This window comes from Dysidea avara, chromosome 2 (genome assembly GCF_963678975.1).
Source record: "Dysidea avara chromosome 2, odDysAvar1.4, whole genome shotgun sequence".
Taxonomy (NCBI): domain Eukaryota; kingdom Metazoa; phylum Porifera; class Demospongiae; order Dictyoceratida; family Dysideidae; genus Dysidea; species Dysidea avara.
In genome coordinates, this window is record NC_089273.1 from 14445672 (window position 1) to 14567567 (window position 121896).

Sequence of the window (121896 nt, forward strand, 5' to 3'; positions counted from 1 at the left end):
AGGAATTTAGTCATCACATGTACAGTGACTACAACCAAGGATCAATATAACTATATATGTGACCCAGTCGGGGAAAACAGGTCTTATTCCCCATGTCAGCAGATTTGATTTTTCACCAAGAACACAAAGCAAACTATCCAATTTCATAATCAAAATCAGCTAGACTTGAGTGGTTTGATTTTTCTGGTTGCTTTTCCCAAGCCCAGTGGAGATCAGTATGTGCAATGTGGGACATAAATGGAGCTCTGGTCAGCCTGAGGGTGGCTGTACAGCTCCATGGTGTTGAATAAAGACCTGTTCTGTAATTTTTTTTCATTTAAGCCACCTGAATTGCCCATGACGTGGCTTAATTCATTTCTACACCTTCCTTTTCAAAATTTAAACAGCCTCTTTCCCGTCTTCTGGGCTCCCCTTTTGGAACTTACCTGATACAGCCAACCTTAAATATCTAAAATGGCGGGACACTTAGCTGCTGGCTACTTGAACAGTGGATGTTCTGGAAGGTAGGGAGTTGGTGTAAAACGTGTGAAAATTGGTGTACGTAGCTTCAACCATTGGCAAGCTACAACACACTAAACACTTTATACCAGCATTTCTTGATACTTTTAAATAGACGATAAGACCCTTTTCCCAGACTGGGTCACATATATCAATACCACACCCATGGTAAGCTTTCTTTAGCCTTTCACAATGAAGGACTTCTTGCATAGATGAACTAGCTATAGGAGAGATAGTTATTATGTAGTGTTAATATAGTATTATATTTCTTTAGCAAGTGGCATTTTATTCAAAGTGTTTTGGAAACAACATTTATATAGCATCATTCCAGTTAATGAAAAAGTGGCAGCTAGTCATGAGTCAATTAATAACATATTATGTAGCTTTTGCACCTATCAATTAAAGCTAAGTTACAACTATGCCAACTTTACATTGTGCTTAAGATGTGGGGAATTACAAAATGACAAATATCCTACTCCTGGGGACTTCTTCAAGTTACAAACCCAATGGGTCAGGGTTTGCTAACAATACCACAATGACCCCATCCAATCCCACGAACAACTTTATGTGACAACTCTGCCTGACATCAGCTTATATTTTAAGGAATAGAAAAGATATCTAAAAATATAATAATGTGCAATAATGCAAACGTCTTACTTGAGGAATAATTGCTACAAACCATGCCATCATATTTCTCTGCACGTAAGAAAAAAAACACAGTAGAAGGAAAAATCAGTCTGATGAGGGATCATATCCATAAAATGTACTGAAACAAGGGATGTCCCCTACACCAGCAGGTATACTATTGGACATTCAATCCCAAAAAGTAATGAAACAAGGAATGTCACTTACACCTGTAGATGTATAATAGTGGAGATTTTATACCTAATTCCTAGGGACTAAAAGTCCAACAGTATACCTACAGGTGTACATCCCATGTTTCCCTACTTTTTATGGCTATCATCCCAAATCAAACTAAAAATTCCTAATTTTGCTCTGTTTACTTTTTTAATAACATAACATAGTTGTGACTAATGAGCCTGCACATACAACATCAAAAGGAAGAATGATGCCAAGGATGCCATAAATTTTTTTTGCATCTGAACGAGCCAGATCCATCAATTACTGCTGAAAACTGAATGCACCCTTGGTCTCAGCTATGTTCAGTCAATTTCACAGTATTACAATTTGCAAATGAGTGAAGGACCTTTGCAATCAATCCGTCATGACAGAAAACTCGGATGATTCCTGTTATGTAGGGAAGTTATCATGATACATACTGCTAATTGACATCAGCAAAGAAAAATGACGGAAGGGGTTTGGGGATAAAGGAGGACACAGGTAAGTCTATGAAGCATGCATTGTACATACTGCAAATTCCGAAAGGCACCAGTCAGGCTGAAGCAGCATCTAGCAATAAAAAAATTTAAAATCAGGCCTGTAGTCTTAGCGGTTTTTAGTCTTAGCGGTTTTTGATTATGCTTAAGTGTCTGAAGGCACCAAGGTTGGCTGATTACAAAATTGTGCTAAATAAAAATTAAAATTTTACAGCAACTTGTTTTTGGCTGCTTTGTAGACACTGTTGGGCTTGCTTATTCCTTACCTACACTGCCAAGGTGCCATGTAGGTATTGAGAGGCTGGTTTGGGGTGACATTTTTAAGCCAGAAAAGCCCAAATATATAGTACTACCATACTGTATAATTATGATCCTCCAAGGCACACAACCACAGCAAAGCAATTCAGAGGTGGTCATGGATAAAGTTGCCAAGGGGTGATGCACTGAGAAATCCACATTGAGCTATACATGATCAATATTGTTTTTGTGGTCAATCAACAGTTAATTGACTGCTGACAGACTATTTACACACGCATAGCTATATGTGGGGAGACCCCTTTCCCTTGCTTTTCCCCTTGAGTCAGGTACGAGGTGCTGGCACGTCGAGACCTCGGTGATACCACTGCCATGTCGAATTACCTTTGACGTTTTGACGTCCATGTGGATGGACTGGAGAACTCTATCCAACACGATGCTGTTACTTCCAGTAACTGCGTGAAGCTCGCTGCTCTTCCTTCCTTTAACTCCTCCATCACAAACTCGAGTAAACATCGTGACCTTTCCTCTCTAGTCGCGTCGTTCTTGATGACAACACGGGATAGAGTCCTTGTCTTTTATCAGTGGGACTAGTGTATCGATGGGTACAACAAGTAACAGTTTTCGATAGGGTAGCGTTAGGTACAGGCCGAATGCTGCATACCGTAAATCATTATTAGCACGAACTTATTACAATTGCTTCTTACAGGCGCTTGCCACCCCCCATGCAGGGCGCTTGTACGTAAACCTCGTGGTGAGTTCAGTGGTTAGCTCGGATTACACAGCATGATGGGTAGAGTAGGTAAGTGATGATTACTTTCAACCAGATGACGTACAGTAGGGAAGGAACTGGAGTGTGGGGAAAGGACACGCCTGCAATCTCGTCTGCAATGCAACAAAGCGCCAGTCTATCGATCTGTATTGGTCACAGGCATACCAAGAAGCCCTAGATTATGATACAAAGTGGTAGCAAAGTGATACAAGCATAGATGGTGCATATAATAACTCTGGTACCCTAGCTCTAAAGCACAGGATCACGACAGCCAATTCAGTTGTATTATAGGTACAGGGGCTCAGTGAGGGGGGTAGCTAGCTATCTACTTACAGGTAGCTTGTTTGGCAATGAAACTATACAGAAATGCATTTATACTTGGAATTAAATTTTGTTCAGTCAAACATTATTATTCATTAGTTATAGACTTGTTTTGTATCATACTGTGAATTTGCAACCCCTTCATTGCATTATTTGTAGACTAGCAAGTTGATCACACAAATAATATATTTTGCACTAAAATAATTATATATGTATATGGTCAGCTGGGCCCAAGAAACAAAAAAAAATTGTGGAAGTGGCCTAAATTGGATGGGAGTCACACTGAGTCCCGCCATCATTATTAATATACCATAATGTAATCGTCAATTCGGTATTGACAGATACATGCATGCGTAATATGTTTTCTCAGCTTACCCTTTCATTTCTAATTTCTCTGCGGGAACTTATGTTCTGCCTAAATATGATTGTGTGCTGGCTGCCATAACTGTACATAATTAGGAAATATATACTCCATAATATAATGCACATTGGTGTACAAAAATTGTGTCAGAAAAGTGAGAATTTCAGGTAGTAATAGCTATTGTAGCTAGCAATGAAGCCCCTCTAACCAAACATGCCTATATCTAGAATCTGACACTGTTTACTGTACACTTTCTGTGTATTACTGCATACCCTATTGCATGGATGGACCTGTTGGTGCAAAGATATTTTTATTCATTAATCAATAATGGGATCGATTTGTCATTGGAAAAGCCTACTATATCAGCCAAGTTTTTGACCAGTTGGTATCAAATGTTATTGGCACCACAAGGTGATAAATGCCAATGAGGTGGTAGGTGACTATAAGCCTAAGTCAAACTTCTGGACATGTCTAAATAAACAATTGTGACCGGGCCTGCAAAAATAGGGCATGTGGGCACACAAAATTTGACTTTTTTTCAAATGTTCGTACATCATTACTTTTAGTTAGTTATGCTATGGTCTTGAATTTTTTATTACTTAATTGGCTGCAGATATATTCTATCCCAATCCTGAGATATGACCCGTAATGTGATGGGATGTAGTTTGTGCCCACAGCCCACATTCCCTATTTTTGCAGGCCTGGTCACAATTTATAAATGTTTTGAGCCACTTTATATTATATGCTATGACCAGAATTGAATTTGAAACAAGTTACAGAATCTGGTATAATTCTATTCCTGAATATCATTATATGGAGCTATGTGCCAGGGATATAGTTTATATGTTCAGTCTACATACAACATACAAGTTCATGTATACCCTGTACTGTAAGTATACATCCTTGTGTATACTCTTCTACAAATGTTCATGACCTTTTCCAATGCTGCGGAAATGTATTGTCAGCTATTGTTGTAGATCTATAGCACTGATGCATATACATGATGTAGTTGTCAAATCAGTCCCTTAACACCATTACTAAAAAGGTCATCCAGCTACTGATGGGTAATATACATATGTGCTATTGTATGTGTAATGTTTTGTAACTGTGTTATACTCAAAACCGATCTTTTAGCAAGTATCAAGATACCTTCCAAACAATTGTACAAGTAGCCACTGGCTACGTTTTCCACCATTCTAGATAGTTTTAAGGTTTTAACTCAATGTTGATGTCATCAAGCAAGCTCAAAAAGTGGAGGGAAGGGTAAGTGGTTGATCAAAATATTTATGAGGAAGAAGCAGAGATGACTTAGACCTACTTATGGACCATTCAGGGCTTAAAACAGGCTAAAATTATAGGAAATTTAAGGCACAGGCATATTTTCAACACCATGGCCAGTACAGCCACATACAGCCTTCCCCAGGTTGTCCAGAGCTCCATCGAGACTTGGCAAAAGTAGCCAGCAAATGTAAACCACTCAAGCCTGGGTGATTTTTACATCGACATAAGACTGCATGGTTTTCCAGAACCGGTCACGTATTACATGTACATCTCTGGGGCACTTACCATGGAGGCACAATGTAATAATGCTAACTATATGAGCCCTCTTAAATGCCTGTAATGATAACAAGTTCATGCTAAGAATGATTCATGTTATGTGGCATTGTAGGCCTGTACTGCATTCACCACTGAGGCACAATGAAAACATACCGATATTATTTTGTAGTACGTACTTTTAACTACATGTGCAAGACAGGGCAACCAAACCCACAACCTTCGATACAGAATATATAAGGCCAAAATGTTTCAGCTTTACTGTTACTGTTGGGAGCCTTATACAAGTGTATATCTCTACACGTTGCAGTGTAGGTTGTTGATTTCAGTTGCTGCAGTGCAATACAAATCTATAGTATAACACTTGAGAGTATTTATTATACAGTACCTTCTCACATTTGTATATAAACAGAGACATAAAGTATTTACAGCAGCATGTAAAATGGCACATGAGAGCTGTATAATAAGTTGTATAGGTGATTAGCTATATCTCCACCAGTTGAAAAGTGATGGTCTGTAGAACTCTTTCAACAATTCAGCATGCAAGCTAGCCATTCAACAGATCCATTAAACCTATCTGTTCTCTTCATATACATATCTGTAGGGAATTAATTGAGTATAGGAAGCAATTGTAGAAACGGCGTGAAATCACAGCTCAAAATATTGACAGAAATTAGATATACAATTTATATGACTTTAACACAAACTAACAGGATAGGTTCAAACTGATTAGTTTCTTCTCAGCAATTTCATGCATCATTTGCTGTCTAATAATTGGCATCTGTTCCTGTAATACGCACAATACAATATTAGTTCAGATCTGGCACACACATACATGAAGAGTACATTCTAAAGTACAATTATACATGCTGGCGTATATATATATATATATAGTTGTGTATAATTATCGGCTATGACGTATATACATCCTGACTCCAAAGTCAGAGGAAGTTTTACTGATACAGGCGGAAAAAAAAAAAAAAAAAAAAATATATATATATAAGTGCAATACACCTCATAGCCATGGTTCATATGATACATACCATGTTTCTAACACTACACAACATAGTAAAAATCAATATGTCCACAGACCAAAAATTTACACTTAATTTGTCATAGTTTGGCATGGTAGACATACTGGTATAGTCTTCCTCTTGAAATTCTGATTGCTCAAAATGATTGTAACAATTTGATTATGGGATTTAGTAACCCCCATATATCCCCAGGACTTGTCCGTTCACATCAACAAGCATTACCTGCTGCCACCATCATCGAAGCCATGATGTATGTCTATTATGATGAATCCAGTGGTCGGACTCTTACTAGCTGGGGTGGTTGATCTTGCAGCGCAGCAAACCTGAACCAACTTTCGCTATCAGTGTGCAATGATCATGACACAATAATGTGACATGTGACTTTCCAGGTGAGTATATATATATAATATATATATATATATATTCACCTCAGCTAGGCTTCCAAACACTTTTGAAGTCATGGTATATCATATTTAGAATGTGCCATTCATACACGATGTAATAAAAATAGTAAACGCGGCAATCTCAACAGCACCATTTTTAAAACTCTCAGTGTCTCAGGAATGGGTTGCCAAAGTTTCAGAATGTTGTGTTGAACAACAGTGTTAGGGCAAAAATGTATGTGTGAGCAATACAAGTATATCAGTAGATTCATTACAATCTTAACTCTGTAGACCAAATTTCATGCAATTTATGGCAATTTAAATATCTATTCCCTATTCAAATTGATTGAAGTTATTACAATACTGTAATGCCCACAACATGCGTGCCCTATGGGCTACTGAAGCTATCAAATTTAGCCATACGTGTAAGTAGGTAAACAAGGTGGTATACTTTAAAACTGACTTTTTTCTTCTTTTAGTACGTATATGCATTATTCATGTTACTACATAATATGTGCATTTTTGAGATGGTCTCATACACATATTATACATGTAAGAAACTGACCTGACTGAAGTTAAATTTCTCTCCAAATGCTTTATAACGAGCATACTAGATGGACACAAGTGTACTATGAAGCTCAAAGATTAAATTAAAGCCTACCACGCAAGCAAAAACTCCACAGTCTGAGCCATTGTGTTGACAGGGTATTTTCTAAACAACAGCATACATAAAGTTAGTCCAACTTCATGGTTGCAAGTGTACTCTCTATACCTTTGCTATTCGTAAAGTAAGATTTTTAGCTGAGAAATCAACACGTCTCTGGCGAGCTTCACTAACAAGGTAATCCCTGTAAAAACCATAAAACAAATACACTTTGGCATTTAATATACTGTACTATAGCACTTGAAACTATAGCAACCAAACTTACATTATAATTATACAAAAACTTAAGTACACAATGTGGTTCAATTATGACTAACCGTATGTTGTGTAAACATGGTGGTGTAACACCTGTGCTTCTAGCCATTTTCGAATCATAATAAACTATCTCCTTTTTTGTAAAATCTACTACAATAGTAGCCCAATGCACGCCAAGATGAATTGGCACAAGAAGTAGCTGTTGTGAAAAAATATCAACCTGCAAGGTTTGTGTAGTAAATCCACAGGACACTTAGATGAAACTGACTTTATTCATCCATCCTTTTACTCCTTCATAACCACTGATAGTGAGTTTAGTATACAAGAAACACCCTACTGCATAAACTGGTGAAGTTGTACAACAGGCAATCAACTTAAAGTAGAAATTAATAATCTACGGATAATAATCATTATTAGCTCAGTTGGGAGCACAAAACATGGCTGTGTACCTGGTCATTTAGCCAATTAAAATCTAATAAAGTCTGCATATCACTTCTCGTCACTGATATGTGATAAGCAGAAATAATCACCTCATCTACTGGCCCGTTTCTTACTCTTTCAACCTGTAAATGTACTACTTTCAACAAAAAGCATGTAAAACAAGACGTACACTGCTCGTTGCACAATTATTGCTAAGTTAATACTGATACATACAAGTACATACAATAAACCATACCAAAGATGGGAACAAAACATCTGTACTGATGCTGCTTGTTCCACACTGCTTAGGATGAGAACCTAACAATAGAAATTTGATTGGAGATATATAAAATTGGCTATACTCACTGTGACTTGGTTGCACTCTCTTCTGCAGAATTTTACACTTTCGTAACTCACACTTTTGTTTCCATTTCCCCTCTCCACCAAACTTTGGCTTATCCAAACACATTCTGCAGTGTCCACAGTCATGTGTTCTTGTACATGCTTGACATGTTCCACATCTGTACTTCCTTTGACCACCTTCAACTTCTGTGTAACACAATTATTATAAATAATTTGCTATACATACATACTGTGACAATGAGTTGACTTTGATGGTGAAACACTGTTAGTTTTGGTTACTTCCTTCTGTATAATATTATATAGTAAAATACACAATTTGCAATATTAGAAGTGTACCTTGGGAGAGGACATACTGGCTACTTTGTTATGCTCTGTATATGCACACAACCCACAGTATAAACCACCAATCTGTCAAAGTCATTAGCAGCTTACCTCGCTTAAGAATGGCAGTTGCCCTCATCAATTTTGCCACTACATCTGGACTAACCTGTCTTGGAAACTTTAACTTCTTTCTTATTCGTCGTGATTTAGGTCTTCCTGGTGTGATAGATACAACACCTTTCAAGTGATCCTTTTGTACAGCATCTACTACTTTCAGCTTTTTACTACTAGAGCTAGGGTTGGAAAATCTTCTCTTAATCCCACTCACACGATGGATAGTCTTTCGTGTTTGCTTAAACTCATCAGTGATAGCCTTAAACACTGGTAGAACATGAGAGTCCTGTGCAGGCATTACTGCTGCAGAAGTCAATGTGCGGGAAACCTCTGTACACTGTCGCAGCGCATCGTTCAAAGCAGAAACATATGTAGTTAAAAAAGCTAATGTTCTGCATTGTGCAAGTGCTTCTTCCAGCTTTTTTTGCAAAGAATAAATGTGTTTTGCATTGCTTTGTGTAACAGGAAGAGGATTAGTGGTCAACTGTGACTCATGTGAATCTTGGTCATTTACAAAGTCACATTCAGACACGGTTAGTGGCAAATCTAAGTCACCATCCTCTTTTGCCACCTCTGAATCAAGAAGCATGTGAGAAGACTCAGTTAGAGAAGTAGGCAGGTCATCCCATGTCCATTCAGGAAAATGAAACAGTATTGCAAATACATGCTTACAGGGGATATTAGATAAAACAAAACTCGGACAGGTACATGTTCCATCTGGTATTGATACAATCCATGTATCTTCTTGTTCTGAGGAATCATTGGAGGTTGATTTTGCTACTGTAAAATTTCCAGTTGGGTCTTTCTGTACTATGAGAGAGGCAGGTATTTTCTTTCCCCGTTCAATGTTCAATAAGCAAATGCTCTGAATGTTATGTGGCCTACCTTCCAAAAATATTGGCATATCATACCGGAGCTTCCGATTTTCACTTGACTGCTTCACAGTAGATTGTATATACCTGTTCTCTTGTTCAGGGAACACTATTTCAACTAAAACTTGTACTAGAGCAAATATGGTGTTGTCGTGTCTTAATGAAAGATATCGTTTTCTTAACACATTGTTAAAAGATTCGGTGATGTTGTTGGTGTCAACTCCACAGTGAAAAGCTTGACGATAAGCATGGGCCCATAACTGTTCAATTATTATATAAGAGTGAACAAATTGAGTAATAAAACAGTCAACTTACTGCAGCACAAGACATCCATTCTGAATCTAAATAATTTTGCAGCTTTTGGTTTGAAGTATACCATGGCTGCTCCTGTACCATCTCCCATACCTTTAAAAACTCTGACTCTATAAAGTAGACAGAATTGATAATACACATAACATGCATAGAAATGGTAGATTAAATCATTAATGCAGACTACACCGTAGTACTCATCTTTACAGATAACATAAGAGGCATACAGGAGAATTAAACTTACCAGTAATAGCATATGCAAGTTTCTTCAAGTAGGTAAAAATCATGTCTTTATCACATGATGCTACACCATTTGCAGACTTATTCACCCAGCGTTGCCAAGCCTGAGCTCTATGAAAATCACACAGTAGCCGATAGCAAGATGAAAATACATTTCCAACTGCATTAAGCTCTACGGAACTTTTGTCCATCATAAAATAAAGAGGTTTCCAGTTAGGATTCCACTGTTTCAAAATCGAAGTCCTTCAGTTACCATATCCTCAGTTTCATGCTGGGGAATAATGGTTGCCACTACTCTGCCTAATCCTAATGAGGTTTTTACAGTCAAAAAGAAACATGGAAAACCATATTTGGTAGTACGATATATGGCATCCATCATACAAACTCTGTTGCCATACTTCAACATAAGTTCCTTCTGGAATTTGGTTTGAATGACAAGTAGAAAAGTAGACTTCATATGTGATACATTTTTATCCACGCTAGTAACCATATTCTCTTGAACATCTTCAGCATCAATAATACTATGAATGGCAATGTTTATCTTCCGCATTATCACTTCATCTCCACCATCATCAATATCTACATCAATGCTGCATAAAATCACACAAAATTCAAATTATTAAATGAGTATGAGCATACAACACTGTATGGTCACATTATTGTCTTCTAACCTACTATCACTAGCTGTCACAGCTGTATTCATCCTTTCACTCATTGTTTGTGAGCCACTACTAGTGCCTTCTCTCACACTACCGGTACATTAACAATGATAATTTAGGAGGAATATGAACTGACCTGGACACATTTGTTCCATTCTTGACTAGAGAATTACCACTGCTAGACTCAGCCAATTGCAAATCCCTTGCACTACTATGTATAGCTGCTTGGTAAAATGTATATTTAATTCAGTAATAACTGACCTAGTAACAGTTGTGTTAGTACTTCCATTCTCAACTGGCATGTTACCACTTCTAGACTCAGTCAAATCCCTTACACTATATTGAAATATAAGAGTCAGGTAACATTGTGTTGATAATATCTTACCTAGATTCCCTCACTGTTTGTGAACCACTATACTAGTGTCTTTTCTCACACTACCAGTATACTTTAACATTAACAATGACAATTTAGGAGAAATGTGAACTGACCTGGACACATTTGTTCCGTTCTTGACTGGACAATTAGACTCAGCCAATTGCAAATCCCTTGCACTACTATAGCTGTTTGGTAAAATTTATATTTGATTCAGTAATACGTAACTGACCTAATAATAGTTGTGTTAGTGTTTCCATTCTCAACTGGCATGGTACCACTTTTAGACTCAATCAAATCCCTTGCACTATATTGAAATATAAGAGTTAGCTAACATTGTATTGATAATAACTTACGTAGATTCCTTAGATAAAATTTTTCTATTCTCTGCACTACTAGGAGCATTGCTATTGGAGAAAATCATGATTGAATAACCATGCAAATGAACAACCATGGCTTACTTGCTAACAAATCTTTCATTCAAGGGGTCCACATCTGACGAGACATATTTTCTTAGAAAATACTGGAACCCAGGCTGTTGTTCAGTTTCACAGATTAGGAAGGTTTCTAGTGCATCTTGATCAAACATGTTGTTCCTGATTCTGTTGACTAATTTCCTACTCATATTTCTGATGTCTTCCTGAGTAGGATGGTAACGACGGTCATGAACACTAGGAACTGAAGTGATTTTGCCTTGTCTAAGATGTTCAGGGATTAGATCATGATCTATGTAATCTTGCAGTGCAAGCATTAAACTGACTTGATTCAAGTGGCTGTGTGTGATTAAAGATTCCAGCTTGATTTGTAATTCTGGCAAAGGCTTGTGGGCTTGCAAATCAGCTAAGGATTATGGAGTATGGCCAGTGTGGGCTGATACCAAGGGAAAGGTAATTTGCAGCATTTCTAAACCAGACACGGTTCTCAGCAATCTAGCATGTATTGCTGCTTTACAATTCATCAGACGACTTCCAGGAGCATTGCGATGTTTTCCACTAAACTCAGGTGCTGTGTTTTTGTACCGTGGCTTTCCACCTCTAAAGCAAACATACATTGACCTCCACATCACCTTGTATTCTTCCAATATTCCATTTCTTGAAAGAACACCAACATTTGCCTCCTTGTTCTGATTTTTCCCTGTTGAAATCTTGAACTGGATCCCACTTTGAGAGCAATAGTTCTGTAGCCATAAACTCCAGGCATTTTCAGTGTAAGGATCAAGAAATCCAGAGGCACTATATTCAGAGTTATTGACCTTCAGGCTCTGCAGGCTATGTACACAGGATGGAAATTGCTCCTTTTGGCTACCTGGTGGATTCTGAGCAGGCAAGACATCATGACCACATACCAGTCTACAGTGTGTAACAGAGGCACCATTCCTAAAGCATTCCTGGCAAACTGATGCTTTGTCTTCTTTGTGCTGTTTCGTAAGTCGACAATGCACTGTACTTTTCTTCCATTTTAAGCACTGCATGCATCTGCCAAGCTCTACTATATCTGTTAGACAAAACATAACCATATTATTAAGAGCATGTTTAAGAGCCATAACAACATATCAAAGGGGTGGCCGACTCAGGTTCTAGTTAGTAATATCTTTCATATAATGGTAGCATCAGGCCATCAACATTAAAAACAGTTTTGCTGATGACAAAGTAGGTATAGGACTGATAACTCTTTTAAAAGTCATTATATTATGTGTACACTCGCTAGGGGGTTGGAGGCATACTTCTCAAATGAAACTATTGAAAATTTACTCACTTCTGGAGATTAAATCTGCAAACAATTTTGAGGCTGAAACCTACATAGGAGTCTTTGCAATAAGGCCACTATACATTAAAAGTAGAGTGCGAGCGGGCGGGTCTCACAAGCAAATGAATGATGGTTATAATAATGGAAAATACATGTGGTACCAAAAATACATGTGGGTGGGCGCTGTTGAGAAACACAAAATCACCAAACAGTGCATGGGATTTAGTTCTCAAGCCTTATTTGTTGGCATAATAATAGCTAGCTATGTAATGTTTGACTGAACAAAATTCCAAGTGTTTCATAATTGTAAATGCAATTCTGTGTAGTTTCATTGCCAAGCAAGCTAAGTGGATAGCTGTTTTTGCTTTTATCTGCTGTTCCAGTTAGGCACTGGAGGCAGAGACTGTACGAGGCTACCTCCACACTGAGCCCCTGTTACAGTACTGGTACCTATAATACGACTAATCTCAGTTGGCAGTGATTTTGTGGGCTTTAGCTAGGGTACACTATTATAACATGCACCACTATTATATATGCACCACTATTATATATGCACCACTTTGTATCACAATGTAGGGCTTCTCTGCTATACGTACCTGTGGATACCGAGGTGGATACAGACTGCCTTTTGGATTCCGGACGCTCCGCTCCAGTTCCTTCCCTACTGTGTTGACCCACATAATCTGGTCTATCTATGTTGGAAGTAATCAGCACTTAGCTACTCTACCCATCACGTTGTGTAATCTGAGTCTAACCACTGAACTCACCACGAGGTTTGCGTACAAGCGCCCTGCATGGGGGGGGGGGGGGGGGGTGGAAAGCGCCTGTAAGAAGCAATTGTAATAAGTTCGTGCTAATAATGATTTACGGTATGCGGCATTCGGCCTGTACCTAACGCTACCCTTTTCGATAAGCTCGTTGATATGCCAGCCATAAGGTAGGCTTGTTCCATGTTATTGCCCTCGCCAACCACGTATATTTTGAAGTCTTACCCCCCACCGACACGTCCCATTACGGGGATTTAATTGGAGAAAACTTAAACTTTAGACTATCAGTTTCGCAGGAAATGGATTGTCAACCTGTGTTGGCGTTCGTCCTTTTTACCGCTTTTGTGAGCGTTTTCGCTAGTGCAACGTACGCAAACACTTTCTGTAAGTTTCTTTGTGACTTAAATGTTTACATGGCCCGGACAGGCTATACTGTTTGTTAATGAAGAGTACTTACCAGCCTCGCTACCTTGTTGCAAGTACAGCATCACTGACCATCGGGCTGGCTGGCCAGGTCTCTTGCTGTAATGTGCCCCCCACGGGCCATTTCTGGTTACCCACCCCCCATAAATTTAGGGAGCATCCTTGTCTCCGACCTTCCCAAGGGATATTATCTTGTAGAGGTGCTACAAGCTCTACCACAGATCCAACAGGCGACATTATTAGCTAGCTATAAGGCTATATGACCAAGTTGCGCCACTGAACTGATTCGGGCTTCTAGCTGTAGCTATGCCAGTAAAACCTCTATTCATAACCAGAGTTACACCTGTAACTAGCTCAATATACCCAGGGCTGGCCTGCCTTATAAGGGTAGGCTGCTTCCTCAGTATGGCCCCAGGCTAAGGGCTCCCTGGGGGGGGGGGGGGGGGGGGGGGGTGCTCTAAAATTAGATATTACTGAAATGCATTTGTGGTTGCACATGATCATTGCACTGTGCAATAGGGTGCAGCACATTAGGAACTGTCATAAGCTTTAATTTCCACTACAATGGGCATTTAGCCCTAGTGGCAGTCATTTGCTTTCTGTTGCTTCACTGTGATGATGGATGATTACTGTAGTCACTTCGTACACATGTGAGCTGAATGCACTCACTATTTCTGAGATGCACTGAAATGATAATAATTGACCTTTGTACTAGAAGAATAATTCTGTGGTGACAGTGTTGGCTACTTTGTTTTGAGTGTAGTCATTTGAGGCAGGGATGTTAAGTTGGGGATTCAATTATTATCTAAAATAATATTAATGTTGTATGTCAAGGCAGCTGGAAGGAATGATCATGAGATCAGGCATCACCAGTTGGGCTACTCCGTGTCGCAGTGTGTGCAGGCTATGACTGCTTTAAGTTGTGGCAAGACTCTGCAAATATTGAAGATGATCATGTACAATATCATGTATATTCCTGTTATAAACATGATGATTAGGCACTTGGATTCTGCGAAGCTATAATTATATATAGTGCACTACTGCAAACCAACACTTTGTGCTATAAGCAAAAAGTAATAGGACACAAAGGAGTAAGTTTGTGATGCTTTGTAAGTACTGTAGTTTGCCAAAGGACACCTTTTTGCCGAAGCACTATTGTCTATTGTAGCAAAAAGATCAAGCCTGAGTTCAGCCATTGTCAAGGAATGCTTTTTTGCATTGGTGTGTAAGAAAGTTACAGTAGAAAACTCCAGTGAGTAGTGGGTTGCAGCAAGTGCTTTGGGTCATACTGTGGGTACTTTTGGGCTTGTCTATACTGCCAAGGCACTGAAAATATGTTATTTGGCTGGTTTCTGGCCAATGTATTTTTGTGTCAATGTGCAAACCTTCATGATCGATCCCTAGTAATTATACAGCTTTACCGTACTGTACAATATAGAGCATGGAATTCAGCAATGCAAGGTTCTGTTCTGCCCATTCCCCTCTGTCACTGCACAAACTCATCAAGGATTCTGATTAACTAATTATGTTCTCTGTATAGCGAAGTACGTATGCCATTTCATGTTTATAAGGTAATGCTTTCAAATTGTTGAGTTGATCACCTTGTACGAATATTTTAATGTATCGTTTTATTGACAAGTAGTTTGATATGTTCATATCCGGTAATGCACTAAAATTAAGGTTAGGCAACAAAGGTAGTGGAGAAAAGTTGTGGTGGTACATGGTAGTGCATGTGCTCACGAACATCATTATGTTACCTCAGACTATATTGTACAGCTATGTATATATTATGCCTATAAAGCAACATAATCCTACTGAGTGCAGAAAAAGGAATTCGAGATTCAATTGCCCAGCAGTATACTGACGTAAAGACTTTATACTACAATATTGGCCATACTGGATATAAAAACCCACCAAGAGTAGTGCCACTGCAATCAATTCAATCACTTCAGAAATTGTTAGTAAACCGACTTCTGAGAAGTATAGTGGCCGCTCTGCTTTGTTTTCAAGTATGTTCTACTGATACAGTGTTTCAAATGACGAACAGTACCAGTACAAGAAGCACCTTTGTAATCACTCCAGTCACTACGGAAATTACGGATGGTAGTGTAACCAGCTGTTACTCAAACCATTATGCATTACTGCAGTAGCTGCACAAAAAAATAAAATTGGATACAAAGGAGGACAAAGGTAAGTCCTTGATTCATGCTGTAATAAGTGAAAAGGCACGTCTCAGACAGATGTGACATTGAACAATGATGAGATCAAGCCATGAGTTATGCTTCGCTGGTGGTAGGTAGAAAATTTATTGAAATAGGAATTAAATTTCATGGAAACTTGTTGGGAAGGTTTAGGGGTCACTCTGAAGATGTTTTGGTAGTTATTCCTAACAAATACTGCAACCTTAGAAAAATAAAGGTGGGCTGTTTTGGGTGATATTGAAAGTCAAGAAGGCCCAAACTTCCACTAAAAATGTGTAAATGAGTACATGAAATGAATGTCGGTAATGCAGTTTAGCTGGGTGGATATATAATACTGTATGTACAAGGTGCCTAATCAAAAGAGATTATCCTGAGAAAAATATTGTATGCTGTACAAAATTGTGATCAATAATTATAATAATGATTATTTAAGCTAGGTACATATGTATACACTGTATAATTATGCATGTACATGCAGCAACTATAGAACTATAGATACAGAAGGACTCTATGTATGATGCATGTATGATGTAAACAGTTACAGTTCTCATAGGTATGACAGTAGCCAGTATTTATTCTATCATTACCACTAGAGAGTACTTGAATACTAAAATCCATGCCGGAATACTATGATCAGTAAAAATGACATTGTATTATAATGTCTGATATGTTTATGTTATGTGAGTCCTTCAATCAGTGTGTAGATGATTAATTTTGTAGTTATACTGTAGGTTTGCAAAGAAGGTGTCCACAATCAGGTTACTTCAGATGCAAAGTGAATAGATGCTGTATTCACCCATTCTACGTGTGTAATGGAAATGATAATTGTGGTGATGGTAGTGATGAAGAGAATTGTGGTTAGTAGCAACAGCAAACTTGATACTTTAAATGTTACAAATGGCATACATAATTGTAGTGATATAGGCAGTGGAAGAGGGCAGCTATGTCCCCAACAGAATAAGATCACAAAAATTATAACTGTGAAAAATTGATAATACACTAATAAAACATTCAAAAACCTTAATAGAACAGTCAAACACTTCACAAAAATGCATTCTGATGAGTTGTCTAGATGTTTGTAGGAATAGAAAGATATAGTTGCATCCTTTTCCGCTGTACCAACTGACCCCAACAAGCATGAAAACTTTGTGTTTTTTTTTAATTTTGTACTGCTTATTAAATGCTGCGTAAGTTTTAACTTTTCCAAAATTGAGCTACTTGTTGACTACAGATAGCCAGTTTGAGGTACTTGCAAGGATATTATTTTAATTTTATGCTGCAGGTTTGGAGGTTTACCTAAACCAATGTGGAAGGGTGGACCATTATTCATTATTACAAATGTATACGAACTTGACTGTATTATTAGAATTTTAGCTAAATGTTCTTTTAGGGTATTTTGATGTTATTGATCACTATCTTAAGAACTCAAAGGATTAAAGCCCTCTTCCCATACGTTTTCAGTTCTTCCAGCCTTTTTCTGTGCCTAGTTATGTAAGCAAGTTAGTTTATCACTTCCATGCAATTACTAAACACTTAGATGATGTCACATGTAATGACCAAATTTAGGCAGTGAGACATAGCAATGTGGACTAATGGCTAAAGAGTTAGTGTTTTAGTTAAATGCTACAAATTGCATCTATATATTGCAGGTGGCTTTGAGACATAGTAAAATCATCTACAGCTTCTGGAGGGCTACATCCCCCAGACTTTCTGCTGCCATGGATTCAACACTCTGGTCAGCTCCCTTCGCTTAAACTACTTCCTCAGCCACTGATTATAGAGTTGCTTAAAATAAGGATCCAAAAATTATGTCAGATTTTAAACTACAGACTCTGTATACAACAAAATTTTGTAGAACTTGTTGGAGGTGCAGTTACTATTAATGCCTAAACAATACTATTGTTGATGATATTTTATGTCCAAATCTTTATCACCCCTATTATACACTACTACCATGGTACCACATAGTGATTTAGTTTGTCACACGTTTGTTCCAAAGAGTGCAATTAATCCCAAACGTATGATTTGCTTCTGTAATGGTGTTGTAAACAGCCAATGAAATTAAAGAACCACTGAAACCATTTAAGTGCAACAAGAAAGTGATTATAGATAGCCAATAAAAACCGATGACAGAAGTCTAAGTGCAGCAATTTAATAGTGACTAAGAAGCCTAAAGAGGTTAATGGCCACACAGAACTGGATTCATGTGCACGAAGGGTGTCACTATGCGATCAGTAGGCAATCACGTGCAATTAGGAATATTGTAATTGCGCTCCACTTTGCTTCGTACAATTTTTCACTATTACTTGTACAATTGCTCCCTAATTACACTTAAAATGTGATTGGCATAAATATGTAAGTATATAGTATTCATAATCAAACAAATCTTTCCATAAATGGTGCAAATCTTGTGATTATTTATTATTTAATGTAGGGCCAGTGTACCTTGATTGCAGAGATGGTCATGGGTTTCATTGTGATAATGGAACTCGATGTGTCCCTTATTATTCTGTATGTAATGGTCAGAGAGACTGTATTGATGGATCTAATGAACGAGACTGTTGTAAGTTTATTTCTAAATAACTATGTGTATGTAAGGGTAAAAGCATCGCTGTGAGTGCTGTATGCAAAATGTATAATTATAGCATGCAAAACGAGAGACAAATATTATAGCATGTGGCAAAGCCAGCAATTTACCAGGTAATAGTTGCAGCTACTATCACTTTCAACAAGGCAAACAATGAAGCTATTACTGTATGTGAAAGCGACTACTATTTGTGTATAGCTACTATGGATCTGTGTTCACTTGGAGTTTATATGGATTCACACTTGCATGTTGAATCATTCTCCAATGCTATTATGTATTTGGCTTCTCTAATTAGCACTATTTCTTATTAAGACTATTATAAAGATTATTTTTTTAAATTAAAACATACGAATGGAGATTGCTGAAGTAAAGAAACAAGAGTTAAACAAGCCAGCATGTTATTAAACACACAAAGATATCTATTTGGACTCAATGGATATAGTAGAAACTAAGGAAAAAAAACAGTAGTTTTCCATAAATCAGGGGCAGATATTAAGTACTGAGAATGCTTCTGTATAAATGTTATTTGAGTCCAAATAGAGATCTCTGTGTGTTTAACGTGCTGGCTTGTTTGACTCTTGTTTCTTTACTTTTTTCTGAATCAGCAATCTCTATTCCCATGCTTAAATTTTTAAATTATTTTTACACTAGTTTGTTTACTTTTTATAAATCTGTTTATGGATAGCTCACATGATAATAAGAGGTGTTGGTGTGCAGTGCTTGATATTACACAGTACTTATGTACACCAAAGTCATTCATCATGTATATACAGTATATAGCTGTTAAGTAGTCAGTTGATATTATCAGAGTTAGCAAACACCAGTGTATTGTTTCCTTACATAGAATGTACTTTATACTATATAGCTTTGACATATCCAACTATAGGCAGTGTATAGCATGCTGTGGTTATCAATAGTATGGCTTCTGATTTATGCACACTTGTGCAGCTATGTGATCTAAGTCAAGTACCCAGTGGTACACAACAACATTGTTGCTCTGGTATGAACTAATATATACTGTGGTTAAATATAGGTAATGATATAGGGTTTCCAAATGAACGTGCTAACAAGAATAAATTGATACTAATTAATACAATTAGCACATTGGTTACCTTTGCAGAGACTAAGAATGAAAGTAAAATAACTAAATATTTATTACTGTGGAGAAATCAAAGAGATTGTAATGCACAGATATTAAACATAATTATTACAAAAACTGATTAAGGAGATTCCATAATTTAACAGTGGAGGGGAAAAGAATTATAGGAGTCTATTCTTAAAACTGATTTGCTGATTGGCATTTGTATAATACAGTACTTGGTAGTAAATTGAACATCTGCAGGTGTATCATTGTTGGCAGGTAACACATTGGTATCCATTGGTGTGGTAGAGACAAACTTTAAATTGACAACCTCTTCATACTTTTTACCCTTGACAAGTAGCTTAGAGCCTTTTATTTTGATATCTCTTCGATCAACTCCTAAACTAATCAACTTCCATCGTTCTGACAAAAGTGCTGCTTCTGTTTCTGTTTTCCTCTCCTCAGGATTCATGTCAAGTTTGATCATGATTCTATTTGGGGCTTTGGATCTGTTATACAGCACTGTCAGCATGGAAAGTCCATGCCAGTTTAACAAGTATTGGATGTGGTCTGGATCTAGTGGGATTACTATATACTTGCTTAAAAGAAAACAGTCTCTAATCGAAAGGAAATTAATATCATCATTGGTGTGTTGTAGAATCTCAGTGCATACTTCCATTTCCTTAGTGCGAGAGGCTCTTGGTGTACCGTTAGAATTTTCATTAACACCAAAGAAGACTACATTAAACTTCCGATCACTAGTGAGAGCTCTGTTAGTAGGTGAAGTTACAAAGTTCCTTGTTAGATTCTGTAAGGAAGGAGTTCCCTGCGAAGTTGATTGTTTGGCAACAGGTCATTCTTTCAATTGTTTACTGATTTGATAAGGCGTGAATTTAAGTATTAGATAAAGTTTCTTCAATAGTTTTAACTTTGCTGTCAATTATGTCTTGCTTCTTATATCATTGAAGAATTGAAAGGCAACCTCAACTTTTCGATTACAAACTTTGTAGAAAAATTTTACAATAGCGTTTATTGAGCACAGTACCTTTAACTCTTCCTCGGACAGTCCAACACACTTTCTGTGCTCCCACTGGCCACACCAGTCACATTCAATGCAGTCAGCTTCAGCATTTTTACTGCATATAATGCACAGGTAGGCGGAAGTTCTGCCCTCCTTTGTTGGTAGGGAGTCTCCATTACCTGTTACACTTGTTCCGTCAATCATTAAGTTGCTGAAGGTGAATGGAACTTGAACCCTGGTAGTTGGTCAACCGTTAGCACGACCATTTTGCCTCTCTAGTAGGCTTTCCAAAATGATATAAATTAAATACTCAGTAGAAAAATCTGAAGAAGAAAGCCTAGCTGCAACGCACAATTGAAACTGTCTATTAAGTCAGAAGATCAATGGCATAGTGAACCTACAAGATGCAAATTTGCTAGAGAATGGGTGTTATCATCATAATATGCATTTAAAAATAGATCAAGGACATGAAGAAAGACACAGAAAGGAAAGTTGTGTAGCTTAGGCCTGCGCCGATTATGCCGGAATAATTTTAGGCATAATCGGTGCAGGAGATTATGCCTAAAATTCTCGATGCATGCCAAAGCATCGAGAATAATGCCAGCATAATGGGCAAGCTTTGAACATAATGTGAGCCTAACAGGCACATTTTTTAAACAGCTAATACTACAAAAGTTACATTACACATACCTTGAAGTTCTCAAAGTGCTAAAATGTTCTAGATATCTGTAATCATGTTTACCCACTGCTTCGTGTTATGTTGTGGCTAGCTATAAGTATGTACACATCAAAATTTATTATTTAAGATTATAGCATGGTGCTAATGTAAGTGACAGCTGTTCAGTGAATTAACCTCATTGTAACTGCTTGGAAATGGATTTAGTTCAAGAACTAGATTTATCTACAGAGTCAGATAGCAGTGAATCTGAGTTACTTGACAGTGGTGACGTTCAAGACAAAGTTTCTGTTCAGCTGGCCAGCAGCTGCAGCGAGCTGCAAACAGGCCTAGCTGGTGAAGACAGCACAGGCACTACACGAAAGAAAGCTCGGTCCCTAATGGATGTATTGAAGTGCCCACAGCCTTCTACCTTGGTGAGGAAACAAGTTATTACCACAAACACTCCTCCAACTGGCAGCGTCAAGTTGAGTCAGCAGCTGTAATTGACTATGGTGAGGAGTTTCTCAAAACAACTTACAAACTGGAAGGAGACGGTCCATTAATTTTCACCTGCTATAAAATAGTAGATGCTTTACAAATTGTCATCAAAAGGATAAAAACTCGTGCACCTAGCACTGAGGTTGTAATTAATTCTGTGTCAAAAGGGTCTTACACAATTAAGAAAAGATTGAGACAGCATACTAAGAATTGCATGCAGCCTGGCATTGCATACTTCAATCAACAACTAAGCACTAGTTTGCAGATTCTGCTTCAAGCTATTAAGGCAGCATGATTGTTTTCTCCACTTAAAGTGTATACCTGACGATAATATGGTGGATATATTACAAGTGTTTCCAATTCTTATACACAACATACAATCATTAAAAAGTGAATTGCCACAATACTTAACAAAAACAGCTGATGTCAGTGAACAGTTTGATCCTCTTGAGTGGTGGAAATTGAATGCTGATGAATTGCCAAATTGGTCATCTGCTGCTCACAAGTTGCTTGTCTTGCAACCATCTTCTTCAGATTCAGAAAGAGTCTTCTCTTTGTTGAAAGCTTCATTCAGTAAACAGCAAGAAAGCAGCCTACAGGATTGGCACTTAACTACAGTTCTTACAATGATAAATTTACAGTATTTTGTAAGCTGCAAAATGTGCATTGTAAGGGAAATGTATAAAAGGTGTCTCATGTCAAGTACTTTGTTTGAGATGGTACATAAAGCTTTGAACTGCTGTATGTACACATTGGCTATATGTATGTGCTGAGCATGAAGTACAATCTGTCATTAAACAAGGTATAAGAATATGCTGCAACTTCCATGATAGTGTAACTTCAGAAAGTTAAAATTGCTAATTTGACATGTGTTGGGTGGCAATTGGAACTGGTAAATTTTGATAGATTATTTCTGTAAATCATAAATAGTATGTGACCATTGCTTGACCATGCATTGCTACATTTAAATGGCTAGCAAATGACTCACTACGACGATGTGGGTGCACTATTTATGTGCTCAACGGTTGAGATACGTATTGATCTTAAAATGGTTCAAGCTTAACACTGTTCTAATTGAGGAGCACATTGTGTGTTTTTCTACATTATGGACATTCATAAGTTAGTCAAGAGAAGAAATGAAGAAAGAAGTTGATTTAATGAAAACATGAAATAGAGAAATGATATTGATGCAAATTAAGAACACAGATGAAAATGATTATTCCAAGAATTGAAGTTACTTGATCAAAGTGTCACGAAACTAACTCCTAATTGCATTGTTTGTATTATCATGTGTTGTTACTAGTTCATTATCAAGTGTTTCTCTGGTCTCTACTACAACACTTTTAGCAGGTAAGGTTAATGGTTCCTTTACATATCACAACATGGTTGTATTTTTTACAGATACGTAGCTACAACTGCTGGTTTTTCATCTATATCTTTAAGCACATGTAAGTTATGTTCAATTTAATTAGTATTAATAAATACTATAGATAATTACGTGTATTGTTTTCAACAAACTGTGATATCAGGTGTACGTGTGCTTATGTAAGCTTTGCTCATTGTTTGCTTTGTAAGGTACCACATAATTGCATTGTTTTACAGTCAATGATTTGTGCTGAATGATGTTATTGTGTCTGCTACATATTCATCAAGTTTTGTAAATCTTAATTAGATAACATAATAATTAGCACCGTTTTCAGGTACCTGCTCTATATGGTTGTCATTCACTGGTGTCTCTTATGTACCATTCAAATAGTTCAATTCTCTTTGTCAGTGTATTTTTTACACACACAGAAGTTCATCATGAGTGTTTCTCTGGTACATACTTACTTTTACACTTATACTGTATGTATATAACCAGCAGTATGCTTACAATAAGTGCTGTACATGTTTTGACTTCATTTTCTTCAAGTGTTTCTCAGTAGTCTGTACAGATTTCTGCCCTGAAGTCTTCAATGCATTGTGTAAGTTTTGAACAATTTTTTTTCAAATTCCATGTATAGTTATTACAGATTTTTTTTAACTTTTGTTGTTTCTTTTAGTTTTCATGTGTTACACTTACACCCCTGTACTTTGCTAACTATGAGTTTGCCAACATGTAGCTATCTCACTGCCTCTGTGGTGATTGCTATGTATGTCACCTTCAGGCTAAGGTTTGTTCATTTATATTATCAATTACTGCATTGTTTACAATTGCAGTTGTGAGTTCTTCATTGGCTGTTATTATGGTTACACCTGCATAACTATATACAGGTACATATAGTTAGTGCTGTTGTACATATATCACTCTCTCAGCCATGCCACCATAATATTCACCATTAACAGTGACCAGATTTGCAAAATAGGCTTCTAAAGTAGAACTGCAACTAGGAATTTTAATGGGGGTTTACTTTAACATAGTTGGTAATCCAGATGCTAACAATACCTGCTTATTTCATCTATCCTAACTGCATGGCCTCACATTGAATGTATAAAATGAGCTGTGTTGCTCTGACTCTCAGACTCAAAAGTTATCACTTGAACGCTGACATGTATGTCAGTGGATTAATTATTAGTATAAGAATGCCAAGACACATGTGTGACTGGATCTGCGAAAAGGGGTCTTATAACCTTTACAATTACATGTACTTGGCAATCCATAACTTGACGTGTGAGTATGGTACCAGTCTGAAATTTGGTTATTTTACATTCCTAACATAGCAGATGTAATTTTAAGACAATAGGTTAAACATACAATGAGTTATGCCTTGTCAAACTTGGAAATTTGGAATGGCTATAAGCCTCTATTTTGCAGATCCAATTATATTTATAATTAATGTAGTTATCTATCCATTCACAATGCTAGGCAGCATTGTATATAGCTGTATACTCAGCACTCTTCTGCTTAATAGAAATCATCTGAAGCTGAGACCATATGGTGTATAGCAGCTGAATAAATTCGACTGTTCTATTTGACTATTTACGTGACTGTTCTATTAAAGAATATCAATGTTTACTTGGATTTTTCAGTTGACTCTACAGTGCATGGTCCCTCTCTTTTCTGCAAATGAGTGTGCTGCCACCTGCCAAATGCTGATCTAAAAATTGGCAAAGCCAGAGAGGGTTCATCAAAAATTCCAAACCACTTGAACCCCTCAAGTTACGGCCATGTAAATGATATCCAGTTGTGTATGTGCACTTGACAAACTGCAGCTTTATCTCTACATGATGTTAATTTTGTATTGTAGCTCATGTCTGACTAACATTTCAATCAAACTTCTAATTTGTATACTGACTCATTAAACAATAATGGTAAGCTATAATGCATGTTGTTTATGGAAGATCCCTATTCCAAAGCAATTAAGGGGTACTACCATGCTTCCTCAAACATTATTTTGTTGATGTATAAACAAAAGATCATGTAATAATAATGTATACACCATTCTGTGTTTGTTTTTTCAAGACTGTGGAATTCATCAGACTTAGAAGCTCTGAAATAATGTTCACATCATTTACTGAATTGTTACAGGTAAATAAATAGCTTATTTGTGACCCGATCTGTGAAAAGAGGTCTTATAGCCTTTGCAAGTTGTCAAGTTTGACTAATCATAATACTTCATGTTTTCAACCTATTATGTTCATTTTACACCAAGCCATAGTGCTATGTTAGGGATATAAGGGAACCAAATTTCAGGGTGATACCACATTCACAAGTCAAGTTACAGGTTGCCAAGTACATGTAATTGAAAAGGCTATGAGACCCCTTTTCGCAGACCGGGTCACTTTTACAGGTCTGTGTTGTTTAAACATGTGCTAAACTTTTTCTGGGGACATACTTCCAACCCCTCCAAAATGGTATCCATGACTGCTGATATTTCAAGCTCCACTATGTAACCATTTACAAAAGTTATTGCTTCTCCTACTCTTTGGCCCATTCCACCACCCAAGTAAACAAGTTTCATCTAAGTTGAACTTCACACAACTAAGTTATAAACTATACAAACATCAACTTGAGTCTTTTATTGCTCCTTACATTTTTTTTTACCCATACATGTAGCTATCACAGATTGTACGAACTTGGATGAAGTTTAAATATGTCAGTGAAAAGTAATTTATCTACCCATTGCAGATATTTTACAGAGTCTGACTGCAAAATCTACAGCCAGAAGTCAACTGCTATAAAGAGGAAACTAAATCAGTGTACACTGCAAAACATGTACTTTCTGTTGATAAAAAATGAAATGTATGAATTGATAAAAGTTGTTATAGTGGATATAAGAATAAAACTATATTATAAACTGGCTAAGTGTGTAGCTTACACCAGGGTAGTGAGACCACTCTTACAGTATGGATCAGCACTGTAGGTCAGCAGAAATTAATTCATAATTTGTTAACCACTGTTATTTGTATTTGTATTATATTTATCTCATTAAGTTTTTTCTAATATCATTTGCATTTGTCCTTCAGTTGCTATAGAATTGACACTGTAATGCATTTTCAAAATATAAACTAACATATTGCAATCACAACTACATCAGTGCGTGCAACACCAATATATATATATAAAAACAATAATAGCATTTTACTTGTTAATTAAATAACCTTATTGTTTCTAACCTAGCAATATACTTGGTGTACAACACCAATAGTAAAAAGAACTTAAATGTTTTTTACTCATAAAAATTACATTATCTTTTCTAAAGCTATTAGCATACTGTACTTTTACAATATTTCAAATTATGTGTAAAAATCCCATCAGGTATATAGACCATCTTGTACACCTTGCACATAAATAGGAGCAATTTCTTGCACTTTGATAAGGTAATTGGTCCTCAGTAGCTGAAACTCTTCATCAGATTGTCCCGACAAGAAATATTGTTGAGTGGCTTCCACATTAGGTGATCCTGCTTGTAAAGAGTTGTGTATTTTTTGAAGCTCTTTTGTGCGCAATGTGATAAGTGGTATTATTGCTAGTGCAATCTCATGATAATCACGTGTCATCATTTGAAACACCTCAGACTCCCTCACAATGACATTTAGTAGTCTGTGATCACAGTACAGGATGATCTTCTTCATCATAGTAACCGCTTCTTCTGCGACCTTTGCTATTGGATAACTGCTGTTGAATGCTTCTATTGTTTGGATTAGTCCCTGATAGTTCTTTTGTGTAAGGCATTGTTGAACATTTTGGTTTAATTTTCTACACAATCTGTGAGCATCTTTTAAAACTTTATGACATTCTCCAATCAGAGAATTAATTTCATCGTTTAAAGATGGAAAAAATATTGTAACACTTGGGGATGTCTTTAAAGCATCTTGCATTTCTTGCAGCAAAAGTATAGCATCATGCGGATCAGCTGTTGTGTACAAATTAACTTTTTTGAGGTAGAATGGAAACAAAAGATTTTCTATTTCATTTTGTTTAAACTTTAGAAAATCAATAGCACTCAATATTGATAAATCATACACACCAGTGCACTTTAGAAATTCTTGTGTTAATCCATCATCAATTGATTTAGTAGTATCTAATTCACCAGCTGGAGACAGACCATGCACTTCATCACTGTCCATGTTCTCAATGATGTACTGACTGATGACGGCGTGGACTTCCACACAATGTTGAATATTATTATGTGGAGGTAGTGTAATATCAGTAAACTGGACTAACCCATAGCCCCATAGTACATCAACAATGTCTCTTGCTTCATGTTCAGTAATATTCCATAATCTGTGTAATACTGCTGCTTGCAGAGATGTACCAATACCATTATATAATATTAATGACTTTATTTTGTCTGATAATGGTTTTGTCAATAACTCCAATGTGACTTCAATGCAAATTTTTACAGCATATTTACGGCTTCTCTCAATGTTATTATTGTCAAATGCTGTAAGACCATTGTTGCGCAGTTTAGCTTGTACATTTTGGATGGCATCATGGTGAGATGATCGACGTCTTCTCAAATTATGAGACAATTGTCCTCTTATTAAGGAGAGAAGCAGTGGCCACAGGTGGACATCTTGAGCTAGTTCTTCAAGTAAACTCACATCCTCTTGTGACAGTTGACTAATATCAATCATTTCAAATGTCAGTAAAGAGATAGCTTCACTTTGCTCCATCGGACCTACACTAACTACATGTTTGGTAGGTATGTATTGTTCAATGTCATTCATCCTGGTAGTGAGGACTATTTTACAGTTACTAAATGCCTTCACTATTGGCTCAGCATCTTCAAATTGCCACACATCATCAATAATGACAAGAAGATTGTGACAATAAAGACTTGTAAGTTGACTGATTTCTTGTTCAGCATGATTGATGTCACCTTGTTTCAAGTATTCACCAGTTAGTAAATGATATAATTGGCTCAGTTTCATACTGGGATCAGTAGCTTTTGGTCCAAGTTCTATAAATACAATACCATCTGTGAATTTGTCTTTAATCTCAGGATGATGACATAAAGCAGTAACAATACAAGTCTTGCCAAATCCACCAGGTCCAGTAATTGATAAACTTGTTCCATAACTATTAGGGTCAATGGTGGATTGACACAATAGTGAAACCATTTCATTCATTATACTTTGTCGACACACATAGTTGGATGGTAGTGGTGGAGGTATAGGACATTTTATACCTGTAGTGGAACATGATAGTTGTATGATACTTACAGCTAGCTATATTATTCTTGCTGAACTATAGTGCTCAAATCTAAACAATGTAAGGATAAAATCAAAAGATGAGGTGTATTCTCTATCACAATGACATGTGTTATCAATCCACTGAATTGGTATTGGAACAATCACTGTTCATGTAAACATTGTGGTTTTACTGGTGAAGGATGGGAATGGCTACTGTTCTGTGCAACTATAATTTAACTAAATGGAATTGTACATAAAACTTTTACTGGGTAAATGGTTGCAAGAAGTTTACTGCATTTCAGTACATGAAGGCACGACTGCAAACTGTAGCAGAATGTGCTAGCTGTAGTGTTGCATTGGGAACAGTTGTTAGGGAAGTGTTGCATTGAAAATTTAATTATTCATTAGTTTAAATAGTTTCTAAGCTACTGAAGCTTTAGAAAATGGGAAGTGCTAGTAGCCTTAGGGTAAGAGGGTGATAATTATGTTAACAAGTGTAATATTATACAGGCAGTAATAAGGGTCTTGTAATTTAATGAGTGTGTATTAAATGTAGTTTAGCAGTAGTATACAATAATGTGAGAGAGATGGTGGAAACAGTGGTGACTTGTAGAAGATGCTGGTGAAGCAGAGGGAATTTGTTGATCAGTTCTAATTACCATTGGAATGCAAACTTGAATTAAATCATAGAAACAGATACAGAGTTACAAAGCAAGAGTGTAGAATCACGGGACGAAGATAGAATAGACACCAAGGGTACAAAGTGTAGGAAAATTTTGTCCAGGGTTCAACCAAACTAGGGTCCACATGTAACACTCAAACTCTTTACCACTGAGCTACTGTTGTCAAGGCTATTCAGCTCATTTATGCATGTGTGATTCATTGTTAAATCTCTTTAATCATACAGTATGGTACTACTGTTTATGGAGGTTTGGGTTATTCTGGCCAACAATATCAGCTTCACAATACCATCCTGGTGCCTTGGCAGTTTTGGTCAGGTATAATCAATCTTAAAAGTTCCTTCTTTTTGCTGACAGCCTAAGGTGTCAATTTGTGGTAGCTTGATGGCTTCCCTAGGTTTGTAAACAGAATTGTCCATACTTTCCATAAAGACTGGATTGATTGCAGAGGCACTTCTCCTACTTCTCTTTGTTTGTAACACTGTACAACAGGCTGATTATATATATATGTAGCTGAAAGCACAGCATAATGTCCATTTCATTTTCGAGTCAGTGATTGACACGTGCTCAGTCGAAAACATTCAGCATGCCAACAGTGTAGGATAGTTTAGTAGAGTGCTACTATAGTGATTTGCACAGTATCTTACTATGTAGTATCTAACTTTTCATATTGTTGTAATGTACATGTGTAATAATTACCTTGTGATTTTGTTTAAAATCATATGTAATCATGTTCATAAATCAGTGTATGTATACTGATTGTTTGTGGTGGGGTTACTATATAGATTTTCTCCTTTTCTCCAGCTATCAAATAATACTTAATATATTACATCTGTAGGACCTACAGACCTTCTGCTCTTGTGCTGTAATAATCAATGAATAAATAATTCAAAACTAGTGTAATCCACCAGAAATTCAGCTGTGATTTGGGTTGATTGTTTTGATAATTGCACATACATACAGTAAACGTACATGTAACAACAGTAAAATCATTGTAACTCTCCAACTATTACAACAGCCATAGGGTGGATTAATCTAATAGCACACGTTGAGTGCAATTTAACTTTGTTGTAGCTTTTTGAGCATTTCATATAATGCAGTGTGCTCATCCTGAAGCCCTCAAGCCCAAACGAGTTTCAGTTGCTAGGATTAATGGATCATTCGCTGATTATTGTGCAAGAGATATGACACTAGTTTGTTAGTTATTCTAATTGTTAAGCATGTAACAAACAATTGGAGAAGTCAATCTTTGACACTTGGGATGGTTACAAGCTATACTTTCCCAAGGTACAGAATGGTGCCTATCCATTTCTGTGTGCATGTGCATTGACTGTAATAATGGAAATTAGACAAACATGGAAATTGTTTCATACGTATGTATGTGAATACTTCAAAACATATTTAGAAGTAGTATTACGTATTCTCCATTAGTATGGTAAAGATAGGATTATGTTTACAGCTTTTATTGCACCCTCGGCTTCATCTGAGGTTTTCAAAATCACAAAGAAAGATCCTTGTGGTAGGTCTCTAACTATTAGTTACCAAGTGAATAATCATATAGTCTAACTAATATAGCCTTATTTTCAGTCAATGGTATGGCAGAAAACTTGGTGGTTGGAGGGTTAAACTTTTAATCGCCTGTACCAGGGGCATACTAAGGGGGTTTCAGGAAACCCCTTTGGATTTTACACTACTTGAAACATTAAGAAATTGGAACTTCAGGTTTCCAGAATCTGGAAACTATCATGGAACAAGACATATTTTAAACTTTTATCTTAGTTAAATAATAGTTTCTAACATGATAGCAATGCCTATAGCATTATTTTGAATTATGATCTTGGTGAAAAGATTGAGATACTCTAATAAAGCAATCAGGTAATATAAATTATAAACTATTCTAATATAAGTCACTTAACTATAGTGGAAATCTTTTTTCAACATTCTTGCGTATGCACACACAATACTGAATATTGTCATGCATTCTAAAATGATATGGCTTTTGGTAAACATTCAGTATGTATGACATGTGTACATATGTAGATACTGACTTTTATTCAATCGACTGTGTTCATACTTAAGTTGCTCTTGTAGCTCTGTCATAGAGGTAACACCACCTACATATGTATAAAAAAACATTACAAAGTACTATAATAAAATTAATACTAGTATATTTAAAAATTAAGTAAGGATGCAAGTAGTAAAACAAGAGATGAATGATGATATTACAGCATAGCTCTGTGAGATAATCCCTACATTGACATGTTATAACAACAAGTACATTTTAAATTGGATTAGGGATCAAAGAAAACAAAGTAAGAGATATTTACATAAGAATGTGTGCCCTAAAATCAATTTATGTTACAGAAAGGGAGTCAGTCATTACACTTTGTTTTCAGCTATTCTTTGCCTGTTACACAGTGTTTCAAACGAAGAACAGTATGAGAAGCGTCTCTGCAATCAATCCAGTCGCTATGGAGAATATGGGTGATTAGCCAACACAGCCACAGGGAAGTCACATTGTAATAACATGAATTGACACTTTGTGTTGTCAGCAAAAAGAGCTGGAACACAAAGGAGAACAAAGGAAAGCTATGATACATGTATTGTACGTATTACAATTAGTGAAAAGACACATCTCGGGACAAAGCAATGTCGAACAGCAAAGAAATCAAGCCTGTAACCTTCTCTTTTGTTGAGTTATGCTTGGATGGAGGCATCAGTTGGATAGTTAGTTAGTTTAGTTAGTCAGTCAATGTACAATTCTGTTATTTTTTAAATTTCATGGAAAATTTTGGAAGGGTTTGGGGTTGGTCATTGGGCTTGGCTGTGCCTAACCAATACTGCCAAGCTGTCATGAAGGGAAATTAAGGCTAGTTTTAGGGTGATATGGAAAAGCCCAGTTCTTCATGATCCCTAATACAGTACTACAGTATCGTATGATTATTTATATAAATGCCAAAGTAGGGATGTTCTCCCTGAGCTATGATTGTAATACCACTATTCATCCCTTGCTTCACTAGTTTTTATTATTTGGATCCCTAAATATGCAATTTGTAAACAATACTACTATTTTTTTGTTTTTTGCTACAGCCATAATACATGTGACTATTCTGTTAAGGTGGTGTTGTATTAGAGTATCTCAAGTCAACCTTTCACCTACCTGAGGGTATGTCATTATTTCATATTTTCACTGTGCTAGCATTATAAAGCTAGACTAATGATAAGGATGTGCGGTCATCTAGATTGCATTAATAGAAGGGCTGTCTCTGTGCTCGATTGTTATCATACAGTACGACAGTACTGTATAGTAGGGACATCAGAGGTGTAGGGGAGATCCGTGATATAATAAACCCAAAAACCTGCCACGATTTTTACTCACAATGACATGACAGAATTGGTTGGGTAAAACCAAACCCAAAGGTGTCTTCAGATCGACCCAAAACATTTCCGTCAGGTTGCTACAGAATTTTTTTATAAATAGTCAACAGAATTTTTCTACTGCCTGCCTGCCTGCCTGACGCCTTCAGTCAAGTGTAGTGGAAAACTGGCTACAGCTACAGCCCTAATTCTTTCACAGAAATGTTTCCACCTCACTTAAGAAAAACCTTTGGTATTATAAATATTGATAAACATACAATGCTTGTGCTATTGTCTTACCTTTTATCCTTCTTTACCATGGCCATCAGCCAAGGTTCTACTGCTTAGTGTTAATAGACTACAGTAAAGGCTTCCAACTACCAGTGTATATTGCATCAAACTATTCGAATACACATGGTTGCCGGCTGCACCAAACTATTTGAACACATGCATACATGACTCACTGTCAGTCTGCTCACTGTTGATATAGATCAGTGCAACTCACGGCGAATTATATAGCAATGTGTAAGTCAATACATATTTAGTAACAATGTTAAACCAAGTTAGGTCATCCAGGTCCCACTTTACAGATTATTCGGGTCTGACCCCACATGCTAAATTGTCATATCATAGCCCTGGTTCTTTTGTGAGCCATGCCCACTTACATAAATTACTGTCTGTAGACATGTGCTAACTTAAATGTGTCATAGCATATTCCTGCTTCTTTCGTGAGCCATGCCCACTTACGTAAATTACTGTCTGTAGACATATGGTAGCCACACCCATTCATCAGTCTGTAGGTATGCATGAATCCATGTCCATTATTGTCTGCAGGCTTATGTAGAGCCATGCCCACTGATCAGTTGTTATTATATGAGTCATAACCTAGTGCTGTGATTAACTCTTAAAATATTGTGACTGGTTTTGTGAAAAGCAGGCTATTTAGTGGTCATGAGCTTGCAAAAAAACTTTACAAACAAGTATAAGAAAAATAGAAATTTTAAATTAGAGTAGGGACAGTGTATAGTGCTGCAATAAAAAGTATTGAAACAAGCTGGATCAGAGTAGTACATAATGTCCAAATACTGTAACACAATAAGAAGTGAATATCCCTAGTGTGCTACACTAAATGCACAGTAGGGATATTCACTTCTTATTGTTTTACAGTATTTGTGACCAGGCCTGCGAAAACAGGGCATGTGGGCACAAACTACAGCCCATCACTCTACAGGTCATATCTCAGTACTGGAAAAGTATATTTCCATTCTGTAACTTGCATCATGATGCCAATTAAATGCGTACTAAGAGCTACAAATTGCAATGCCATAGCATAATTGTACAAAATGTTATGAGTGATGAAAATGTGAAAAAGTAAGCAAAAATCATGTGCCCACATGCCCCATTATCGCAGGCCCGGTCACATTTTGACATTTTGTACTACTCCGATCCAGCTTGTTTCAGTACTTTTTATTGCAGCACTATACACTGTCCCTAATCTAATTTAAAATTTTTATTTTTCTTATACTTGTTTATTCGTTAATGGGTGTGGTCTTGATCATATTGTGAAATTACAGGTATCTATCAAGTATAAGTGCTTTAGATAACTGGGGCGTGTGGCGCTATTTATTTTGATGTGGTATGCATAGATTTCAGGGATGCTTTTCTTGATTGGTAATATTGTGTAATGGGTCTAACATAGCTGACAACGAAGCATAATAAATACTTTACTTTTCAGATGATAATTGATGTAGCTGGGGCACGTGGTGCCATTTCTTTCATGGTATGCTTTGCTGACAGCAAAAGGTGTCAATTTTGCAGTAGCGTGAGATGGCTTTCCTTTGTAATGGAAATTGTCCGTATTTTTCATAGTGGCTACTTTGATGGCAGAGGTGCTTTTAGAACAGTTCTTAATTCGTAATGCTGTGTATAACAGGTTGAACATAGCTGACAATGAAGCACAATGGATACTTCACTTTTCAGATGATAATTGATAGCTGGGGTGCACAACACCATTTCTTTCTTTTGATGTGGTATGCATGGGTTCACCAGTCACAATGATTTTAATTTACAAAAAAAAGTTAACAAACAAGTACAAAAATAATTTGGATTTAATTTTTTTCAAATAAAGTAGGGACCATAGCACATCAATAAAAAGTAATGAAACAAGTTGGAGTAGTGCACGATATTAAATAACAGTAAACAATAAGAAGTGTTATATTCCTACTGTGCATTTCCATTATGGTATCTTGAGCAAGTAGGGATATAACACTTCTTATTGTTTTACTGTGATTTAATATCATGGACTACTCCAGCTTGTTCAATACTTTTTTATTGATGTGTTATGGCCCCTACTCTAGTTGAAAATTCCAATTTTTTCTGTGTACTTGTCTGTTTTAGGGATGTGTCGATTTCATCAGAAAATCTTTTGTCATAATGGGTAGGTAAAAGCAATGAGCAAAATGCTGGTGTAATAGGTGAAGTGGACATAAAAGTTGTACAAAAGATCAAGATAATCGATTAGAACAGTCACACGCAATAAAATACAATAACTAATTGTTATGGGAAAAACAAGTGGTGATCAAGATATCCTAATAGAACAGTCCTTTTAAGGTGAAATTGTAGCTGTGCACTTAGAAGTGGTCAATTAACAAAGATTAATGCTGAACAAAATATATATAATTCTCGAGCAAAATATGGAGCATAAATGGGTGAAAAATAATGGAATTTCTGGAATGAAAAAATAGGTGGGAAAAAAGCTAAATAGACTTGTGTTTATATACATATACTGCCTTCTTAATAGGGACCTGCCGATTATGCTGGCACAATAATGAGCATAATAGGTGCCTGAAAGCATTGAGCATAATGCTAGCATAATAGGCAAAACACTTGTGCATTACCATAAATTCTTCCTTATCAAAATGCATATCACAGAAGATTGATATACTCTAATAGAACAGTCAAAGAATAATCAGACATCTGACTGTTCTATTAGAGTATATCGATCTTTTCTGTGACATGCATTTTGACAAGTAAGGATTTAGAGTCTTTTCTTCAGCAACTTACTGTTTTCCCATAAAGTGCAAATTTACTAGAAAAACATGGGAACTGAGGTATAAATATTGAACGTGATTTGAGCATAATAGGTAAATATTGAGCATTAATTTAAGCATAATAGGCAAAATTTTGAGCAGTGCAGCATAGCATAATAGGTAAAATAATGAGCATAATTGGCGGGTCTCTATTTCTTAATTTCTGCTAAGTGTATCTTATATGTAGCAAACCTTGTCTGCGTTGTGGTGCACTGATTACTGGGGTTGACCCAACTCTCACTAATGAATCATTTACTGTCTGGTGTAGTGTTGTAGGATGGTGTGATCCAGATGATGAGCTGATACCATTATTAGGTAGTGATGTACTAGTAGTAGTTGCAGTGGGTGGTGACAATCTGAGAGCTTCCAAAAATTCTGTACAGTAGATCAGACAAATTAGTAATTTTGGTGGAAAAATACACAAAATGATATTGACATTACATAGAATAAGGAAGGTAAATAAATTATTAATTACCAGTGTTGGGCAAGTTACTTTGTAAAAGTAACTAGTTACATATTACATATTACTTGCAACTGAACTATTTAGTTACAGCTACATATTACCCATAAAATAAAGTAACTAATAATATTACCGTATATGACCGTATAGAAGCCCGGGAATTTATTTCCTATAAATCATTTTTGACCTGGCGTTTAAATGAGATCGGCGTTAATTTGGACCCTGGCGTTTATTTCTTACTAGCCACTCGTTGAGATTGACAGGTGCCAGTACAAGTACTGACGAAATATGAAATCCATAACCCATCACGTACATAAAACCATTTGGACTCCTCTGCTGGGTGAAACATTGGAAGTCAGGCGGAAATATGACAATGACCACGACAAATACGTTATGGCCATCAGCAGAAGAGAAGGCATAGTTGAACAAGACAAGACATCATAACACTGGTGACGAGACATTACTGTAGACTAGTTAGCAGCTGACATGAGTTTAGAACCCCGGCATTTATTTCAGTGCATGTATTTAGCACCCCAGCGTTTAAATGAGCCCCGGCGTTTAAATGAGTCCCGGCATTTATCATGACAGTCCCCTAGCTGTACCCAGCGTATATTTGAGCCCTTCGTGTATTTGAGCCCGGCTTTAATACGGTCATATACGGTACATATTATATTACTTTGTGTCCACAGCCTTAAGCTGTCAGGTGTGAAACTACCACCTTATCACGTGACATGATTGCGTTGTTGGACAATGTGTAAATCTTGGTTATAAGTAAGAAGCTGTGAATAAGCTTCATTCAGTAGGCTTCATTACTTCGTTGTGGCTAAGTGTTACTCAGTGGATTACTAACGAGATTAGTAACTTCGTTACTTGTAGTAATAATATTATGCAATATTAGATCCATTACAGTAACTATATTACTTAGGTAAGGCGTTACATTTGTAAGTAAAGTAACTTGAGTTATATTACCTGTTTTTATAGTGTATTTCATTATATTACTTAGTTACCACAAAAGTAATAATATTATGTAATGCGTTACATAAGTAACGCGTTACTCCCAACACTGTTAATTACTATAAAACTAGTAAGATTCACTGTGTAATAATTCTGAACCATTCTTATAAAAAAGCGTGTTTGTGCATAATTTTGCAGATGTTTCCTTATATAATACATTTGTGACACCTTTTAATTTGTAAAAATCTTTACAAGGAAAATGTATTGTTTTCTTTTTAGGCTATAACTTTGTGTATAAAATTGTTGTGTTTGTATAATGTACAGTAATATTGGTCAAATTAAACACTTTTTAATTAAGAGATACAATCCTAGGAAAAGTTTTTAGCAATTGCACAACAGCCTGGTGTACATCATATAGAAACTAAGTTATATGCTTTCAGAAACCTAATTTCACGTCCAGACTACAACATCATTTTAATTGGAGGTTTTCTTAAGATGTTTCATTTTAACTGAGTTATCTCTGTGCTACAGTATATACGTGCCTACATTGATGTTTGCATTTATGTTCTTTGTGTCCATTTTAACTTTGGCTTTATTCAAATTCCTTTTCTTGCTACTTTGCTAGCTATTAATAATCATTGAACTGCCAAAGTTTCAGCCAATTTTATATTAAGCTCCGGAGTTTTAATGTGTACAAAGAAGAAGGCTATTCTAACAAGAGATTACAATGGAGAACTATATTTCTATCGCATTGTAAATATTTAAGCACCCATAACTCACATGCCTTTTACTGTGCAATGATTTTCCTACCCTTTATGGACAGGCAGATCCAATGGTGCATAGGTTTTACCGAGCTTGAGCTTTGCTTCACTGCATACCAGAATAATTAATATGTGTATGCAATTCTATTGTGTGGTTCATCTTACTTCAATATGTTTTTACAGCAAAATAAAATTTTGTAATAATGGATTAGCCAGTTACATTTGATCTCTACTTTGTTTATCCCCGTATAATTAGCAATAAATCAGCATGGCTATATAAATTAGATATTAAATTAGCATTCCAGGTGATGATCTTCAAACACTTTTCTTGTAATGGTATCTACTAGCTAGTGATTTTTCTTATACTTTTATAATATAGCTACGTACTGTACAATAAGTAGCCATCTGTATTGTCATATACTGCACACAGATCATACGTAAGTACGTAGGTAGAACATACCAATTCTTAAAGTTGCAATTTCTTGTTTTGATCTGTCAGAATCACTCAACTTTTCCATGACATCACAAAATTTTAAGACATCAGAATCCTGCTCTACAATTCTACAAACTATTGGAGCAATGATAGCTTCATTTATCATTTCAGTTGACTGCAATTCTCTCAAAGTCTGCAGATAATTATCAGGTTGTCCAGGTATTAATTGTTTGAGTTTATTTATTGTTTTCACATAGTCATGTGGTAGGCAGCGATACAATTTTGTGTAATTCTTCCTTAACACTAGCAAAACTTCAGCATAAAAATAAAAGTACTTCATATTATGAAGGCACAGTACATGATAATGTGTCGTGTGGCTAAGGAAAGCTGGTAAGGGTGTGCAGCATGAAAAACAAGTTTATATTACCAAGATAATGAGGTTTTCGTGCATTCATACGTAGTTCAGTCACAACACAACACAAATATTATCATTTTTGTACAAAACTTTTTTGCTGAGACAAGATACCTTTTTACTTCAAATTCGAGCTAACATCTTCAAGCTATAACTTCTTTGTATTTTCTTCCAATTCGTACATATATATAACTATTTTCTTTAATTTCCTTTTTACACATTTCAGAAAAACTGTCATAACTCATGTATGCTTTACTTTATTTCAAATTTGGAAATGCAAAATGGAATAATAATCAATGTAAAGCTTGTGTAACTCACAGGAAATTAAAAAGGAAATTAAATGATATTACAAAGGAAATTTAAAAATTAATGTTAGATATTTTGTCACTCCCACAGAGTAAACCCTCTTATAGAAATAAGTTGAAAATCGGCCTACAGATAAGTTGACTGCCATAGTGCAAACCTTTTGTGATTTTAAAGCGCTGAAAGTTTTAATTAAGGATACATAAAAGCAAACACCAAACATGTGAAGCAAGTGCTATTAAGTTACTCTAATAGAAAAGAACAGGCAATAGGGATACACAATTATGTCATTTTGTATTCCTAATAATGACAGTCTGATGATATATAAAGAATTACTGTAGTTTAAACCAGTGCACAATTATACACCACGTACAAACTTGTGCATAATAAAAATACACACATACGTAGGCTTACCTCTCGAACTTGGGGAGAGTTGAAGATTTGAAAATAGCAGCTGATAAAATGGACTGCTTGTAGCTAAAAGTTCATTAGAAAAGGTAGAAAACATATGTACACATGCTACAATTAATTATTGGTGAAAGTGTTAAAAATCATTATGGCTATAAAGTAGTTGCTAAACTCAAGAAGCAAATATTGAGTCATTAATAACCTTTTAAATTCCATATTTAACAAAACTACCTCAACTTTATCCGCCATAAGCCAATATTAATTTTAGGTTTTTGCACATGCTGCTGAATAAACTTTTATAACTCAATAATTATATGTCAAGTTAGAAAGATTTCACTACCATTGCATTACTCACCACAAAATTATATTCCTTATAATATTAAGCATCATCAAATTTGGCAACAGTATCATAGAATATGTAGAGAAACAAGATGTTATACAAGTGCCTGCTATCATTTTACAGGGTCTCAAATTTTGTCCTACGTATATCTTCATCCTCAATGGTGCTATAACACCATTTTGATCCTCACGTGTTGCTGAGTCCATTGGTATAAAATAGATTACATGATTACTCAGTGGCAGAGTATGACATCAAAAATAGCAGCAGAAGTTTGGTGAAAAGGATGGCCAAAGTTTATCGTTTCATATCAAGAAACTTAGTTTTGCGTAAAACTGTTTACATAGTATTGTAGTGCATTAAACAAGTGTAAAATAATAACTCATTGCAGAACAGCAGAGGAGTAGCACTCGGCTTATATTACTTTATATACTCTTCATAGTATACAAAAGTAATTTGGTTTTAAATTCCCAAAGCCTAAAATTTAATATTAATTTTGTTGCTGGAAGTCGAAGACCATGACCAAGCACTATGTGATATTTGTGAATATGTGCATACTTTTAGAATATCCATATGTCACTTCACATCACCATCACAAACAGCATTATTTAGTAAGCACAAACTGACAAAGAATGTCAACTTGAATTAAAATTTGTTTTACTGATGTAATCATACTGTCACATCTAAAGTTTTTTTTTTGTTTTTTTTTGCAATACTGGATTACTGAATTTCATGATGTAAACATTCAATATTAAACAAAAGAAATTGACTGAATACAATGACACCCCAATTTAAAAAATAATAAATCTCTACATTTGTAGTGGATAGCATTAACTGGGTTCCTGGTCTTTAGAAGTAGCAGGTTATTACTGTAGAAGTAGTACCTTGTTTCATATTGTAATATTAAATGCTTACATCATAAATTTTATTGTATTTCTATGCATTTTGACATCAAGTAATACAGGTATGTATCCACAACTGTGTGGCCGACTGAGGGTGTGCACCTGGTTAATAGCCTAAGGATTATTTTTTCAAACTTGTGTGTATGTATGCATATGTGTACGCACAGTATGTATGTCAACCTTGTGTGTCAAAGAAGCTTTATATTTAAAGTATCAGTGTGAGATTGCACTAAACATACAGGTAGGTAAACTTTACTCTGAAGCATATACCTCTGCCAGTATGTAGGATTCTGAATGTGGTGTAAACAGTTTTCCCAGTAGGGTTAGGATGTACAGTTTTTGGGATGATCAAACAATAAGCCTTGTACGTAGGTTGTCAGAATTTGCATATACAAAACTTCAAGCCAAAAGAGGGCCATCCTGTATGTTAACAAAAAAGGAGGAGCAGACTCTAAGCTTTGTCAAGAGAATTTTTGTAAAGAAACACCATAGACAAGCTATAAAACAGTAAAGAAGAGACGCTTCGAGCTTTATTTGTGGTTTAGGTTGAGTTATGCTTCCTTAGCAAAGAAAAAGCAGTAAGTACTGGTTAAATAAATTTTACCTTGTGGTCTTTACCTATCAAGAAGTACACATAGGCCTGAGCCTATTATGCTTTTGAAATTGCCTATATAATGTTTTTGAGCAATGCTCTAAAATTTTCCCTATTATGTTCCAGTTGTGTTCCATTATGCTCCAAATATTTTCATACAAAATTGTGCTTTGACTGCTCTATTAGAGTATCTAATGCATCTGTGAACGTTCTATTAGGATATTTCAACATGCAGTGACTGTTTTATTAGAGTATATCGATCTTTAATCTTTTCTTCACAACGCAGCTGTAAATGTGATTTTTGCCGTGTTTGCACACTATCCCATTCTGCATAAAATAGGCAGAGTTTCAGTTTCTCTGATAACCAATGCACAAAATTGTGCCTATTATGCTGGCATTATGCTCAATGCTTTTGGCCACCTATTATGCCCCAAATTATGCTGGCATAATTGGTGCAGGCCTAAGTATACACAAATGAAAGGTGCATTACTTACTGGATGAATGTGGATCATGCTGTTCATCACCTGATGATGAGTTGATGTTGACTCCAGAAGTTGTACTGCCAGTAGGCCAAACATTTCTTTGAACACCTAACAAAGAAAGCAGCAAAACATGAAGTATCATAAACAACGATAGTATCATACAGTACAATAGTACTGTATTACTGTATAGTAGGAACAATGAAGGTGTGCGTATGATAAAATCTCATCCAAAAAACTGCTTGATTTTCCCTCATTATGACATGACAATATTGGCTGGGTAAAATCCAGCTTAAAAACATCTTGGGATTAACTCAAAATATTTTAGTCAGGTTGCTACAGAATTATAAAAAAAAAATCACTCAACGGAATTTTGCCAGTCAAGTATAGCAGAAAAGTGGCTACAGCTATGGCCCTATTTCTTTCACAGAAATGCTTCGAATTCACTTAAAAAGAAACCTTTAGCATATTGATAGCCATACAATGCTTGCGCTATTGTCTTACATACTTTTATCCTTCCATTATACTATATCAGCCATATCACAGTATGGCTTTGATCTCCAAGTATGCATGTTTCACAGTGTTATTGCACCAACATATTAGAATACATGTGCGGGTAGTTCAGTGAGCTATTCTCCATTGTAGACAAGATGTCATCTGCCACCAGGAAATGGACTGCTTGTAGACCAGTACATACAAGTATAATTTTTTATGTATGAAAGTAGACTGTATGAAAGTAGACTATTGTTGTAAGTGAGCTAGTAAGTGAATTAGTCTGGTAGCTACACCAGACCTTGCTGCTGTCAGTGTATATCAGTAGTAGGTGCAGCTGGACAACCCTTGTGTTTTTATGATTGCTGCAGATCATGACCTCACTGATGAATATGATTAAAACTAAACATGTGTGAGGGTAGCTAGTTTTTTTAATAGTGGCCATAAATTGACAAAAAAAGTTCACAAACAAGTATAAGAACAGAATTGTGAATTTTAAACTAGAATAGGGACACTGCAATAAAAGGCACTGAAACAAGCTGGATCAGAGTAGTATGTAATGTCCAGATACTGTAAAACAATAAGAAGTGAATATCTCTACTGTATATTTTATTGTAGAATTTCTATAGCACAGTAGGGATATTCACTTCTTATTGTTTTACAGTGTCTAGACATTACGTATTACTCTGATCCAGCTTGTTTCAGTCCTTTTTATTGCAGTGATCCTACATTATCCCCACTTTAGTTTAAAATTCCTATATACTTGTATTTATAACTACATAGATGTCTGTATTTGTGTGCATGCGGGTGATTGGATTTTAGAAAATCATTCATATTGTCACTTACAATAATTAACAATAAGTTTATTAATTTTGTTTCTTTCCTTTCTTTCCAAAGATTCTTTATTTTAAATTGCTTGATCATTTGCTCAAAATTGTTTGCTATACTAATTATTTCTTTACTATTGCACAGCTGTAATTTAACTGAACTATTTAGTGTATCCTAATCTTCTGTTGTCTTCTGCAGTGTGGATGTTCCGTTATAGTATCTACATAGTGATCTTTAAAAGATTTTTGGTATTAAATTCATCACTTTTACAACTAACTTTGTCCAATTTGCAATAAAATTTGTCATTTTTTCAGAGGAATTAATTTTGTTGCTTTTGAAAAGTAGGAACTATTGCATTAGAATTCATCACATTAGTAGGAAATTTTGTCATAGCTAATTTTTTCTACTACAAGTGTAGATAGAAGAAAATTTCTTTCAGTAAGTTATTGCTGGCATACATCCATGACTAGTGATGCACCGATACCGATACTAGTATTGATATCGGCCCTATTTAGGCAATATTGGACTTGTATCAGTAAAGCTATAAATGCCCAATACCAACCGATACTGAAAATGACATCATTTAATTATATTTCTAGATGGCAGCATTAATCATGCATCGAACAGAGTTGAGCAAGAGCTGATCTAAGCCATGAATTCTTTGAAAGAAGTCACTTAGGGGTGGTCCACAATTTTCTGCTTCTTTGCAAGCGTACAAAGAGTACTCTTTTTTCTAATTCCCTCCCTCCCCCAGCCCAAAGCGTACTGTATAAATGTTGACACATGGATGTATTGTATAAGAGAACAAACACATGGATATCTTTTAATATTGCAAAATTCATGTATGGTATTTGCTTTGTCTTTTAGGCATCTTATTGTTTTGATGCTTTTAGAGTTGATATTCTGAAAGAAACATTCCTACACACAGCAGGCATTAGTACCCGATGCACATTTGCAAATGTGTACATATACATCATAGAAACAGTTCTTGGCTATCTTCAACATGTTCATACAAAACCATCCCAACACTGGCAGTAGCAACAGTAGTACTAGTTTGTTGGGTATTCACCATAGTCTGAGGTGGACTGGAGTCAGGAGATGTCTGCAGAGACAAGTTTTTAGGCAACCCACAACTACCACAACTATGTAGTGTAACCAAATTAGTACCTACATACTGTAATCCAGCCTCCAATACCCAACAGTATTCCTAAACCCACAATAACACCTTCTGCAGGTAGAAAACAAAAGCAACAAGCAGTGTAGCTACGAGCTATTCAGTTGTAACCATTTATCAGTGTTAATTGCTAGGCTAAGACTAAAGAAAAAGGAAAGTAAGTAGTATATAAAGCCTGTAGTATGATTGTGTTATCATGCTGATAACCGTCTTACCTGTAAATTCAATGAGCTTTATCTTTATATAAAGCTTGTTTTCATTGGTAGCTAACCCTAGCTACACTTGGCTTGGGCCCATGCATTAACATCATCAGCTCGCTTTAGTCCACTGTTGGGCACTGAATAAGTAGCAGTAGAGATTTACTACTAGAGCCTTATAACTACATTCGGATTTCTCGCCAATTCACGTGATTGACATTTTTAAAAAGTGTACATGCGATTTTACCCCCTCCCCCTAGCGTACGGTTTGTACACTCGTGAAAAAGCAGAAAATTGTGGACCAGCCCTTACTACTATTATTAGTACAGTGGAAATGGGATAAACCATGAAATAAAATCCATTGAAGCCGTACACTATAGAGCGGTAACACCTTATGTCAAAGTTTTAAATAATCACTTCCGCAGGGCAGAAATGTTCACATGCTATTAGTTTACTTTGTCTTAAGTTTGTTGAAACCGCCTTTCTAAACGTGACCACATCAAGGAAGAGAGTAGTACAACAGATATTTAAGTAGTGCAGGTTAGTTTGATCCATGTTGAGCAAAATTAATTATGGCCGATAAATGGCAAAAAATACATGGGCACAAGAATTTTGACACTTTTAAAGGTATGATAGAAAAGTCCCACAATGTTTATATTAACAAATTGATGTGTAATAGTTTATTTTTGTTAATCTTTTCTCACTGAAGTGTTGTTTAATGACAATCGCTTTCTCAAGTTTAGTACAAAACAGCTGTTTTATCCTTTTAACAACCAACCCAAATAACATTTGTCATTGTCTTTCCTTACTGCTGTTCTATCTCCAGTGTAAGTTTCATGTGGACAGAAGCCAAGTTGCAGTCTCTTTGAAGGAGCCCCACCATTGAATTTTCCCCATTTCTTGCCCTACAGAAGTTGCAGTTATGCATTTTAATGTAATTTTGTGACATAAAAGTTATCCCTCTATTGTTATCCTCGTGAATGATGGCCACAAAATCAGCAAATTGCAGTTGATGAGATTAGCAACTGTGTTTAGTAAGCAGGTTTATTAGCTACTATTGGAATTACAGTAGCTACTAGCTGTTTCTTGTGAGGTATGCCTGTGTGGCAAAGTATTGGTATTGGATTGGTTTCGGCCATTTCTGCCTCAACTGCTTCGGTATCAGATCAGTAGTGAAAAAGTGATATCAGTGCATCACTATCCATGATAGTATGAAACTGTTACATAGTTAAGAAATTACCAGTGATGAACAACACTGGTGGGAATCCTTATCAAGCATACTGTATGTCAAATTAAACACTAAAAACACTGTACAGCAGTAATTGCTTGTTAGTCAACAATAATTTCAGCTGCTTTGTGTGGTGTTCTTGTTTACCCAGGTGCTCACTGATTAGTTGTGATGAAATTTCCAGACAAATTCTAATGCAATAGTGCCTAATTCTGTTGCAAGCACAGAGAATTCATTTGCCAAGGTGACGAATTCTAATGCAAAGGTAACAAATTCTTCTGCAAAAGCAACAAGATTCTATTGCAAATGGGATGAAGTTAACTGCAAAGGTACCAAATTCAACAGCAAAAACTTGTAAATTGTACATTGTGTACCAAGGAAAGCCACATAGAGCTGGGTAATCCATCATTATAATTAGGATCTCTTATAGTCTTTTTACTACTGTTTTACTGCATTGAGCAGCCCATCCACCGCTCACCATCCACTAACTCTACAGTATGTCTACTGCAACTAATAATACTACCTGCACAAAAATAGGGAGGATTTGTGAATCAGAATTTTATACCATCTGGGCCAGAAGCTTTGTTAACCACACAGTGACACACAGTGATACACCCACACAGTGGTAGCTAACTAACAGATGAAAAGTTTTAAAATTCACAACATACAGAATATATTAAGCAGATGAATGTGTTTTTAATTTCAGAGCCACAGGCACTGTGAAGCTACAGTGCAATAGCTTAAAATCACTATACCTACTCAGAGTTTTGTAACAGGAAGTCATCCAAGTACATATCAATACATCCCAGTCCACCAGTCCCTCTATCATTGCACAAGTGCAAAAAAAAATGGAATTTTCAACTACAGTAGGGACCATAGCACATCGTTAAAAAGTACTGAAACAAGCTGGAGTACTGCACAATATTAAATCACAATAAAACAATAAGAAGTGTTATATCCCTACTGCGCTCATTAAGACACCAATAAAAATGCACAATAGGAATATAACACTTCTTATTGCTTTACTATGATTTAATATCGTGCACTACTCCAGCTTGTTTCATTACTTTTTTATTGATGTGCTATGGTCCCTATTCTAGTTGAAAATTCCAATTTTTTTGTGCACTTGTTTATTAACTTTATTTGTAAATACAGTAATATTATGATTGGTGAGCCCATGCATACCGCATCTGAAAGCCCCAGCTATATCATTTATCATCTGAAAAGTGAAGCATCCATTATGCTTCATTATCAGCTGTGTTCAACCCATTACACAGCATTACGAATCAAGAACTGTTTGAAAAGCACCTCTGCAATCCACACAGTCGCATTCCGAATAAAAAAAATAGCGCTGTGCATCCCAATTATATCAACTATCATCTGAAAAGTGCACCATCCATTATGCTTTGTTGTCAGCTATGTTCAACCCATTACACAGCATCTCAAATCGAGAACTGTTCAAAAAGCACCTCTACAATCCACACATACTGAAAGAAAGAAATGGTGCCCCAGTTATATCAATTATCGTCTGAAAAGTGAAGTATCCATTACGCTTCGTTGTCAGCTATGTTCAACCTGTTACACAGCAGTACAAATCAAACAACTGTTCAAAAAGCACCTCTGAAAACAAAATAGCCACTATGAAAAGTACAGACAATTTTCATTACGAAGGGAAGCCAACACGTGCTACCACCAAATCGACACTTTTCGCTGTCAGCAAAGATGAATGGGACACAAAGGAGGACACTGGTAAGTCCATGAATAATGCATTGTACATACTGTGGTATGCCAAAAAGACACCTCTCAGGACAAAACCACGTCAAACAGTGAAAAAATCAAGCCCATAGCCTTAGCCATTATCGAGTTACGCTTGTCTGAAGACATCAGTCAGTTACTCAATCAGTAGAAAATTCCATTAAATATATAATTTTTGATTTCCATAGCATTTCAGGTTGATCTGAAAGCTTGTTTGGGCTTAGTTTTACCTAACCAATACTGCCATCAGGGAAAATTGAAGCTGGGTTTTGGGTGATATTATTTTGTGGGCCATGCCTACTCTTTTGTGGTCCCTACTATACAGTACTATCATACTGTATGATATGTAGGATGTATGCGTTAATATCTAATAAACATGACAGCTGCATACCAGATCTTATCTCATCAACTATAGTGTTTAATTGTTGTGATGTAGTAATAGTTTCCAGTTGATCACACAGATCAAATAATTCTTCTCTACTGCTCATCCTCTCAATCAAACAATCCAATATTATCTTATTAGCAGTAGTGGAGTTACTACTACTCAATATCATACAAATCTGATCATCACTGATATAATTCTGTAACTTTCCAACACTCTGTTCATAGTTGTCAGGCATCAGTTGTAGAATAGTGTGATAATGTGTCTTGAGTTGAGTGAATCCTGGTGAGTATATGCATATATAATATGCCTGTAGGAATTGAGTTACTTCGCAAACAAACCTTCATCAACAATGACATTCTGCGGTACAGAGCTGGGTATTGCTTCTGACTCGGCATTTGAAGATGAATAACCTATGACAAAACATTTACAAATATGGTATTATTAAAATAATAATCATCATATATTAATCATAGCAATGTGTGAGTTTCCCACATTGTCATGTTTCATAATTTTCTCCATAGCAAATACTTATCTCTTAAAAATCAAGAAAACTTTTACAGAAAAACGAATTTTAAACAAATAAATAAATTAAGAAACACATCAAACCAGCATGTGCCTGTTTGAGGTCTGATGAGTGTTTGCATGCCTTCTGTGCCTTGTATTGTAAGTCTTCTTAGTTGTCATCATCTTCATGCAAGGTAACCATACAAAGATATTAATTTTCTGTATCCATCGTTTCTTTTGTATATTTAGATGCTCCAACCATCATAAGAGGCATACTCAAAATCAAAATCAGCGGGTCTGCAGATCAAGACACACGGTACTGTGTTGTACAACCAAAAAGACTAGTGCACCACAACCATGGGTATAATAACTAGGCATGCACTGCATGGTCTACCAATTGTGTATTGAATTGGTACCAATCTAGACTGTTTGAAAATTGATTGGAACCAATAATTATAGTATTGAGCTATATAGCCGATTCAGTAAGGATTTTTCTAATGGCCATTATATGTCTTCTGCACACTAGACTTATTCTCATCTCCATTTGATGCTTAATAATCAATCATAACTCATCACTGAAAAAAGTCAATTGATTTGAACTATGATTCAGTGTGTGCTGAAGCAATTAATTATGCATAATTTTATGTGGCAAGCATATTTCAATACGTTTTTATAGTAAATAGAATTTTGCAAAAGTAATGGGATTTTGCTCAGCCAATCACAAATAGTTATACTAACATGATAGATTTGTAGGCCATAAAACTGTATCAAATATTAAACAAAATTGCATCTAGAACAAAATTCCAAGAAAGAGTGAGATTTTAAAATGGGCTAATGCTAAAAATATGAAGCTTTAATGGTAACAGTTATTGACAAGAAACAGCTGCACTTATGTACCCATTGTTCACTGTCACAAATGGCATATGTATACTGTACGTATCACATCAGCATTTTTAAGGCAGCATGCACCCCTATAGGATAAACAAGTTGCTTTAGTTTAGATGCATAAGTGAATGGATTTAGAAAAATCAACCATACATGGGTGCAAAAGCCCAAACTGATATAACACCACTCCAGCATAAAGTTACAACACTATCAGGCTAAACATTTTCACATCAACTTACGTTCGACTTGTCGGGTCTATTTTTGGTAAACAGTTTTTTGTAGCCTTTATGTATAATCATGCCAGACATCTGTACAGGCCTGTGAAACTAGTAGAGGGTTCAAACACCCTGAATGGATGAGCAGGTAGCTGAATGTGTGATCTGTCCTGTGAGTCTTCAGCCTATTTTTGCTGCCTCTGACAAGCTGATTTGTGGTCTGGATACCATCCTTGTGGTACAGCAACACCAGTGAAAAAGAACCTATCTAAAATGGTGGGAAACTCTATAAGGATTACTGTGGCCACTAAAAGTCATGATTCACTGATGAAAAACCCACATGTGCATGTAACTGCCAGGGTTGGTGAGTTACAATGCTTCAAAATACTAAAAGTTTTTTCCATGCACCCATATGGATGATTTTCCAAAATCAATCACATAAAAATTGTAGAGGCACAAATTTGCTATGCATGTGTCTTGAAGGTGGCATGTGCAACTCTCAATGTTTACATACATAAGTACTTGTGTCAGACAATACTAAAAATGTGGAAAGCACTCTTACTTGTTTTTAATTCATTGACAATCGCAACTAATACTCCTGGGTCAGTTAGCAGCGTAGTAATCTTTTCCAATTGATTACAGAATTCTACAATGTCAGCTGTACATTTCACTTTCTCCATTAGACAATTCAGTATAGTTTTATTAGCAATAGTGTAGTTGGGACTAGTGAGCACATCACAAATCTGATCATCATTTAAATGATCCTGTACAACTTGTAGTGTCTTCTCATAGTCACTAGGTAGTGATTGAACTATATCATCATACTTTGATCTCAACAGATGAAAAGCTGAAATTGGAAAATTCATTGAATGTAAAGATTTATTGTTAATACAAATATTATGTACAAAATCAAAAAATATTCATTTCATTATGCAAGCAAATACAAATTAAGTAAAATACATTTACCTTGTGAGTCATCACCAGTTGTACCACCAGTAGATGATGGAGATGATATAGACTCAGTAACACTGAATGTCACATCAGTTGATACTGGAGTAGAATCAGTGTGAAACTGATGACCATCACTAGTTACTATACTACTAGTAGTTGTTGTGTCTGTACTTGTTGCAGCTGTGTAAATAGAAGATGTAAAATCCATGACTACACATGTAAAAGACCAGTCAGACATACGTATGTACTTACAGTATGTATAGCTTTAATTTGATACTAGTACAGTATGTATGTACAAAATAGTGTACATTCATACAGGCAGCATAGATAATACAAAATTATGCATTTGCATGTAAGAAACTACTACCTTGTGATGTATAGGTATCACCAATTTCACTACTACCAGTAGATGATGGATATGATATAAACTCAGTTGTACTGAATGTCACATCAGTTGATACTGGAGTAGAATTAGTGTGTAAATGATGACCATCACTAGTTACCATACTACTAGTAGTTACTGTGTCTGTAGCTGTGGTAGCTGTGGATGAAATGTTAATACGAGAATAAAATATGACTAGCTAGTACCACACTTGATCACAATGATGGTAGAACTGTGTTTTTAAAAATGCAAGTGTAAAATAATTGCCATTTGTGACCAATTAACAAAAACCAGAAGTTTTAGCACATTCCTCAATATTTCATCTCATTGCTGCTCTGTAAGTTTATAGTAGCAAAGTAGTCAAAGTTTCATTCTTTTATGGTGAATAGTCATGTAGTTATAATTCTAATTACACATTGTGAACAACAAGCAATTTGATTTGTACAGTAGCAATACAACAAATAAATCACAGGCACTTAATTAATTGATCTTACAGTGTAACTCATGACTGACATATACTAAAGTAGTTTAAAACTTCTTATTTGTTACTGGACACCAAAGGAATTTGGAGAGACAATGTCATGTCAGAAAGTTGATTTAAACTATTTTGTCTCTGTATATGGTAAAAGGAAATATTATACTAGTATAAATAAAGCCGTATAACAAAAAGAATTCAAAAATGCATCATTGTATTATGCCAGATATATATCTGGTCACAAATAACCAAAACCAAGAGTGGATATAGGAGCTGGCAAGGGGAGGGGCATGTCAAGATTTAAGCATCAGCAAGAAAGTTCCTTAAAGCATGCACACCTAATTTTACGAGATATACAAAAGTTACTATTGCATCTGCATGGTTGAGAAGAGTTACATACACACAGTGGTGTAGCCAAGGGGGGGCAAGGGGAGGCATTTGCCCCCCCATCACTAAGTGATTTATTTTAAAACCTCCGTCACAAGCTTTCCAGTAACTGACACGCATTCCAAATAACTGTTTGTGCACTACTACGCGAGTGCACACAACATTCAACTCGTTTGTGAATGGTGATAATAATACGATGATTTCTTGCGCGTTACAAGCAATTAATAAAACGATGCGCTAAAAATAAGGTATGCCAGAATCCCCAGGGGTTCCCCTGTGTAGACACTATGCCTTCACCACCAACGAAAATATTAGACACAATTCTATATTTAGCCTACACTACTCACATGATAGTGCATTTTTTGAATCTAAAAACAGATGACCTGCTCAAAGTGACTTCGCAAGAGTCGCAACTCAGAAGTGACAAGTGATATGCAATGATGCTACAAATCTACGAGGTGATAAAGTGTTAAATGGACCAACTTTATTTTCCCGAGTTAATCACACTGGATCTTCGTACAGTCAGAGATACAGTGTAGTGGCATGCCAGTTTAATTTTTTTTCACTTTGTCAGTCAGTCAGATGATCTGTCACAAGCTTACAAACTCTGCTAACGGGAAAAGTATAGAGTTGGGATTTCATGCCAATACATGGTGTTTGAATTTCGCCAGCTGAAGTGAGTGAGCTCGTCGTACTATGCCAGTGTGCTAGGACTGCAGCACAGACTGTGGCTGACGTAAGTAACTGTGACACATTGTATTTGTACTAAAATATTCACAATATAGTTCTACTGGATTATGGACGAATTTGTTGAAGTACAGTTGTGGCACGTGCGATGATGCTCGACAAAAATATTTCCACTGATAAGTGATAACTGGTAGCAATCAGTAATGAAGTAGTTATGTAGATAAGCTGTAATAATACGACACCGTATGTTGGCTAGCCCATCATTGGGTCATTGGCCTTTTTGCAATTATGAACAATGTCGAGTGGGGGATGCCTGCCCCCCCACCACTGTCTGGCTAGCTACACCCCTGCATACACAAGTTGCAAAGCTGATCTTAAAGATCTTGTTGAGTAGTAGAGATGGTAGCTATAATATTGTAACAACATTACCATTATAGTTTTGACTGCTCTATTAGAATATCTCACAATAACAATGACTTTTCATAGTTACCTGGGTATTTACCAGGAGAGTACTGTGAAAAAGATGCCTGTGCTACCTCTATATCTGCCTTAATTACCTAAACACATTTAAAAAATTTGTACATGCATACTGTACATAATCTTAAAAGAGCCATGTAACATTGAAAGCAAATGCCCATACTGGATCTGGTACTGAAATTTGTCAGAACTGGACACAAAAAAAAGAACAAAATCAATAGCAAAATCCATACACAAACTAATTATGTGAGTAACTTAATACTATGTACCTTGTAACTTATCACCAATTCCACTATCAGTAGATGACGGAGGTGATATAGACTCAGTAATATTCAGTGTCACATCAGGTGATACTGGAGTAGAATTAGTGTGTAAATGATGACCATCACTAGTTACTATACTAGTAGTAGTTGTTGTGTCTGTAGCTGTGGTAGCTGTGTAGATAGAAGATGTAAAATCCATGACTACACATGTAAAAAGACCAGTCAGACACATTATTATTGCTTTAATTTGGATACTAATACAGTACATACGTACATAATGGTGCACATATGTACTTCTGTAGTATAAAAGGCATTTTGTGTACATGTAACTTTAAGGTTGCAATGGTGTTGTTGTCAATTCTTTTAATATAATGCATTACCATTACTTAACCCCACTAATCACCATAGCTGCCACATAACTGCATGGAATCATACTTTTCCTTGTCTGAGCTCACTAATAAAATCAACAAATTGGGAATTTTATTAACTAGTTGAAACCAATGAGCCATGTAATACTTTACTGCTGATAATACCAACATAACTTACCCTTGCTATGATTAGCAGTAGTTACAGGTCTACATCTTCTTCTCCCAATAACCTGATGGTGACTGCTAATGGAGTAGTTGTCTGCTCTGTCATCTGATGGTCCATCATCAACACATCGGATAACGATATCGTCCACTGCATAATTGTCTAACTGGTTAACACTGCTTGTTGTGATCTGTTTTGGTGGGCGAGGTTTATAGGTGGGGTCTGTTAGTAAATAAAACATGTACGATATGATGAGCTTACATTTTATGCACAATTCGAATAATTTCAATACTTTGCAACTTGATTAGGCTTTTACATGTTCTTAGAGAAGCCTGGCTCAAGAATATAGACTTGAAACATTAAGGGTGGAAAATTGTTAACAAGTACGTATGTAGTTTGAATCTGATGACTCGTTCTTTATAGATGGGAGGGATGGACATGTAAAGTTGGAACCTTGATACTGAGAGTATTTTGCTAATTTTAAGCTAACTATAGATAAGTATTATAAATATGTACGGTCTTCTGTTGTTTACCTCCTACATTTTGTGCTAATTACATTACTGTTTAATTGTTATTGTTTAGATGCATGGTAACACACACATAACTGTAACTATCAAGTGTAAAGGAAAATTTGAAACTTTATATAGGGATCATAAAAAAAGCAAGGAAACAAGAGAGGTCATCTCTACTTGCAGTTATACTTCAATTCCTACTGCTGTATTGTGACTAAAGTAGGAAGTAAATGTGCACTAGTACAGCTGTAGGTGTAGATGACCTCCCTTGTTTCCTTGCTTTTATTTCCTATGATCGCTACTTAAGTATAAATTTTCTAATTTTTCTTTACCCTTGTTTGAAGACCATTTTAAAAATTAAATTAAAGGAAAGAATAACACCAGTGGGACATAATGAGTGCCCCTACTATCAATTAATGGAAAGCATTGTTGCATACGGCTTCATATTCAGCTTTAGTCCACCTGTTATATAGCATTACAAATGAAGAACAGTACAAGAAATGTCTCTGTAATCAATCCAGCCACTATGGAAGTAGCACAATTGAACAGCACCCCATGTATGCAACTATCATTTACTTGGATACAAACAGCCATTCCACTTAGGTATCAGGTACGTTCTGTTATATAGTGTTACAAACAAAGAACAGTATGAGAAAGGCCTCTGCAATAAATTCAATCACTACGGAAGATATTCTCATGACAGCCAGCTCACACTAAGGCCATGTTACCGCTAGTCAACACCTATAATATGGTAGTTGAGAGAGAATGGGACACAAAGGAGGACAAAAGTACAGTAAGTCCATGATGCATGTATTGTAGCTGCTGCAGTTGGTAAAAGGCATGTCTCTGGCCAATGTGACATTGACCATACAGTGAAGTAATCAAGCCTGCAGTATTTTCCATACTCAAGTATACTTGGCTGGAGGCATCACTGAGTACTGTACAATAGGGATCATGAAGGTTTGAACAAATCTGGCCAAAAGTATCACCAAAAATCCCCAGCTTGACAGTATTGAGTAGGCATAATGAAACCCATATATCTTTAGAATAACTCCAAACCCTTCGAACAAGTTTCTTAATGACTGACTGCCTGACCATACTGATTATTTATATATATATGCAGTGTGGCAGATTTTACCTGATTTTTTGAACAAGAAATTTATAGCCAAAAATAAGTACAAGGTTGCTAGGTAACCAGTGGCTAGGCACGTACAATTAAAGGCCAGAAAAGCAGCCAAAGTTTGCAAATACTAGAAAAAATGAATTATGAATATACAGTATCTATTAGCGTGCAGTTACCCTCTCATACTACTGTAGGTGCCACATGACCATGAAATATAACTTACACACTGATTATATTTTCAACATGGTATCGACATTGCTGTGTGTTTTTATAGGTAGTTATGTAACCACAATTCACTGAAAGTATGGCTTTCAGACAATTTGGTAAGAACTTTTAATTTTTCTTTTTGTCTAGCCAGGGATCAAGTCATTACTACTTTTTAGTAACCCTAAGACTAGACTCCTGACCCCTTGTATATTGTGCATGTAATTGTCAAATTATGATGCTATCATCATGCAGTAAATCAACCAGTAAAGCATTATAACACATCTTATCTATTTCCTTATCCTTCGCTTTGTTTATACTATCATTATCACTCTGAAGTGAGGCCTAGAATGATTGTTTCACTCAACCACAAGTTCAGTGATTATGTATTCTTTACTACATCAATGTGTGAGTATCTGTTTACCTTTCCTATTTATGTAGGGGCATGATCTTTTAGGGATTACCATTAGGTAAACCATATGACAAATAGATTCGCTTGTTAATGGTGAATAATAGTATACAAGTACACAAAAAAAATTGGAATTTTCAACTAGAGTAGGGATCATAGCACATCAATAAAAAGTACTGAAACAAGCTGGAGTACTGCATGATATTAATTATAAATCACAGTAAAACAATAAGAAGTGTTATATCCCTACTGTGCTCTTCTTATGGTATCTTGAGCACAGTAGGGAATATTAATAACACTTATCGTTTTACTGTGATTTATCGTACACTACTCCAGCTTGTTTCAGTACTTTTTATCGATATGCTATGGTCCCTACTCTAGTTGAAAATGCCTATTTTTGTGTACTTGTTTGTTAACATTTTTTTATAAAATAAAATCAATATAACTGGTGAACCCACACATACTGCATCAAAAGAAAGAAATGGCGCCACACACCCCAACTACCAATTATCGTCTGTAAGTATAGCATCCATTATGCTTCATTTTCAGCTATGTTTAACCCATTACAAATCAAGAACTGGTCAAAACACACCTATGCAATCAAAGTAGCCACTATGAAAAATACGGATGATTTCCATTACAAAGGGAAGCCATCCTGTGCTACTGCCAAATCAACACTTTTGCTGTCAGCAAAGATGAACACGACACAAAGGAGGACACTGGTAAGTCCGTGAAGAATGCATTGTATGTACTTCAGTATGCCAAAAGGCACCTCTCAGGCCAAAGCGACATCAAACAGCAAAAACTCAAGCCTGTAATCTTAGCCATTATTGAGTTATGCTTGTCTAAACACATCCATTAGTTAGTCAGTCAGGCAGTCATTCAGTCAGTAGAAAATTTCGTTATACATTTTCTATTTGTAAAATTCCGTAGCAACTTGTTGAAAGAGTTTTGGGTTGATCTGAAAGCTTGTTTGGGCTTAGTTGTACCTGCCTCATTGTTGTCAGGGAAAATTGAGGCTGTTTTTTGGGTGATGTTTTTTCATGGGCCACACCCATACCTTTGTGGTCCCTACTATACAGTACTATTGTACTGTATGATATAGATTTATGAGATTATGTCATATGGTTTGTAAGATATGGTGGTATATAGCTCACTGATTTGTCCTTCCAGAAAATTTAGCAGTGAAAGGGATAGCTATATTAATTAATTGAAATCAAAATTGTACTACAAACACATCAAGCTTTCAATCAGTCACATATGGAGGGTGTGCATTTATATATGTACAGTTGAATACATTGAGCTACACATGTGTGTATGTAGCTACATACATACTATAATCCTATCAGTACTTAAATTAACCACCTTTATTTCAAGTACATACAGTACATAGGAAGCCAGCCTAAAAGTACATACTTTAAAACATTTATCACCCATAAAGCCTCATAAATGATCACGCTTATATGGTTACGTAAACTATTTTACAAATTACCAGCACTATAGGCAGTCCATTAGCTTTGTACTAATAAAATAATTCATTTAGTAAGGGGAATGGAATTTCAGAAATGAGCAGCAATGGCCAACAAATGGAAGAGAACATATAAGTGTTATGAATGTACAGTAGTTTTGTATGAATTTGAGGAATGTTGATACTTAAATGTTACCAAACCTGAGCTGGCCCACATTAACCAAATGTAGAGATGAACAGAAGGCTATAATGTTATATAAGATCATAAACTGCCAGGTTGATATAAATGCTGACAATCTCCTTATTCCTAACCCTGACATCTACTACACCAGATTATGATACCAATGACAAGGATTGACTCTTACAAATTTTCTTTTTTTCCCGTCCGCTATTAAAATTTGGAATTCCTTACCCTAACACATGATCAACTTGACAGAGATTGAAAATGCAAGCACAATGTAGCTGGTCTAGAGACTACTTAATTTAGTAGTAATTATGTATGATTGTAATTGTACTATTGTTTCTTTTGTGCACCACACTCTTCTTGAGGTTTGCACAATACAACAAATAATAATAATACTTCCTAGAGATGAATCAGCGATCTAATAGTTTTATAACTTAATACCATACCTGTTTCACTGCCAATACAAAAGTCTCAATAGTAGCAGTGAAATTTATCCCGTATTTCACTGGTAGCACTGAAAAAGTTGTAATTGCAATTTCATTGACTAGAATTTATGTTAACAATGTAGCACCAATTAGTGTCGACGCGTGCTTAGTACATAGTGACAAATTACATGCATAGCAACACTAATGTCGTATATGCAGCAAGTATGGTTAACTGGGAACAGCATGCATATAGCAGTGAAAGTTGGGATAAATACCACTCTTGTTGCATTGAAAATGGAAATTTCAATGCGACACTCGTGGTATTTATCCCAAATTTCTATGCTACCAATGCTATTACTAGTACATATTTGATAGTACTAATTAAAAGCACTTTGCTTACTTTATAGTGCTAAAAGCTTTTCGTAATAGTGATCAATGCACTACTATCTCTTCGATAGATCAGGTGATAATTAACTCATGCAAATACATGTAGAAGGTTTTTTCAATTACTGTGAGGAAACTGGTTATTAATATATATATATTTATACCCATAATAGAATTGAGTATGGCTGTGTGTACATGTGTATGTATATGCCATGCCATGTGCCATGTACATACATACCTTCCCATGGTATATCAGGAAGATCAGTCGTTACTGATATCATGTTAAACAAGTAACAGAAATGTTTGTAATCTCTTGCAGTGTCTAACTGAACTAGTAGAAAATTGATAATCCTCTGACATCTGATTCTTGAGCTTTCTCCATTGACAATAAAACTCTCCACATCACCAGGAATTTGTAAATGTTGTTTTAGAATTTTGATGGTCAGATTACAGTTAGGTATTAAACTCTGATACAACAAGTTGTAGTATCTGATCAGAAATGAAAACTCTGTTAAAGATAATAATACTATAACGGGTCAATTATAATATTATTGTTATCTTACCAGGTTTTCTCATAATCACATCAATCACTTGTGGTCCATACAAACAGTCTGGTGAACTCACTACTATAGGGTCACTAGTTGTGTTACATTTACTAGTTAGTGGTCCACTGTATCTAATGTCTGTAATAGAGAATACTGAGTTAAGTATGTCAAAAATACATTTTATGCATGCTACGTATGCATACAATATAAGTTTCCAAGTTCAGTTTGTGAGATGGCCACAACCATACAGTATATATATATCTCATGCATTGAAAAGTGCCAAGGGAAGCTTATTGAATTGGAAGATTGGTGCAGCAAACCCTCCAACATTAACATTTGCATAATGTTACAAACAATATTGAAGTGAAACTGACTATTAAGTCAAACAGTAATCTTGAGAGTCCATAAGGGTCTGGCCAGGCCAGACTATACAGTCAAACAGATACCTTTCACCATGAAATTTGTTGGTAATTCAATGGACTACACAGGATATTAGTTTAGGTGTGACCTCATTTCTCTTATGTAACAGTGTTCTGTACTAACAGTGTAAACCTGTTGGCAAGTGCCAGACACAATGCAATATAATACACTCTCTGACTAAATTGACAGTATCACATGGTCACGATAACCACTAGAGCAAAAGCCATTAGTATCTTAGTTACAGCTACCGTGGGCAGTTCAGAGAATAGGACAAGGATTCACATTGCAGTCTTAAAGCACATAACATTCAAAATAATGACAAAGTGTGTGATTTGCTGAGGATTATATTTGATGAATAAATTGGTAGTTAACAAAACACATCATTCTAAATTACACTGCAATGAAAATTTGCCAAATTAATATCTTGTCAAATTTTATACTTTATACAATGGTCTTACTAGTTGAGTGACTAGTGCTACTGTCAGGATGGAGATCCATATTCTCAAGGTCATCCAGGTGTATGGATAATACGTTTGTTATCTTCCTGTAATAGCAAAGATAAATTATACTCTATGATACTCAGCACTCAGCAAATGTGTGTGACACAGATGTATACCAGCACATTAAAGGGTTTGAAATGACAATGTAGTTACTCACATAGCCAGACCCTATTTCTCCGCACGAAGCAAGTGCTTATAATTTCCAACTGATAAGCACCATGCGGAGAAATAGGGTCTGGCTACATGAGACTAGCAATAAAATTTAGAGGTGCATAGTGTTGCCTCTAAAATCTATGGACTAGCTACTACTGGTAACTGACAAATAATGAACACATAAGTACACTTTTAAGTTGTTCATATGCTTGTGACTAATCTAGTCAGCACTCACTTAAATTCTTACTGTCACAAGAATAATACTTGTGGGTAATTGTCAATAAAAAAATGTGTGTAATATGTTGACCACATTAAACTTTTACCACAAGTAATCACAATGGAATTCAGATAAAATGCTCAAATATTCATGGCTATCACATGTTTCATTGTATGTGTAAAGTATCACCTTTAGAACATCACGCTGAGCTTACTCATTCAATATAATATGTGACCGGATTTGCGAAAAGGTACCTTTTCCACACATTTTACATACCAGCAAATAAAATGTCATAACTGTTGCCTTCGTACACTGATTAAGTTGCTGTTTACATCACAATTCAGCCAGATATTGTAGCTACACTCATAGAAAATTTCAGATGATTACATATAACGAATAAATAGTTATGAAGCTGTAAAGGTCAAAAAATAGGTCAAATTTTGTGTGTGAAAAAGGTACCTTTTTTGCAAATCCGGTCACATATACTCAATATACTATATTAATCAGTTGCACAGTTCTCTTATAGCACAGTGTGTGTGTGTGTGTGTGTGTGTGTGTGTGTGTGTGTGTGTGTGTGTGTGTGTGTGTGTGTGTGTGTGTGTGTGTGTGTGTGTGTGTGTGTGTGCGTGTGTGTGTGTGTGTGTGTGTGTGTGTGTGTGTGTGTGTGTGTGTGTGTGTGTGTGTGTGTGTGTGTGTGTGTGTGTGTGTGTGTGTGTGTGTGTGTGTGTGTGTAGTTCAACAACTTTCAATAGTTTGGTCACATGTACCAGAAGGAAATATGATGCTACTATATATTCATTGTAAACACATGCTATAGAAACCTGAGGAGGTTTTCAACTCCTACAATGTAACTATATAACAATTAATCATATAACAGGTACAAAATATTTCACATGATTGGATGCCAAATAGTCACATGATTACATGTCACATGACATTCCTGTGGTGTTAGTTGTGGTACATGATACATGTGTGTACAGAGAGAACAATACAAGGCAAATATTTTTTTCTCTGTAATGCACCTACAGTGTATCAATGTATTGCCCCAACTACCCCCTCCCTTTGGGAATACGTGGGGAGGGATTTGATACACCAGAATGTCAAATGCCCCTAAAAGGGAAAGCCTAGCATGTCAAATCCTCACCATAAGCTACAGTTGTACACAGGGATTTGATATTGTAAAGAAAGTAGCAGCTAATACAAAGTATTGTACTTGGGCACTTATACGGTTGACAAATGCTTCAGGGTGGGGCAACAGTTTCATGTTAATTCCATTTAAAGCCCCGCCTATGTCCAGGGGGAATAATAGGTGAATAATAAAATTCACTTGGTAGTAATTATATGTTTTACTTTATTAAATGCCTAATTTCAAATTCTTATAATGTAATAAGGTATATTTCCTTCCATTTTATGCACAATACTTTCCCTTGAAATGTTGGTAATTGGTATGCATACTTGTATGGCTTTAGTAATACTTTTGTCTTCTGAAGTACATTTTTATTGATACATACTATTCAAATCATATCTAACTACCTGCTTAAAAACACATGCGTATACATGTTCATGTACACAGACATTCGCAAATAATATTACTATGATAAAATCTTAAGTACCGTGACTACCAGTAATCTAATAATTAATATTATAGCTACATGCATGTATTCTGTATAGATCACATGAAATATAGCTATGCGACCAAGCCTGCATGGCATGTGAGCACAAACTACACACCATTATCTACATACCGTAATGCTGAGAACATAGACTATCTCAGTACACCTAGCTATAATATTTGCAATCTGTAACATCTTACAAAGCAGACTAAATGATTAGTGTAGTACTGAAAACTGCATATTCAGACCACATGTTAGGTGTATGTTCCTGCCAGTATGTTCGGCTTCTTCAGGCCAATGCCAGAAAAACCTAAACACTGATGATGAGGTTGTTACATCTTCACATCCAGTAAGGGTTTAAATGTGTCTTCCATTGTGAAAACTTCCCCTAACAAGCTGATGGCTAACAATAGAATAACAATCTTAAGTCAATTTCCTTCAAACTTAAAGTCATTTCGCATAGTAAAAGCCCATAACCTCTATTGCATTAGAAATAACCAGTACTTGATTTAGTGATAGCTACGTAGCTATACGGAGTAGCTAGCTACAGTACATCCAAAATCAGACAATACACACAATCAGCCATAGCTAGGTGTTTAATGAATAAACACTACTCGGTGCTGTCTTGTAAATGAGATTTGTACAAATTGGGGCGTGGGTCAATTGCCGTTTGTCGCAGATCCTCTAAACCATGCATTTCACATACCGCGGCTTTTATTGGTAGCAAAGATATTTGACATTGTGTTCTACGAACGCTAGCCCAACCGACCATGCATGCGGACACACAGAGCACAGGGAATACTGACTTAATCAACGCCCGGCAAAACTGAGAGAAAAGATTTTATCTACGTATAGCTAGCTAGCTACTGTAGTCTACAATGAAACACCAAATAGCTATACACTAAAGATAATACTTAGTACCTGAAACACTAGCGTATAGCTAGAATCCGCTTAGTCAATATTGGGTTCTCCTTCAATAATCTCGGTGCCTAATTTTTAAGGGGGCGGTTTAAAACCGGGCGGATGCATAATTATCATACCGCAAAGCCAACATCAGATGACGTCATGAAATTTCCAGTAGACCATACGAAATTTTTTAATAAAATATTCTCCGTATATTCACCAATAGAACCTAGGCCTGGCACAAACTTACAAGTCGCGTTTAATGCACCTATCAATGTATTGCCCCACCACCCCCCCTCGGGCGTAAGTGGGGCTTTACAGGGGGGATTGACACGAAACTGCTGCCCCACTATGGGGCATTTGACGATCGTTCAGTAAGCACCCAAATATTTTTTGTTGTAACTTCCTTCGCTATGTTAGGGTCCGCAATCCGACAAATCCACTTTCACAAATCAATCCCCCTACCATTGTGGGATGTTCATTGTAGTATCCCATTGCTAGATCCACCATGAAACCGGAGGCACGATTGTTGTCTTCACAGAACTATCGATTTTAGTATTTCGTGAGATGCAAAAATAATTTTTAAAATTTCGTGCTCCACACAAAGAACAGGATAGAACTTGCTGCTTAGCTAGGTATTATCTAGAGTTAATGTAGTTAAAAAGTACGCACAGTAATAAGCAAATGATTCACTGGGTTACCAGCACAGGGTTGCTTTCTCTCAAAAAGCAGAAAACAAAACACGAATTTTCAAATTCAAACTGCCCTACCAGCCAAGATAAGAAAAGCCAACTCTTCCTCATAGTGATGTGATAAGGTTGGATGCATAGTCTGTCTATGCTGTTAGTCTGGAAAGGACCTGAGACTTCTCCCCATCTGGGTGAAGAACGTCAAAATTTTCGTGCGTCATTTCAAGGGATTCTCTCAATGGTACCAAAGTGCTTTCCAGTACTCCTGATGCCACACTGGTCACTTAATTTTGTTTAGAATGATGATAAATGATGGATCAAAACGTTTGGTAGTAGTAGTAGTAGTTGGTGTTTCTGTGATCTCATATGATGCAGTATACCAGGAGCTCCACCCAGCTCGAATCAAAAATGAAAGATTTTGTGCATTTTTCGGTTTGTTTTGAAGCATAATGGTGATGTAGGGTGATCTAGCCAAGATTTGAAGCTGCTGTGGAGCGTGAGAGGTGAAGTCAAATTTGGACGATTTTGCTGCCTCCCTTGATGCATAGCTTAGAGCGAGGCGTGGACGAGGGCATGGAAGCTGTGGATGAAACAATAATTGACAACCGCTGTTACCAAACGTTCAGGGACATCTTTTGCCATAGTTTTAGTCTATAATTGATGTTTGTTGTGGCTGCAGAAGCGATGGAAATGGCTAGAAAGCGTGACACAATTCTTTGATGGCGCAAAAAAATTTGACGCTTGTCACCCAGATGGTGAGAAGTCTCAGATCTTTTCCAAACTAACAGCGTAGACAGACTATGCACCCAACCGTATCGAAACACTGTGAGGAATAGTTGGCTTCTCTTGCCCTGGGTGGTAGGGCAGTTTGAATTCGAAACTTCGTATTTCTTTGTCTGTTTTTTCAAAGAAAGCAACCCTGTGCCGGGCACCCAGCAAATCATTTACTTATTTCTGTGCGTAGTTTTCAACTACAACAACTCTGGATACGATTTGGCTAAGTAGCAAGTTTCATCCGGTCCTTTGTGTGGAGCACGAAATTTTAAAAATAAATCTTGCATCTTGTGAGATACTGAAAATAATATTTCTGTGAAGACAACAATCGTACCTTCGGTTTCATGGTGGATCAAGCAATAGGATACTACAATGAACATCCCACAATGGTAGGGGGATTGATTTGTAGAAGTTCATTTTTCGGATTGCGGACCCTAGCTATGTCAAATCCCGAGTAAACCCCGCGTTGCAACTGGGTCCAACGGTGGGGATTTGACACGATAGGTTTGCCCTACTATGGGGAATTTGACATTCGGCTGTGTCAAATCCCCACTATAGTCCCATATATGCCCGAGGGGGGGGAGGTAGTGGGGCAATACATTGATAGGTGCATAACAGGGATCGTAATCCGAGCTCCAATATGGGTGTGAAAATAGCTATGGGCTTTGTCCACATTCTAGATCTGACATCATGGAAATCTTAGTTTTATGGCTTGTGCGCGTTAGATCTAGCTATAGCTCAGTAGTCTAAGTTTTGTGTGTTTTTCAGTGTAGCTAAATTAAGCCTCGTTCATGTAGCACTAACGTACTGTCGGATGAAAGGTAAGTCTTATTCACTGGTGCTTACTTTAAAGTGCGTAGTACTTTGCCCCGGTTAGCAATTTTCAGCTACACAACAATTTTCTGATCAACTCAACAGTATAAACCACTTCTGAAAGTTGGCATAACAATGTCACAGCTAAATAATTAAAACCACAACTCCACCTTATATAGATGTTGTTCCATCATTGTGACACCTCCACTTTTTTACCTGTTAATAACTTTACTTACCATAGATAGCCACTTGCCTATGTATATATACACCATTAATTGTATCAACAAGTGTGCAGTAGGTGAATTTTACTCACCAAAAAGCATACAATAATTGCTGAGATCCAATAAACCCTGTAGTTACTCTCATTGTACATATACAAACTTGCAGCTACGTAGAAGTAACTGCATAGCAAGTCCAGGTTGCTAGATGGCTTCCTGACTGATTTCAGCTGTTTGTCAGAATTTTGCTTTAACTATTTTGTTAGGATGACTGCTCTATTAGGGTAGCATTAAGTTACTAATATCATAACAATTTTAATTTCAAAGCTCAATGTCACCTTAATAAGGGACCTAACCTACCTTCTGATCATGACATAAGGAATTAGCCCTTCTTGCCTCCTCTATGCACATAGTGATGTAAGGTACATGCTGTTGTACTTGTACCATAGTGCATAGCTATGAAACTAAATATTCATGCATTTTGCAGAAGCTACATATAGGATAAATGGACTGTATTATGGGCTGGATTTTAGCTCAGTGTTGACATTTGAATTTCATACCATTTGAGACCCACACTGATACTTTCATACCTATGCAGGTACGAAAAAGTCTCAGAGTATATCACAAATTGTATGGTATTCAATGTCAACACTGCAAGCTTAAGCTAATCCAGATTGGATGCTTAACTCCATTAATTCTATACATAGCTTCCACTATGAGCATCCAGAAACATTAAACATACTACTATCTTACTAATTCATTCACATGTACAGCCACCTGTAATTGATCATCAGCAAGACATAACATTAATAACATCAAGTGGCAAAGTATCATGTCAAGTGCAGCTACGTATACATCTTTGGTGATATGCATGTAGTTATGTATTTTTTAATCATATATATATATATCTAATCAAAAACAGCCAAGCTGTAAAAAAAGGTGTGGCCCCCATAAAGGCCATGGTGAAAAAAGATGTGAAATCCAAGGTGGCAGCCAAGAAATGGCTGTGATGGTAGGTTAATGGTTACATTTTAATAACAACAATTCAGGTGAATTTGGTGCCAAGACCAAGCGGCACAAAATTCACCTGAATTGCCGTTATTAAAATGTAACCATTAACCTACCATCACAGCCATTTCTTGGCCGCCACCTTGGATTTCACATCTTTTTTAACCATGGCCTTTATGGGGGCCGCACCTTTTTTTACAGCTTGGCTGTTTTTGATTAGATATCACTTCTTTTTGTATTTGTATACTGCAAAGCCGGCCTATGGCTGGCATTGGGGCTTTTTTAACCCATGTGTTTTTTTCTTTACCACAGGAAGAAGAAAAGAACTTAAAGAAGAATTTTAGTACTTCAATTATTTTTGATTTTATTAGTAATTATACAAATTATATACATATATTTATTACATGCTCATTATTCCCCACAGGATTTTTTTTGCAGCTGATCTCTCTACTGGGTGACTTGAAATGTAGCTGAACTATATACAGGATGGTTTCTTTGTAGCTGAACTCTCTACAGGTGATTTGTTTGCAGCTAAACTCTCTACATGGTGGTGTCTTTATAGCCGAACTCTCTACATGATGGTTTCTTTGTAGCTGAACTCTCTATAAGGTGACTTCGTCTAGCTGAACTCTCTACAGGGTGATTTTTTTTGTAACTGAACTCTCTGCAGGGTGATTTGTTTGCAGCTGAACTCTCTACATGATGGTTTCTTTGTAGCTGAACTCTCTACAAGGTGACTTCGTCCAGTTGATCTCTCTACGGGGTGATTTGTTTCTAGCTGAACTCTCTACAGGTGAATTGTTTGCAGCTAAACTCTCTACATGGTGGTTTCTTTGTAGCTGAACTCTCTACAAGGTAACTTCTTCTCTACAGGGTGATTTGTTGTAGTTGAATTCTCTACAAGGTGGTTTGTATGAGGCTGAACTCTCTACATGGCGGTTTCTTTGTAACTGAACTCTCTACAGAGTGATTTGTTTGCAGCTGAACTCTCTACATGATGGTTTCTTTGTAACTAAACACTCTACAAGGTGACTTCTTCTAGCTGATCTTTCTACAGGGTGAATTGTTGTAGCTGAACTATCTACAAGGTAACTTCTTCTAGCTGATCTCTATACAGGGTGATTTGTTTGTAGTTGAATTCTGTACAGGTGGTTTCTTTGTAGCTGAACTCTGTACATGATGGTTTCTTTGTAGCTAAACTCTTTACAAGGTGACTTCTTCTAGCTGATCTCTCTACGGGGTAATTTCTTTGTAGCTGAACTCTCTATATGATGGTTTCTTTGTAAATGAACTCTCTACAAGGTAACTTCTTCTAGCTGATCTTTCTACTGGGTGATTTGTTTGCAGCTGAACTCTCTACATGGTGGTTTCTTTGTTGCTGAACTCTCTACAAGGTGAATTCTTCTACCTGATCTCTCTACAGGGTGATTTGTTTGTAACTGAACTCTGTACAAGTGCGTTTTTGTGGGTGATCTCACTGCAGGTTGATTTGTTTGTAGCTGAACTCACTTTGCTTGTAGCTGAACTCCTTGCATTGTATCTAGTTTCTAGCTGATCTCTCTACAGGGTGATTTGTTTGTAGCTGATCTCTCTACAAGTTGATTTGTGTGTAGCTGATCTCTCTGCAGGTTGATTAATTTGCAGCCGATCTCTCTACAAGGTAATTTGTTTGTAGCTGAACTGTCTATAAAGTGATTTATTTGTAGCTGATCTCTCTGCAGGTTGATTTGTTTTAGCTGAACTCTCTACAGGGTGATTTACTTGTAGCTGAACTCCTTACATTGTGACTAGTTTCTAGCTGATCTCTCTACAGGGTGATTTGTTTGTAGCTGATCTCTCTACAAGTTGATTTGTGTGTAGCTGATCTTTCTACTGGTTGATTTGTTTGTAGCCGATCTCTCTACAGGGTAATTTGTTTGTAGCTGAACTCTGTACAAGGTGCTTTTTTGTAGGTGATCTCACTGCAGGTTGATTTGTTTGTAGCTGAACTCACTAAAGGGTGATTTGCTTGTAGCTGAACTCCTTACATTGTGTCCAGTTTCTAGCTGATCTCTCTACAGAGTGATTTGTTTGTAGCTGAACTCTCTATAAGGTGATTTATTTGTAGCTGAACTCCTTACATTGTGTGTAGTTTCTAGCTGATCTCTCTACAGGGTGATTTGTTTGTAATTGATCTCTCTACAAGTTGATTTGTGTGTAGCTGATCTCTCTGCAGGTTGATTTGTTTGTAGCCGATCTCTCTATAGGGTAATTTGTTTGTAGCTGAACTCTCTATAAGGTGATTTGTTTGTAGTTGATCTCTCTGCAGGTTGATTTGTTTTAGCTGAACTCTCTACAGGCTGATTTGTTTGTAGCTGATCTCTCTGCAGGTTGATTTGTTTGTAGCCGATCTCTCTACAGGGCAATTTGTTTGTAGCTGATCTCTCTACAGGGTGATTTTTTGTAGATGACCTCTCTTCAGGGTGATTTGTTTCTAGCTGATTGCTCTACAGATTAATTTGTTTGTAGATGAACTCTCTACAGGGTAATTTGCTTGTAGCTGAACTCCTTACTTTGTGTCTAGTTTGTAGCTGATCTCTCTACAGGGTGATTTGTTTGTAGCTGAACTCCTTACATTGTGTGTAGTTTCTAGCTGATCTCTCTACAGGGTGATTTGTTTGTAGCTGATCTCTCTACAAGTTGCCGGATTTGTGTGTATATAGCTGATCTCTCTGCAGGTTGATTTGTTTCTATCCGATCTCTCTACAGGTAATCTGTTTGTAGCTGAACTCTCTATAAGGTGATTTGTTTGTAGCTGATCTCTCTGCAGGTTGATTTGTTTTAGCTGAACTCTCTACAGGGTGATTGCTTGTAGCTGAACTCCTTACATTGTGTCTAGTTTCTAGCTGATGTCTCTACAGGGTGATTTTTTGTAGCTGAACTCTCTTCAGGGTGATTTGTTTCTAGCTGATCTCTCTACAGGTAGATTTGTGTTGATTTGTTCATTGCTGATCGCTCTAAAAGTAATTGATTTGTTGCAGTTGAACACCCTGCAAAGTGTTTTGTTTGTAGCTGATCGCTCTAAAGGGTAATTTGTTTGTAGCTGAACTCTCTCCACAGTGACTTGTGTGTAGCTGAATTCTGTGTAACTGAATTCTCTAGAGAGTGACTTAATTGTAGCTGAATTTTCTACACAGTGCATGACTTGTTTGTAGCTGAACTTTCTTCAGTGTGACTTGTAATGTTCTGAATCTCTATAGTGGTATATTTGCTTAACTCTCCACATGGTGACTGTCTTCTTGCTGAACTGTCTATAAGATTAACTGTTTGCAGCTGAACTCCCTACAGAATAACTTGTGATGTAATAAAATTCTATAATGGAGTAAATAAATTAGCCGAATGCTCTATTAGGGTGACTGTTCTATTAGAGTATCTCGATCTCGCATTTGTTACACGGAGTTGGCTTTCGAATCATAACTCAGTGGTTTGTAATCCGATTCTTCTGTACTACTGCAAGGACTTTCTATGAAGATTATTCCAGCTATACACCGATTTTCAGCTCATTGCTCTAAGCGGTTTGCCTAGTAGGCGTGAAAACTAATACTTTTTTATTCATAAAAATCGATCGCGTAATTGTGACACAGGTTGGATTTTGTGTCATATCTCCGTGGTCTTTATCTCGATTCCTTTCAAACCACCAAAAGGCACTCCTACGATGGTTACTCCATCTTCATAGCAATTTTCAACTCATTCCATGAAGCGGTTTACCCTGTAGGCGTGACAACAAATCGATCTTGTTTTACGCGAATAATCGGTAAGAACTCCTGAACCATTCATCGGATTTGTACCAAATTTGATGCTAGGATTCGCCTTTGGACTCCCTTTCTGTGTGCCAAATTTCAAGGCGATCGGAGTACGCGTTTGCTTGTTATAGCAATTTTTGCAAGTGTGCGAAAAGACGAAGAAGAAGAAGAAAAAAAAACGAAGAAAAAAAAACGAAACTTTGGCAGCTCGTATCTCGGAAATGGCTGGAGCGATTTCCTTCAAATTTGGAATGTAGACTCCCTTGGCTGGCGGGCAACTGTGTAGCAAATCTGGTTCCAATCAGATAAGTGATCACCGAGATACAAAGGTGTGAAAATGACGTTTTCGTTCTTCCTGTCAATATACTCACGGTGTGGCGCGCCGGCTTCTTGGGCCGCACGACACACTACCGTGTGTCTTGATATATGGTAATTATAACACTGACTCTTATCATTGCACACTTTTACTTAACACTACAAAGGTATTTTGCAGTTTTAAGGCAGCCCTGCAACAGTGAAGCCAGCTCATTACTTTACAATACAGTGTTTTCCACTTGCAACAAAAGAGAAAGGTCAAAATAATTACACTGGAAGAATACTAAAATTTCCTGGATCAGGAAATATGCAGTACAGGGCAGAATTTCCTATAGACTTTCCTGGCTTTTCCTGAAATTCTATAGGAAATTCTGCCCTGTACTGCATGTTTCCTGATCCCAGGAAATTTTAGTATTCTTCCAGTGTTATAGACTACGGTTGAAACCATAATATTATGCATATGGTAGTGGAGTATAATAATCACTCCCCTGCTATGTTTCAAATGTTACCATTTGAGTCTTTGGAAATGCGTATAATGCACCTATCAATGCATTGTTTATAATAATTGTTGTATCTGCATTATGCTGTAATAATTTTAGGGAATGATCCATAGTAAAATGAGCCAGGAATATTTTGGATAATCAATGTATTAACTTTTACCAAAAGAAATTTTCCTTGAAGGCATTGCTAGCATTAAAAGGTTGAAATGCTCCACCAGAGCACTAATTCTCTCTAATAAAACGACCACCCAAATTATATAATTATTTGACTGCAACGCCATCTTTAAGTTATATATAGTTTTATGCTTGCTAGTAGATGCATTTTCAGTTGCAGATATGTACTTGTACTGAGTCTGCTCTATTTTTGTAGATTCCAGAAAAATTAACAGAAAATTTGTAAAGCATAATGTGCTCAAGCCTAAATAATTATACCCTAACTCACATAAAATGTACTTGCACCACTGTACAGTCAGGTTACAGCTAATTACTGTTGCCCTGGCCCCTCACATAGTTATCTAGCTAATGTGTGGGAAAACGAGCTAACTGAGTCAGTCTGAGTGAAATGGCAAACTCCAAAATGTCACATCTCATGTCTTGACCTATAGCTATATGCTATCATTTAAAAATTGGAAATGTTTTTGTAAACCTTAACACCTACAAATGATTTAAGCATAAAATTCATGTTGCTAGGAGCAATGGTTATTATTATGCATGTAACATCTATATTATATATTCCTAAAATATATGACTTGAACATATTTATCAGACATCTATGCACTAATCATTAGTGACATTTCTCTAAACTGATTGAGAGAATACAACCATTATTTTGTAAGTATTTCTCAGGTATGAGCTCAAGCTCAACATGATCACCACACCTAGCTACTACAGCATGAGCTTCCATGTACATTAGTATCATTGGGAGTAGCTGTTTATTCAATTATGTTTCTTTTGAAACCATCGACATCAGATAAACTTATATACAAGTCCTCAGTCCAATGCAACTAGAGAGGCCAAAGCAAAAAGTCATATTCATTAGGTAACAGTCCCCAGTTTCTATAACATCCACATGATATAGCTAGTTTCATCTGGAATGCTCCAAGCATTCAACTGAAACTGATCTGAATATACGTATTCCTGTCAAAGTTGGGGAGTCATTTTTCAAGGATGGTGAAAATGACCCTATAGCTTTTTGTTGGTATCCCTGGATATGCTTTGCTCCTTAAACGGTAGTAAAGTATACTAGCTTCCAATACTACCATAATTTCATTGTACATAATTTTGTTATGCAAAACTTGTATGAAAAATTTTACACAAAGTTTTTTTACATAAGATCAAACTACTCTAATAGAGCAGTCATTCATGTAAATCATACGAAAAATGTGACTGGATTTGCAAAAAGGGTCTTCCACACACATCCAATTTACCAACTTTGACAATTCATAACTTCAGCTTGGAAAGAGCTATTGCCTTGAAATTTGGTCAGACGTGAGCAACAACATAGCTGAATAAGTGGTTAAAGTTTCAGGTTAATGTGTTACTTGCACACTAAGTTATGGTCTCCAAAGTTTATAGAATTGGATGTGTGAGGAAGATCCCTTTTCACAAATCCGGTCACAAATCCGGTCACAAATAGTTACACAAAAATTTTTATCGCAAATTTTTTTGCACGAAAATAAAGTGAATTACGGTAAAACCTATTGCATTGCAACAAAATTGATTACTATACTGTATGATGTCCAATCATATAAGTGACCGCAATGCCAGACTAAGTCCCAAAGTATACAGCCCTTTGCAAAATATTACAATCGTTGCTATAATTTACAATACAAAATTTACAAAGTGTCACTCAGGACAGCTGTTGCTATTAGCTATATGGTACGGTTAGTTGAGACAATGACCTGGGAAGATTATTGGAATGATAGTGTGTCAGTAGAGCAGGAATGTTGGTGAATGAATTGTCATTTGTGAGTGAATAGTGCTGCTTCACCTACAAAGAAAGTTACCAGTAATGTACTGTAGGTAAAAGCGTCACAAAGTGAAACCTCTCTTTGAAAATTTTCTGAACTAATTAAGGACTTTACAGAACAAAATTTTGGTTTTGAATCCATGCATACATTGTTGCCTCTTAAAAGACCAACGTTTTTTTGTGACAAAAAGTTTTAGTCTATTATACAGAGTGGTTCCACTGTATACAATTAACAAGTTTCACTTACTTGATCATAAAAGATTTTGAAATATTGAACTCTTCCACTTCTTCCACCAATCCATGCTGACAATATCTACAGTCCAGAAAAGTCACTAGCGTTTCCATACAACACAATGTTATTATATCTACCTTATGTTGTGAATCAAAGCTATTTCTGACCAAGTACATCCCATCATATTGTTTTTCACTTAGCCTACTGTAGAGACGCAACAAGAAAATGAATAACAGAACAAATGAACAGTGCAATAACCTGTTAGCCTCTCTTCGTGTTAAGTAGTTAAAGATGGCTTGATCAGGATAGACGTCCTAAGAAAAAAGGAACAATTACATGCAGCAGCAAATTTGTGTGAACTAGAAAATCAATTACCGTACAGTAAAAAACTTTGGCAGTAAAACAGTTTGGTGAAAACCCATTATTGCAAAATTGGCAAAAACAAAACTTCGGCGATTGGGTCACCTTAATTTGTTTTATGATTTGTGATAGAACATAGCTACCACATACTGTACCACTCGTGCAACTTTGTGAGAGTGCAAGTGATTAAACAACCAGCCAATTAAAGTGCTTGGCAGCCATCTTGATTGTGAGTCTATATCTCTCGCATCTTAACTACACTACCGTACAAGTGTAAGTATTGCTTGCTGGTTCTTGTAATGTCGAGAGCCGGTAATGCTTGGATTTCCATGAACTTTTGTGGGACAATGAACCTCGCGACAATCAAAGGGAAAGCTTGGAGATACCCACGATACTTTGATACCCATACTTTCAACATAATCTGCTAATCTGCTCATGTGATTGCTAAAAATAATTGATGGATAAAACTTTTGTGATTGTGATGCTATTCGCCAAATTTGTCAAAATTTTTTACTGCCAAAGTTGTTTACTAAAATCAGTAGTGTAACATTAATTTTTCTACATTTTTGATAAATCAACTCTCTACTATAGGGATCTACCACATGTAGGGAGCCAGCTTATTTACTCCGTGAATGATGCAATCGTCAAGTGTTGCATTGTAATATATGTGATGAAACTGATCTAAATTGCACACTAAGCAAAATTAAAAACTAACACCATGAGTGAATAGCTACACTACTCAGGCTGGTTTTAACAGTTGTCTTTTCTGGGTGGTGTGGCAAGCCCCAATGGAGGTTTCTGGCCTTGTGCAGCCTGGCTTGGCAAAAATCATTGAGTTTTGGTGGATGGCCAGATATGGCTGGCCTAATGCTTTCACTTTTAATTTGCTGTATACCAGAAGCTAGCACAGCGCTGCAATCTCATGTAGTCATGGTCTGCTTCCATTTTGAAGTCTATTTCTAGCCCACCTCAACACTCCCACCCTTGGCCCCTTTGTGAGCACTCATGATACTACTTCACTCAGATTATTAATTTTTTTAGGTGGGAAACTCTACAAGCAGCTATGTACAAGTGGCCTGAAAGGTAATAGATTGATGCATCTCTTGTGTACTTGCTATGCTTGACAAGTTATATTGACTAGGTTTCAGGTACAACTTCCTGCTTGTCAGTTTATTAGACTGTTCTGTAAACCTCTTTATGTCCAAATGGTTAATGGATTTTAAGGTATACAGTTTGGTGACATAGCTAGTTCATATAGTCAATATACACTCCAGGCTTTCAATGCAGGATAGCTAATTAACAAAACATTCTTGACTACTCTATTACAGTATTTTACTGTAGGTGATTGCTGTATTAGAGTGTTTCGATCGTTTTAGCAGAAGAAACCAACAATGCTGCCAAGAAGCATTGTGCTGTAAAATCCAACCTTTATTATTGGCACGATAACCTTCATCAGGAATTTTCCCTTGGTCATTCTGTTGTAATATGACATAGTACATGTGTGTATTACTGTGTAGCTATGTAATCAGACAGGTTGTCTCTGTAAATTACCACATAATGTAGTTAAGGTTTTGAACTAGTTTTGTAATTGTATTCACATGCTTCTAGAACTTTCTGGACCTGTACAGAACTTTTCTGAGGTTTTGTAGGTATAATAGCAGTTGTAACTTTTAATACTTTAGAGTAGAATTGAGTAGCTGTACACTGTGTGACACTGTTTATTGAGTTGCTGATTAAAAGCTATTTTGTAGTCAATTGTCAGGTGAGATAATTCTTTTCATTCCGGCTCTGGATCCAGCCCTGCTCAGCAAAGCAAACCAGTTGGTTTGCTTCGGTTTTACAAAATATGCATGAGTTTAGTATTTTAATCAGAAATATGGCACAAGGTAGGGGGGTTTCCCCAAATTCCCTATCCTGGATCTGCCATTGAACATCTTCTATTTATAACACTGAAACAATAATGGAAAGCTATGCATGTTGTTTATGGAAGAAAGCAATCAAGGGGCACTACCATGCTTCCTCAAATATTATTTTGTTGATGTATAAACAAAAGGTTGCATAATAATAATGCATACACCATTCTGTTTTTTTTTCAAGAGCAATCACACTGTGGAACTCATCATCCCCAAGAACTTAGGTTTAGAAGTTCTGAAATAATTTTTACACCATTTACTGAATTGTTACAGATAGAAAGCTATTTAAAGGTTTGTGTTGTTTAAACATAGTTGCTAAATTTTTCTGGCCCAACCCCTCCAAAATAGAATCCACGTGTACTGATATTTTAAGCTCCACTATGTAACTTTTATTGATAATAGTTATTGACAAAGGTTACCTCTACTACTCTTTTGGCCCATTCCACCACTCGGGTATACAAGTTTCATCTAAGATGCACTTTACACGACTACAGTAAGTTGTAAACTATATACATACATCAGCCTGATTCTTTTATTGTTCCCTACATCATTTTTACCCATGCATGTAGCTACCATAGATTACATGAACTCAGATGAAGGTTAACTATGTCAGCAACAAGTAATTCATCTACCCATTGCATATGTGATACGCTACTGATGATCTGACTGCAAAATCCACAACAAGAAGTCAACCACTATAAAGAGGAAACTAAATTTATCAGTACAGAATCTAACTGAAAATCTACTGCAAAATGTATACTTTGTATTGACAAGAATAATATTATGTAACATAACCTAGTAAATCTAACTCTGAGATTAATATTTATATTCAATCTTACCAGACTTGCATTCATGATCAGCAGTATGGAGATATTCATCAGAATTAGGCCTACGTCAAATATGCCAGCATGATAAAAAGCATAATAGGCTGACGTGCTATGCCAGCATAATGCTTGCATATTAGGTAAATATTTCAAACTATGGAGCTTAATTCCTTGAAAATTGATCGATACTCCCTAATAGAGCAGTCAGTGCAAACTACAATAGAACAGTCACGTATAGTGAAATACTCTAATAAAGCATTCACTGTTTAAACTGTTCCAAGATAATTGTAACAAATGTTGCTAACTTAGCAGCGTAATGAAAGCATACTGTAATAGGACTACTGTAAGAGCATAATAGATGAAATTTTTTGGAAATTCCTGCAAGCATTTGGGCAAAATTTTGAGCATATTTGACTCAGGCCTAATCAGAATTGAATGGACATGTAGCTATGCCCCAGTTGTATCGAATCTTGTGCTTTTGGCTTGTTCACTACAAATTACAGCATCCGGGCAATAGAAGATAGATGGTGGGATAGTTAATATCAGCAAAAACAATAGCATCACCACTGAATATATATCCATTTTAATAAACACAACAAGACTAGTACTTTGGTAGATGATTACCTTGTTGAAGCAATTTGGAGCATCCATTCAAAAATATGTGTAGACATAGGTCAAACAGAATTCCAAGGTTGACAATATAATTTGCCAATGTTGCATATAAAATAAATATTATATTATATGTTCATTGGAGTTGGAAAAGTATCAGAGGAGGCCCTCAGGATGAATGATAGTTGGCTAGGATAAAATCCAAGTTCCACAAGTTAGTTGATGTTCCAAGGGAAGCATTATCTTTAAATACTAATCAGCACACAGAGCCTTCTCCTTAGCAGTAGTGACTTTCTCACTATATAATTACTAGTTACAATTCTTAGCAGAAGGGATATTATAGTATTTAACTGTTTCCTGGCCTGGCCTGGGTAAGAATTCCATGGTGATAATGCATATGGTTAATCTGAATCAATGCAGAATGAAAAATAAAGATTTAAGGCTATTTCCTGAAATATTGCATGGATCAGATGAGAGTAATGTTGGTAAACAAGCCCAACAAGCTTATATGTGACCGAGTTTGACAAAACCAGGCTTCCACACACATCCGGTTTAACAACTATGAGAGATGATAACTCAGTGTAGGAGTATGCCATCATCTCAAATTTTTACCTTTACTTTTGTAATCTTATGCATGGAAGCATTGTGTGAAAGTTTTACATGAATAGCATGCTGGCAGGCCATTGGTCAAAGTCAAAGAATTGGATGTGTGTTGAAGCCTGGTTTTGTCAAATTCAGCCACATTATATAATATAGTACAACCTAACCACCTCACATTTCACATGAAATAGTTATACCACGGCTGCTTGCTGGTATACACACCTGATGCTTGAGGACCACAGGCCCAGTGGCTAAGAGTGTATTATATCAGCAAAAGCCAATGCAGTTGTGGTATAACCAAACCCGTTATTGAAGAAAAAGTTCCACGATTAAGTTCCACAATTTTTAGTAGAAAATAAAGTTCAACATTTCAGTACATAATTATAAATGTGGTTGAATTTGACAGAACAAGGTTTCCACACACATCCAATTTTCCCAACTGTAACTTGACTACTCAGTAAGCTATTGGCCTAAAATTTTCACACAATTCATCCATAGCATTGTAAAATACCAGGTCAAAATTGAAACTAGTGACATACTCCTACATTAAGTTATGGTGCTGACAGGATGACAATATGCAAACAATGAAAATACTGATGTCCTGATCTATTATAGTATAAGAAAGACATTAAGAAAAAGTAAATAACATGGTGGTATAATACAGGTTATAATACTTATATTGTTTTCTATCAGCTACCATGAAAGTTTTTAGTAGGAATAATTGTTTTCATGATTTTTATTATGCGGAATAAAAATCATTTGTGTGACTGCTCTATTAGAGTACCTTAACCTTTTGCATAGCTGGACTAAGCTGGGTAGCTAATGATAAAAAAGAGTTAGTTACGTTCTTGATGATCATTGTGACTTACTTGAAAGCTAGCCAATAGTTACAGCTAAAGACAGCAAATCACACAGTTAACGGTTAGAAACTTTCTTTAGCTAACTACATACAGTAGTCGTGCAAAAAAATGTGTACGAAATTCTGCTTAACTGCTTTATTAATTAGTGTGACTGTTCTGTTAAAATTTTTAGTTCTCTATTAAAGTATCTTCTTTACTCTTTAGTAGAATTGTACAAGTTGGAGATTTTCTTGATGTTAAAGCTTTATACATTTCTCAGAATGCTGAAGTATAAAATATACTTACCATAATTAGCTTTTTTTCGTTGTAAAATAATTTTTGTATGCAAAAACTTGTACAAAAATTTCTTGCATGAAATTTTTTATTGAAGATCGAACTACTCTAATAGAACAGTCATTCACATAAATCATACAAAAATATTTTTACAATGAAAATTTTTATCACAATTTTTTGCACAAAAATAAAGCAAACTATGGTATTATTTTTGAACAATGCACCATCACTTGCCACAATAAAAAAATTAATTTAAACACTCCAGTGGCTAATTAGTGCAGTGGTGAATTTAGCTACATCTTGAGTTTCAGGGCATGGAGTTCCTTTTTTGCATTACCTAAAACTCTCGTAGATGATCATTAATGTCTCATAATTGAATCACTGATCAAGTGTTGGAGGAGCGTTGGTTCATAAGTCTGAGGAATTATTAATTGTCATTACATACCACATAATTATTATAATTATTGGTAGCTACACTCAGGGGCTCATTAGCACAAAATGTTTGGCAATCATAAGATCCTGATATGCCTAAAATCTGGAGGTCTGAAAAGGTTTTCTTCTGGAATAACATCAAGAAGTATAATTTAATTCAATAACTGTAGCAAGAAGTACAATAATGTGTAATACCCTTACTATAATATTGATGTGGTAGCTGCCCATAACTCAGTTGACTGCACCCTGGAGTATGATTCCATTACAAATAGCAAACCATCTATTATGTACATCCACCCCAGTATTAGGTTTCTAGCATTGACTCTGTAATGCATTCTAAACATATAAACTAACTTATTGCAATCACAACTACATCAGTGCGTACAACACCAAGTATTAAAAACAATTAATAACCTGTTAAACGGCCTTATTGTTTCTAACATTTGTATATCACACCATATTAAAATAAATTTAGCACATCGAATCCCTCTGCTGTCATCTATAATGAAGATTCGCAACTAATGACTCAGCTAATATTAGGTCAGCATTAAGCATTGTCTATGTAGTGGACAATTTTATCGTAATTATTTGCATGGCATGGTACTAGGTAGTCCTAATAAATCATTAGACAGCTATGCGTGTGGTCAGTTAAAGCTACGACATGAGGATCAGCCAATTATATCACTTAATAACTGGTCCATACTTAAAACAATGTGACATTAATCATGCTTTGAACAGGAAATTAATCAACTTACAAGTCTTTATTGTCATAATCTTCTCATCATTATTGATGATGTGTGGAATGTTGAAGATGCAGAGCCAATAGTGAAGGCATTTAGTAACTGTAAAATAGTCCTCACTACCGGGATGAATGACATTGAAGAATTAGAGCTGTACCGATAATCGGATCGGCCAAAATATCGGCCACCGATATGGCAATTTTTACCAATATTGGCATCGGTACAGAACAGTACGAGGACCGATATCGCTACCGATATTTATACAGCAATAGTTTGTACATAAACGGGTTATAATATTGGTTTTCTACGTTATCCATGTGGCTGTTCAGTAGCAGTGACTTATTGTTCACTGGACAGCAGGCGCTACGCTACGAGAAGCCATACAAATACACGCGATTCTAGTGTTTGTTGCTGGAAAGCTTATCAGTCTTAAATAAATGAAGCAGTTATATATAGTACCTTTGTAATAAAAGAACAGTCACAAGAAAACCTACTGTACCAGCCTTCACACAAGCCAATAAAATGCGGAGTAATGCAGAAATATCCGTTTAAGGCTCCATGGGAGTATGCATAAAAATGTTTGTGGGTGCCTAATTGTCTGGATTGCACAATAGAAACCCAAGCCACTATTACCACAGGCATAGAGTGAGCAATGAATATATCCACATGTTGTTGTAGAGTAGGTAACTGTACACTTTTGCATAGATTAACTATGACTTTTGTTTGTAATGCAAATATCGGATCAACTATCGGTTATCGGCTTCTTTTGGTGGTATCCATATCGGATATCGGTACATGCTAAAATCCCATATCGGTACAGCTCTATGAAGAATACATACCTACCAAACATGTAGTTAGTGTAGGTCCAATGGAGCAAAGAGAAGCTATCTCTTTACTGACGTTTGAAGTGATTGATATCAGTCAACTGTCACAACAGGATGTGAGTTTATTTGATGAACTAGCTCAAGATGTCCACCTGTGGCCACTGCTTCTCTCCTTAATAAGAGGACAATTTGTCTCATAGTTTGAAAAGACATTGATCATCTCACCATGATGCCATCCAAAATGTACAAGCTAAACTGTGCAACAACGATCTTACAGCATTTGACAAAAATAACATTGAGAGAAGCCGTAAATATACTGCGAAAATTTGCATTGAAGTCATATTGGAGTTATTGACAAAACCATTATCAGACAAAATAAAGTCATTAATATCACACAACGGTATTGGTACATCTCTGCAAGCAGCAGTATTACACAGATTATCAAATATTTCTGAACATGAAGCAAGAGACATTGTTCCTAGTGATATTACACTACCTCCACATAATAACATTCAACATTGTGTGGAAGTTCATGCAGTCATCGGTCAGTACATCATTGAGAACATACAGTGATCAGGTACAATGTCTGTCTCCGGCTGGTGAATTAGATACTACTAAATCAATTGATGATGGATTAACACAGGAATTTCTAAAGTGCACTGGCGTGTATGATTTATCAATATTGAGTGCTATTGATTTTCTAGAGTTTAAACAAAATGAAATAGAAAGCCATTCTACCTTAATTTGTACACAACAGCTGATCCGCATGATGTTATACTTTTGCTGCAAGAAATCCAATATGCTTTAAAGACATCTCCAAGTGTTACAATACTTTTTCCATCATTAAACAATGAAATTAATTCTCTGATTGAGAAATGTCGTAAAGTTTTGAAAGATGCTCATTGATTGTGTAGAAGATTAAACCAAAATATTCAAGGATACCTTAAACAAAAAGAACTATCAGGGCTTAATCCAAACAATAGAAGCATCCAATAGCAAATATTGCAGAAGAAGCAGTTACTATGATGAAGAAGATCATCCTGTACTGTGATAGAAGACTATGTATTATATCATTGTGAGGGAGTCTGAGGTGTTTCAAATGATGACATGTGATTATCATGAGATTGCACTAGCAATAATACCACTTATCACATTGTGTACAAAAGAGCTTAAAAAAATACAGTTCTTTACAAGTGGGATCACCTGATGTGGAAGCCACTCAACAATATTTCTTATCTGGACAATCTGATGAAGAATTTTAGCTACTGAGGACCAATTACCTTATCAAAGTACAAGAAGTTGTTCCTATTTATGTGCAAGGTGTACAAGATGGTCTATATACCTGATGGGATTTTTACACATAATTTGAAATAATTATTGTAAAAGTACAGTATTCTAATAGGTTTGGAAAAAGATAAATTTTAATAAGTAAAACATTTTAATTCCTTTTGCCCAAATGATGACTGGATTGAATATGATATAATAGAAAACTAGCCCATGTAGAAGTATTTGTTTGATAGATAATATACAAAATGATTAGTATAACTGGACTTATCACACTCTGTTAGTGATTTAAGTAGAATTACAGTGTAGTATTTTAAGTTACTGTAATTATAATGTTTATCAAGGGTGTCAGAGTAAAAGTGGAAGTGGTAGCTAAGGCTCAGTCCTAATGTTGGCAAAGGCAGCTATATATCTAGGGATCTGTGGAGGGCATGCTCCCCTAGGAAAATTAAACATTCGGAGAAGAGGCAATTTTGGGCTATAGTATATACTGTAAGGTGCTAGCTATAACTATCTGACTGACAAGTGTTCAATGTTGGGAGCAACGTTAGGAGCAATACTGGACACTGACCAAAAGGTATGCACACCTCTGTAATACTGCTTCTTTTAGTTTTGGCTTCATCAAGTTTGAAAGCGTTTTTGTTTCAGGCAAAAGCTCTGACTTCACATGGTTGCACCTATTCTCACGCCCTAATATAATGTGGCTATTGTGTGTCATTCAATATACAGTATAGTGCTGAAACGAATAGCAATCTTTACTATTCGAATAGTTGTGAACAAAATGACCAAATATTCAATTATTCTTTAAGCTTATACTTCTATTGAATAAGTACCGAAACCTTTGTTATGGAGCAAGGTAAAGCCTAAGAGCTATTTCTATCTTTTCTAAAACAGAATTTTTATGGCATAGATACATCGCTTCATTCACAATCTTAAGTTTCAAGGTTGGCTTTTCCATCTGAATACAGTGTACAAAGCGCTAACGATTATTTGAATAGTGTGGCAACGAATCAAATTGACCGAATAGTCAAATAACCGAATAATCGTTTCAGCACTGACTAATACAGTATCATAACTGAAATTATACACATTGGATCAAAAGTACTAATATCTTTTAAAATGTAAAACAATAACTGTTTGCATGTATGGTATCATTGCTTGTTAATTTTGTCATAATCTGGCATGCACTTTGTTGATTTCCATTATTAACATGCTGTGGTATGTTAGTGTATTTCACCAATAACACAACACCTTTAGATTGAACCTGACAACATTTTATAGGGGAATTTTGTATTAAAACTTTATTGTATACCTAAGACCCTAACGTATAAATGTGACTGTATTTTTGTTCTCAACACTACACATTCCACTCCTTTGCTACTGATGTACGTAAATTTTCAAGCATAGTCAAAACTTCTATCTGCATAATATTATCTCTGCATACATATATTGCTTATAATTACGTAGTTCAAATACTACATGTATTAAGCACAACAAAATTGATCTCTTATGATGCCAGTGAAATAAAGGAATGCAAAACTAGGTACCTAAGCATTAATTTATACAATTATCCCTTTGCAAATTCACAATTATTTACCAGTTTCCAAATGCATACCTTGTATTTACAAAACGAGTGCAAAAATTATGAAGTGTCACTCAGTACAGTTACTATTGTTCCATATGGTACAGTTAGTGATACATCTAACCTGGGAAGACTATTGGAATAATAGTGTGTCAGCAGGGTAGGAATACTGGTGAATGAATTGCCAACTGCGAGTGAATAGTGCTGCATCGACTACAAAGGAGTAAATTAAGAATTAAGTTTTAAAAAGTGAAACCTCAAAGATCAAAAACTGTCCACAAATTTTTCCATCTATTCAGTTGTTTGCCACTTTAGACAAAATAACTTTTTTATTGCTACAAAAACAGCAAACGTGTTTAGTACCAAAGTGTTGAGGTTTCACTGTACAACTGACAGTTTCATTGGTCTTACTTGATCATAAAAGATTTTGTAATGTCGAGCTCTTCCACTTCTTCCACCAGTCCATACTGACAATATCTAACCAGAAAAGTCATTAGTGTAAGAGTTCCTATACAATGCCAATTGTGTCTACCTTTTCTGCATCAGGGATGGGACTATTTCTGATCAAATACATCCCATCGTATTGTTTTTCACTTAGCATGCTATACAGACACAACAAGAATTGTCAACAAAACAAATGTATGCAAGTCACCTGATAGCTTCTGCTCGTGTTAAGTGGTCAAAAATGGCTCGATCAGGATAGACGTCCTAAAAACGTTAACAACCATAATAGCAAATTTGTATAAATTACAAGTCAGTAGTGTAAAAAAATTGACTAAAAATCAACTCTCTAGGGGTGTAGGCAGCCAGCAGTTTTGCTTCAAGATATGTGACTGGGCCTGCGAAAATAGGGCATGTGGGCACATGATTTTTGCCTACTTTTTCAAACTTTCATTACTCATAACTTTTTGTACCATTATGCTATGGCAATGCAATTTTGCGCATCTAGTAAGATTTTAATTGGCTGTATGATGCAAGTTACAGAATACAAATATTCTGTTCCAGTACTGAGATATGACCTGTAGTGTGACAGGATGTAGTTTGTGCCCACATGCCCTGTTTTCGCAGGCCCGGTCACATATTGTATACAGCAGAAAATTCTTATTAGCATTTGTAACAGGCAAAAGTTCTGAGCACTTCAGCATAGTATCATGCCTAGTGTTAAGATAAATTTTAAAGATATTGTTGAGCAGCAACTGACTCATATTCAAACACATGCTACATCACTGTAATGCAATGACTGTTCTATAAGAGTTATTAGCTGCTCTTGGAGCATCTTAATTGGTCTCTTTAGTTACTGGCTTTAACCACTACATTCTCTATAAACAGTGGCCAAACTACATACTGAATCGTGTTGTAGTAACCACCACAGCTGGTTTCTTCGTGATTTGTTCCATTCTTGATGCTGTGAGCTGTATATGTGACCGTCTCAGCAAAACATCACTAGTTCACATCTTTTAAATTTCTCAACATTGTTTTCGCTGTCAAGGAATGAATCACCAAAGTTTCAGCCTTCTGTGGTGAGTAGTTTTGAAACTATAGCACTAGACAGTTATAGGAGCAAGACAGCTGATCTGTATGCAACTGTACTGTAGATGATTTACATTTGCAGCAGCCCGAATTTCTGTTTGCATTAGTCTACATGCAACATTGGAATTTGGATTAAAATGTTCACCATGGATTAGTAAATCAACCAAAGTATAGTATTAGCCTTGTAGTCACTTACGCATTTGGGCATGAATGAGGGTATGGAGACGGTTTAGTAATTATGTTTACTGCATTGAAACACAAATGTACATGACCCGCATATCAATAAAAACAAAACAAACATTTTTGAACTCTCCATGAGCAGGCGGTGTATACTTTGAGTTTTCCTTCTCTTAGTAATGGCTTGATAAAAACTTTCGAATTTTTTTCTTTGCACCATGCATGGGTTATTCTCAAAACGCATGCTTGTGTGAATAAGTCGAGATGGTCAATTAATTATGTACTCATGTCCAACATGCCATGTCAGGGATAAACTGTTGACTTTACCTGTTACCATAACTTTCTTAATTACTTTTACCTCACTATAAACTGTATTGTATGTTTCATAACAAGATGTGCTAGTAACTGAAATGGATGCACCCATAGAGATTTCAATTCTGGACGTGTTGATTATGTAATTGTGCTAAGTTTTCTTTTCAGTATAGGCAAGATAAATCATTTAAAAGTTGTATTCTACAGTATGAATCGATACTGCCATATGGTCAGTTAATGCTTCTACTTTACTCAAAAAGCACCAAACTTCCACAGTGTTGTATTTGGCCCTGGTCATCCAATCCTAAAATGTATGTGTGTACTATCTCAAACAAACACATACACACACACTACATATGCATGCACATGTACATGTCCATGTACACACTCGCACTCACAAGCACACATGCAGACTCACAATCACATGATATACAAGCACACGCGCATGTACGCACTTATACACACACTCTCCTCACATAGACATGCATGCATGCAACCATGTGCTCACGCACACGCACACACACACACCCACACACACCCACACACACAACACACACACACACACACTCATCACAAACACTATGACTACACAAAACTTGCTTGTTTTATCAGTCCACTTGACCAGATAACACCGGCAGGGTCAGTAGAGAGTTGTGTGGTATAAGATGACACTTCTTGTTTCAGTTGCTGAAGAAACTGTTCCTTCAAATTAGGTACTAGCTCTTCATCGCGAGGCACTTGTTCACTCTGACTAATTATAGCTATAATTATAAAAGGATGTTCAACTTACCACACAACACGTATACACATAGTAAAGCTAGTTGTGGCCACAAGGCAGGTTGAAATTGATTTCGGATATTTGTAATGTGACTGAACTTTAAATTATGGGCATAATTGACACCTATAATAATCCACTTGTTAAGATTTTAATCAATTCTTAATACGTTAAATTACAAGAAAGCTTTTGAAAACAGAATTCGACACTAAGCAGCAAGACACTAAACATTAGTTCTAATTATTTCATGCACAGCTCTATGAGTGATTTTTCTAAACTTCTGTTACAAATAATAATGTGGCTGCTTGTACAAAATGAAATGGCAAGTTTCATCTAAGAATAAAGCCAGTGGCAAATCAAAAGGGGGAGGGGTGGGGGTAAACACAGTGAGTACATGCCTCTTTCCTTTGGGCTTCTGCTGGACTCATCAGATACTGCTTGTCTGTCCAGTAAATTAAAATAAATAAACAACTTTATACAAGATTGAGATACTCTAATATGGCAGTCAGTCAAATACTTTGATATAAGGTATTTTCATTACTAAAGCAGAGCAGTTTTGTATAAACCATATTGCTTTCTATAAGTGTCTGCAAGATTTCCATAGCCATGAGAAACTAATTCACCAAGATTGGCATACAAAGGACCATGTGCATTTCATTTTGAGAAATATTTCTAGCAGGCAAGCTTTCATATTCAGCAACTGCGGAGGATCCCTAATAGGGTGTTTTATAATTAGCTTCAGGGTGGCTCCATAATACCTACTACCCTGGTGCAACCCCCCTAGCCAAACATTGAATCCTTCCCTGACAACTAGGCTTGCACCAATTATGTGGGCATAATTTCGAGCATAACAGGCTTGCAAAAGCATCAAACATTATATGCCAACATAGTAGGACAATTTTCAAAAAAATTTATTAATTGCACAATGCGTGTGCCAAAAATACAGCAAAGCATGAACACATTTGCTGCGTTTCATTTTCAAGAAAATGTGCAAAGTTATTGTTTCTTGGCTGATTATTCACACTTCGTGAGTAATAAAATCGATATACTCTATTAGAGCAGTCACTTACTCCAATACAGCTGTCAAGGAAGGCTGATATACTCTAATAAAACAGTCAGCCCTCAAGCGTAATCTTGATTTTGAACAAAATAGGCTGGATTTTTTAACACTGCTCAAAAGCATAATAGGCTATTTCTAAAGCATAATTGGCTCAAGTCTCCAGTATTTTACAAGCATGCGTGTATAATCATGTGACCAAATTTTGGAAAATCACAATTATGGACACATTCAACACATTAAACATTTAGTTCTGAAACACAGCATTATAATTTTAATTCCTAAGGATAGAATAATGAATTACAAGAAAATTTTAGAAAGTGTTTTCTACTATTAACATCATCTATGTAGTTTCAAAAATTCTAACTGTGTCAGGTGCAACAATAAGAGTGATTTTCCAAAATTCGATCACACGTATAGAGTATAATATACCTTTTATTTAACCCTTCCCCTACCCAAAAGTATACTATCAAAATGATTAATTTGGTTCAAGAACATGTCGCCAGTGTACACTTACAGTAGTATTAATACTTTTGGTTGCTGAAATTTAAAGTGTTGTGGATCCATCAAAGACCAGTAGTTTAATGAACTAACTTGTAAAATAAATTAATGACATAAGAGCACTACACAGCATTGAAACTACATGTGTGCTTACACAAATAGGTAGCAAGTTTTATAATCAATGAGCATGGTTTTGCATAAGTTTGCAGACAGCAAAATGCATTTCCTATAAAGTGAATGTGGTTTCATGCATATACAAACTTCAACACCTTGCTGATAAATGTGACGTGCTGAGTGAAAGCCTGGTTTGCTTGCATAATTTTGTTAAGATAAATGCCATTGAAATACATGTTTTAATCGCTTCAGTAAAGAAACAGTGTTTAATGCCTCTGTTCATGGTGAATAAAGTGGAACCTCGATTATCCGAACACCTAACTGACTGCTCAATTAGAGTATTTTGTCAACAAGTGTATGCCGTATTAGAGTAGTTGAACAAAGCTCTCTATATAATATGTATGGATATTTGATTTTACGGACTATTCTATTATGTGAACACCCTTTTCCCCAAATTAGTTTGGATAATCGAGGTTCCACTGTAGAATGACACAAGTGTTATGCTCTTCTTGTTGTACTATTGTTATAACTCTGAAAGCTCTTAACAGATAAGGCTAAAGCTTTAACAGCCCATTGGGTTTTTCCTCAAAAGCTCATAAAATGAAATTCGAGGAAAATGCAAACAAGTCAGGTTTTTGTTCAGCGGGTAATACAGTGCTTTTTGTGTATCACGTATATCACCATCCATACACTGTTCCATATAATACTAGCGGTCATGATCATGACTAGTTATGACTGGTACTAGCCATGCATGAAATCATTTAAGATATAGTTGTACTGATATCTGATTTATAAAGAGCCAATACTGATTCTATATCCACTGTGTGTACAAACATCTCTACCTGGGATCCTATGGTGGCATGGTGTCTATTACACTACCCAGACAATTAGCTACCACAAACATTTTAATGCATTCTCCAACAAAGACTTGCATTTTGATGAGCTTTTGAGATGGCTGGTACAGCAGATTGTTTATTTATCCCAGTGGTGCAGTTCTTTATAGTTAAAAGGTAACAGCTATAGAAATATTAATGATAACAGCAGTACTTATACATACATAATTATTTGTATGAGACTTCTCATAGCACTGCACATTATAGCATAGGTAATAGAGAGGTTCTAAGAAAGAGATACCTGTTGTACTAATAGGCAAATCACTGACTATTCTTTGTATCATAATACTTATTAGCTGTATTGATATGTATAGCAGATATCAGCAGATCACACTCCAAATAAATTCTCTGTCTCCCATCCACTGTCCGCATCTGGTTATTGTCACCGTAAATATTTCATTCTTCCATTATTTTCCAGTTATTCTTGCATACTGGCAGGCTTAGTATTAAAGTGATCATGTAATAGTGTCAGCTCACATGTCAGTGTGCTATAAAGCACAAAGTCACGTCTGTGCTATTATCGCAGGATGGTACAAACATTAAGCATGCTTTTATACAACTTTTATAATTGTGCCAGGCAAATAATGGCTTGAAAAATTGCCAATTTTATAATGAAGTAATGGAAATGGACTGCCCACTCGCATGCAAATATGCTTGAGCCAAGGACGGGCTCCAGGGTATGCTTACAGACAGTATCACACATTCCCTATAAGGCATGACGTACGAAAGAAGCTGACCTGCTGTAAGACTACAGATAACTCATAACTCCTAACAATTAAAGCTGGGCTGCTCCAGCAGTACAATCATTGTATATGTCGTCTACAATGCATTTTAAAAAATCATCAAATAAATAGCTAGGAATATTTTATGAAGTGGGTCAGACCCTGACGACCCAAACAAAATAATTTGACCCCTGGTTTTTGTGGAGATCGATGACTGTTGAGTGTTTGGCAATGGACACACTTAACTACACAAGTTCCTGCGTACCCCCAACCCAGCTCGTACAATATATATGTTTAACGGATTGAGCATGCATGGGGTGCGAAGCATAGTAGCTATTACATGTATTACGTACCTTTGACGTCCATGTGGATGGACTGGAGAACTCTATCCAACACGATGTTGTTACTAGCGTCCACCTGTGCTGCCATCACTTCCAGTAACTGTTCGAAGCTCGCTGTTCTTTCTTCCTTTAACTCCTCCATCACAAACTCGAGTAAACATCGTGACCTTTCCTGTCTAGTCGCGTCGCTTTTAACACGTGTCAACCAATCTTTGTCTTTTATTAGTGGAACTAGCGTATCGATGGGTAAAACAAGTAACAGCTTCCGATAAGATCTTTTATAGGCGAGAAGGTAAGCGTTGTTTTCCATCTTCGGATTTGACCACACACGCGTACAGCTAGGTACTGCCGGAGGGTTGTCAAGTATACAACACGTGGACTAGACTACTGGACTCAGTTTGTTCTCCTCTTTTTACCAACTAGATATTTGGGACTGGTTGTAGGTAGTCTCATGTAATTAGACCACTCCCCCACATATACAAAGAAACCCATTCAGTGGATGTAGGCACACAAAAGGTGTAGACTTTAACTTGCACTATAACTTGTAGTTATATATAGTCAAGTTGACTATAACTTGTATTTAGGATGCATGCATGGTACATAGCTCAGTGTACTCATGTTGACCTATTGGAGTCTACTCTTGAGTTGTTGACTGTACAGGATAGATTTCTGGATTTATTTGTTTATTTATTACTGTGTATATAGGACTCCATCAAGGAGTATAACACACAGATACTAAAACAAAATCAAAGTAAATTAAGATGGTTTAACAAAACGTCCTTAAAACAGTTTATAGATGGCTGATTGACCACATCTTCTGACAAAGTGTTCCATAATTTAATAGTGGATGGTAAAAAGGAAAATAAGTACGAGTTGATTCTTGCTTGTGGGATTCTGAAACGTTGTGAATGACCTCTGGTAACTGATGACATTGATGTTAATGAGATAGATGGAACTTCCATTTGACAATTGATTATCTTATAAAACATGACTAGTTTGCAAAATGTACGTTGTGATTCTAGAGAGGGCCAATTAAGTGATGTGCATGAGCATGTTTGTAACACTACTTCTCCAGGAGTAATTGTTCATTGTATACCTTGCAGCACTACGTTGAATCTTTTCTATGGCACAAATATCAGATTGAAGGTGAGGGGCCCATATAGGTGAAGCATATTCTAGTATGGGTCTGACAAAGGACTTATAGCAATGAGATCTTACAGAAATTGGACAATGATTGATGTTCCTCCTCAGAAAAGCTAAGGCTGAATTGGCCTTATGACAGATGTTATGAATATGATTTTTCCAAGTAAGATGTTCATCAAATGTTATTCCTAGATATTTTGCCTTGGAGACCTTTTGAATTAGGTGATCAAATAAGTAATAGTTATGTTCAATAATATGATGTTTATTTGAAATTGTAAGATGTACACATTTAGCTGGGTTAAATTCCATTTGCCATCTCCTGGCCCATGCTTGATGGAGTATCCCCTAGATTGGTCTGTGGAAAAAACTGATGTATACATAGCTATGCTTTACCTGAAAAGCAACTTTCTTTCTTATTGCAAGCCGGCTGTGACACCTTACCAACACTACAGAATCTGATCATGACTCGCTGGAATATAATCGTTATATTAGTTATGTAAGTATGTACCCTTTGTTATACTTTATTCAGCCTACAACCATGTTTTAACTGCAGCTGGTTGTGCCCTTGATCAAGGGAGATACACTTGGTATCACGACTCTGTTTTGCGGGTTGTTGTTCAGAACTTTAAAAAGGATTTACCAGTTACCACTGTGTTAAGCTTTATGCTGATCTTCCTGGCTATCAGGCAAGTGTTAGTCACCCAGGACTATTCCACTTTATATTATTACATCTACTCTAGCTAAGTAGACCTGATCTTGTACTACTTTTTCACAGATTCCATCATGCTATTAGAACTCCCTGTGGTTACTAATACTCAGCATCACCTTTTGGCTGTAAGGAACCGGATTACTACTAGACCTTCAATGTGCAGGATCTTATGACAACTGAAGTTGGCTGCCTAGGCCAGTATGCCATCTACCAAAGGTTACAATATGCTACATACTTCAGCAGGCAGTTGCAGCTTGTGTTGCCATCTCCTGGTTGCACAGGATATTTAACTCTCGGCACAGGTTTCAGCATCATGGGATGTATAATTTATAGTGGATCTGTTGATATAATTATTTAGTTTTATATATGACTGTAGCTGCAATTTAATTGTGACCGGGCCTGCGAAAATAGGGCATGTGGGAACACAAAATTTGCTCTTTTTTTTTTACACTTTCACTACTCATAACTTTTTACTCCATTAAACTATGGCCACAAAATTTTCAGCCCTGCACAAACAAATGATTAACTGGCTTCATTGTACAAATTACAGAATGCAAAGATTTTATTCTTGTATTGAGATATGACCTGTTATGTGACGGAATGCAGTTTGTGCCCACATGCCCTGTTTTCGCAGGCCTGGTCACAATTTTTCTTTTTGTCTTGCCAGGGTTCCAGTTATTTTATTGCTTTCTTAGTAACTTGGTAACCCTGAGACTAGTAGACTCCTGCATGATCCCTTGTCATTACAGTATCAATTTTCAAGACAAGATCATCATTTGTACTTCATGGTAATGTAGTAATGGTAGTCATACAATGGAGATTATGTCTATAGAGAGTGTTTTTATGCAAGTTGCACACAATCCTAAGAAGACCAAGTACAACTTCACATTTCACACATTCAATGTAGCAACAGCTACCCAAATATGTACTATAAGAGAACCAGAGTCCAATAGTCCATCCAGTCCAGTGATTGTATTATATACAACCGATTGGAGAAATCAAACATTGCTCTTACCAACCTGAACTGACTACATTATTTGTAAGTGTCTATGTTAAAAGCAACTGAGTTCTCCTATCTTAGCATTATACTGAGCTTTTGAGATATAGTCACTATCAACTGTAGCTACCGTACTATTTTAAATTCCCATATGTATGTTAGGGGCAACTGTTAATTGCCCCTTTACATAGTGCTTCACAAAATAAATTACCTGTTTCCAATAGATATAATACATATATCATATAATTGTATTAAAGAATGCAAGCACAGTTGTTGCTGTGATAATATATCATACAAAAATTACAAAATGTTACTTGGAACATCTACTGCTATTAGCTATATGGTACAGTTAGTTGAGACAATGATCTGGGGAGATTATTGGAACGATAGTGTGTCAGTAGGGTAGGAATACTGGTGAATGAATTGTCAGTTGTGAGTGAATAGTGCTGTTTCACCTACACAGAAAGTCACCAGTAAAGTACGTACTGTAGGTAAAAATGTCACAAAGTGAAACCTCTCTTTGAAGATATTCTGAATTAATTAAGGACTTTAAAGGAAAGATGTCCACGAAATTTTGGCTTCGAATTTGTAACATTGTTGCCTCTTAAAAGACCACAACTTTTTTTGTGGCAGAGGTTCCACTGTACAACTGACAAGTGTCACTTACTTGATCATAAAAGATTTTGAAATGTTGAACTCTTCCACTTCTTCCACCAATCCATACTGACAATATCTACAGTCCAGAAAAGTCACTAGAGTTTCCATACAACACAATGTTATATCTACCTTATGTTGTGAATCAAAGCTATTTCTGATCAAGTACATCCCATCATATTGTTTTTCACTTAGCCTACTATAGAGACGCAACAAGAAAATGAATAACAGAACAAATGAAACGTGCAGTAACCTGTTAGCCTCTCCTCGTGTTAAGTAGTTAAAGATGGCTTGATCAGGATAGACGTCCTAAGAAAAAAGAAACAATTACATGCAGCAGCAAATTTGTGTGAAAAAGAAAATCAATTACCGTACAGTAAAAAACTTTGGCAGTAAAACAGTTTGGTGAAAACCCACTATTGCAAAATTGGCAAAAAACAAAACTTTGGCGAATGGGTCTTCACCTTAATTTTTTTTATGATTTGTGATAGAACATAGCTACCACGTACTGTACCACTCATGCAACTTCGTGTGAGTGCAAGTGATTAAACAACCCACCAATTAAATTGTTGGCAGCCATTTTGATCGCGAGTCTATATCCCTCGCATCTTAACTACGCCTGCCACACCTGGTAATTGGCAAATCTTTTAATTGCTTGCACTTTCGCATAACAACGTTGCGTTTGAGTGGTAGCTACCGTACAAGTGTAAGCATTGCTTGCTGGTTCTTGTAATGTCGAGAGCCGGTGATTCTTGGATTTTCGTGAACTTTTGTGGGACAATGAACCCCGCGACAATCAAAGGGAAAGCTTGGAAATACCCACGATACTTTGATACCCATACTTTCAACATAATCTGCTAATCTGCTCATGTGATTGCTAAAAATAATTGATGGATAAAACTTTTGTGATTGTGATGCTATTCGCCAAATTTGTCAAAGTTTTTTACTGCCAAAGTTGTTTACTAAAATCAGTAGTGTAACATTAATTTTTCTACATTTTTGATAAATCAACTCTCTACTATAGGGATCTACCACATGTAGGGAGCCAGCTTTTTTACTCTGTGAATGATGCAATCGTCAAGTGTTGCATTGTAATATATGTGATGAAACTGATCCAAATTGCACACTAGGCAAAATTAAATTAACACCACTAGTGGATAGCTACACTACTCAGGCTGGTTTTAACAGTTGTCTTTTCTGGGTGGTGTGGCAAGCCCCAATGGAGGTTTCTGACCTTATACAGCCTGGTTTGGCAAGAATCAGTGAGTTTTGGTGGATGGCCTGATATGGCTGGCCAAATATTTTCACTTTTAATTTTGCTGTATACCAGAAGCCAGCACAGCTCTGCAATCTCATGTAGTCATGGTCTGCTTCCATTTTGAAGTCTATCTCTAGCCCACCTCAACACGGCCCCTTTGTGAGCACTCATAATACTACTTCACTCAGATTATTAAATTTTTTAAGGTGGGAAACTCTACAAGCAGCTATGTACAAGTGGCCTGAAAGGTAATAGATTGATGCATCTCTTGTGTACTTGCTATGCTTGGCAAGTTATATTGACTAGGTTTCAGGTACAACTTTCTGCTTGTCAGTTTATTAGACTGCTTTGTAAACCTCTTTATGTCCAAATGGCTAAAATCTTTCTGGATTTTAAGGTATACAGTTTGGTGACATAGCTAGTCCATATAACCAATCTATGCTCCAGGCTTTCAATGCAGGATAGCTCAGTAACAAAACATTCTTGACTACTCTATTACAGTATTTTCAAGGGGTAGCCAGCGCCCACGCAAAAACCCAACACGGTGTACTAGAGTCCCAATATTTAAGTATTTCTGTATATTTCAATCAATATTTCATGTATTTATAATTGGATTTCTCAGATAGGTGTACGAGAGTCCCAAGACGTTAGCTACCCCTTGAGTATTTTACTGTAGGTGACTGCTCTATTAGAGTGTTTCAATCATTTTAGCAGAAGAATCCAACATGCTGCCAAGAAGCATTGTGCTGTAAAATCCAACCTTTATTATTGGCATGATAACCTTCATCAGGCATTTTCCCTTGGTCATTCTTCCTGTATTTCCACTTCCTGTTCCCATCCCGTTTTCCTAGAAATCTATTTACCTGAAAAAACAACAACCTGAAAAACTAAATCCCAAGACTACTAGATTTACTGTCTGCACTCATGATTCTGGAGCCCTGTATATTTTCATGTGAGATGATTCTTTTCATTCTGGTTCTGGATCCAGCCTCCACTGGTCTCAAAACTGAGCCGTCTTGGCTAGCTAGCTCATTGTTTCCTACCATTTCTTACTCCTGTAAGTATCTCAATATTTAAATTTAGTGGTATATGTACTCTAGCAATACAACAACAACCTAAGTTAGAGATGCAACAATATATCGATATACTGTATCGCATATCGTTTTAAGACAATATTGCTGTATCGATGCAAAGTCAAACCGTATCGATATAAAATTATCACGTATTGTGATATATTGTGTATCATGATATATTGACACATTGTGGCTTGTTAACATGGCTGACAATCAAATTATTGTACATTGTGGTTAAACTGAGTAGTATGTAATGCTTCTCAAAGAAAAAATAGCTCACTTATTTCTCTTAAAAACAAAAAAGCAACATTAAAAAACAACATAGACCATTACTTAGACTTCACTTTGTATCACACAATATATCACTGTAATGTGTGATACACCAGAGGCAATATATCAATATGTCCTATATACTGTATCATTGCAACTCTAACCAAAAGCTCAACACATTAAAAATATTATGAAGCAATTGCTTGGTACAGCATGCAGATATACAAGTCTTTGTCAATTTCAAGCACTTACAAATTTGAAAGTCATTTATTATATGTGAAAAACAATCTAAATCGGGTGTAACTAATCACTGGACTGGACTACTTGACTGACATATTTTTGGTTTTTACACATTCTGAGGTTGGTTTTATTGAGTCTTGCTAGCTAAGGACCTTCAGAAAACTTGCAGTCCGCTTAATGATGAGTGTGAGGAGTGGAGTAAGCAAAAACTGACTTCTCACTACTTCTTATGTTCTACAGCATTTATACTAGTGTTGCACCGATAATCGGTTGAATTATCAGTAACAACCGATATTGGCTAATTTTACAAGTATCGGTATCGGCTACGAAGCGGAAATAATTTGCCGATTAACCGAAACCCACAATCAATCGTTAAATTGACGGCAATGAACAGGTGAAAGTAAAGAAGGTGGTGAATATAGCAGTAAGTGGTTTGCTGTAACTGTTTTGGCTTGTTTGTTTGCACAAGTATGGTTGCAAGGCTATAGTAGGCTGTGTATATTTATTGGCCGCCCACGCAATTAGTTGATCACTCTTCACAAAGGGTCTAAAAACACTGTTTGATAAGCTGGCTTAGCTGTTTTATAACTACTTGGCTTCCTTTTCCATGAAAGGAGATAGTAGCAAAACTGTATAAAACATTGTAAAAGTCGGCCTCCCACGCAATTAATTACATTGATTACATTATCATAACAAATGCAGTTTATACACATAAACATAAGGTGATTTTCTGCTCCTCCTCTGTTCTGAAGAATTGAAGAATATCGGTAAATATCGGCATATCGGTTACAGGAATAGGCAAATAATCGGTATCGGCAAATGGAAAAAATGCATATCGGTGCAACACTAATTTATACACTTCTTAGTATTGTGTTTTGGAGATTGTAATATATAATAATAGCTAACCAAAATCACTGTACTATATTTATGCTACCTATGACACACTGTATCCTTGAACTAAATAGCTCAGACCCCTGGGACACAACCTATCCTTCCTATTGTAGCTAAATTCATTCCTACATGCAATATACAAACTCATTGCACAACTGTAGGGTTTTTTCTGCTGTCATGATTAGTTCTTACATGTGCTGGTTGGCGTGCTATAATATGTGACTAAATATATTGGCATTGTACAAGCTTGCCACTATCTTCAAGACGTTGTCGTTGGTTAACCACAACTAGCACATTCCCTGCAGTATACTGATAAGGAGTATTGGTATATGTACTGTAGAGGAACACAATAAGTAGTGAAATCACTAGAAGTCAATTTTTGCTTACTCCACTCTGCACACTCATCATTTTAGTAGCAGATTGCAAGTTTTCTGTAGGCCCTTGGTTAGCAAGACTCAATAAAACCAACCTCAGAATGTTTAAAAAACCAAAAATATGCCAGTCTAGTAGTCCAGTCCAGTGATTAGTTACACCCATCTAAATCGCACATTACAAGTTTTGAGATTAAGAAGTCACAGGATAAAAGTCACATGATGGGCCATCATGGGGTATGTAACAGCATAGATACTAGAATACATAATGGATTGGAAATACAATACATTTACGGTTACGGGCTCGGTACGGTAACGTGATTTATGGCAACGTTACCAAGTGTACAAACTGCAGTTGTTCTCAACACTGAGACTACTATTACAGGTCTTAAATTATTGCTAAAGGATTCAGCTATTTGTTGGTTTGTGACTGAAGCTTAGCCGTTTCGTACAACAGAAGGTGTGAAGGAAAGAACGCAAAGTTTGTGCTTAAAAACTAGTGTGGTGGTTTTAGTGTATAGGGCGTATTACATACAAAGTTCTAGAAGTGTTGAACAGTTTCGCCACATCGTAATGAATGCACATAATTATTTTTAGTTCTGTACAGCAGTTACTTTCTGTAAGCGAAGCGAAAGAATGGTTACATGACAGTAGTCGTTGTGGGAGTTTTCCTGACTTTTTGAAAACGAGTCTAATGATATACAGTATGCTACACTAAAGAAAAGTTGATACCTTTGAGAGTGCAAATAAAATATGAATGAAGTGAACAAGATATCTGTTTTTGAGAAAACTCTGGGCAAACTCGACAAAAATGTATTGTGCCTATTGAAAATGCTGCCATGTTCCGTAAATATCATTACATGACCGTACCGTGCCCGTAACCATAAAATGTATTGTATTTTTCCAATCCATTATGCATTCTAGTATCTATGGTAACAGCTGCAATATGTGTCAAGTGATTACAATATGGACAATATAAATAGTCATGGGGGAGCCACTTCAGCCTGACAAGCGACTGCTGAATATCCCATCATATAACCTCTTATCAGAAGCAGTTTACAAGCTTGTAATAGGTACTGTCAGTTAACTAGAAACTAGAATACTTTGAAAACCTCTTCATATTTAATAATTGAATCTTTCATAAAAAAATGTTTTTGGCTCATGGAGTAGCTAATTTTCAGTGTTGATGAGATTGCTAGTCTAATTACCTAACTATACTCCATCAATTCACAGGCTTTCAAAGCAGGTCCCTGGTGATAGTTAACAAAACATTCTTGACAGCAGATGATTGCTCTGTTAGAGGATTGCAAGCATTTTAGTGGAAAGCGAAGAAGCATTGTATTGTAAAATCCAACTTGTATATTGATGTGATGACCTGTATTAAGCGTTTTCAGTTGGTCATTCCTGTTCCCGTGTTCCCGTTTATTTATAATTCTATATTTACCAGCTTTTCCATAGCATGCATCCAGCTAGGGGGTATCATGGGAGAATACTCTACAAAGAAATTAGTAAAAACAGCTATCACGAGATGAATTCTTTTGACAAGTAGCTATAACAAAATGAAGTAGAAAGGGAGGAGTGGCAGACACCCACCCCTAAATAAGATGAAATAGTCGTACACATGCATGTGATTAGGTCACTTTATACAACAATTCAGATAGGAACAATTATATATGGTACATTCTCCCTCGTCTGTGTTGTTGTCAAATTATTAACAGTTAGTTTGATGTGTGGTTCACATTAAACATATATCAGACAAAATACTCCAATAGTGCAGCCAGTAATTGCCAATTACAAATCACTATCTATAGTTATTTAAGCAATGAAAAATAAAGTTTACAGCTAGACATGTCCTTGAGGCACATACATTTAAAACATAATAGTGTACTACTGCAGTACCCATTATGTGGTAAAGTACATCTGGCTAGGGACATGTTTGCTTATTTCTCAAATTTCCTACACTGCTATTTTTTGTGTGGAGTGAACACCTAACTTCTAGCATTGCATAGTATTAAAATTCTATAATGCTTTGTTCTGAGCCTATCACAACCTCATTTGAGGCTGGCATATTTCTACTACAGTACAGTCCATTTATAACTTCTCACACACACACGCGCGTGGCATTTTCGTCGTGGTGCCAGCGCTTGCCACGAAACATTGTTGCATGGCCCATGCCAAGTTTGCTGCGTGGCACATGCTAGTGGTGTGCCACGCATAGCCCTCACTGGTTGCTACTGTAGCATTGTCCTTACACCGTGTGTGACTATCAACCACGTGTGTGTGTAAACCACAAACTCTACATTAGTTACATGTACAGTGCTGTACTATAGGGCTGGGACAAAGCTTTGAATGTTTTGTGGGTTTGGAAGTTAAGTAAACTTCAAATTATAAAAGTATCAATGTTTGTCTCTTCGCGATGGATTTTTGTATGCCACGCTCACTTTTGAACCATTGCAGTTTAGCTTGCTACCGTAGTTGTAGCTTTAGAACACCTTATAAAGTGATAGATAATGCACGATAAACGTCCTTTTATCTATTAGTTGGTGTTTGCCCTTCGTGATTGCAGTATAACAGACACGCCCATTTGCAATCGATCGATCGCATCATTCAGTATTGCTGCTATGCACTTTCCAAATGCTTACAAACTTAATAAATAGTATTAGAAAGACTAAACTTAAGAAGGGCATTGGCTATTATTAGCAATGCGTGGCAATGGTTCCAAGCGTAGTAACTAGAGGACTCCATGCATTGCATTGTCATGGCATGGCAATCTCTTTTTCCACATGCGGTAATGCCTTGTGCCACGGTGTGGCAATGGCCAGTCCCACACGTAATCTTTGCTTTTGCCATGGGGAAAAGTTGCATGGCGCCACGCCAAAAATGTCACGCATGTCTGAAGTTATAAATGGACTGTACTGTACTACCAGGTAAACACTGGGATCAAATGTGACCGGATTTGTGAAAAGGGGTCTTCCACACACATCCAATTTACCAACTTTGACAACTCGTAACTTCAGATTGGAAATGGCTATTGATTTGCAATTTGGTCAGTAGTGAGTAACAACATAGCTTAGTGGATGGAGGAAGTGTAAGGTAAATATGTATCTTTAGTACTGAGTTGTGTTCCCCTGAGTTCATAGAATTGGATGTGTGTGGAAGACCCCTTTTCGCAAATCCGGTCACAAATGATGAAAGCCGGCAACCTTGTTGTATAAAATAATTATACTGTTCCCTTAGTGTGCAGAGCTTATGATAAGAAATGGCCTGCCACAATGTCCTGACAAATCAGAATTGGCCAGACAATTGTCTAAACTGACTGGACATGTGGAAGATCATTAGTATTGTGTCCACTATAGCATAACAGAAGGAGAGCAATTAGAAGCAGTGGAAATGGATACTGGGAATGGTAAAATCATCACATAAATATATCATACAGTAAAACTCTCATTTAGTGGCACTTATTAAAGACTACCTTGTTATAAGACCACCTCTGTACAAAGACCACCACTTTACAGTGAAATATTAAGTTCCAAACATGTATTTCATGACTAAAGAAATCTTTTATCCATACTTTACTCAAGTCATCTGGCTATATACATACCATTATCACTCAGTTTGTACCAGAACGTGTCATACAAAAATACTCTATGCAAGCGTAGTACACCATAACATACTGATCAAAGGTCTCATAAGCTCAAAAGCCTTATTAGCTAACCTAGCTGTTTTGGTGAAGTGATGTTTGGAACTAGCTATTATGAAGAGGTACATGTGGTCTTTGTACAGAGGTGGTGCTATAAAAGGTGGTCTTTTTAAATAAGGCAATTAAGTATGCTTTAACTATCTTTCGACCCAAATTACAATGTGGTCTTTGTACAGAGATGGTCTTTGCAAGAAGGTGATCTTAAGAGGTGGCCACTACATGAGAGTTTTACTCTAGGATACATTTATATGACAATTTGACCATTTCCTTTTTCCATTTCCACTGTTTTCCAAATGCCAACAGAAGAACCTTATATTTTATATGGTTGATACATCAAATGCCTGATGCAGCTGTTATGTGTTTACAGTACACCAGAGGGTTGGAAATAGTACATTAGTGGTCACTCCCTTGGGCTGTAAGAATGTATACTATCTCCTAGCAACCAAGTGACTGTTATTACTAATAGAATCAACAGACATGCCAGCTTAGCCTTTAGGATCCCTTCTTATGCTTTGATGGGACAATGTGTCTGGACAAATTGCAGATATCTATGCATTTTGACCTGATTTTGTCCAGTGTCCAGATTTTGTCCAGTCTGGATGGATGTTATCATAAGCTCTGCACACAGTGTGTATATTATTTAGTAAGCTGCTCAGCTTATAACAGTTGCAACAAGTAGGACTCCATCAGTGTCTAGCGTGTACACAACAAAATACACACACTACTAACACATACTCCATGCACACACATCACATACACTGCATGGAAGCTGCCAGGTGAAAGACAACACTTCTTCTTTAAGTTGCTGGAAAAACTGCTCCTTCAAATTAGGTACTACTTCTTCATTGTGAGACACTTGATCCCTCTGACTCATTATAGCTAAAATAGAAGAATTTAATTGGCACATCTTACCACTACACAAAATGTGTGTACTAGGGAGCTGACTAATTGTGGACAAAGGACTAGTCGAAAGTGGCTTTGGCTTTGTAGACAGTGATAGGGCTATATGTAGTTTGAAGAGGAAAGGCTGAAATGGTAAACTGTAGCTATATACTGCATCAAAGACAGTTAAGATGATAGTCAAGATAAATGTATTATATATACTGTAGCTTTGTAGCTACATATTTCAGCTACAATATAATTGTCATGAGGATAGAGAATAAAACAACTATTAAAATTTACCCTTTTTTCACTATTATTGTTCAATATACATTCCCAATAAAGTATATGTGATCTAATTATAGAAAACTGTTGACATCTGCACATTTTTCAAAATTCATTTTAAGTGATTCTCTGTTGTCTAGAGACAGAGAAGTGGACTGGCTTAGTTTCAGCTTCATAAAGTTCAGCATACAGCACTGTGCAGCCAGACAAGCAAATAAATCAATATGTACAGAAGCCATCGAGAAAATAATCTACAAATGTTTACATAAACTTATCGGTGCTACGGTGTACATTACTGAATCTTGGCTCATTGTGTCCGCCATGAATTAGTGAAACCACCAAGGTGGAGTTTTTGCTCAGGATGTGTTCGAAAAGTATTAAAGGAGAATTGACTGAAGAAAGATCACCAGTAAAATCTTTGGTCATCGCAATGTAAACAAACATCTGTAACTCAGAATGCCTCCTGTGTGTGGAGACAAAACAAGGATTATTGAACTCTTTATGAACAGTCGAACATGACAATGCCAGGATTTATCCATTGGAATGTTAATTCGCTTTTGATTACCTTTAAATGCGTTTTATTACAAATTACTATTGTGCATAAATCGATGGTTTTCCCATATTTGGTCACAAATACAGATCAATGATAGCTACTCCATCATTTATATTGAAATGAAAATTTACCAATATGCTTATTATCATTACCAAGCTCATCATTCAGTATTCTATTGATTTTACTATGGATGAGCAACTGGCTATTATGTGGATGGCCACAAGGCAAGATATAAAATAAATCATTAAATCTACCAACAACTTCTTACACAATGGAGCTCCAGTCATGACACAACATGTGTGAGAGAACGAATACATCCTCATTACAATACTTAGCATAAACAAAATACTTTCGGAAAATAAAGGACAAGACGATGACACAGACATTTGCTGTAGAAAATCACAGATACAGTCAAACCACCAAGTCAAGGTCAGTGGTAATGACCACAAAATCAATAGTAAGTCAACAGTCAACGATAAAGATCACTCAATTTATATGAGCGGGTGTCAAGGTGATTTTTTTTTCTTCAAGAGTTTTACTACATTTACAGATCTACTTACAGTACTTGTCTATGTGGTACCCCCTTGAGTCAGGCACTGGTTGGCCCGCATGAGGTACTGTATAACCATAGGTGTAGTATCTATGGTATAACACACCTTTGACGTCCATGTGGATGGACTGGAGAACTCTATCCAACACGACGTTGTTACTAGCGTCCACCTGCGCTGCCATCACTTCCAGTAACTGTTCGAAGCTCACTGTTCTTTCTTCCTTTAACTCCTCCATCACAAATTCGAGTAAACATCGTGACCTTTCCTGTCTAGTCGCGTCGTTCCTAATGACAACAGCCGTTAACGAATCCTTGTCTTTTATTAGTGGGATTAGTGTATCGATGGGTAGAACAAGTAACAGTTTTCTATAAGATCGTTGATATGCCAGAAGGTATGCTTGCTCCATCTTCTGTACCGCGAGCTGCTGACGGACGCTGTACCTTTGTTCTCGACTTTGCCTCTGAGCAGGCGCTTAGACTATACCGTAATAATTATTGTTCTAATCGATTAGCGCCGTGGTAAAAGAGGGTGTGGCTGCTTACAGTGTACAAGAAGAATGGAAGCTACACCTTTCGATACCCACACATCCTTTGGATCTAGGCCTTGTACGGATCCCTCGAAGGATCCTTAATAGCAATTACCTAGGAGGCCTGGGAGTGATGAATAATACATGTAGCTAGCCAGAGGTGACGCAGCAACTTAACTGCAATGACAAAAATTACACTTTCACTGATTCTTATATTACTACTGGACACCTAGAAAATCAACAGAAAGATTGGCATGACTAGAGTAGTGGTGGTAGACTGCATAGATGCATGATTAGGTGGTTATTGCTGTCACCTAAAACTGTAATCCTGGTATATTCCACACTACTAGTAAGGAAAGGTGCACCCATACATTATCCTAAAATTTTCCTACCCAGCCATGTGGTGTGGAGGTCTCTATGATTCTGGAACACTGTATTAGGTGTGTGTATTATGAGACACATATATATATATATATTATATTTATATGGGGGATTATGAGACACGTAAGGTGACCATTTCATATTAATGGTAAATTTTATATGTAAAGGGTAGCAGATGGTTAAAAATTAATCGACTTAGAATATCTCAATCCCACAATCTGAACCTGTAAATTCAAATTTATTTTCCTGAGTATACTTGACCTGTTTCTGCAACCTCAAACCCCTCCCCCCCCAGAGCTGGATCCACCTCTGATATTTGTCGCACAGTATCCTAAAGCCACATTTACATGCTTGCAGTATGCATGCTTGTGTTGTGTTAATAAGAATCCGCACAAAATAGCCAAGCTGTAAAAAAGAGTGCAGGCCTAAAAAACCTGGGTTAAAAATTTGTGAAATCAAAAGTGGCGGCCAAGAAGTGGCTTCGATGATGCTTATGGTAATAATTTTTAACAATGCACACAGCCATTGTTAAGAGTGTTAATAAGAATAGTTGAAAGATCACATGGCCAGAAGATCCAGTCCTTGAGCTGTGACATGATGTGCCAGCCATCGCAATTTACATACTAAACTCTACAAATTTTGTGAATCATCTTGCTATAATATAATTATGAACGAAGATGACCAAGATTTACACATTGTCCAACAACACACATGATAAGATTGCATCAGATATGGTCTATAATGTCTATGGGAGTACAGATATTCAACAACAGAAAAGGCATACTAGTAATGTTATGCATCTGTATGGATTTACAGTAGCTAGTGGTATTGGCTACAGTATGTGAAGTCAACTATATTCTGGCCATGTTTTGAGACCTGTGGTATTTATTAAGAAGCTTTTTTGTGTACAACTACCCGTTTCTCGCTGTCATACTATAATATACTCCCCTTAACCATTCCAGAGGGAAGGCCTCCAGATAAGGGTCTGGCTATAAGCTATAAATGACTACTGATAATTGATCTAGGCATACTATTTGTGACCCGGTCTCCGAAAAGGGGTCTTATAACCTTTCCAAATTGTCAAGTTTGACTAATCATAACTCCTCATGTTTTCAACCTATCACCTTCATATTACACAAAGCCATGCAGTGCTATGTTAGGGGACTAAATTTCAGGGTGATACCACATTCACAATTCAATTAAGTTACAGGTTGTCGACTCAAGTACATGCAATTAAAAGGGCTATAAGACCTCTTTTTTCAGACCAGGTCACAATTGGTCATTAAGTTACTGTAAGCTATTAATGAGTTGTGGTGAGTTCCAGGAACATTGTGTATCATGAAAATTAAGAGATATTTGGAGAGGGTGACTAAGATACTTGGAGGTGGAGGAAGGCAATGTTTAGGTCAATAAGGTAGCAGCCGCTTTTAATTGTGGGAATTATGGCCTTTCTAGCTATGCTAAACTGCTAGAGAAACTATAATAGTACAGTACAGTGCTGAATATGTTTACAAATAATTACAGTGAAACCTCACTTAGTGGCCACCTCATTATAGTGGCCAGATCCAGCAAGTCTAACATATTTTCCTTTATAATTACATGTAGTCAAATTTCGTTAATAGGGCCACCTCATTATTAAGGCCAGTGGCCACATACTACAGGACCAAACTGATAAAACTAATACAATGTCCTCTCAATAAAGAGGACAAATGAGGAGACAGTCAAGGTATAATTACTGCTTATAAGTGCATATTTTTACTACTGATAGCTGCACTTTTCTTGGCAGTATACTTTTCTAACCATTATGTCCTCAGGTAATGCTGGCAGTGTATTCCTACATTTCTGTGATAATTAAACTCTACATAGTGTGTCTAGATCGATTGTAAATATTGCTGTTACAGCTAGGCAGTCGCTGGTTTTGTTGAAACTTCTTAATAGATTTCTTTTTAAAATCTCGATAATAAGGCCACTTTGTTTGATGGCCACATTAATGACGCTTTTGGTAATAGGACCACCTCAGTAATAGAGCCACTTATCATGGGTCCCATAGGTGGCTCTATTAACAAAGTTTCACTGTTTATATGATTGCGCGAATTTTATATTTGCGGCAAAATGCAAGTGCTCAGGCTGTTGGTGTCTGCATAAAATAAATGTATATACATAGCGAAATAGGGCTACAATATACAGTGCTATAAATCCCCTAATGCTAAATCCCTAATACTTGACTCACCAAAGCAGGCATTTCCTTCACAGGGCTATATTGTAATGCTGTTTTCTATTTCTGCCTCATTTTTATATTATGTTACTTTTTGCAATGCATACCATGATATAGAGGTGTACCAATAACAACGTTAAATCAGGCCTTCTGACAACAGATACTTTAAGAATAAAAAGCTATACTACCGGATAGATGATAAAAGAATAAAGAATAATTAATAATCTGGACAAGTCTTTGTGGGAGCATGTATAAATTTTTTTGTGGTGCCTGATTGCTGGGAAGTGTAACACCACCATGTGTTGTATAGCTACAATACTGTTTTCTCTATATTAAAAATTATATCAGAATACAATATACAACAATTGGATAGACACAATAAGTACTGGGCCTTTATGACATCTAAAAAATTCTAATTGGTACATCTCTGATATACATGTGCGACTGCAAGCAGACCAAAATTTGGGAAGGGTGGTTTTCTTTTGAATTTCAGTGTTCAATCTTCTGTAAGGATTATATTGCTATATCTGACATTAGTAACACTGAAATTCTTCTGTAAAGTTCTTTCTGTCACATAAGATATTTTGATAGTTTTATAGGCAGTATTTTAGGGGCATGCACCATCCGGGGGATTCTTACTATTCAGTACAGTAGAACCTCAGTCATCTGGACTTTACTTATTTGGATTCTCGGTTAACTGAACTATTGAAATGACTGCTCTATTAGAGTAGTAACTGTACTATTAAGGTAGTTGAACATACGTACTTATACTTTTACCAATGTTCTTTATGCTATTTTATACACAGCTTCAAAGATGTGGACTGTTCAGATTTATGGATCACCGCTGGACTCAAGGGGTTTGGATAACTGAGATTCCACTGCACTATCATATTTTTGTTCAGTTGATGTTTCAAGTCTGTAATATTATAGCCATATAGCTATAGTAGTTTTAGCCATCCTTATAGTATTATTTTTGCAAGATGTATAGTGCATTAATCAATATGATTTAGGCCACTCCAACTGGTGTCCACTGCTAACATCTTTTTGCTAAAATCTAGAAACACATTGCATTGGTTCCAACAATCCACATTGCATATGATAAGCATAATTTTATAGCCTCTAGCTAACAACAATCTTATCAATAACAATTTACAATGGCATGACATAGTATTACAGCAGTGATTGTACATCCCAGGCAAACCAGCTGTGCTGCCGCAAGTGCAACTGCCTAGTAATGAATAATAAAGAATATCTAATAGAACATGCACATGCAATAAACATACTCTAATATACGTAGCAGTCACCATATTGTTGTTTTGCTTTGAATTCTCACGTACTTGCATATAAAAACTAACTTTCACAGGATCAATTACTAGTCGAAATGGATGTACCTGTAATATGTGCTAATGAAAAGTTGTTACTTATTCTACTTATAAATGTTATTCTACTCATGTAGTGTAAATTTTACTAACGTCATTATTACTATATACTTCAACTGCTGACATTTACGTCATCACATTGATTTCTTAGCCACAAGCTTTGATAACATACCCTTTTAGCAGTATCCATTCTATGATGGCTACACCTTGCATTCACACTTTAACATTAATGTTATATGCTCCATTAATTAAAACCAGCTCAAAATCAGCATGCTTTTATATACATGACTATAGGTATAGTTTATTGTAATTGCCACAATTTGCTTTATTTTTATGTAACATTTTTTTAAGAATTACTATTAGCAAAATAGGCATCAAGATTTTTTAAAATTGTAACCGATGCTGTCCTTACAAATCTGCAGGTTGCTTGTTTACATACTTACATATGGTCATCCAATATTACTGTTGGCCACATCATGATCAGATGTTACACTGTAGCCATTGTAGACACTGAAGGATGTACCTTAACTTGTTTATTATTGTCTATACAACAACACTTGGTAGATACTGTACATTAATGTATGTTTAGTATTTATGTGTAAAGGATAAAGAATCACTTTGCGGTATGGCTACTGATGAAGGGATACCCTGTGTGATGCTAGAAAATAAATAACATCTTTCTATGTGGCACTAGTATTACTGGCTAACCACATTTTTAATGTTTTGGTACAATACCGCTGCAGATTGATGGCTTTGCTGTCCTTGTTGCTTCCAGACATGTTGTCGGCAATACAAGTAAATCTCCTACATGACTTTCCAGTGAGTAGTATAGTCAAATCGATCAAAACATCTGCAAAATTTGAGATTACAAGTACACGAAAAAATTTGGAATTTTCAACTAGAGTAGGGACAACAGCACATCGATAAAAAGTACTGAAACAAGTTGGAGTAGTCCATGATATTAAATCACAGTAAAACAATAAGAAGTGTTATATCCCTACTGTGCTCAAGATATACCATAATGGAAATGCACAGTAGGGAAATAACACTTCTTATTGTTTTACTGTGATTAATATCATGGACTACTCCAACTTGTTTCAGTACTTTTTATCGTTGTGCTATGGTCCCTACTCTAGTTGCAAATTCCAAATTTTTTCATGTACTTGTTTGTTAACTTTTTTTGTAGCTAAATAAATATATTATGACTGGTGAACCCATGCATACCGCATCTTAAATGGTGTCATGTGCCCCAGCTATATCAATTATTGTCTGAAAAGTGAAGTATCCATTACACTTAGTTGTCAGCTATCTTCAACCCGTCACACAGCATTCTGAATCAAGAACTTTTCTGGAAGCACCTCTACAATCTACGCATACCAAAAAAATGGTGCCGCGTGCCCAAGCTATATCAATTATCGTCTGAAAAGTGGAGTATCCATTATGCTTCGCTGTTGGCTATCTAGTTACACAGCAAAACGAATTAAGGGCTGTTTGAAAAGCACCTTGATCTGCAACATAACTCCTCACCACAATGCATCAACTTATGCCTTACACTACTCCATCAAGTAGTCATAGGGTACCATGGTGTAATTAAATTGAATTAGCAGGCCCTGAGTTACAAGATTTTTTGGTCATTGATAGCATACTGACAACATACTCAGAAACAAACTTATATATTTTTTGCTTAGGAAAGAGAGTTTCCTATTGGACTAAGCCCACAGGGGTACTTTATGCGATGACCTTGTGAATACCAAACTCTTCTGGTGGATAGATTGTGTGGCTAAATGAAATGATAATCAACATTCGGCCATACAATACAGCAACATCTGGTCCTTTCATTTGTCAGACAAGATGTTTGTAAAACACAGTGGCTGCATGATTCATTCTCCGGTAGAAAATTGTACTCTCCATACTGATGATGGTTTCAATTAAATCTTAATAACTTGTGAACAGCGCATTCAATTTCCATACAATTTCTGTCATAAGTTGGTATATGATGTTTGGATATCTCACAGAAACCTCAAAGTGATAGGGTAATTCATATCAAGCAGTTTATTAGAATCTGTAAACCATTCAGTATTGGTCAGTGAGTAAAGTACTTCTGTTGTCTGATAATACATACCGGTGTTGGTAAATGGCAAGCATTACTTGGTACATACCCAGGGAGAAAAAAGGCTGCTTTCAACCGGAAGCTTGTGGTAAGGAATTATAGGTGCTTAATAAATGTGTTGGGCTATTGGAAATTAACTTTACGCTCACCTTGTGTTGTAATTGCAATCAACTGGACAGTAAAACTTTGAAATTTCACTTTTATTTGGAAGAAATACAACTGTGGTTATAATATACATACCTCGATTACCTACTTGTGGGCTAGTCTAGATTTTAAAAAAAACATGATCAGTGCTCCTGACATCTGACAAAATTTGGACAAATTCCAGAAAAATTAGCCATTCTGATCATAATTGCATTTGGCAGGAAATAATAGAGCCCAAGAGCCCAGGGTGTGTTATTTGGTTGGCTGTTTATTATAACAGTAATAGCTGTCTCTTGGTTGCTAGGAGGTAAAACATTCAAGCCATCCAAGGGAATGACCACAAATGTACCAATGCCAACCCTCTGTTAAACAGAAACCTCATAAAAGCACTTTAATAGTGCCTTAGCACACAAAAGATTCAACACAACAAAAGGACTGCCAGAGTGCTTAGTATATTAAGTAAGGCATGCAGTGCTAGGATTTTTCAGTGGATAAACAACTCTGCAGGAATGATGTAATAATGAGGTGATTATCACATCATTCTATCCACTGAAAAATCCTAGCAATGCATGTCTTAGTAATTTAGACAATGGCCCTTGTATCTGAAGTAACCCACAAAGTATACAATTTGTTGGTCACAATTTGAGGGTAGGTGTCTTACCCAGTAAGGCATCTGTGTGCAGGTCTCTTACCAGAACACAAACCCAGCATACTTCGCAAATATCAAGCATTCTCTGAAAGCCATTGTCTAACATCAGAGAATACCCTTTATAGACAGCGTTATATGTCAGCTGTGTCCATGCAGTGTACATGTATGTTTGTATAAATGTGTGTTAGTCAGGAAATTTTTTCTTGGTGCTTAAGAATTTTTATAGGGAGCACTGCACAATCAGATGCAACAATGGCATTGAGTCCGAATGGTGCTAACTCTAACATCACGTGTGTATTGTTTTATGTAATTTGCAGTGCTTTTATATATACTTATTATAACTGGGTAAACAGCTTCCACACAGGACTAATCCAAAATTTTACATGTGAACATAAACAACAGTTCTGGGAAGGTTGTGTGTAAAAGTGCAGTCAGGAAAATCAGAAATACTTTTAATGTTGCAGTATCTCTTAGCTGAAACAGGTTATTTGGCTCACACTGCTGAATCATATACATCCCAGTTTCATCACACAATGCATCAACTGGCACAGAAACTAGTCAAGTTTATTTGGAAAATAAATTGCAAAGATTTTCAGATTGATATCTCTCCTAATAGAACAGTCACATCTTACCTCATAACTGTAAGTACACACTCAATTTAAATAGCTATAACAACACACAATTAAGTCCTCTCTCAGAGTGAATATTTTTCTGAGGACATGTATCCAGACTCCCCAGAATGGCAACCATGTCTGTTGTATGCTTCAAACTTCACAGTGCTCCATTACAAATGTGCAGTACCATCACCTATGTTACTGCACCCGCAGAAGCTAGCACATGCATGCAAGTAGTCTGTATGTCAATATGCTCTTATTGTATGTTGAGAAAATGTTGCCTTATTTAACTTTTCTTCTGCAACCATATTCAATGTCAGACTACATAGCATTCAAAACCCTGGGGGGAGGCATGCCACCAGATACCTCTGATTTAGTATAGGTATATTATGATAGAGCAGGGAGTTTGACCAGTCACCAAAATTCCTGGAGCCACCCGTGACCAGGACTAAAAAAATTAATTTAAACATGTTCTAAAGTTAATGAGAACATTACACCATAAAATTAATTTATTTCTGCTTACTGCTTTCACTCTCTTAACTTGATTGATATACTGCATGTAGAATTAATATAAATGTATGGTGGAACAGAGACTAATTCTAATAATAATGCAGAATCACTTATCATACAGTATATGGTATATTTAGATTTGGGTTTTTCTGGCCAAAAAATCACCCAAAACCCGGCTTCACAAGACCACCTTCCTGACACTTTGGCAGTATTGGTTGTGCCCAAAATGTCTCCAGTATGACCCTAAATGCTTCTGCTACAAAGTTCAAAAAAATTTATTCAGTAGAATTTTTTACTGATTGACTAATTATACAAATCTCCTGTAACTGGCTGCTTGTCTGATGCCTTCAGACAAGTGTAGCTCGGGAACGGCTAAAATGTTATAGGCTTGATATTTTTACCGTTCGACATCGCTTCAGCCCAACAGCTGTCTTTTGGCATACGACAGTTCGTACAATGCATGCATCAAGGACTTATCCTTGTCCTTCTTGGTGTCCCCATTTCTTTTTACTGACAGCCCAAGGTGTTAATTCATGGTAGCACGATGGCTTCCCGGCTACCTTTGTAGCAGGAATTGTCTGTATTGTCCATGGAGATTGAATTGACTACAGAGGCGCTTCTTGTACCGTTCGTGGTTTGTAATACTGTGTAACGGGTTGAATATAGTTGAAAGCAAAGTGTAATGGCCACTTCACTGCAATTCAGTAATCATACAGTATGATAGAACTGTATAGTAGTGACTTGGTGAAAAAACATCATCCAAAAACCAGCCTCACTTTTCCCTGACGACAACGAGGCAGTATTGGTTAGGTAAAACCAAGCCTTCAGATTGACACAGACATATATTGTTTTAAATAATTTTTTTAAGGTTACGAGCTTGATTTTTTCACTGTTCGATGTAGCTTCAGCTGGATATGTGCCTATTGGCATACCGCAGTATGTACAATGCATTCTTCATGGACTTACTAGTGTCCTCCTTTGTGTCCCATTCATCTTGGCTAACAGCAAAAGGTGCCAATTTGGCAGCTCAGTAGCGTGTGATTGCTTCCTTCCGTAACAGAAACCGTCCGCATTTTTCATATATAGTGGCTACATTGATTGCCAAGGTGCTTTTTGAAAATTTCTTGATTTCTAATGCTGTGTAATGGGTTGAACATAACTGACAATGAAGCGTAATAGATACTTCACTTTTCAGATGATAATTGATAGCTGGAGCATGCGGCGCCATTTCTTTCTTTGATGCAGTATGCGTGGGGTCACCACTCATAATAATTACATTTTACAAAAAAGTTAACAAACAAGCACATGGAAATATGGGAATTTTCAACTAGAGTAGGGATCATTTTGCACATCTATAAAAAGCGCTGCGACATTAAATCACGGCAATTATAAGAAGTGTTAAATCCCTAACTGTGCATTTCCATTAAGGTATCCTGAGCACAGTAGGGGATATATAATATTTCTTATTGTTTTACTGTGATTTAATACTATGCACTAATCATCCATATTTTTTATGGTGACTGGATTGATTGCAGAGGCACTTCTTCTACTGTTCTTCATTTGTATCGCTGTGTAAATAGTGAAGCATAATGGCCACTTCACTTTCCAGTCAGTTACTGATAATTGAGGTATGCATTGAGACTAAAACATTAACTCAGATGCCACCGGTTCTTTTTATGATGTGGTATGTGTGGGTTCACCAGTCACAATAATGTTACAAAAAAGGAAACAAACCAGTCTAAGGAAAAGTTCAGCCTGGAATTTGAAGTTTGATTAGGGATTACAGAAAAAAAGTAGGAAAATAAGTGAGGTCGCCTACACCTATAGATGTACTAGTGGCCATTAAATCCCTAATTCAGTATTGGATGTCTGCAGGTGTAGATGAACTCCCTTGTTTCCCTGTTTTTCTTTCTATGATCCCTTAAAAATACAAAATTTTTGTAATTTTTAAAATCAAACCTCTTTTGTAGCAGAATTTCAGTAAAAGCCATGCACTGACCGATCAGCTATGTTTAAACAATTATGTAAGTATGTATAACTGCAAGCTGGTCCATTGCACTTTGCCACCAAATGTGGTGGTGATCATTAGGTTGTTTTAGTATCCATGGACATCGAAACAACCAGATTTTAAGTTAATCCATATCAAAACTATAAGCTCATTACAAGACCACCTCATTAATGCATATTTCTGGTTCACAAGGTGATGCTTGTACAATTTTACCTTAAATTGTAATTGTGTACTACATAATAGCTCTAATGTAGTACTAGTGAATTATTATCTATACAGTATATAGGACAGGATGTACAAACACTATATATAATGAGGAACCCATAAAAGTGTAGTATCTATTACAATCTTCTCTTGAATTTGCTATTGTGATGGAGCCAAACCAAATGTGTCTATTACTGACACCTTTACTGTCACCACTAATCATCTGGTTGGCTGAAATGTTAATCCTCTTGAGAGAAAGGCCACTTTCATTTTAAGCTGTTTTTCATGATCCAGCTCAACTTGTACATGCTATATAGTCTTAATAATGTACCATGGGCAGATACTATGAAATTCATAGCCCTTTACTGAGGGGAGCAATCTTATCCACAGTGTACCATATAATTTATGAAAATGGACAATCACACTGGGTTCCTCTAGGAGTGATATTAGTACACATACTAAGTGGAATAGATTTATATACTGTATGTAATGAATGGAACTGGTTTTTACTATACAAAGCACATGAATACAATGGAATAACCATCCTATCCATGACATATGTTGTTGACAGGTATTTGCTACAAGGCCAAATTCCAAACTGGCCACCAGTCAATATTCATATTTCTGAAGATGATGATAAAATGAATTAACTCATTTCTTGGAAAAGCACTAAAAATCAGTCATGGCCTAGTAATTGAATTGTTCAAAGAGTATCAAAGTAAACATTAATACTGCCTACTCATTAAGGTGCCAAAAATACGGGCGTCTGGATTCAGTGGAATGGAATGGTGGACTGGAATGGTGGAATGGACTGGAATGGACTGGAATGGTGGACTGGAATGGAATGGTGGAATGGAACGGTACTTTCAATTGATGGTCACCTCTTTATAAAGACCACCTTCTAACAAAGACCACCTCTTTATAAAGACCGTTTTACTTTAATGTTTAAAATGCTGCTATCTTGTTGTTTTAGAGTGTATCCCCATAGAATGGTCTTATTGATCAGTTGTACGCCACATGCCTAGAAAATCAGAGTGATATCTGATTTGTAATACAGCAATATACCCCAAGCAAAATCAGTTTGGCTGTATAAAGTGACGTCCCCATCAAACTAAAAGTAACTGACAACTAAAGGAGCTATTATTTGGGTGAGGCCAAGAAATACTGACAAATAACTTGCTATAATTTATAAAAATTTGGTCCATCATCATTCACTCATACAGTCTTGCTGCATTCCTAATTAATTACCTGTAACTCTAATTGGCTAGTGATTTATTATTATTAACACTTTACAGTGACCAGCACTGAAGGTCTGACGGCAACATGTGCTACAGCCTTAGGATCACCTAACCTAATTCAAGGACTTAGAACTAGCTGCCTTTTTTCTCCTATACAACACCGGACTATTGAGAAAGGTACCAATTTACCAGCCAATTAGATTTACAGGGAATTAATACAGTCAGACTACATAAGTCAATGATAAAGGACCAAGATTATTGTAAATTATACTTAGATGCCAGTACATTCATTTCTAGATATTAGCTTCTTTAGTTGCCAGTTGCTTTTAGTTTCGTGGACACATATTTTTTTTGTATAGCCAAGCTGTTTTTTTTTGTATGGGGTATATAGCTATTACTGTATTGTATCATAAATCAGATATCACTGGCTTTTCTAGGGGACATAACATGTGGCACACAATTCATCAACAATTCATCACAATTCATCAATCAGTCTTATAGGGCTCTAAAACAATAATTCAGATATTAAAGTAAAATGGTCTTTGTAAAGAGGTAGTCTTTGTTAGAAGGTGGTCTTTTAAAAGAGGTGACCACTAATTGAAATTCCCTAAGTACCGTTCCATTCCACCATTCCATTCCACCATTCCATTCCACCATTCCATTCCACCATTCCACCATTCCAGTCCACCATTCCATTCCACTGAATCCAGACGCCCCAAAAATACAATCATCACATACATTTAGTCTTTCCAATATTATCACACAGGCATTTGCATTTTTTTCTGGCAACAATTATCACATGTATCATCTAATTTATGTCTATTCTGAGCCCCATATTGTATCTAATACAGTTTGTGCATATTATGTTAACAGTTAACTTTAAAACTCTTTATGGAGATATATAACTATTGCAGTATACGGATGCAATTTACATTGCTAGGTACATGGTATATGTACATATGTAACACTTTCACACCTCAGATCAAAGCAGCTGCCCGGGTTATATTTCATATGTAACCCAGCTAGCCAGGCTACATATCAGGCAAAGCCCCTATGCCTGTGTTACATCTGTTACATGTACAAAACTGTGTATGACCACATATGTAATACGTAGCTCTGCTATATATATATATATATATATATATATATATATATATGTATGTATATAGGCATGCAGGTATATTGTGAATGGAGAATACATATCAATTATATTTGAGACACTAATGAATATTACTATGATGTCACTTATAAATACAAAGTATTTGATGCATAGTTGTTTTTGAATCAAGCATTGAGCTACTGTATTCATCTTTGGAGAATAATATTTTTAGCAACCTGTACCATGCTGATACCACTGAAGGTATAAAGATGTACATATGTTTTTATTTTATGCAATTGATAGCTCTACCATAAGTGTCACAATGTAGCTATATACTCGCTATAGCACTGCATTCATAATTGCAGAGACCTCAGCCTGTAAAGTGCACTTGGAGTGAGACCTGAGGTTAAAATGGCCTACTTATAAGTGAAGGTCTATAAAAGTTGAAAAATTTGTCACTTTCTTTGGCTATTATCAGTTTAATACCGCAACTTTAGCTAACCAATAGTAGCTAGTTCAGTAGTGCTTTCAGCCGAGAGGTTTGAAGTGAAATTAAATTAGCTAGCTACGCGAGAGCTTCATTTTTTCAGGAATTGCAATGCATGAGATGGTGAGATGGAAAGCCATGCGTGATAGCTACTGTGGCTCAGTACATCAAGTTCTGCCGGTTGCGTGCCCACTCTCACACGTGAGGCCGGAGAGTTGAGGTGTTTGTAATTGCAGTATGTATATGCATGTCATAATTTCCCACATTGAAGTATAATAGACACCAGACCAAGGAAACTAAGCGGTTTAGCAACCCTGAAGGGCCAAGGCTGAAGCATCCCGAACGCAGCGAGGGCGCTACTAGTATAGCATTGACCTGAGGGATTACTAAATTGCTTAGATCTTGTTGGTCGCGGTGTTTAGCTTAAACATTTTGCAATGGTTTAAAGTACATCGTACCTTTATAGCCACAGCATGGTGAACAAGCAATAAAAAACGGCTGACCACTCGTCTTGTCCAAGAGTTCCTATGGCGCCCATAAAAAATAATTATGTGAGGGGTGAGTATACCGTATATTCAAGTATATTTGAGGGAGAAATTTCACTGATTTCGCGGTTTTGGGTGTTAACAGCGAAGATTCTATCCTTGAAACATTTAAACGTCCATATAGTCCAATGTATTTCGGGAGCGTTTGCAAATCTGCGAATTTTTATTTTTAGCAACATTGCTCAACCTCGGCAAAATTAATTGGGTAGCACTAATCTCAAAACGCTTGATCATGATACCTTTTGTGACTTCAACTTGTAAACAATGAAAAAAAAAATAGATTTCTGAGCTTAATCCTGTAATGCATGCAGAGTCATAACCACTGTAACTACCGCCCTCTATCAATATCAGGGGCGGATCGGGGGGGGGGGGGGCTTTGGGGGCTTTGGGGGCTGAAGCCCCCCCCCTTCATATTTAGGCTTTACTTGATCAATATGCTGAGTATTATAATGAAATTTTGTCTTAGCATAATTATATGATCACTAATAATACAAATACTCATAAAACCACCTTATAAACATCTTTCCAAGGTATTATCAGTAGATTTACGCTAAAGTTTATGCAACAAGGACCCGGATCAGCATTGGAGGTGTACAAGATCGAGATGCAGTCAGCTAACTACTCTAATAGAACATTCACTGGAAACATGTAGTTGGTTCTGTTATGGAATTTTTCCAAATCTGCCTGCACCTATACATACAATGAAGTGCATTGATCTGTTTAAAGGGCTTCATTCATCTACTTTTGTAGTTAACATGTATGGCAATACTTACACAATTACCATTGAAAATGCTCTCAAATTCAATCTTGTATTGTTCAAATTTCAAAATTTTTCCACTTTCAACATTATTATTCTAACATGCACCTATTCTTGGTTGTCTGTACCTACCCAAACTTTTCCATTAGCAAAATGCTTCAGAGAGCCATACCTATAATCTAAAGGCAGTATATAAAATATCTACAGGCAGAAAATATTAGGGATTTTATGTGGAAATGTCTCCAAATTGCAGTATTTTAGCATCAATTTTTCAAAATTCTCCTGGGGGGGGCATGCCCCCAGACCCCCCTAGTTCCAGCATGCTTTGCATGCTGGGAAGTATGCTTTGCACACCTCTACCCAAGAGATTAGTACCTTGCCTTAGCCCCCCCTTTTATAAATCCTAGATCCGCCCCTGAATATATACGTGTAGGGGCACCCGCAGGCACGAAGCATTGTGAAATTAGTATAAACTGAACCCCCCCCCCCCCTCTAAATATTTAGGCTATACGGTACTTGTCTGAACAGTAATGGCTACAACTAGCTAGATGCGCTTAGTCTACTTTTGTCCGGAATTATTTACAGCACACAGAGAAGAGTACTGCAGTATCATTATTTCTTGTCTTCAAACTAGTTTTGTTGTTGCATTTAATGAAGGCTGGCAGAATAATTTCTACCAGACCATCAGCCAGTGTTGAGAATAATGCGTTAGTTAGCTTATGTACATTTTGTGATTTCGAGTATTATAATGCGTTACTATTCATAGCCTAGTAATATAACGTAAGTTACTTTCAAGAAACCCATAGTTACTTTCAAGAAACCCATAGTTAGTTATATTAGTAATGAAAGTAACGTATTAGTGACATGCATAACGATATTCATATCACACTACCAGGTCCATTACTAACCTGGCAATTAGTGGTACTCAACAGCTTAGTGGCTGCAATAATCTACTGTCCCGATCCCCTATAATAAAATTATCCATATTAGTTCACACCTCAGACAACTGGTCATATGATTTGCAAGCAATGTTTAGGTATGGCTGAAGTGGTAAAATTAATGAGCATCTCTACACAGGTGCAAGAAACCAGTAGCCATATTTACAGGAGTGTTTACTATATGCTAGCACAGCAACTAACATGCAAGCTGGGTGTAGAAAGGTGTATATGGTCAGAGCAAAAGTAACTTAATGTATTATATTAAGTTACTTTTCATTTGGAGTAATATGTAACTGTAACTTATTACCTTGCCCAAAAGTAAAGAGTAATATGTAATCTAATCAAAAACAGCCAAGCTGTAAAAAAAGGAGTGCGGCCCTTGAAAAGGCTATAGTGAAAAAAGATGTGAAATCCAAGATGGCGGCCAAGAAATGGCTGTGATGGTAGGTTAATGGTAAAAATTTTAATAACGACAATTCAGGTGAATTTGGTGCCGCTTGGTCAATTGGCACAAAATTCACCTGAATTGTCGTTATTAAAATTTTTACCATTAACCTACCATCACAGCCATTTCTTGGCCGCCACCTTGGATTTCACATCTTTTTTCACCATAGCCTTTTCAAGGGCCGCACTCCTTTTTTTACAGCTTGGCTGTTTTTGATTAGATTTCACTTCTTTTTGTATTTGTATACCCCAAAGCCGGCCTATGGCCAGCTTTGGGGCTTTTAAACCTATATATTTTTCTTTACCACAGGAAAAAGAAAAGGATGAAGCAGATTTTATAAATACTTTAACTCATTCTGATTTTATCAGTAAATGTACAAATTATATATATATAATGCATATATCAAGAGTTCATAATATAAAAAGAGAGCATATATTTATTACATGTCAATTAATCCCCACAGGATAATTTGCAGCTGATCTCTCTACTGGGTGACTTGAAATGTAGCTGAACTCTCTACAGAGTGATCTGCTTGTACATAGATGAACTCTTTACAGGATTCTCTCTACAGGGTGACTTGGCTCTAGCTGAACTCTCTGCAGGGTTATCTGTTTGTAGTTGAATTCTCTACGGGGTGATTTGTTTGCAGCTGAACTCTCTACAAGGTAACTTCTTCTAGCTGATCTGCCTACAGGGTGACTTGTTTCTAGCTGGTCTCTCTACAGGGAGATTTGTTTGTAGCTGAATTCTCTACAGGGTGATTTGTTTGCAGCTGAACTCTCTACATGGTGGTTGTTTTGTAGCTGAACTCTCTAAACGGTGACTTCTTATAGCTAAACTCTCTACGGGGTGATCTTTTCATAGCTGAACTCTCTACAAGATGATTTGTTTGCAGCTGAACTCTCTACATGATGATTTCTTTGTAGCTGAACTCTCTACAGGTGATTTGTTTGTAGCTGAACTCTCTACAAGGTGATACTTCTAGGTGATCTCTCTACAGGATGACTTGTTTCTAACTAAACTCTCAACAGGGTGATCTGTTCATAGCTATACTTTCTACTGGGTGATTTGTTTGCAGCTGAACTCTCTACATGGTGGTTTCTTTGTAGCTGAACTCTCTATAAGGTAACTTCTTCTAGCTGCATTGACCTCTCTACAGGATGACTTATTTGCTCTACAAGGTGATACTTCTAGATGATATCTCTACAGGATGACTTGTTTCTAACTGAACTCTCAACAGGGTGATCTGTTCATAGCTGAAATTTCTACTGGGTGATTTGTTTGCAGCTGAACTCTCTACATGGTGGTTTCTTTGTAGCTGAACTCTCTACAGGTAACTTCATCTAGCTGAACTCTCTACAGGGTGACTTGTTTCTAGCTGATCTCTCTACAGGGTGATCTGTTCATAGCTGAACTTTCTACAGGGTGATTTGTTTGCAGCTGAACTCTCTGCATGGTAGTTTCTTTGTAGCTGAACTCTCTACAATGTGACTTGTTTCTAGCTGAACTCTCTACAGGTGATTTGTTTGCAGCTGAACTCTCTACATGGTAGTTTCTTTGTAGTTGAACTCTCTACAAGGTAACTTCTTCTAGCTGATATTTTTACAGGGCATATTTGTTTGTAGCTGAGTTCTCTACAGGATGATTTGTTTGCCGCTGAACTCTCTACATGGGAGTTTCATTGTAGCTGAACTCTCTACAATGTGACTTCTTCTAGCTGAACTCTCTACAGGGTGACTTGTTTCTAGCTGATCTCTCTACAGGGTGACTTGTTTCTAGCTGAACTCTCTACAGGTGATTTGTTTGCAGCTGAACTCTCTACATGGTGGTTTCTTTTTAGCTGAACTCTCTACAAGGTAACTTCTTCTAGCTGATCTTTCTACAGGGTGATTTGTTTGTAGCTGAACTCTCTACAGGGTGATTTATTTGCAGCAGAACTCTCTACAAGGTGACTTCTTCTAGCTGAACTCTCTACAAGGTGACTTCTTCTAGCTGAACTCTCTACAAGGTGACTTCTTCTAGCTGAACTCTCTACAGAGTGATTGGTGTTTTTGCAGCTGAACTCTCTACATGGTGGTTTCTTTGTAACTGAACTCTCTACAGGGTGATTTGTTTGTAGCTAAACTCTCTACAGGGTGATCTGTTCGTAGCTGAACTCCCTACAAGGTAACTTCTTCTAGCTGATCTCTCTACAGGGCATATTTGTTTGTAGCTGAGTTCTCTACAGGGTGTTTGTTTGCAGCTGAACTCTCTACATCGTAGCTTCTTTGTAGTTGAACTCTCTCTGATGTGACTTCTTCTA

General features: G+C 36.5%; 4 protein-coding genes and 1 long non-coding RNA gene across 11 annotated transcripts; 1 reads left to right on the forward strand and 4 right to left on the reverse strand.

Annotated features, from left to right (window-relative positions):
* Positions 1 to 5746: 5746 nt before the first annotated feature.
* LOC136246669 (sentrin-specific protease-like) lies at positions 5747 to 13635 on the reverse strand. 6 transcript variants are annotated; one of them, XM_066038213.1, is made up of 22 exons: positions 13448 to 13635; positions 11571 to 12599; positions 11462 to 11512; positions 11338 to 11412; positions 11222 to 11293; positions 11118 to 11167; positions 10994 to 11068; positions 10869 to 10943; positions 10078 to 10822; positions 9840 to 9946; positions 8650 to 9784; positions 8554 to 8588; positions 8448 to 8502; positions 8221 to 8403; positions 8111 to 8172; positions 7884 to 7997; positions 7703 to 7828; positions 7497 to 7654; positions 7288 to 7363; positions 7177 to 7227; positions 7081 to 7125; positions 5747 to 5885 (listed from the first exon to the last, which is right to left on the reverse strand). In XM_066038213.1, exons 9-22 carry the CDS (start codon positions 10265 to 10267, stop codon positions 5805 to 5807), a joined length of 2418 nt encoding a protein of 805 aa, XP_065894285.1. In that variant the 5' UTR covers positions 10268 to 10822; positions 10869 to 10943; positions 10994 to 11068; positions 11118 to 11167; positions 11222 to 11293; positions 11338 to 11412; positions 11462 to 11512; positions 11571 to 12599; positions 13448 to 13635; the 3' UTR covers positions 5747 to 5804. The 6 variants fall into 6 exon arrangements, with proteins under 6 accessions (XP_065894285.1, XP_065894286.1, XP_065894289.1 ...); XM_066038214.1 differs by having other exon boundaries at positions 11462 to 11500; positions 11567 to 12599; XM_066038217.1 differs by having other exon boundaries at positions 10078 to 10652; positions 10869 to 10940; positions 11567 to 12599.
* An 8056-nt stretch (positions 13636 to 21691) lies between these two features.
* On the forward strand, positions 21692 to 26334 carry LOC136243383 (uncharacterized). The gene is made up of 6 exons (XR_010694863.1): positions 21692 to 23437; positions 23489 to 24051; positions 24190 to 24240; positions 24287 to 24340; positions 25530 to 25595; positions 26124 to 26334. It is a non-coding gene; the product is annotated as an uncharacterized lncRNA (long non-coding RNA).
* A 210-nt stretch (positions 26335 to 26544) lies between these two features.
* Positions 26545 to 62853, reverse strand: LOC136247838 (uncharacterized). Its single transcript, XM_066039660.1, has 17 exons — positions 62767 to 62853; positions 59821 to 59906; positions 58961 to 59080; positions 58636 to 58905; positions 53704 to 53910; positions 53164 to 53328; positions 50854 to 51027; positions 50502 to 50666; positions 50098 to 50382; positions 48270 to 48341; positions 47938 to 48210; positions 41888 to 41983; positions 39569 to 39631; positions 38467 to 38751; positions 36024 to 36206; positions 31434 to 31499; positions 26545 to 28701 (listed from the first exon to the last, which is right to left on the reverse strand). Exons 2-17 carry the CDS (start codon positions 59858 to 59860, stop codon positions 26822 to 26824), a joined length of 4344 nt encoding a protein of 1447 aa, XP_065895732.1. The 5' UTR covers positions 59861 to 59906; positions 62767 to 62853; the 3' UTR covers positions 26545 to 26821.
* A 9750-nt stretch (positions 62854 to 72603) lies between these two features.
* LOC136246675 (uncharacterized) lies at positions 72604 to 103818 on the reverse strand. Of its 2 annotated transcripts, none has more exons than XM_066038223.1 (6): positions 103451 to 103818; positions 101835 to 101956; positions 93528 to 93583; positions 93407 to 93473; positions 93288 to 93353; positions 72604 to 72837 (listed from the first exon to the last, which is right to left on the reverse strand). In XM_066038223.1, the coding sequence occupies exons 1-6, from the start codon at positions 103749 to 103751 to the stop codon at positions 72715 to 72717; spliced, it is 735 nt and encodes a 244-aa protein (XP_065894295.1). In that variant the 5' UTR covers positions 103752 to 103818; the 3' UTR covers positions 72604 to 72714. The 2 variants fall into 2 exon arrangements, with proteins under 2 accessions (XP_065894295.1, XP_065894294.1); XM_066038222.1 differs by lacking the exon at positions 72604 to 72837 and adding an exon at positions 92837 to 93075.
* LOC136246674 (uncharacterized) lies at positions 83350 to 90253 on the reverse strand. Its single transcript, XM_066038221.1, has 6 exons — positions 89784 to 90253; positions 85969 to 86129; positions 84002 to 84057; positions 83882 to 83951; positions 83761 to 83826; positions 83350 to 83562 (listed from the first exon to the last, which is right to left on the reverse strand). Exons 1-6 carry the CDS (start codon positions 90079 to 90081, stop codon positions 83410 to 83412), a joined length of 804 nt encoding a protein of 267 aa, XP_065894293.1. The 5' UTR covers positions 90082 to 90253; the 3' UTR covers positions 83350 to 83409.
* Positions 103819 to 121896: the final 18078 nt, after the last annotated feature.

Coding starts and splice junctions, on each gene's coding strand:
- LOC136246669 (XM_066038213.1), bottom strand. CDS start 10,267: ATGATGGACAAAAGTTCCGTAGAGCTTAATGCAGTTGGAAATGTATTT. Junction 7,364..7,496: donor CCATGTTTACACAACATACG/GTTAGTCATAAT, acceptor TGGTTTTTACAG/GGATTACCTTGTTAGTGAAG. Junction 7,228..7,287: donor TTACTTTACGAATAGCAAAG/GTATAGAGAGTA, acceptor GCTGTTGTTTAG/AAAATACCCTGTCAACACAA.
- LOC136247838 (XM_066039660.1), bottom strand. CDS start 59,860: ATGGATCTCCATCCTGACAGTAGCACTAGTCACTCAACTA. Junction 48,342..50,097: donor TGTCAATGAATTAAAAACAA/GTAAGAGTGCTT, acceptor GTTTTGTCATAG/GTTATTCATCTTCAAATGCC. Junction 31,500..36,023: donor TGCACCACAACGCAGACAAG/GTTTGCTACATA, acceptor ATACATATGTAG/GTGGTGTTACCTCTATGACA.
- LOC136246674 (XM_066038221.1), bottom strand. CDS start 90,081: ATGGAAAACAACGCTTACCTTCTCGCCTATAAAAGATCTTATCGGAAG. Junction 83,952..84,001: donor ACACGAGCAGAAGCTATCAG/GTGACTTGCATA, acceptor GTGTCTGTATAG/CATGCTAAGTGAAAAACAAT. Junction 83,827..83,881: donor CCATCCCTGATGCAGAAAAG/GTAGACACAATT, acceptor TTTTCTGGTTAG/ATATTGTCAGTATGGACTGG.
- LOC136246675 (XM_066038223.1), bottom strand. CDS start 103,751: ATGGAGCAAGCATACCTTCTGGCATATCAACGATCTTATAGAAAACTG. Junction 101,957..103,450: donor CATCCACATGGACGTCAAAG/GTGTGTTATACC, acceptor CTTCTATTTTAG/CTATAATGAGTCAGAGGGAT. Junction 93,354..93,406: donor GCTTTGATTCACAACATAAG/GTAGATATAACA, acceptor TCTGGACTGTAG/ATATTGTCAGTATGGATTGG.